Source organism: Eutrema salsugineum, unplaced genomic scaffold, assembly GCF_000478725.1.
Source record: "Eutrema salsugineum unplaced genomic scaffold, Eutsalg1_0 scaffold_7, whole genome shotgun sequence".
NCBI lineage: Eukaryota > Viridiplantae > Streptophyta > Magnoliopsida > Brassicales > Brassicaceae > Eutrema > Eutrema salsugineum.
Window position 1 is genome coordinate 6,292,375 of NW_006256486.1, and position 132,966 is coordinate 6,425,340.

At 35.3% G+C, this 132,966-nt stretch overlaps 18 protein-coding genes, 2 long non-coding RNA genes and 2 pseudogenes across 31 annotated transcripts; 8 read left to right on the forward strand and 14 right to left on the reverse strand.

The window, feature by feature from the left end:
• Positions 1-15,992: 15,992 nt before the first annotated feature.
• On the reverse strand, positions 15,993-17,813 carry LOC112082848. 4 transcript variants are annotated; one of them, XR_002897377.1, is made up of 6 exons: positions 17,515-17,813; positions 17,259-17,433; positions 16,618-17,129; positions 16,450-16,504; positions 16,287-16,313; positions 15,993-16,208 (listed from the first exon to the last, which is right to left on the reverse strand). It is a non-coding gene; the product is annotated as an uncharacterized LOC112082848 (long non-coding RNA). The 4 variants fall into 4 exon arrangements; XR_002897379.1 differs by having other exon boundaries at positions 16,618-16,655; positions 17,063-17,129; positions 17,259-17,813; XR_002897378.1 differs by having other exon boundaries at positions 16,618-16,658; positions 17,063-17,129; positions 17,259-17,813.
• Positions 17,814-24,698: 6,885 nt separating this feature from the next.
• On the reverse strand, positions 24,699-26,169 carry LOC112082907. Its single transcript, XM_024150593.1, has 4 exons — positions 25,797-26,169; positions 25,496-25,711; positions 25,259-25,401; positions 24,699-24,966 (listed from the first exon to the last, which is right to left on the reverse strand). Exons 1-4 carry the CDS (start codon positions 25,912-25,914, stop codon positions 24,823-24,825), a joined length of 621 nt encoding a protein of 206 aa, XP_024006361.1. The 5' UTR covers positions 25,915-26,169; the 3' UTR covers positions 24,699-24,822.
• A 7,881-nt stretch (positions 26,170-34,050) lies between these two features.
• On the forward strand, positions 34,051-37,932 carry LOC18010431 (CBL-interacting serine/threonine-protein kinase 17). The gene is made up of 11 exons (XM_006393401.2): positions 34,051-34,503; positions 34,778-34,840; positions 35,806-35,877; positions 35,976-36,083; positions 36,171-36,251; positions 36,340-36,519; positions 36,710-36,907; positions 37,003-37,107; positions 37,192-37,308; positions 37,418-37,555; positions 37,654-37,932. Exons 1-11 carry the CDS (start codon positions 34,339-34,341, stop codon positions 37,705-37,707), a joined length of 1,281 nt encoding a protein of 426 aa, XP_006393463.1. The 5' UTR covers positions 34,051-34,338; the 3' UTR covers positions 37,708-37,932.
• Positions 37,933-43,970: 6,038 nt separating this feature from the next.
• LOC18010432 (novel plant SNARE 12) lies at positions 43,971-46,550 on the forward strand. The gene is made up of 10 exons (XM_006393402.2): positions 43,971-44,281; positions 44,451-44,543; positions 44,641-44,734; positions 44,988-45,025; positions 45,166-45,266; positions 45,643-45,722; positions 45,805-45,861; positions 45,938-46,030; positions 46,106-46,180; positions 46,275-46,550. Exons 1-10 carry the CDS (start codon positions 44,205-44,207, stop codon positions 46,374-46,376), a joined length of 810 nt encoding a protein of 269 aa, XP_006393464.1. The 5' UTR covers positions 43,971-44,204; the 3' UTR covers positions 46,377-46,550.
• Positions 46,551-46,767: 217 nt separating this feature from the next.
• Positions 46,768-49,803, reverse strand: LOC18010428 (probable sugar phosphate/phosphate translocator At1g48230). The gene is made up of 10 exons (XM_006393403.2): positions 49,473-49,803; positions 49,073-49,314; positions 48,710-48,817; positions 48,537-48,568; positions 48,400-48,450; positions 48,186-48,247; positions 47,818-48,079; positions 47,320-47,585; positions 47,136-47,230; positions 46,768-47,036 (listed from the first exon to the last, which is right to left on the reverse strand). The coding sequence occupies exons 2-10, from the start codon at positions 49,163-49,165 to the stop codon at positions 46,899-46,901; spliced, it is 1,107 nt and encodes a 368-aa protein (XP_006393465.1). The 5' UTR covers positions 49,166-49,314; positions 49,473-49,803; the 3' UTR covers positions 46,768-46,898.
• Positions 49,804-50,183: 380 nt separating this feature from the next.
• Positions 50,184-53,507, reverse strand: LOC18010427 (pto-interacting protein 1). Its single transcript, XM_006393404.2, has 8 exons — positions 53,378-53,507; positions 52,407-52,518; positions 52,071-52,321; positions 51,863-51,989; positions 51,470-51,743; positions 51,134-51,266; positions 50,745-50,831; positions 50,184-50,571 (listed from the first exon to the last, which is right to left on the reverse strand). The coding sequence occupies exons 2-8, from the start codon at positions 52,486-52,488 to the stop codon at positions 50,434-50,436; spliced, it is 1,092 nt and encodes a 363-aa protein (XP_006393466.1). The 5' UTR covers positions 52,489-52,518; positions 53,378-53,507; the 3' UTR covers positions 50,184-50,433.
• Positions 53,508-57,877: 4,370 nt separating this feature from the next.
• LOC18010422 lies at positions 57,878-58,795 on the reverse strand (annotated as a pseudogene).
• A 7,247-nt stretch (positions 58,796-66,042) lies between these two features.
• LOC112083000 lies at positions 66,043-66,616 on the reverse strand. Its single transcript, XM_024150722.1, has 2 exons — positions 66,145-66,616; positions 66,043-66,071 (listed from the first exon to the last, which is right to left on the reverse strand). The coding sequence occupies exons 1-2, from the start codon at positions 66,614-66,616 to the stop codon at positions 66,043-66,045; spliced, it is 501 nt and encodes a 166-aa protein (XP_024006490.1).
• A 14,790-nt stretch (positions 66,617-81,406) lies between these two features.
• On the forward strand, positions 81,407-82,763 carry LOC18010423. 2 transcript variants are annotated; one of them, XM_024150416.1, is made up of 3 exons: positions 81,407-81,512; positions 81,756-82,069; positions 82,513-82,763. In XM_024150416.1, exons 2-3 carry the CDS (start codon positions 81,769-81,771, stop codon positions 82,563-82,565), a joined length of 354 nt encoding a protein of 117 aa, XP_024006184.1. In that variant the 5' UTR covers positions 81,407-81,512; positions 81,756-81,768; the 3' UTR covers positions 82,566-82,763. The 2 variants fall into 2 exon arrangements, with proteins under 2 accessions (XP_024006184.1, XP_024006185.1); XM_024150417.1 differs by having other exon boundaries at positions 81,760-82,069.
• Positions 82,764-82,866: 103 nt separating this feature from the next.
• On the reverse strand, positions 82,867-84,809 carry LOC18010410 (tRNA-specific adenosine deaminase 2). Its single transcript, XM_024150418.1, has 6 exons — positions 84,633-84,809; positions 83,990-84,215; positions 83,800-83,866; positions 83,386-83,651; positions 83,199-83,302; positions 82,867-83,105 (listed from the first exon to the last, which is right to left on the reverse strand). Exons 2-6 carry the CDS (start codon positions 84,172-84,174, stop codon positions 83,062-83,064), a joined length of 666 nt encoding a protein of 221 aa, XP_024006186.1. The 5' UTR covers positions 84,175-84,215; positions 84,633-84,809; the 3' UTR covers positions 82,867-83,061.
• Positions 84,810-85,333: 524 nt separating this feature from the next.
• LOC18010571 lies at positions 85,334-86,476 on the reverse strand. Its single transcript, XM_006393408.2, has 5 exons — positions 86,199-86,476; positions 86,035-86,103; positions 85,841-85,916; positions 85,684-85,748; positions 85,334-85,553 (listed from the first exon to the last, which is right to left on the reverse strand). Exons 1-5 carry the CDS (start codon positions 86,370-86,372, stop codon positions 85,476-85,478), a joined length of 462 nt encoding a protein of 153 aa, XP_006393470.1. The 5' UTR covers positions 86,373-86,476; the 3' UTR covers positions 85,334-85,475.
• A 346-nt stretch (positions 86,477-86,822) lies between these two features.
• On the reverse strand, positions 86,823-91,882 carry LOC112083001. The gene is made up of 5 exons (XM_024150723.1): positions 90,765-91,882; positions 90,489-90,606; positions 90,291-90,407; positions 86,924-90,109; positions 86,823-86,873 (listed from the first exon to the last, which is right to left on the reverse strand). The coding sequence occupies exons 1-5, from the start codon at positions 91,880-91,882 to the stop codon at positions 86,823-86,825; spliced, it is 4,590 nt and encodes a 1,529-aa protein (XP_024006491.1).
• A 902-nt stretch (positions 91,883-92,784) lies between these two features.
• Positions 92,785-93,408, reverse strand: LOC112083002. The gene has a single exon (XM_024150724.1). It carries the CDS (start codon positions 93,406-93,408, stop codon positions 92,785-92,787), a length of 624 nt encoding a protein of 207 aa, XP_024006492.1.
• A 3,780-nt stretch (positions 93,409-97,188) lies between these two features.
• On the forward strand, positions 97,189-99,348 carry LOC18010404 (signal recognition particle 19 kDa protein). Of its 3 annotated transcripts, none has more exons than XM_006393410.2 (5): positions 97,196-97,321; positions 97,459-97,497; positions 97,618-97,794; positions 97,889-97,988; positions 98,993-99,348. In XM_006393410.2, exons 2-5 carry the CDS (start codon positions 97,474-97,476, stop codon positions 99,151-99,153), a joined length of 462 nt encoding a protein of 153 aa, XP_006393472.1. In that variant the 5' UTR covers positions 97,196-97,321; positions 97,459-97,473; the 3' UTR covers positions 99,154-99,348. The 3 variants fall into 3 exon arrangements, with proteins under 3 accessions (XP_006393471.1, XP_006393472.1, XP_024006140.1); XM_024150372.1 differs by having other exon boundaries at positions 97,459-97,487; XM_006393409.2 differs by lacking the exon at positions 97,459-97,497 and having other exon boundaries at positions 97,189-97,321; positions 98,993-99,345.
• Positions 99,349-99,480: 132 nt separating this feature from the next.
• Positions 99,481-100,666, reverse strand: LOC18010405 (dolichol-phosphate mannose synthase subunit 3). Its single transcript, XM_006393412.2, has 4 exons — positions 100,549-100,666; positions 99,979-100,085; positions 99,779-99,886; positions 99,481-99,625 (listed from the first exon to the last, which is right to left on the reverse strand). The coding sequence occupies exons 2-4, from the start codon at positions 100,078-100,080 to the stop codon at positions 99,566-99,568; spliced, it is 270 nt and encodes an 89-aa protein (XP_006393474.1). The 5' UTR covers positions 100,081-100,085; positions 100,549-100,666; the 3' UTR covers positions 99,481-99,565.
• Positions 100,667-100,923: 257 nt separating this feature from the next.
• LOC18010401 (1-Cys peroxiredoxin PER1) lies at positions 100,924-102,226 on the reverse strand. Its single transcript, XM_006393413.2, has 4 exons — positions 102,010-102,226; positions 101,693-101,841; positions 101,421-101,549; positions 100,924-101,341 (listed from the first exon to the last, which is right to left on the reverse strand). The coding sequence occupies exons 1-4, from the start codon at positions 102,125-102,127 to the stop codon at positions 101,087-101,089; spliced, it is 651 nt and encodes a 216-aa protein (XP_006393475.1). The 5' UTR covers positions 102,128-102,226; the 3' UTR covers positions 100,924-101,086.
• Positions 102,227-102,620: 394 nt separating this feature from the next.
• LOC18010420 (serine/threonine-protein phosphatase 7 long form homolog) lies at positions 102,621-109,127 on the forward strand. 2 transcript variants are annotated; one of them, XM_006393414.2, is made up of 12 exons: positions 102,621-102,813; positions 103,314-103,421; positions 103,507-104,264; positions 104,352-104,439; positions 104,577-105,011; positions 105,097-105,247; positions 105,498-106,060; positions 106,180-106,707; positions 106,923-107,057; positions 107,146-107,253; positions 107,332-108,688; positions 108,832-109,127. In XM_006393414.2, the coding sequence occupies exons 2-11, from the start codon at positions 103,314-103,316 to the stop codon at positions 108,652-108,654; spliced, it is 4,197 nt and encodes a 1,398-aa protein (XP_006393476.1). In that variant the 5' UTR covers positions 102,621-102,813; the 3' UTR covers positions 108,655-108,688; positions 108,832-109,127. The 2 variants fall into 2 exon arrangements, with proteins under 2 accessions (XP_006393476.1, XP_024006040.1); XM_024150272.1 differs by having other exon boundaries at positions 102,657-103,421.
• Positions 109,128-109,363: 236 nt separating this feature from the next.
• On the forward strand, positions 109,364-111,105 carry LOC18010421. Of its 4 annotated transcripts, none has more exons than XM_024150456.1 (7): positions 109,364-109,556; positions 109,645-109,712; positions 109,854-109,926; positions 110,156-110,235; positions 110,316-110,399; positions 110,567-110,666; positions 110,806-111,105. In XM_024150456.1, the coding sequence occupies exons 1-7, from the start codon at positions 109,473-109,475 to the stop codon at positions 110,950-110,952; spliced, it is 636 nt and encodes a 211-aa protein (XP_024006224.1). In that variant the 5' UTR covers positions 109,364-109,472; the 3' UTR covers positions 110,953-111,105. The 4 variants fall into 4 exon arrangements, with proteins under 4 accessions (XP_024006224.1, XP_024006223.1, XP_006393477.1 ...); XM_006393415.2 differs by having other exon boundaries at positions 109,370-109,556; positions 110,120-110,235; XM_024150455.1 differs by having other exon boundaries at positions 110,567-110,992.
• Positions 111,106-111,377: 272 nt separating this feature from the next.
• LOC18010493 (YTH domain-containing family protein 1) lies at positions 111,378-114,959 on the forward strand. The gene is made up of 7 exons (XM_006393416.2): positions 111,378-111,624; positions 111,995-112,136; positions 112,229-112,302; positions 112,414-112,866; positions 113,056-113,568; positions 113,660-113,872; positions 113,951-114,959. Exons 2-7 carry the CDS (start codon positions 112,049-112,051, stop codon positions 114,539-114,541), a joined length of 1,932 nt encoding a protein of 643 aa, XP_006393478.1. The 5' UTR covers positions 111,378-111,624; positions 111,995-112,048; the 3' UTR covers positions 114,542-114,959.
• Positions 114,960-115,046: 87 nt separating this feature from the next.
• Positions 115,047-117,927, reverse strand: LOC18010494 (polygalacturonase At1g48100). The gene is made up of 6 exons (XM_006393417.2): positions 117,475-117,927; positions 117,075-117,242; positions 116,813-116,857; positions 116,511-116,718; positions 116,292-116,373; positions 115,047-115,719 (listed from the first exon to the last, which is right to left on the reverse strand). The coding sequence occupies exons 1-6, from the start codon at positions 117,892-117,894 to the stop codon at positions 115,215-115,217; spliced, it is 1,428 nt and encodes a 475-aa protein (XP_006393479.1). The 5' UTR covers positions 117,895-117,927; the 3' UTR covers positions 115,047-115,214.
• Positions 117,928-129,036: 11,109 nt separating this feature from the next.
• Positions 129,037-130,490, reverse strand: LOC112082816. Of its 2 annotated transcripts, none has more exons than XR_002897361.1 (4): positions 129,887-130,490; positions 129,722-129,781; positions 129,224-129,318; positions 129,037-129,133 (listed from the first exon to the last, which is right to left on the reverse strand). It is a non-coding gene; the product is annotated as an uncharacterized LOC112082816 (long non-coding RNA). The 2 variants fall into 2 exon arrangements; XR_002897360.1 differs by having other exon boundaries at positions 129,040-129,140.
• Positions 130,491-130,724: 234 nt separating this feature from the next.
• The window catches only part of LOC18010495, a 5,479-nt pseudogene continuing 3,237 nt past the window's right edge, over positions 130,725-132,966 (forward strand).

The window sequence follows — 132,966 nt, forward strand, 5'->3', positions numbered from 1 at the left end:
TACCCGTGGGAAAACAAGTGTTGGCCGCGGTTCCGGCACATGGCTCTCTTCCGGAACTGCATTTTCTGTTATTCTTGCATCAGGAGTATCTGAAGATCTAACCGTTGGATTGTCTCCAAACCAAGTGCATTAAAAAGCTGGTTGGAGCCTCTATGTTTTCCCAAATTTTGGGGGTGATCAGACGGTGAGAAAATCTTATTCGCTTATCATACTTCTGACGGTCTACATTTATCCAAAATTGCTCATTTGTTCCAAATTGCATATCTTTTGTCCAAATTTCCTGTAAAGTCTTTTGAAACTCGAAAACATTGAAAACACTTTAAAAACCATTGAAAACAGAGTTAAAACACCTGCATAAGACATAATAATGATCCATAAAAGTGGTCAAAAATACGGTGTTATCAGCCAGCGCTGTCTTCTGCAGGTGGCAGCTCATGGCAAGGGTAGAGCTGTGGGATGTATGTTTCGAACCAGGCAACAGAAGTGTAGCAGTTGTAAACTAAAGCTTCAGGCGAGATGTCTAATGTATCAGAAGCGACCAAGGCATGGACACAAGGTATCCATAGTTTGTTAAAAACTTTGCAAGAACAGGTTCTCCTTAACGGGTTGACAAAATGGCTTTGACCAAGATGATTTCCGACCTCGCAAGATCCAGATCTGGTATGGAGGACCTGGAATTGTAATTTTTTAATAGAGAGTTTATCCATGAAACCTTGTACAGCTGGCGAAATAACGCCGGTGTGAACCATTGCGGCATAGAGTCTGGTACGGAACCACCGCATCACAGTTGTGTGGTAGAAGTTGAGGAGGTTGATTATTGGTCTGATACTCTGTGGTTGCAATAAATGGATAAAGCCATGAGAGATACCAGCAGTCATGATGTTGAATCGGTCACCAGCTTGGTAGTAGCTGGTCCAACGATGGAAGCCAATAGATTGAAGGTAGGTATCGCAGTCTGGGTTCGTATCTTTAATACGGTTGAATGCCCATCGGAAACCTCCAATGGTGTGAGCACAAGCTGCTTCCATCACCAAATTTTTTATACCATGGTCTCATGCGGTTCAATGATAACTGAAGTCGTCGTAGGCAGTCGACGTGGTTGGCCTCAGGATAGCATTCTGTAAGCGCCCGTTGAATCATTCCCCCGCCATCAGACAAGATAGTCAGCTTGTTGTTGTCCGGAAAACATTGTTCCAGCTGGTGAAGAAATCACCTCTATGCTTGCTCGGTCTGTCGGTCAACTACCCCGAATGCTAGAGGGTAGGTTTGCAAGTTGGGATCTTGAATGACTACGACAATAAGGAATCCCGAGTCCGAATGTCTAAGATTTGCACCAGCAACAACCACAAGTTTGCGTAGGAAATGGAAACCTTCCTGGGATGCACCATGGGAAATAAATAGACGGTTTAAGTAATGTGATCCATTTTCGTCGGCATGGGTTTCTAGCTCCGTGATAGTGGTTGGATTAGCAGCTTTCAAGTGGGAGAAGAAAACAGGTATCTGCAAGTAAGATGCATCGGTGATGTTAGGAGTAGGCATATTCGAGTTTGTTTTTTTTTGGGAAGGAAATTAGTAAATAGATCAGGGGGAAGTAAGGATAATTTTGGGTACAACAGGTCTTTTATATATATATATTAAACGGTTGGGAGTTGTTCCATTCGAACTTACTGTAAGTGGGCGTCATCTTAGAGAAAATTTATGCGGGCACATCGTGGATAGGAACTAGAGTTCACAAATATAGACACAACAAATGTAGACAAGCATATTAAATAGATAGTGGTTACATCCACATATGAGGTTGTTTTTGCGATTGGGTAGTTTTTGTTTGTGGCGAACATAGTCAGATTTAGTAATACTGATAAAGTTAATAAGGGTAGATATCTGGACTTCGGCAGAATAATTTAAAGGGGAGTGTCGATATCCATGAACTAATGATTTGGAAATAAACCTAGGGGGATGGATATATACACACATGTAAGTAACAACCGATTTCAATGTTAGGTATAAACATTTATTTATTATCAGAGATGACGAATGGTGGGTAAATGAGTGGATATACATTAAAGCAATGTGGTGGTGTGTCATTATTTTACATTCTAAGCGTACATTGTTATATCCATAGTTAACGATGTCAGACATTTAAAGTTAGAGTTAATATGGCCATATTACGCATAACATTATTTCCAAAAATCAGTTACCTTGAAATAACGAAAAGTGAAAAAAGATTGGGCTTAGATACAGCATAACATGATTTTAAAATTTAATTACCATGAAGTAATAATTAGTTAAAGTATAAACCTATAATTTGAAGAAATGATTATTATGACGTTAGTACTCTTAACTGGGACTCGGAATTTTGCAATTCAGTGGACAGACCGAAGGGTACACACTATATTTTGCAATTTAGTGGACAGATCGAATGAGAACAAGAGATATGTATGGAACAATTAAGAAAGGCAAGTAAAGTAGTCGGTGGAAGGATATATAAAAGTTACATGGTTAAGAAAACATGGTAACTCTAGCAAGTATAAGAAATATTATTCCGAGTAGAAGAGTAAACAAGAAGACTCGTTGGCCTTAACAGCTGCTGGCCTGCTCGAATTTGAGCAGTTCTTGCAATGCAGCCTGAAACGGCATTTACAGACATCGACACCATTAAAGCCCAGCTTCAAACGACCAATCATGAAATCCAAATATTACTAATTAATTCTTAGGAGGTCTTACCGCTTAATCAGAATGGCTTACGGATTGCACATGGAAAACATGTTTTCACTGAAAGTGAAACTGTTGTCCATTCAACTGAGCACCATCAAGAGAAAGACATGTTGGACACTTCCAATGCTAATCCAAACGAAGTAGGTTTCCAAACATTAGGTGGCTATGTCCACATCATAGATAGTTTCTAACTTTCTGTTAAATACAGGGCGGCCTCCAATCAACAATCACTGATGATCCACCGGCCGCAGCTACAGATGAAAACCTTGTTTCGGCCTTACCTCATGATGTTCCACAGGTTAACATATAATTGAAGAAATTTTGTTACCGCTCACGCTGTAATTTCCGTATATTGAACCGATATTGTGGTCACAGGAAGTAACATCGCTCACATCGGATCTGGTACAACAGTCAACGAATGCCGACGCCTCCGTTCAGCTACATAGCTCACACTCCAAGGTATTTTTGTGAAATGTTTACCTATTCTTTGCGTTTCCCCGTTATGAGGTTTAGTTCACGTCAGGTTAGTCAGACCCCAATTCGGTAGTTCTACTGTAGATTTCGTAGTTCTCTTTCCCTTTAGACTTACGCGGCATACTCTATATCTCGGCAATGCTTATAGACCGACTTCAACACCGCCGCAGGCCAACACATTACTTCTGATCTGCATCCATTTTTAGCGGTAACAGTTAAGATTAGTTCAGGTTTTATCACTGTTTCCCGATGTGTAAAAACGGTAAACAATTTCTGTTTCTTCACATTAGGGACTGTGTTTCATTGATAGTGATGAAGCCGTCTCAAATGTTATTGCTTCTCTTAACAAATGGCTGCCTAAAGATTTTGCTGGCTTGATTGATTATAAACATATAGAGGGAACCAATCCATTCTTAGCGGTCGTTCGTAACCATCACCCTGCATTACTCAACTCTCATATATGTTACATTTGAGTATGAACATATTGGGCGTTGTATGCCCTTTATTTTTTCTCGACCGCCTTAACTTTTCTTCGCAAACCACGTAGGACCCTCATTCTCACGCACCAACTGTTTTGGTTCCCTCCGAGAAAAATGATGAGCAACAGCCAAATGCTACGGTAAACTACTCTTTTTCCACATATCCATATCCATATATCTTCATTAACTTGTTTGTATTAACCATGTCAGCTGGAACAGCTGGATCCGGTGTACCATCATGGTCATCTGGACACAACCCAGACTACCTCATCACTGGATCCCAAGGTATTCAACTATTAACACAGTTGGCAAAAGCCATTATAGTAGTGGCCTCTCTACTAATAACCACACTATCTATTGCGTTTATAGTCCCCATTGCAACTATCTCTCGTTACTGGAAACAGCCACGACTCCATACATGATTCCATCACTGAAGAGGTAAAACAACCAATCGGTTCATTAGATATCTCCTCAAAATCACATCCATATTACATTAAGTATGTCCACAGAATCGTTTCCATGACTGGCATAAATTTCAAGTAGTCGGGTCTTCTTTGTGTACACCATCTCTTTCTAACTCCGTTCTTCTTAACCTGTTACAGCGGCTCCAACTAAATCTGGACTCCCTGCCCCATCATGGTCAGATAGAAACTGTCACAACCCTGACTTCCTCATCGTCAGATCCCAAGGTATTCAATGAACTAACACCAGTTGTTAAAATCACTATGTTGTCTCCACCCTTCTAATAACAACACTGTTTTTTGGGTTTTTAGTTTCCATTGCAGCTAGCGATCGCACCTACATGTCATTCGATCATTGAACAGGTAAATCATTACATCGTTGCATTAGATATGTACATGATGTCTCGTCCACATTAAATTAAAAATATTCACATATTAATATCTATAGACTTTCACAAAAACACGTTTAGGTCCCTCTACAACTTTCTCTGAGTTCTGAAGAGCAAGGAAACCAGAATACCGTTTCTGGTCAGGAAAAGGTTAGCTATCATCCATATATCAATGCATATCTTTAAAAAAATGGTCAAACTGCTATCCCGTATATCTGGTCATAACCATCCACATCATATTATCCACAGCTGCCCCACCAACAGAGCATCCCGTCTACTCCATCAGATTTTCATGCAGAGCTTTCGCTTTCAACCAATCCTCAATTACAAGCTCAATTTACCACATCCGAGGTACACAATTCAGGTATGCTCCTCCCCGAAACCCTTAACGATCTCTCAGATATTCTCGCCACTGTATCGAACGAGCAATACAATCCCTTCCATGAAATGCTGGTAGCTTCACCGTTCAGGTATTTCTCCCTAATACAACTCTCCCACATTTGGACCACGTGCTTTCCTTAATGTGTCTCACACCTTTATTCTGAATTCAATCCCATTGTTCAAGACATATAATCTTCCAGATGGACACAAAATCAACAACGATTTCTTTGCGATATTGGCGGACAAGGACATATGGACCACTCTTTTGGTAAAAATGGATTGGTTGTTTTCAAAGAGACTGCAAGATACTTGCATTTTCTTTTTCAATTAACCATGTACTTTCTATCTTTACAGCACATGGAATTGTTGATGGCCTACCTCACTACTCGACATTCTACAACACTTCAGTCTAAGCGCAGCACGTTTACCACTCCATCCTTAGTTTCGACTTTGCAAGCAAAATATCGCTCCTTCAGTAAGTCGATCAACAAGGATATGTTTGGCGTGGATGATAAGATAAAAAAAATAGCAGCCGCAGAAGGCCGGACATGGTTTACCGACGTCGATTTTGTCTACACCCCAATGCTGTGGGGAGACAACCACTGGGTTGGCCTGATTATCAGTATGAAGCTATGGTACGTTTATGTCCTTGATCCAAAACCCCGTCTCACAAAAAAAGAGGAATCCAATCTTTTCATGGATCCCGTCGTCAACCAGCTACCATACATAGTTCAGAAGTGCTGTTGGGATGAACAGTCTCAATCTCATGGAGTTACTCCTTTCAAATGGGGACGTATGAAAGAAAACTTCAAAGTCACAGCTCCAGGTTTTAGTGGACTGGTTGCAGTCAAGCTAATCGAAAACCATTTACCTGGTGACATGATAAAAGATAGCTTGGTGATCACAGACGATATTATGCTTTCCTGGAAGCCGTCTTACGCGATGGAGCTTTACCGCGCACTGGTTACAAAACTCTAATTTCCTCTGGTTACGGATTTTTCGGACATTAACATGTGTTTGTCGTATTAATTTCTTCTGGTTACAGATATCTCGGACATGGACATAATTCTTTTGGGTGGATCCTTTTACTTTGTCGTATTAATTTTATACTTTAATCGACTCATTTTAGGTCTATAATTTCTAGAGAAAATGACATAATCTACCAACATCCCACAACTTCTCAATCCAAGCTTACTTTTTGACATGGTTTTACGTACAACACTAACACTGTCCACATATTCATCCCTACAGAGGTTGTTTAAACGAGTCACTCATAACTTCGGACAACAGCTGTAACCTCTTAAAATAACACGAACCAAACGTTTTTTGCTTCATCGTCCCTTATGCCTAATAAACGCATGGTTATATCCATATCCATCGAGTCTCCAGTTCCATCTTATCTTTTTCCTTATTATATTTACGCCCGTTCCTCCTTTCCCATTTACTCAAATCTCTATCAACATCACTTATTATTCACCTAACCATTCCTATTGCTATTTGCATTAATTCACTTAGTCTTCTTCCAATGTCTTCGCTCCCCACTTCTAGTTCCGACAGCTCTGGTGAAGCCGAAATTACCCCGTTCGAATGGGGGCCTGTGCCAAATATTGGAATCCCTACCAGATGGTTATGCGGCGGTCCTTTGTCCCTTCAGACCGCGGTCATGGATATTAACTACGGCCGCTGGTTTTACAACTGTAACACTCCGCATGTAAGCTTACATCACTGTTTTTTCTATTCTGTGTATGAAACCTTTATTACGTTTACAGGACCGCCTGTGATTGCAGGGTCGTGGCTGCGGGTTTTGCAAATGGTGGGATAGTGCAATTACGGAAGAATTAAGACAACTGAAAGAGACGCATGACGAACATGACGAAAGAATCCATTTCATGGCCTTTGATGCATCCCATTTCCCTATCGATTTTCCGGCGATGTGGCGCAACAAAAGTAATTAGGAACGTAAATTCAATTTGGGTATAATTGAAGAAGATATGTTGTCTGATTTGTTACCTCGTCTGGATTTTCCGGAGTATTGTCCTTTGGCGAATCAGTTAGGATGTTGTCTACTGGTTGGTCGATAGAATGTTGTTCTTGTCTTCTGGTCAATATCTGTCCTGCTCCAGACTGGTTAAGCGGGAGGTTCTACCAAAAAATAGAAGCAAGTAAAAAAACCGGTCAAACTTAGGTTCGGTCAATAGAAAAAGTTTAAAATGGGAAAATCCTAACAAGAGAATCCACATCTGCCTCATCCAATAACGAAGTTGAACCCTGTTGACATGAATGAAAGAGGTTATGAATGATAAGAAGGAATATGTTAATTAGTGTGGACGGGACCTGGTGGACATGTGTATGATGATCAGTAGCGTATGGAATTTTTGGTGAGACAAGAACATGGTCCTCGTTCAACCATATCGAGGCCTCTTCAGACGAAGCCGTAGGTGAAGATTGAGGCTTGGTGGTCTGACGGTGTTTAGCCGACTCGCCTTTAGGAGGCATGTTTTTCTGAACAGATCGTGGTCTTTTACTGGTCCCTTCCGTATCTGGCTGGACGGTATTAAGCTTGAAAGCAAGTTGAGCGACTTGGTTAGCAAGCCACGGTAGTTTCTCATCAGGAGAATTAGGCATGGTGGACATAAAATATTTGACAAATGCAGAGGATCCTTTGGGTTTAGAAGTAGACACGGGTAGGGTAGAAATACCACATACAACTGGTTTGGTGGTAGATTTTCCTTTCCTCCGATTTATTATATGTTTCTTGTGGCTGCCTTTACTGTTAAAAGGCTCATGGACAAGAAGAGGGCAGGAATCGTCTCCACCCGGCCATTGTTCCTTTAAGAAGATGTGGTCTTGCTTAATCAGTTTTAGCATGAATTCAACTTTACGGTCACGTACCTCGTCATCCCACTCACTGGAACCGTCGTCGTAAATTGGAGGTAGATCGATAAGTGGGTTTACAACAAGCTACAAGTAACGAATTTGTTTTTGAACAATCAAAATCGAGATTAGACAAAAAGGGAAGCAAAATGAAAGAGTTTAATATAGCTTACATTGCAATCGATTTCGGCATCTCGAACGTCGTTAAGCATGACAGCAGCATTGTTGTGGAAGCCTTCAGAAGAAAAATCAATAATTCGAGGAACGTCAGATGGATCTGGTAACTTAGCGAGTAGGGCTGGGATGGCTCTGAAGGGAGTAAGCTGGAGGACGAGGGGGAACCCGTTCAATTTTATAGATTTTTGTTGCAGCTGTTTACAAAACAGGGCAACAGGATCATCTTTCGACTTAATGAGAGAAGCTCGAGGAGGCCTTAGCAACCACAGTGTCTTGATGAAAGATTCTCTACCCCACGGAAATTTGAGGAAATTATCGAGATCATCGACCATCCTTACATAACGAGGAGTAGGAGTGTGTGTCTGATGGTTGGCAATGAGGACACAGTCGACTATCAGCAGTAGCGCTAGACGGAGCCGGCGACCCGTGGGCATGTCCTTATTACCCCGCAGCCAAGTTGCAATGTCAGCGCAGGTAGTCTTGACATCGTCGCCTATCCAACGCTTCCAGTATAGGTCTGGTTCTTTGAGCGTTGCCTCTGTGGATGGCGTTTCGTAACCCTCTTCGAACAAAGAACAATTTACCCCTGTAATACTCTGGAACTCGTTTAATGAGAAACATAAAGGCTGACCACCGAATACCGTCCACATCTCGTATTTATGCTTGGTGACTAACTGCCTGGCTATGAGAGCTTGGATGAGTTTGCAAGAGATTGGAGCTCTGTTGGCGGGTAAACTGAAAAGTCCACCAAAACTTGAGTCTAAAATCTGGTCAAGTTCAGGAACGTCACGGAGGAGGTTTCTGACAACAGTGAGGGTGTCAGGTTTGGAGTAGACATTGAGCCGACAGATCGGATATCTGTTCGTCACAAACAACCGTGGAGGGAGCCGGTCATCTGGAGTAGCACAGTCGGCTGGAAAAAACGGAAAGGCGTAACGGGGTTGGTAAAAAAAAAAGGATGAAACGGATGTTTGAAACCAAAAAAGGAATGAGATTAATCTAGAAAGGCGAAGATGAAACTGATGGCCTGTTAGGGTTTTTTTACCTTTTGCAGAAAGGTGAATCGAACTGTTTAGAAGTAGGAAACAAAGAGGCAACGAATAAAACACGGACTAAGTGGATAAGACCTCGAAACCGATGTAGCCCATTGGTTAAGAGTTAATTGGTTAAGTAAAAAGGAAGATGTGACGATGGATGAGATCTGGAAACATATATCCCGCCTGGATGTGTACATGTGGTCACAAATTTATGAGGGATATTTAACCATGGATGAGAACATGGATGAGACCTCGAGACAAATGTATCACATGGATGTGTACAGGTGGTCACAAATTTCAAGAGGGATATGTATCCATGGATGAGACCTCGAAACAGATGTATCACATGGATGTGTACACCCAGAGAAAATGGTCAGGCGGGATATGTAACCATGAATTCTGTGAGAAGTACAAGAACCCTCCATCTTCCTGTGAACGGGACAACAATCAATCTTTGTCCATCCGTATTTGAATATTTGCATGGGAAATCCCTTCTCAATGAGCTTGAATCACATGGGTCAGAGTACTTTGGCCTGGAAAAATCATCACAACTCTGCGAACCCACAACCTGTTCCATCATTGAACAGTTCAAATAACACTTCTTACGCCTGGGAAATTAGGTATCAAATTTCTCTAAGTGTGGTTATTAGGTAATCACATCCATCTTACTTTTGTGACGCAAGAAATGTTTTAAAAAACCCGAATAATCATTCACATTGTTTTGTCCACAGACGACCATATAATGAGTTTCCAAAAAATAACTTTATATGGACAACAAATATAAAGGAACATAAGATTAATGGTCCGAACAAGAGAAACCGAACAGATGGTAACAAAACACAACACTAATGTTTCAACATTAAAATAGGGAACATAAGACAAGAAACGAACATAAGGGTTTAAAGATCAAACAGAGGAGTCTCTAAAAAGAGAACTAATTCGTCGACATTTTAAGGAGCATAGCTGTGACAATTATAAATCCTCCCCATGATAAAACAACGAACTGGCGGAGCAGTTTCTCTCTTTCTCTGGACGCCATAGCTTCGTGCTCAAGTTTCTTCATCGCTTCTTTGTGTTTCTTCGATAATACCTAGTTAACATTATGTGAATCACCTACGGTTGTACTGTCCATTTGTTTCACTTCTTTAAGCCCTTTGATTTCCTCTTTAAGACGAGAAATCTGATCTCGGGCTTCCAATTAGCTTACCTTCTGCCACCCATATGGCTTTTCTTTATCTGCCCAAGCGAAGAAACCATGTACATCGCATTTGTAAAATTTGCGCCCTGGGTTTTCGTCCATCCATCATGTAGACATTGAGGTCGATCTGCTACAGTGACATAAAGGATCATTAATCTTGTGAATGAAGGTCTGCGTGAATGAGTTTGCTTCTGACTCAGTATTTGGGCTCCCCATCTTCAATGTCGCGAGAGAGATGAAGAAATAGATATAGGATTCTAAAATTTGATTTGGGGAGAAAACTTGGTTGGATAGTTGGGGATAGAGACATGGGTAGCCGTGGTCTTTTTAGCGCGATAAACCCACAGATTAATTGGATCCATAAGCCACGTTTGTGGACTTGAATTTATTTATCATGGATCCGTGGTCAATCACTATGTTGAATTTCACCAATTATCCATAAACTAAGCAAAGCAATTGGATATGGAAGAATTCTTGAATATAGAATTTTGGCTACATCCATATTATAGAGTGTGGACATCTAATGTATAATCTATTAGTATATGTATGTTTCGAGCAACTAGGACAACGTGGATGGTAAGATTGTTAATACATGGACATAACCATTACGACTGGCAGGACCATGTATAAACAACGGTAAATTGACTGGGTCCCGTGTTCAAACAGTTAGAATATGAATGTTTCGAGCGACTAAGACAACGAGGTTAGTAAGATTGATAATTCATGGACATAACAATATGCGATTGACTGAAACATGGATAAATCGACGATAAATTAACTGGATTATGGACATAACCATGATGTTCGTTATGAAGCATAGTGTACGGACAGAGATAATATGAAATTTCGTGTGTGTGGGATATACATGCCTATAAATATATGGATGCATTACTCCTGATCATATACGATGGTGTGTGGATCAGTGATTTGAAGTTGTTTACCGTTCTCCATGCGATGGCAGTGAAATGGACATGCGATGGGCAACAAACATTGGCCGAAATGTGATGGCAATGTTAGGGAGATGCGATGGCCGATATATGAACATGACCTTTGCGATTCGTTGTGGATTGAGTACGATTAAAGGCAATGTGGTATGGGCCTTTAAATGGACAAGATATTAGTAATGTATACATCCAATAACAATGGTTGTGGGTGAACCTCTAATATACAATGGATATGTCTACGGGAGTGGATCTATATCCTTCTAATTTGATGTTGTTAATCATTGTACATGCGATGGCAAATCTATGGAAATGCGGAGGACTCACTGCAGGTAACCATTGATTTTTCACAGGCAATGAGATATTGGCCCTGTTATGGACAAGCTATTATATGAATGTTTCGTGCGTGTAAGACTACATGGAAACACGATGGTGGGTGGATCAGTGTTCTTAGGTTGTCGAGTCCATTGTACATACGATGGCAGATTTTAGGATGATGTGTGGATTAGTGTTTTGAAGTTGTTGATCTCCATCCATACGATTGCCATTTACACTCCTGAGCGAACAAACGACGCGGTGGATGGAGATCAATCGAGGCAAGGCTCTCATCCGGCTGTGGTGATCGTTCCGCACGATTCATGCTAAGCCGTACCCAGGAATTGGATTGTTTTAATTCGATGCCAAATTATTAACCGATTCCTGCGTATCGGAACGAGACACAACTCACCCAGATCGCAGTGAGTTTCGGTCATCACCTATTTATGAGTCTCAATTACACCTTCGATTGAACTACGTAGAGCTTTAACAGAGCAAGCGGAATAAGGCATGGAGGCAGCTCCAGTTTCTGTTCAGAGCTAACATCGACCGATTTCGAAACAAGAACAAAACACAAGCTGTCAGTTTGCATTGGTTAAAGCAAAATTGTTAGTCGGTTTAATAATAAGAAAGTTAATAAGGGCTCATATCGACTTTTCACTCGGCAGTTTGTGTAAAAAGTGCTACTACAATTGAAAGTGCAAAAAGTGTAAATACAAACTAAAAAAGAGAGTGTAAATTTTTCCATTATTAAATCCATAAAATTCGTTGCAAATTTTATAAGTCTAACAAAACTCTTGAAAATTTGAAAAATTTTCTAATTTTAAATCAATCAAAATATTTATAAATCCAACTCCCAATAACCCTTTTTAGATTGACTTAACAAACTTTTCAGAAGTTTATCTTCATTTCGTCAGACCTCAAACCATATCATATGCGCATTTTTTGCTGTTGTATTGTCGGTTTCTGCATATACCATGGTGTTACAATTACTAAACAACATATTTATCTTTTAATATACTAAGTAAGTATTTCGTTATTCTGTATAGAAGATAACAATAGTTTATTTTATATGTTAAAAATTGTTGTTTCTATTCTATATAATGTATATATTGTTTAAGACTCGCGTATTCATTTAGAAAAATTTTGCACTTAATCTTTTTAATTTTCAACCATGACATATGCAAGGAAATAGCATATGTGTGAACTTTTAAAATTGATAAAAAAGGTTTTCTTAGAAAAATGGATACGCAAACTTCACTAAGATTGTATCATTCTATATAGAATACAATATCATTTTATTCTATATTTTTTATTGATAATGAAATTTAATTTATTAGTTTATCCACTTTCTTAGAAATTTTATATTTATAAATTATGGTATATGCGTTTTTTTTAAATAAATACAAAAAATTGTTAAACAATTTATACAAATAAAATAGAAACAAAAATGAGTAGAAAAAATATTCCCCATAAAAGGGTTGAGGTCTTAGGAAAAAAAAAAGGAATTGCAACCCCTGACATCATTAAGGGGGGGGAGGTTATTTGGAGTTGGATTTATGAAGATTTTAGTTGATTTTAAAAATCATGAGATTTGTCAAATTTTTAAGAGTTTTGTTGGATTTGCAAAACTTAGAGAGAGTTTTATGGATTTAAACAATCTATTAAATTTTTTTTTATGTGACAGATTTTAAGAATCCAAGCAATATAGGTAATATTTTGAGAATCATGATTTATGAATTAAAGTGTAAAGAATCATTATGCCAATAACAGTAGATTATAACAGAAATATATAAACATTAAAATGCAATTTTTTTGAATAACAATGGATTTTGATTAGATTATAAAAATCATCATATCAATAACAACTGATTTTTATAATCTCTAAATAAATAACAGTGGAATCTATTACGAATATAAAAATTCACAAACCAATAACTATAAAATCTTAAACTCTAAAAATCCACAACTTAAATAAATCTACTCTCCATTAACACTCCCCTAAATCTGATTTTTCAAAACAAAATATTTTGTTGGATGACTAGGAGGTTGGGCATATGGACGATACCCAAACAGTATAATTTAATTTAAAAAAAAGATCACTCTAAACACAAATCGAATGTGTAACTAGTACGATTCTTAAGTTTTTAGTAAATATTTGATTTAATAAAACTTACTTTTTTTTTGCTTATGGTCAAATTTCTCAGTCTATTTAATTAGCATATTTCAAAGTAAGTTTAGTAGACGAATTTCAATCAATTTCTTACTTAATTTATTAGGAAATACCATTTTTTTATTTTATACGAAAATATTAAAACTTAAAAGAGATATTTAAATCATATTATCATTTTCATATTTTTTTCTCCGCTGCCCCCTATTTTTCTCTCTCCATTGCCCCTCTTTTTTTCTCTCTACCGTCTTTTTTTATCGATCAGATTCGTCTTATTTCCTGTCATTTTCAAGTAAATTTTTTTCTTTTCTTTGTTTGTTTTTGCCGATTCCATATGATCTCATGTTAAATAAAATTACACTAGCTAATGGACCCGTATCGTGTGCAGGCTACAAACACTTAATAAACAGAATCTTAAAATAAATAAAAATTATATAATATGTTATTTCTATTTTTTCATTAATTAGACTAAATCAAAAATTTGATTGAATTTATCGTCAAAACAAAAAAATCTAAAATCAATATTCGTTCATATATAATATGTGTATCAATACAATCTCATCATAATCAGATTTAAATTAAAGTTGATTATTGTTGTTTAAAACATCCACTTTTCAATTTCTAAATTCTTGATTGAAAATTTTTAATGAAAACCAGACCATAGTTCCATCTTAAAGAAAACCTCTATAAATTAATAATGTCGGGATCATAATATTTTATTAATTTATATATAAATTGATGATTATTAATTTATAGAGGAAACTAGTTTTTTGCCTATATTTTTTTAAACATTTTTATGAATAATGTTATATTTAAAATTTTAAATAAATCTCTTAATACAAATTATGATTAACAATCATAACTATCACAATATAATAGTTTTTAATAGTTTAAGATTGGATTGTCCGTATAAAAATAGAAATATTCATAAGTTTAAAATTTTAAAAAAAAAACTATGGCTAATATCCTTATTATTTATTGTAAAATTGAAGATAACACTACAATACATTTAGAAACATTTACAGGTAAGAAAATTAATTATCACATCAAAAAAATCATCATAAATTTTGAATGCATATCGTAAAACAATAATAAGAACTACGGACATAATAATAAGAGAGATGAGATCCAATTAGAATTCAACTTTAAGTAAATTCAAACACATTAGTCATATTTTAGATTATTATATTTATATATATTTACATAAATTTATATAATTATTAATTTATATTTTTGTTGAAACCATATATTTACATAGGAGTTTCAAAAAAAAATATTTTATTATCTTATCAAATTTGATGGAAATTTACATCAGCAACATTTATTATTTTATAATAATTATTAATTTATCGAATATTAATTTATAGATGTTTTACTGTACTTCTTATACAATCCGCTTCATGTGTCTTTTGTATCATGTGTATCAAGCAATGAAGAAATATTTTTACAACTATAAAATTTGTATAGTTAAGCAAGCGTGAACTCAATATCAAACACAAATTATTTTTGCACTAAGAAACAAAAACAAATAGTTAAAATTTTCTTATGTATGGTTTAGGCATGTTCATTTCGAGATTTAAGACGGGATATCACAGAAAAGCGATCAGTAAATAAAATTCGGGTATTAAAAAACATTACTCAATTTTAAAGTAACTTTAAAAACCCAAACGTAAAGTTATTCATGAGAAAAGACTGGTATTGGTCCTACAACCCCGCATTCTCTAGAACATGATTAGCAACCTAAGTTAGTATGAATCGCGTGTCGTTGCATTATCCACCCTTCAGATCAATAATCCCACTAAGAAAATAACTATATTAGGACAAAAAAATTTCGTCACAATAAGCATAATTTCGTAGCAATAAAATTATTGTGATGGAATTGTAACATTTTTTGGACATCACAATACAGTCGTCACAATTTTTTTTTCGTAACAAAAACGTCACATCTGTTGTGACGAATATATCTAGTAACTACTTCGTCATCAATAGTGACGAAAAATTAAAGTAACAAAACTGTATCAATTGGAGACTAAAGAAAACGTCTCAGACCGTCATATTTTATGACTGTTATAATGTCTCAAATCTGTCATTCATTTTGACAAAATTTTAGTTCTAAATCGTCGCAAATAATGACTAGGGAATCGTTACCTATTCGTTATACTTACCTACTATTAATTACGTAACTTATTTCGACGAAAATTTAGTTGCAGATCGTCACAAGTAATGACATAAATAACATTGGCTATCGATCTTAATTTGCAACTATTTTTCGTCCTAATTAACTACTAATTAACTAATGATAAACTGACCATATTAAAAAGCTATATTTTCATAAATGAAACAATGATACAAAAGATCAGTATTACAAAGTAAAAGTACATAATTAAAAAATAAGTTTATAAACTTGTGAATAAAGGATAGGTTGCTCAGTATCGTCCTCGGATCTCAAGCTTGACCTTTATCGCCTTGAAAGAAATCTCAAACTTGCTGTTGTATTTGCCCGAAGAAGCTTTCATCTGGTTTACAACTTGCAAACCTGGCTCAATACCCATCTTGACCATATGTGAGTTGGAACAGAAACCACCAACAAATGAAATCTGTAAATTTTTCCATATGAGATTGCTGTTGAAAGAAACTTTATGCTGAAGTACCTTAGTAGATGATTTCATAATTACCTCAGATGTTATTCCTTCTAGTGCAGGCTTCAGATAATCAGGTGAGCAAATCACATATTGTTTTAGTTAAAAAAAAAAAAACAGAAAGGCAGGTCATTTTCCAAAGTCTTTTAGTTTTCAAATTGAGGAAGAAACAGAATGCGTTTTTGGATTTTGGGAGTACCTGATGCCAGAATACATCCTCGACCCATGAATTATGCAAAGTAGATCATCCAGACCTAATAACAATGCAAATACTAAGGTTAAACTATGTAAATACATTATGGCTAACAAAGCAGATTTAAAACAAAAAGGACTGAAACTCAAAAGCTGGTAATGATACACAAAATACCTGCTAAGACTAGATACGGAGAAACCTTGTCTCAGTGCCTCCTTGCAGATATGAGAACCAACATAAACATTTCCTCCGAAAACCAATATATTCATTGACAAAACAATCTTAAAACCAATTTGATAGGTTCAGAGAGCAGAGAGAGGGAATATGTGAACAATTTTCTTTTTTAATTCACTCCTGATATATTGCGACCAACAAAAAACAACACAATTAACCAAATGATATTTGTCAGTTACAACAAACACAAAATGAGAGTATATCAACGAGCAGTCTCAGCTCTCCATAAGCCCAGAGGCTTCCACAACACCTAGACGCATGATAACAGCACCTAACTCTTTTCTAAACTGATTACATTCTTAACTAAATTGTTGGTTTAACAATTGGATTTGATGAACTCTTACCACAATGTCTCATCAAAATCAAACAGAAATGAAAAAGGTACCTTATCTCCTGGATGTGAACCTGCAGTTTTAGAAAAAAGCCTTTCATTTCCACTCCGGGTGATTGAACTATCAGAAAAAGAGAAGATCATAATAAACTCAGAAAAGCAAGCACTTTCATCGAACACATTGTGTGCGCAAAATAAAGCATATAAAAATCCGCAATGAAAGGTGAAGGAGCATCGCAGAGTTAATTACCACTGGGACGATAGGAGTTGGGATCGTCGGCTACCATGAGGAAATCAGGGTCATAGAGAACTCCTTCTCCACTTGATCCAATCCCCCCTCCTCCTTTACCTCTTTTGGCACACAGGTTCTATATATTGCATCCTCTTGTGAGCACAGCCACGAGGCTTGAATTGCTCTCTCCAAACTGCCACCAACAAACCCTAATACAGATCCGTTTCTCCATCTAAAGCACAAAAACGTCAGAAAAGAGCCAACCAGTTCAAACCCTTGGCGTGAAGTCCCTTGTCTCCGACCAAGCTCATACCCATACCACCACCAGTCGCCGATGTCAAGCTCAGGAAAGGAAGCTTTGGATCTCGACGGCGCTCTTTGTTTAGGATGAAGTCACACCAAATACGAGAGAGAGAATCATTTTGAGAAGAGGAGGAGATGAGAAGATGAAGAAAAACTTAAGAGAGGAAATCGTGTTTCGTGAGGAGGAAGGGAAAAATAAAAATTAAAGAGAGAGAAAAAAATAGAGAGAATCGTGTTGTGTGAGGAAGAAGAGAGGAGGAAAAAAAATTATTTCTGTCAAAACCCTAAAAAAATTAGGGGAAAACATTTCACTAAAACTAAAATTTTCCTAAGTATTTAGCGCCCTGACAGAAATTAGGCTCCAAAATCATTTATTGCTTCTTTTTTGGTGAAATTATGGTTTAGCATCAAGTGCTATAATAGAATATTTGAAGTTTATGAGCTTTTTTTTTGTCAACAGCCTAGATACGTAGAACAGTTTAGTAATCCAAATTCGAGGTATCGAGTTTACATAATTTATATCGTGAGAGTAGATCCAAACACTTCATGCTAAGTTGTCCGTTTTCATATTCTTCGTTCGTGGGATATGTTTTTATGAGTTATTTATTTTTAAATAAATATTTGTTATATTTTTCAGTTTATGAGTTATTTATTTTTCAAGTAAATTTAACTTTTACATTTTAAATGTTTTTAAGTGATTTGAAATGATTAAATATTTTTTAATTATGTGATTGCCGAAAACCTAAATCTTAAACCCTATAACCCAAAATCTATGTCTTACACCCTTATACATTAAACCATCAAAATATATACATACCCTATACTCTATACTTTATACCATTAAATCTACACCACAAATCATATGCCATAAACTATAAATAAAAGATTCACCAACTTTTTCTTCTTATGTATATTGTAATAGTTTTTTTCTATTTCATTTTATGCTCTTATTATGAAACAATAATTTATTGTATAATTTTTTTTATAACCTGAAAAATAACAAAGATATATTACAAGCGTGAATCCCTAAACTCTAAATCAAACACTCTTTAATCCAAAAAGTTATTAAGTTTCTATAGTAATAAAAATATAAAAATATATTTCAAATCCTATATCTTTTTATCCTAAACCTCAAATTTTACACTTATTAACTTTTTATTTTATTTTGTATTTTGTAATAGTTTTTTCTATTCTATTATGTATTCTCAGAATAAAACAATATTTTTTAATGTTTTCTTATTTCAATTGAAATAAAAATAAAAGTAAAATTTATACCCTAAATTGCACATATTAGTCAATAAAAATTATTATATATCTATTATTAAAATACTAAAAAATATTTGACTCACTCGTTGGTGATTTGACATTTGTTACTTTTCTGTTCATAAACTCTTACCCAAAACTTTATTAGTATATTTAATTAGTAATGCTAATGATCCAAGATGTTCAACAAACAACAGCATCTTCGAATTCTCAAAATCAGCATTCAGCAATACACATTGTTTAATTTCTTCAACAACACTATGTCAGATACAAGTTTTTAGATAAAATAAAAATAAAATAGAATAAGAAATTCATTTAATTGGGTTTTTGGATGTTTATCTGAATTAAAACTATTTTTTATTTATTTTTAAATAAACTTGTGATTTAATCTTGTCACAAAGTGGTAACAGTTATGTCATAAAGTGGTAACAATTATGTCATAATCTATGACCAAACTTAAAAGTGACTAAAATAGTAACTAATTGTGATGATGTATTTACAAAACATTTGTAACTTTGAGTGACTTAAGTTTAGTCACAAAAATCGTATAATTTAGTTACTAAATTTGGTTGCAAATCTGTAACAATATTTGTTACTATATATTATGTAACAATTACGTCACAATTAGTGACAAAAGTTTGCTACTTTTAATTTTGTCACAATATTATGATGAAATGGTAACGCTTTTATGACTAAATAATTTTGTCACGGTTTCGTATGAAAATCGTAACAAAATTGTTAAAAAAAAAAATTAGTCATAACTTTTTGTAACAATATTCACTTTTTTTTTTGTAGGTTCCTAAGAAGCATAATTTGAGCACCAATTTTTAAAACCAAATTATGGTTAAGCAAACCAAAAATCTTGACCCTATTCAAGAATCATTGGGTGTACACCATGTCATCTGCACAACTTGTATCATAAGTCTTGATACTATCCTCTAGATATGTCCATTTCGGGATAGGAAACTTGTCCCGACTGGGACATGTCTCTAATTTCTCCTCCTATTTCCAATCTTATTCAAATGATTCACATGGGTACAGAAAGGATAACGGAAGGAGCGAGAATGAGATAGAGTACCTGAATTTCCCGTTTAAGTTTTAAATAAGATAACATAGAAACACATTAAAATAAGATAATATAGAAACACTTGATAGCAACACACACATCTCTGAAGAAAAAAATAATTGATATTAGAATCGAAATGAGTTTTTGGACTCAATACAAATCTATTTTTAAAGAACTTATAGTTAGTTTTTGTGCCTAAGGGTTCCCCGTAAATTTCATCGTTCTCAACAATTACTTGGGAATATCAATTTCAGTCTCACCAGTATTAGGATCAAAATGAGTTTAGTCTCACCAGTATTAGCAATTAGCTCTTGTTAATTACTTCTAGCTTTGTATTAATAATTTGGTGTGTATCCCATCGATTATATTGCTAGCCCATAGAATTTTACCTTTATCGGTAATTGTATATTGAAGAAACATTGAAGTACAGGCCAAACATCTGTAATATCCAAGAATAAAATCAGTAAGAATAGTAAATTAGTTTCAAAAATGTTTGACGAATCGATTCTGTAGTGAATCTTCTGAATGACGCAGGTAGTGGATAGATTTAGTTTGCCTCAGACTGCAAATGTAGAAGATAAGCTTATTTTACATATATGCATAGGTTGAAGAGGAAGTTTATATTCTCCGGAAAGTATCTGTATTTCGTTTGTATGTACGTATAATCATGTTACTTTTTTTGAAATTACAAAGAAAGACGTTTGAACAAAAAAGAAAAGAAAAAGAATATAGCTACTTTTTACTATACAATTAGAAAGAATATAGCTTATGGGTATACATACGATAAAGCATCCACAGATTCTAAACAATATTGTGGTTTCTGTGGAATTGCAGCAAGTCGTGTTGTCCATATTGTGTGAGAATGTAGGAGATTTTGCAACAGTTGGGAGATGAATTCGACAGCCATTGTGTCAACAATGAAAGCAATTTGTAGTTTCAATTCATTTACTTGTTTTTGATGTTTTGTTCATTTATCTGCCATAGATATGTTCTCTGTTTTCTCTGGAGTTTTGAGTTTAGGTTTTTTGATTCAAGCATAGTTTTTTTCATCAACCTACCATAGAAATGTTCTCTGCTTTCTTTGGGATATTCGGATTTTGGTTTTTGATCTAAATAAATGTCTTATTCATGAACTGACGATCACCATCAAAATTTTAATTATTTTCTCTTGATTTCGAGTTTTGTTTGTTTGATCCAAGCGTAGCTTTTTTTTTTATAAACCCACCATGGAAATTTCTCTGCTTTCTCTTGAGATTCGTGTTTAGGTTTTTGATCCAAGTATATGTTTTGTTCAAGAGCTTACACGACACTAATCGAGGAATTAAAAAAAGTTCTGCGCAAGAGGAAAAATCCTATAGACATATGCATCATTCACGTTAATAGGTTAAAGCTCTATAACGATGCCAAAATCCTATAGCTAATAGGGAAGATGAAAAGCTTATAATATGTGAGACAATGCTTTTCCCTATAGAGCATTCACGTTAATAGGTTTAAGCCAATATTAGTTGGATTATCAAACCCACTTAAACAAAAGCGATGATAACTTAAAACATCAGAGAAGGAAGAAGCACTGTCTCACGTTTGATAATAGGTTTTGCAGCGATTGTTTTTGGTTTCTTTGGAAAATATTTTTTTTTCATTGTTACTAATGAATGGAAAACACAATAACAATTAAGTCCTACTTTGGAGAAATCTTTCAGCGTCCTTGCATAAACAATACTGTAAAAAATCAAAAAGCTAAATTTCAACATTCATGGAAAGCATAATAGATTTGACACATTAGAGAAGGAAAAAGCGTGGCTTTGCTCACGTTTGATAATAAGTTTTGCAGGAACTGTTTTTAGTTTCTTAGGTAAATCCTCTTGTTTTTTCATTGTTATTGATGAATGAAAAATACAATAACAATTAGGTCGTACTATGGTGAAATCTTCAATAGATGGGATATGCAGATATCAAACTTCATCACATTCTCTTTTGATTAGGATTTTTTAACGATTTTGGTAAATCACATAACTTTGAAAATTAGGTAATGTTCGAATTTTAATGTTTTTTGGTTTCCTTAGAATTAGATACAATAATGTTAAATGCTAAACCACCTAAAATTAATTTGGTTATTTTTAAAAAAAAAAATTTGGTTATAATTTGAAGTTGGTTCATTTTAAGTTGAATTTTTGACACGTAATTGAAATTTAAGCTGCGTTCTTTTAAATAATGATACGTCAACAAAACGCTCTGAAACGCGATGATAAGTCAACACCTAAACAAATCACTATACAAATAAGTATATAGATATCATATTTAATACTCTCTTTTATGTTATTCTGATGTTAGATTATATTATACTTTTTTAAGAGTTGTTTTTCTATCAAATTGATGTATATTTATGGACTTTTTATTACTCATGGACATTTAGGTATTCAGTTCGGTTCTGGATAGAAAAAGTCAGTTCTGAGTATTTCAGATAGGAAGATTTAGGATCCATATAGATACCAAAATGTTTTTGGTTGGTTCTAGTACGGTACTAGTCGGTTTTAGAACGTTTTTGTTTGGAAATTTAGAAACTGATAAATATCCAATAATTTTTGGATTTTAATTTGTTTGAGTACTTATTATATCCAAAATATTCAAAATGCCTAAAATATATCTGAAATATAGCTGATATATCAAAAGTATACCTAAAATCCAAAAACATATCTAACAACCTAAAAAAACTAAAGAAAATATATCAAAAATATACTCAAAACCCTATAAAATAATTAAAATATAGTATGATACTTAAAATCCCATAGTATATTTAATATTTTTGGGTATATCATTTTCAAATAATTTAGGTACTCGTTTAGGTATCAGTTATGTTTTGGATATTCCTTGGTCCCAACAGATATCATTGAGAAGGAACAGTCAAGTATTTAGGCATAACCGTAAACCACACTGAACCAGTTATTTTGGGTTTGTTTCAGTATTTGGTTCTGGTTGTTATGTCTTTATACGTTACTATTTTTTTACACTAACTACATTGGGTGTAAATTAGTCCTAGGATTATTATCAGGTATCCGCTTTATTCTAATCTGTAAAAACAAAATCCGTGTAGTTCAGATACGGATACGGATTCGAATAATAAAATAATGTATTCGGAAAATTTAGATGCGGATCTGGATAATAGAAAATTTTGAAAACTGATATCCGATATCTAATATCCGTTTGTTAAGTATTTATTCATTTTTTATAATATTTATACATTACAGAAGTGAACACATTGAATATGCAGCCATGATCATATTGAGTGTGAAGTTTGGATAAGGTAAGAATCAGTTTAGAAATCATTGGACATGCATTTATTTTTCGTTTCAATCATATTTGAAAGTTGTTTTTGGTTTAACTCATTTACATATGATTGAAACTCATATTGTATGATAATTTTATATTTCAGATTTTGAGAGAAGAACATAAAAATGGATAGCACATGGACATGAAGATAAAATTTGCTATTTAAATGCTACTTGAATACTTTTCTCTTTTGCTATGTAAATTTTTTTAAAAATTTGCTATTTAAATGCTACTTGAATACTTTTTAAATCTTTGCTATTTGTAACTTTTGCTATGATAATACATTTTAATTATCAATGTTATTTCATTATAATTTATAAAAAATGGAGATTATTTTTAAATCAACAAAACCAGATATCCGATCGGATATCCGTATATTTGGTTTGTGAACGGATATCCAGAGTTTTCAGATCTGAATTCGGATTGTAAAATTGATTGTCCGGCAGTTACAGATGCAGATCTGGATATCTTGAGTCCGGATATCCGGCTTCGTTTCAGGCCTAGTGTAAATGGTTAAATAAATTACGGAAACAAAGATGAACCAAATAGAAATCAGAGGAACAAGAATAATAGGGAAATTTTGTTAACTTTTTGGTGTTTCACAGAGGATTTTTTTAATTGTCTAATCAGCATTATCCACTCGTTGCTAACTTTAGTGGAACTTTCTGTACTTGTTTTGATTCAAATCTAAATTAATGGAATAATGGATGTTATAGATAATAAAAGTTGTGTAGATTTATAACCTCTATAGATTTCATTCCGCAAATTCTTGTTGATTGCAAAAACGCAATCCAACCATTCCATATATTACAACAGCTAGCATCAGCCGGCATTAACACCAAACATTCAAACTATGCGACTTTGTATCAAAAGACTAATGGGAACAAACAAACGATATCCCAAATATGAACGAATTTTTTTATTAAAAAAACGAGAGTTTGGAAATAAGAACAGAGTATTATTTCGGTAATAAGAACAAACCATTCACCCCCATAATAAAGGAGAAGAAGAAAAACATTACGAGCATGCAATCTTCTTCTTAGGGCATCTCCAATCCACCTCTATTTGAGAAATGAAAATAGAGTTTAAAAACAAATGTGCTCCAAGCCACTTCTATCTTCGCCTTTAAAATAGAGATTGCTATTTTTTCCTCCATATTGGAGGGACTCTATTTTTTTCTCTATAATAGAGATATGATTTTTTATTTGTAAAGTAGTCCTTTAAGTTTTAAATCTATTTATTTCTATAATAATTATGAAAAATTAATTGAATATAAGTGTCTTAATTTTTAATTACTTTGAAAAAAATTTAGAAACATATACTATTATTAAATTTGAAACTTCTCCAGAATTGTAAATTGAATTACAAAAAAAAGATACAAATATTTATGTTTATAATTATAATATATGGAAACTTTTGTAAAATGTAAAATAAGTGCAGTTAAATTATGAATTTTATAAATCAAAATTGTTATGAATAAATAATAAAGGAATATATTTAGAATATTTATTTTTAAAGGAAAAAATAGAGATAAGCATTAGAAACAAATGCACCTCTACTTTAGAGTTTCTCTATTTTAAAGAGAAAAATAGAGATATGCAATGGAGATGGTCTTAGTCTAGTTCAGTTCACCTTTATTCCTCCACTTACCGTGACCGCCGCCCCCACGCCACAGACTGCCAAAGAAATATCCTTAGCATGCGCTGCTTGCGCTTTTTCCTGGATACACTGCATTTCTTCCTCGTCTGTCCCAATCTGCCTCAAGGCCTAACGCACATGAGTTGGTATCAATAATTTTGATAGGGAGAGGTTTTCTTACCATGACTTAAAAAAATGTAATGATAACAAGTTAAGACTTGCTTGAAATTTATGTTTTTCACTTTGTAAGTGGATGTTCTTATTATTGTTGTTGTAATAGGGATAATCGCAAAGCTTGGAAATATTGACAGGTTTATCGTTATCGTCTCTAGGAATCACAGAGCCCATCAACTGCTTGACAGCCAACATGCATGGGGTCAAAGTTCAAATGTAATGATTAGGAGGCAAGAAGGATGCTTACCTTCTGTTTGTGTTCTCTACTCTTGAGATGACTGAAGAAATGTTCAACGCTTATGGTAGCTTTGTAGCATAGTCTGCACAAAAACTTAGGAGCATACCAAAGTAACATGCTCTCTATCTCCACAGGAGCCCCCCTCCCTTTCTCTGTGGAAAGGGAAACAAAAAAAAGTACTAACTAGTACAGAAACAGTTTATAGCATATTTGATGGTTAACGTGTGAGAGGTGTGAAAAACACACCTTTAAGCAAGTAGTCCCAGACCCACTCTTTAGAAGTAGAGGTACCAGGTGTACGTAGTGGTGGCTGAGGATCTGGAAATGCACGAAGAATTCTGGCTCCTTCTGTGCAGTCGCGCATAAATTCATTATACCAAGTTTCCTCACCAGATATGAGCAATATTGTAGTCGGTTTATGATAGCTCCAGTCGCTCACAAGCTTAGCGACTTGCTCCCCACCTTGAAAATACGACGAATGAGTTAAAAAAACAAAAAAACAAAAAAACAAAAAAAAATCAATTCATGGTAGAAAGAGTGGTTTAACCAAGTACTGAAAGGGGCATGAGTAAGAATATTCCAGAGGAAGAGATGTCTCTCAAGACTTGAAGAGGGATGTATTCTAGGTTGCCAAAGCAAAAGATGATGACTGGATGAGGACCCATGTAATTTCTCAACGCCGATTCTATACTCTGACGGACACGACCAGGCTCATAACCCTATGGTACTGTAGCCGATACGATTGCGAATCTACTATCTTAGGATCGAGCAATCCGATTTCTCTCAGCTCACTATCTCTCTTTATCTCGTGTGAATTCGCAGAAAACTTAGAACATAAAAGAAAGAGCACACAGGTTTATAGAGTTCCCCATAACTCTGGGTACATCTCTCTTCAGGATCTTTTATCCCGGAATTCACTATCTTCTCCAGTATAAGAGTATGTTACAGAGGAATCAACAATGGCGATAGCCTTAAAGATTGAAGACGAAGACACAGCCTTTGTTACGCCTCTCTCTCTCCTCTTATAACAACCAGCTTCTTCCCGTCGTAACCTGGGCCTCAAAACAAGCAAGCCCACTAGCTCTTTTACCCAACGACAAAGCCCAAACCCAACAGCATACTCCAACGGATTTAGCTCATCCTGCGATACTGAATTTGAACCATCTTTCACAGGTACTGGACAGGTATTGTCGTATTGATGTCCCACCACACCGCCGTCGTTAGGAGCACGTCATAACCTACAAAAATCAATCGCAGTAAGTTCATTAATCTACAACGGACCTCATGCCATATCGGATAAATCGAAACCAAACTACCAACCGTCTCCTGTCATATCGAATCAGCCAATGGAGAGAGAGAGAGAGAGAGAGAGAGAGAGAGAGAGAGAGGGAGAGAGAGAGAGAGAGGGAGAGAGAGAGAGAGAGAGAGAGAGAGAGAGGGGGAGAGAGAGAGAGAGGGAGAGAGAGAGAGAGAGAGGGGGAGAGAGAGAGAGGGAGAGAGAGAGAGAGAGAGAGAGAGAGAGAGAGAATGTTTCTAGTTTTTAGCAAAGCTTATGGTTATGGGAAGTTCTCAATCTTATCCTACAACGCAAGGTATCGATCCGTTTAGGGTTTCCTTTAACTTTTATAGTATACTACGAGAACATCCCGTTTTACGTTTATATATCTTAATATATTTTGTTTAGATTAAGAAAATTAAACTAAATTATCAATGGATACCAACAAATTTGAAAAAAGTAAAAATTGTTTAAAAAGGAGAAAATTTCATATTTCATATTAAAATAAAAAAAAAATTAAACAACAGATAACCATCCTCACTTTATAGTAAGAAAGTTATTTTTTTATTATAGAAACTAATGTTTCAAAGTTGCTAACTCACATAACATATATGTAAGTCAAAGTTGGAAAATTGTAAAATCGATCAATAAAAAAAAAACTTAAAATTTAATAGCTGATTATAACCTTGAAATGTAAAGTTACTAAAAATATTATCACGATAAAAAATTAGACATCCATTATTTTTGTGTGAATTATAATGTAAATTGTACTGGCTTTTTTACTTAATTCTCACTGTAAAAAATGAGAATGATGTATGATGAAACTGAATATAATCATTAAAAAAATAGATACAATTATTGAAAAACAGTTTTTAAAAACTTAATATGATATAATCATTAAATAAAACAGGTATAACGAGAATGAAACTAAATAGGATGAAAAAATAATTCGCTCTAACTTTAAAAAAGTGAGGTATAATCTTTGAAAATTAGTTTCCATTAAAGTTACATATATGCTATTAGAAAAAAGTTTGGTCATTACCTCTTCAAGATAAAAACTGATAAAAATATATTTAATTCACATTAGTTTTTTATTTTTAAATTCATTTCCTATTTATCTATTATCTTGGTTTCAAATTGAAAGGTGATATGAATCTAAAAGCAATAATTTTTCTGTATATGTCAACAGTAGTTTTCTTTCAAAAAATTTATGTATTATATATTTTTACGAGTGATCTAATTTTATATTCTGAATATTCCATTTTTAGTTTTTATTTTCATGGTTTATAAAATATTAAATTACAAACGCGCATATATGCTGGTAATTATCTAGTCTTATTATATAAAAAGAATGTTTCTAATGTCTATCAGCCCATTTTATTGTAAAACCTGCATGCGGTTTAATCGTCTTTCCGTGGAAAGAAAGTTCGGGTTTTGATAAGTAAGAGTTTCCAAGGCTCTTAGTGGGTTATCAATCCCTCTATCATGTAGGAAGAAGGTATCAATCCATATCAGGTGAGTTTAAACACTAGTTCATGAAGCTTTTACTTAATTCAAGCAAAGTAGACAGATTTTGGTGTTCAAACAAGTAACAAAGCTAAACAAGTAAACTAAAACAAGACTAAACAATGCAAACTAAACAAAGCAAGAGCAATTAAATGATGATGAATATGATATGATGAAGTATAGAGCTCTAGATATGATAGTTGGCTAGGGTGCTTTCAGGATCAAACTAAGTAGCTAATGAAAATGATGATTAATGATCTAAGCAGCTCATGATTCAACACAAGTTTCAATCTTTCCCAAGCATCAAAACATAATCTCAAACATTCTTTCATACCCAATCATCATTAGAGAAACAAATAAAAATATGCATTAGAAACCAATCATGATATACTATCTAAGCTCAATAAAACACTCCCATGTAAATTAAACATTAGACTCTTGAACTAGCTTTGTTCAGACATTTCATCAAACAATTTTGGTGCAATGAAATGTCTAGAATCTGGGTTTAAGTGATTCTCAGAAACCCAGCATTAAGGTTAGGTAGAAAAGAACAAAGATGCATAAATCTGGTCCTAAGCTAACTTAATTAAAATTCTAATTTTATTTTGTCATTGTTTTAAAACCCATTATGCTATACTTTCTTTATCAAACAAGAAAATTTTCAAATAATCTTTATAAAAAAAATTAAAACAACAGAAATCTACTTAGATATCCATTCACAAAATATGATGTGGATGATGCATGATGGACATATAACATGGACACGATTGCGTGGATAGGTTTTCATTCATATATTCGACGTGGATATACATTTTCAATCTAACAAAAAAAATTGTTTTATATGTTTCACAATACAGAAAAATACAATACAAAACAGAAGGGGAAAAATAATTACTGTTTTTAAAATCTGGGTTTAATTCGGTATCCACGAGTTGCATCCACCGTTCTCGTGAACACGAGGGACAATTTCGGATTATTTTGGTGTGAATAGTATTTGTAGTACAGAAAAAGTCCCCTAATAGTTGAAAGTGCCATTTTTGTAAGACGAAGTTGTAAAAGTGTCTTTTAGTGTAAATAATTCTTTTTTAATTGGCTTTTGAAATTAGTTTTGACTTTACCTGTTGCCACTGTTATTGTTGAAAAGTGTTTTTCTACTATAAAAATTATGAAGACTAGCTTAAGTAACCGAATGGATGATCAATTTGGATGATCAATTTCTAAACGATTGTATGGTTTGCTTTGTTGTAAATGAGCATTTTGATAAAGTGATAAATGAAGCAATGATAAAAAAAGATTTCAAGATATGGAAGATCGCAGGCTAACTTTGTAAGTGTTTCTTCATATAATTTTTGACATTTTTTCATGTTTTTTTTAGTTATGGATTTTTAATACTTTATTTTTGATAAATTATTTTATTAATTAAATAAATAAATAAAAATAATCTATTATATTAAAACATAACTATTTTTATTACTTGCTTCCAAACATTTCTAAAGTTTTTTTTAAGTGTTTGGAAAATTTTTTAAAATTATCATAATTTATTATAATATTATTTAAAAATTCATAATTTATTATAATATTATTTAAAAACATATTTTCAGTTATATATAAATTTAATTCCAAAAATTAGATATTAATTTAGATAACGAAAGATTCTTTGTTATATTTAATTTAAAATTCAAACTACTTTTATAATTGAATTTAATTCTGAAAAATATATTAATTTAAATTACTTTAGACTTCCTTAAATATAGGTTAGATTTAATTTAAATTTTAAATTTTAAATAATATTTTTAAAATAACATATATGATTAACTATTACCTCACTATAAAAAAAATGTAGATAGCATCAAATAAATTGTATCAGAAAAGTAATTGATACTAATTACAGCCATTTATTAACAAGTGATACAAATTATATATTATTAATATCAGCTGATATAATTGATGTTATTATTAGTTTATATGACATCGATTGCACAAAACTGATGCTAATTTATTTTAAATCACATCACTTTAAAAATATTGATACAAAGCAGACTTTATAACAAATTTAAAAATAAAAACTTTTATACAAAACTAGCATTTTTAGCATCAATGTATTTACCATTGATAAAAAAATAATAACACCATTTGTAATAACTGATGTAAAATTTAATATCATTTAAAATAATTGACACAGATTAGAACAACTGATGCAAATATTTAAAATATTTATATCAGTTCATTATGAACTGATGTATAATATTTGCATCACCACTTTTCAGAATCATTTTCTCAAATGATTTAAAATTCTTTGCATCAATTATAAATAATACAAATAAATAAAATAAATGATGCATTATGATTTTTTTGTAGTGTCATATTATATTTTTTTTAATTATATTCAATCAGATTAAAATTTTACATATTGAAAATTGATAAATATTAATAATATATGGTGATTTGATGAGAGGATTAGATTTTTTTTTTTTACAATTGTAATCTTATGTGGATTAGGTTATGTTGCAATATATTAAAAATAAAAATTATTTCAAAATTATTAAATATTTATATTATATAGTTATATGAACGGGCGAGTTAGAATTATGGTTTTATAACCATAGTCTTTTTCTCATTAATAGAATAAGTGAATTAAAAATATATTTATAATAACGATTATTTTTTTATTATTAAAATGATCGGATTAGACTTATGGTTTAATGATCATAGTCATAATAATACTAGAAATAAAAAATTTTAAAACAAAATTATAACTAAACACAAAATAAATTTTTGTCACTTATTAGAAAAATTATATCTATAAAAAGGATATGAATTACATTACAAATTTTGATTAAAAAAAGACTGATTAAAATCTAGTGTTTCAGTTACAAAATCAACTAGATGACGTCATTTACCATATAAAACAACAGCGTCAGTTACGAAATGAATATTTTGCTTCATTTAAAAAAGTGCACGTTAAAATTACATATCACAGCAAAAAAAAAAGAAGCGTCAAATACTAGTGATTCTTATTTTTTGGGTCAACAATCTACAAAAGCATTGTTTTTAGGCCCATAACTAATAAAGATTAAGAATTCGAACAAAAGACGTTATTGTAATTTATATACTTATAAAAAAAATTCGCAAAAATGGCTATTTGGTTATTTCAAGTCTTTTTTTTGTCAATATTTCAAGTCTAAATATATGATTATATGGTCTGTACTTTATTCAATAGCTAAGACATTTGTTCTTGAAATTAAAACTTATAATTGTTTTTTCTTTAGTATGTTAGATTAAACATAGAAATTTTTCGTTAACTTATATACTTGATTAATTTTTAATAATTATAAATTCCTTCTTTTAAAATGATATATATATATATATATAATTATGTTAATATAAAATGTTTCATTACTTTTTCTTAACTCCATATTTTCAATGATACATTTTACAAACCACATTGATTCTCTAGAATCTCTACATACATGGAAAAAAAATCATTGATGACAAAAAGTCAATATATAAAAAAGAAGAAGAAATTAAGCAATTTATTTTGAAATATATATATATATATATATAATGTTTACATTTCTAGTTGAAGTTTTACAGTATTTACATGACAGCCACTGACCCAACAATAACGGAGAGGTGGTTTAGAAAGATACGGGTTTAATACCAGTTGGCAGCTGGCGACATATATTATTCCGGCAACACAGAAGCTGGTGTTGAAAGTTTCAACATATTCCAGCATCTTGTTGTCAGATGACGGCGCCATCGCCCCTTCAGAAGAAGAGCGACTGGAAATCTTCCATGAGCGTCGTAAGAATCAGTGTGATAATCAGATTTGCAATCATCGTGTAAGACGTGACTGGTCGAACGTGGACGTGGACTCCATCGGTGACCTGATCTCTATTGTTACCAGGATCCATGTGATTGTTTGAGAAGAAAGTGATAAGGTGAGAGATTATGAACTTTATTATTAATAATGATTACGGTTATATTGTTTTTTATACACCAAGGAGAACTTTCTAAACCTAACCTAAATACAAGAATCAGATGACACTTGCCAACAATCTAAAAATTATTATTTTATAAAAAAATTGAAACTAGTATATATTTTTTCCTATCATATAATTTTCTCACGTGTTAATTTTATATTCACAGTTAACTATGAGAATTAGATTTTTTTTTTGTTGTTGAAAACCACCGTCAAGATTAAACTGAAAAGAACTAAACCAAGCTTGGTAAATGTTCAATATAACTTGACCATATTTAAAAACAACAATTAATCGCATTGTGTTTGAACACCTTGAAAATATAGTTTACTATAGTGAAATCGGTAACAACACCAAACTAGATTTTCTAAGTAATTTTTAAGTAGTTTTTGATATTGGCAGTGTAGATCGATAGATACCCAATAAAGTTTGCTTAAATATCCAATTATACCTGAAAAAGTATAACTCCCACAAAAAATATTATTAAATTATATATGGTTTCAGGTGTGATAATCTGGAATTTGACCCAAAAAACAACTACAAGTGCAATTTTAGTACAACTATTGAAATCTGAATACAATATTGTCACAACTAATCATGAAATGTTGCTTCAAGTTTATGACTATATGTTTCATTCGCTTATGAGAAATATTTATATCACGCTATATAAGTGCATGGTATGAGACTAAGAGTTGCTTTGACTTATATAAGTGATTAAGTGGTTTAGGAACTCATATTCAGGTTAGTAAAATATTGTTTTGCTAGATAGATTGTTTACAGGCGAATTGATGTCTCTACATATCAGTTTTATATGGTTTAGAAGTTTCAGAATGTTTGTTAGAATAGTTTACAAAATGTTCTTGGTTACAAATTTTAGCAAGCTTAATATCAAAAGAATTAAAAGCCATTGAACTTTTGATCCTCACTTGCAACAAAGTCGCATTAAGAAAACAAATGATTTGAATACAACTAGCAGCTACACCGATGTTTTTAGGTTTCATATTTTTTTTTTATTTATACCCTTCGGTATGACTTTGTCGCCTTTTATTTTTTCAATAGAAAATTTTGTATTTGCTTTTCTTTTCGAAATGTTCCAGAAATTTATGATTATGAAAACACTGCCCTTGTTGTGACCGATCACATGCAAGTACACAAATAGACTATGTGGGCCAAGCTTCATAACAAGAGGAGAGAATTTCCAACTTTATTTTAAGATAGAGAATTATATAGTGTTCAATTACTCTTTCCAAATTTAATATTTTCTAAAAGCAATTAATCTCACCACTAAGTTTTCTTAATATGAAATCTTGAGAGTGGTAGTCGCCTAGCCGGCTTAATTAAGATTCATAGGATAATGGTTTCGGGAGCATATCCTTGTTCGCAACCTGTAGTTGGATAAAATGATCTGATGTGGAGAATAAATACGATATTATTCTGATATCCAGAGGTTTTTTTAATCGTCTATTACAGACTATGAAAACTACATATTATGAGAATTCCAAATAATTCACGCAACTCGAAACCACCACGAATGACTTTCTTTGCACCATGCTAAAAATTTTTTTATAAGCTTGCCTCCATAATAACTTGCAGAAATCGCATCTTCTAAGAATCGAATTCCAAACCGCTTTCATAATTTCGAGAGGTTAGAATAATAGTATATAAAAAAATATATTAAAACTACCAAAACATTATAAACACATATTACAACTTAAATAAAGAATTTTTTCTTCAAAAAATTAGAAGTAAATAAAATATTATATTTGAATTTAATCTAAAAATCAAAAGTCAATCATGATGAGAAAAAAAGAATGTTTTCGATAACCATGATAAGACTTTTTTTGTTCATCGTCGGCTGATCAAACAAGTTTTAAATTATGTTTTCTGGAAAGAAATAGATAAGTCATGGAGTGGATTTTTTTTTTGGTCGCAGGAGTAGATAAGTAGATTTTTTTATTAAAAAAAAACACACAGTAAATAGTATTTATTCTGTTTATAAAAAAGATAATCATAGAAGTTTCCTTTTTGGTTAATTATTAAGGATATTTCATTTCCCGAGAAAACCAAAAAAAAATTCAATTGAAATTACAGAGAAGAAAGGGAGGACGAGGAAGCAAAGGGGAGTGGCGTGTTCTTCTCTCCAAATTTTAGCCGCCACTTCTTCTCTTCTTCTCCTCAATCTCAGTCTTATACATAGCCATAGACTCATAGCTTATTATTAGTCTCATTTGCTCAACTCCTAATCGGATCAGAGAAATTGGGGGGCAACAGATCGATTGGTTTTGATAGAATCGGATCGATTTAGAAAGTTTCTTCGTTTGTTTTGGATGGTGACGAAGGGAATGCGTGTTGGGAAATACGAGCTTGGGAAGACGCTTGGAGAGGGAAACTCTGCAAAAGTCAAATTCGCTAGAGATATTTTTTCCGGCCAATCTTTCGCCGTCAAAATCATCGACAAGTCGCGTATCACTCGTCTCAACGTCTCCTTTCAGGTTTTCCAATCTTCTATCTACTACTTTTTCCTCAACAAGAAGTAGAAGAGATACCTAAAACGGTTTTTAAAAATTTAATGCGATGATACCGAATTTACATATATATATATATATATATCATATATGATATCAGAAGATAGCTATAAACACTCCGCACTAGCTCTTGTTCGTAGTAGTGTTGTTTGCACATATCCAATTTCTCAGTTTGATTTGTTTTCTTCATTGAAAGAATTGATTAACGGTGAATTTTCGAACTCTTACCCATTTTTGACAGATTAAGAGAGAGATCCGAACATTGAAAGTGTTAAAGCATCCAAATATTGTCAGAATACATGAGGTAATTAACTGTTTTGTTTAATTTAATGGAAAAGCTTGGATTATTGAAAATCTATGTTAATCATGGAATTAATTATTTGATAACTTAGTTTAAGGAAATCCAATTCTATGATTTCGGTATCAGATTTGCTGTATAATTTGTCAAAACAATTAGAATATTTTGTCCGACGATAGATTATGCATTAAATCACGGTAATCATCTGAAACTTTTTTGTTTGCTTGCGGAGGAGTACCTTAAAAGTCATTATGATTAGTTGATCCTTTTTGGTTTCCTAATTTTTAAATCGTAAACACGTAATCTCCCTTTTCACGTTGCTAAATAGCCAGCCACGCGTAACGTATAAACTAATTTCTTCAACTTTTAAAATATTTTTTCCTCGTGAGTTTTTTATAATCACTTGGCTGGCGATAGATTTGATGACCCTCCCTGACCAATTCAATTATGAGGTCGGTCCCAAAAATTGACCATTAGATTTTGAATAATGATAATGATTTTGGATAATGATAATAATCATCAAAATTGCCTCATATTTAGATTAAATATCAGTCTTAAGAAAAAACAAAAAAAAAGGGTCTAGTCTTGTCATGTAGACCTCATTAGAACTAATTAATCCTTGGGAGCTACGTAAACCCAGTAAAACTCGTTTTCAAGACTATTATTACACGAACCCCACTTTATCAAATACTTTGTAAGTATAATGGGTTTTTGCAGGTACGATTATTGCCGACTTCTAACATTTTTCAAAACCAATTATCGTTCGTCTAAATTGAAGATTACTTTTCTCTTACGTAACCAAATAGTTGGTTTTTGAATGTTGAATTTACAGAGACTTAGTCCACGTTTCTTTCCTAATAATTGTGATAACTTTTGTTCATCCTAATTAGGGTTTCCAAGTTGTTTTTTAAATCCTAATTAAATAGATTACAATCTCTTTGATATGCCAATTCTTAATCATCCACTTACAGGTCTTGGCTAGCAAAACCAAGATTTACATGGTCCTGGAATGTGTCACTGGAGGAGACTTATTTGACAGAATTGTAAGATTTCTGTTTGCTCCACTAACAGTTGGTTTAGTTAGCCAACAGTTTTGTAATATTTCTAGTCTCAAAATATGCTCTCATGTGTCATGTCTCAGGTCTCCAAAGGAAAGCTTTCGGAAACAGAAGGAAGAAAATTATTTCAGCAGTTGATTGATGGAATAAGCTACTGTCATAACAAGGGCGTTTTCCACAGAGATCTCAAGGTATGTGTCTACAAGTTTTCTTGAAACACCAAAAGCTTTAAACTTTAAAAAAATATCCTTATGGGAGATGATACACACTTGCTGCAGCTAGAGAATGTTCTTCTTGATGCGAAGGGGCACATTAAGATCACTGATTTTGGACTTAGTGCTCTGCCTCAGCATTTAAGGGTAATTGCCAAAATTCCTAAATCTATATTCATCAGCAGAAAAGAAACCCATGTGTCCAACATTTTGTTTTTGGGTTTTGACATGTTAGGAAGATGGGCTGCTACATACAACCTGTGGTAGTCCTAACTATGTCGCGCCTGAGGTTCTAGCTAATAAGGGCTATGATGGTGCAGCATCAGATATATGGTCGTGTGGAGTAATCTTGTATGTTATTCTTACTGGATGTCTCCCTTTTGATGATACAAACCTCGCCGTTCTTTGCCGGAAGGTACTTCTTTTGTTTCCTCTGTTTTCAAATGTAGTTTACTTATTAAATAACGGTCAGTTCTTAGCATTTTGGATCATATATTGCCATAAATGAATTGGACTGTTTACTAGAGAAGTCCCTGTTTTCATATTTTCTTAGGAATATTAGATGCTTGAAGAAATAAACTCAAAAGATTATCATATTCTTTCAGATAGTCAAAGGGGACCCTCCAATACCTAGATGGATATCACCAGGTGCTAAAACCATGATCAAGAGAATGCTCGATCCAAATCCGGTCACGAGGATGACAATCGCTGGTATAAAGGCCAATGACTGGTTCAAACACGGCTACATTCCGTCACATTGCGATGATGATGATGATGATGATGCATCCTTAATTCAAGAATATGTAAGAATATATGTTGTCTCTCATCATGTTGGTTCTTATGTGCATTGCCTTGCTCAAAGTAATGTATTTTTTTTTTTGTGGTTTTTATAATGAAGGGATCTGAGGATGAGAAGAGCCCTGATTCTCCCACCATCATCAACGCGTTTCAGTTGATAGGAATGTCATCGTTTCTCGACCTCTCTGGTTTATTTGAGATAGAGGTAAAGGTACATTCTTGTCCTCGTTTAAACTCAGATCAAGATTGGTCTTTGCTCACAATCAAATGTTTTTGTGCACTGGTTCAGAAAGTGTCAGAGAGGCAGATAAGATTCACGTCAAATAGGTTAGCTATAGAGGTGCTGGAGAAAATCAAAACAATCCTAATAGAAATGGGTTTCTGCGTACACAAGAAATACACAATGGTTAGATATCTTTTGTGCTCACTTCTTCTTAATTACTCTTGTCTGCTACTTGAGATGTTGGCAAGTAGTTTTTAGTGGTTTGTAAATCTGAGAACTGATGTTGCTTCAGTTAAAAGCAATCAAAGAAGAAAGCATTCGAACAGGGAGAGGCGGTTTATCGGTAACAGCTGAGGTTTTCGAGGTAATTCCGTCGCTGAATGTGGTTGAACTAAGAAAATCACATGGCGATTCGTTTCTATATAAAGAGGTAATGTATTTTTTAGTAACTGGTCTCTGTGTGTGACTGTGTATCTTTCTTCAGTCTTAATCCAAAGTAGTGGCTTATTGTTTTTTGGGTTGGTGCAGTTGTATGAAAGATTATTAAACGAATTGGGCACATCATCGCAGCTATTAACGTAGCCAGCCAGCAGAACAAAATGTCTATTATAATCGAAACTCGAACCCGGATGCGTCAAGGGTTTATGTAAATAATTTTTTAAAAAAGATTTCTTTGTATAAATTTGGTACATTAGCCACCCCCCCCCCCCCCAAAAAAAAAAAATCATATTCTTTTGTAAAAGCAGTAGATTGTCTCTAAATCTGTACATAAGCAAGTAATAGATAAATTAAGCATATATTATGTTAGAAACGTGTTTCTCCGACTTTGAGGAATTTGTAAATAATAATACAAAAGAAGTTTGTGGCAATCCTAAATTCTTAAGCTAATTTTTGGATGTGAGTAAAACTTATACTTACTAATATGTTATCAGAACTACGTTTTAATTTCAATCTCACAAACTTGACACTTTATATGTCCTATTATGAGTGTGAATGTGTGATGATTCTCTTTGGCTCTTGCTATATATACCTGAATTAGATCAAAGCCATTCATTACTTCAAAAGGGTGTTTGGTTTTGTTCATTTACGAGTAAATATTGGTTTTGATTACTATGTGACGTTAGTTCCTTCAAAAGAGTGTTTGCAAATTAGGGACTTTTACTTGTCTATAAGTGATCGAACTTAACTGTAATAAAAATCAATAATGAGTGGAATGATTCGCAATTGAATTTAATTGGTATTAGCAAAGCGATTCCAGAGAGAAGAAGTTTGTTAAGGAACCGATTCTCATTGATTTACCAAAATGGTTGTTACAATGCTTATATACAAGCTACAAAACTTAACCAAAGCTAACCGATAATTTACATCATAAACCGAACATTCCAGAGCCCTTAAACCGAAACTAATATGTACAAGTATATTAACTATATACACACTAATAGCCTCCCTCAAGATGGAGGTGCAAAAATGTTGCTAACTCCCATCTTGGCTGTAAGTTCTCGGAAAGGACCAGGATGCAAGGCTTTAGTTAAAGCATTGGCGAGTTGATTACCTGTTTTCACATACATAGTTTTGAGAAAACCAGCATCAATCGCTTCTCTTATCTTGTAACAATCCAATTCCACATGCTTGGTTCGCTCGTGATAAACTGAGTTATTGGCAATATGAAGAGCGGAAGTATTATCACAGTAGAGATAAGCAGGTGGTTGAAATGGAACTTTCAAATCTGTGAGGATCCGAGATAACCATATCATCTCTTTCGTAGCAAGTGCCATTGCTCTGAACTCGGCTTCTGCTGTGCTACAAGAAATGGTATTTTGCTTCTTCGATTTCCATGAAACCAAAGAATCACCAATGAACATACAATACCCTGAGACAGATCTTCGAGTATCTACACAAGCAGCCCAGTCATAATCTGCAAAGCCTCTGAGATCAAAGTTGTTGTCTGCAGGATAGAATAAACCTTGACCGACGGTGCCCTTCAAGTATCTTAATACTTTATGCACTGCAGTAAGATGAATATCTCTTGGATCATGAGAGAATTGACATAGAGTATTCACCGCATAAGAAATGTCTGGCCTTGTGATTTGCAAATACTTGAGCTTTCCCAACAGCTTTCTGTATTGCAATGGATCTTCAACAGGAATGCCTTTGTCCTTAGACAATTTGACACTTGGATCCAAAGGAATACTTGATGGTTTGCATCCAAGAAATCCAGTAGTATTCAATAGCTCCAATGTATATTTTCGTTGACAGAGAAAGATACCTCGAGAAGAGCTTGCAATCTCAATTCCCAGAAAGTACTTTGCTGTCCCCAAATCACGAAGCTTGAAATGAGCAGCAAGTTCATCTTTGAATACCCGAACTAACTCATCATTGTTGCTGACAATCAAAATGTCATCAACGTATACCAACACAGCTAAAAACACATTGTTCTTACACCTGATGAATAATGTGTGATCTCCAACTGACTTTTCAAAACCCATCCCACAAAGCGCAGAAGACAGCTTCAAGAACCATTGGCGAGAAGCTTGTTTCAGACCATAAATCGATTTATGAAGTCTGCAAACTGCATTTGAAGGCATTGGATCATCTTGTAAATCTGCATATCCTGGTGGTACCTTCATATAAATTTCTTCATCAAGGTCACCATTTAAGAATGCATTTGATATGTCAAGCTGATTCACAGACCAATTCATCTTAGCTGCAAGAAGGAACAACATTCGAACAGTTGCTAACTTGGCAACAGGGGAGAAAGTTTCTTCATAATCCAACCCTTCTTGCTGTGTATATCCCTTGGCAACAAGTCTTGCCTTATATCTCTCTATACTCCCATCTGCGTGATGCTTAACCGTAAAAACCCATTTGCAACCAATGGGAATCTTTCCAGGTGGTAAAGCACATACAGTCCAGGCAGGGCCGGCCCTGGGTAAGGCTAGTAAAACCCTTGCTTTAGGCGCAAAAAAATATATCTAAAATTAAGGGCAGCAAACTTCTGAAAGTTGAGTGTAGTGCAGTGGCTAGCAGGTGAGAATATGAGGTATAGGAACATGGTTCAAATCTAAGCGCTGTTACTTTGTAAATTTTTATTAATAAAGGGCTTAAAAAAAATCTTTGGGCTTTAGGCGCCAAAACCTATTGGGCCGGCCCTGAGTCCAGGTGTGAGTTCGTTTCATTGCACCAATCTCCTCCTTCATTGCGTCACAGTATACCTGATATTTCTTGGCTTCTGAATATCTTTGTGGTACAATTTGGTTGGTGATGGTGTTTATGAAAGCACGAAAAGGTTCAGAGATATATGAATAAGAAATATAGTTTGATATATGATATTTAAGAGTACTAGTAATAGTATAACAATGAAAGTCCTGCAAGTGTTTGAGAGGTTTCTTTTGTCTGCGAGAGTTAGACTCAGAATGAGTAATAACCTCAGAAGATGACACATCAAGGGACTGATGTGCATCGGAAGATGAATGCACTAGAGGCAAATGATCATCTGTGGGAGCAGGAGAATGAAAATGAGGAAAGAAATCTTTTGTACCATCAGTGATTTTAGAAGATACAAAAGGGAAAATATCCTCATGAAAAAGGACATGTCTCGAGACAGAAACAGCATGTGTCTCTATATCTAAAAGCTTGTACCCTTTATAACCCGCCGGATATCCTAGAAAAACACAAGCCTTAGCTCTAGGTTAAAACTTATGTCTATTCTTAGGAGATGTAGAGCTGTAACACAAGCAACCAAAACTCTTTAAATCCTGATAATCCAGAGATTTACCAACTAGTTTCTCATATGGAGACTTGTTCCCTAAAACTGGAGTGGGTAACCTATTTATTAAAAACACTGCGGTCAACACACAATCACCCCAAAATTCAAGAGGAACATTTGTTTGGAATAACAGGGCTCTAGCTACATTAAATATGTGCTGATGTTTCCTTTCTACAACTGAGTTTTGCTCAGGTGTTTCAGGACAAGAGTGATATGCAACTATGCCTTTTTCAGAAAACAAGTTCACAAATTTCAATTCATGAGCATTATCAGAACGAACAGATTGAAATTTAGTTTTAGATTGAGTTTCAACCATTGATATGAAACCAGGGAAGACTTGTAAAACATCAGACTTGTTTCGCATCAAATAAATCCATGTTGCTCTACTAAAATCATCTACTACGGTTAAAAAATATCGATAACCATCAACAGTGGGAACCGAAAATGGACCCCAAGTATCAATATGTACTAGAGCAAACGGTTCAGTACGCATGTTTTGACGAGATGCAAATGGTAAAGCTTTTGTTTGGACAAGTGAAAAATGTGGCAAACGTGAGAATGATCTTTATTAATATTCCTTAAACTCAATACATCAGACAATACAGCCAGTTTAGATTGAGAAGGATAGCCTAATCTCTTATGCCATGTATCACTATTAACTTTGAAACTAGAACAAACAGGCGCAACAGAACAAGTGTGAGTAGTACCTTTTAAAGAAACATAATAACTTGATTCATCAACATCCAAAACATATAAATTCCCAACTTGACTACCTTGATCAATCATCAACTCCCGAATAAGTTCCTGAATTAAACATGCATCAGATGTGAAGCTAACTTTAGACTTTAAACGTGTAGTTAACACACTGACACTGATCAGATTAAACTTGAATTCAGGAATGTATAAGGCATCATGCAATATAATAGCATCAGACAATTGAATGAGTCATATGCCCTCTATCCTAACAGTATAACTATTTGGTAAAGTGACAAAGGTGTTTTCCAGAGGTCTATAGGCTATATAGTGATTCTTATGGTGAGTGACATGGTGAGTAGCCCCTGAATCTATAACCCAAGCACTAAGAGACACTGCTGGTTCTGTAGATATGGAAGAAACAAGCATGTCATAATAAGCATTGGAGTATAGACTGAGAAATGTACCTGAAATCTGTGAGATAACAGGTGCAGAGTTTGAAGTCGAAGAACAAGCCTTATCCGATATACCTTCTGCAGATGAAGTATGAAGCTTGGAACTGAGAAACGAAATCATCGTCTGAATTTGATCTGTTGACATGTCTCCATATGTGGAAGTCCCCTTTTCAGCACTCAGTTCAGAATTAGATTGAATCGAAGGTGCAGTGGTGAGGTTGGTTGCAGCAACCGTTTGAGGTTTCTTCCATTTTGGAGTAGATCCTGGAGGATAACCATGGAGATTGTAGCATTTATCCTGAACATGACCAGTCTTGTGACAGTTGAACATTTAGGTTTCTGGTAACTGTTCTGAACCAAGAGCGCATGAGTCTGATCATCAGCCGAAGATGCTTGAACTTGAAAGGCAGTAGGATTAGAGAATGGAGGTGGAGAAATGCCTCCTACAGTTCTCTGACTTTCATCTTGATCAAGCATATTATAGATAGCTGTTAATCCTGGTCTCGGTTTCATGTTTAGTATCTGACCTCTTATGTTGGCAAACTTGTCGTTCATTCCCATAAGGAATTGTATGATTCGACTGGTCTCTGCCTCTTCCAATAGCTCTTGAACATGATCGCAATTACATCTCTTGACAGTGGATAGTCTTGTGTTTGCCAATTGTTCCCAAAGAGTCTTCTTCTTGGTGTAATAAGCAGAGAGTTCTAGGTTGCCTTGCTTAAGCGTCATGATGGATTGTTCGAGTTGATATTTCCACGAAAGATTACTAACACGAAACCTTGAGAATAGATCATTTCACATTTCGGTTGCATCTTCATAGTACAGAATACTATCATAGATTTCTTTGTTAACCACATTCAATAGCCAAGCCTTAACCATACTGTTGCATCTACTCCAGATCTTAAAAGATTCATCATCCTCATTAGGTCTAGGTAAGCTTCCATTTACAAAGCTCAACTTATTCTTCGCATCTAAGCTCATCTTCACCGCAATCGACCAAAGTGTTGTAGTTTGTTCCATCAAGAATGTGAGAAACGATGGATAAACCTGGATGATCGGCCGAGTGAAGAAAGAACGGACTATGAACATTGTCGAATGAGTCCATTGCAGATCTCGTCGGTCCAGATCTAGCCCATGTAACTGGGATTGGGAGATGAGAGATAGTTGCATCTTTGGAATTTTCCTGAGGAAGTAAATCAGCTCGAAAACTAGCTCGAGTCTTCACTGGAGAGATTGCAGATGTCGGAGAAGTTTGACCAAGAGATTTCTTCCCTTATTTCGCCATTATCGCGGATCAAAAAAGAAAATGTGTTGATGAACACCAATTTGAAAGTCGCGAAGAGAATCGGAGCTTCTAGAGTTCAATTCAAGCACGGATTCGAGTTTAGATCTCAAAATAATCGGTGAAAACGAAGAGAAAATGGAGAATCGAAGATGAAATCAGAGAAGATCGAGCAGAAAGAGCTCTGATACCATATTAGCAAAGCGATTCCAGAGAGAAGAAGTTTGTTAAGGAACCGATTCTCATTGATTTACCAAAATGGTTGCTATAATACTTATATACAAGCTACAAAACTTAACCAAAGCTAACCGATAATTTATATTATAAACCGGACATTTCAGAGCCCTTAAACCGAAACTAATATGTACAGGTATATTGACTATATACACACTAATAATTGGTTAAGAGATTGTGTAGGTGAGAGTAGGTCCTTTTAGGGACAGGGTGGTATGAATGTAACACAATGTGGACGACACTTTCAAATTTTTTTCATCAAACGGCTATATCGAAAACGTGGTGGAGCTTCGCTGTCAAATCTTGTTTTAAATTTAATTTTTTATTAACAAAATTAAATTATTTATGTTTTTTTTTCAAATAATCACAATGACAATATAGCCCTCACTGACTCAATTCTCTTTTTCTTTTCCGTTCGAAGAGCTCTGCCGCGTTTTCGTTCTCCGATCTTTTTCCTTTTTTCGTGTTCTTTAAATTAGGGTTTCTCTATTCTCCTTTTTCTTCTTAGATGAATTTGATGCTGTGAAGCATTTTTTTTTCGAGCGGGAAGGATTCCTGGGTTTGCTCTTAGGGTTCTCGCCGAATTGTTAGGGGAAAATTCCGGCGCTTTTTTTCTGTCTTCGCCGGAATCTGAATTTCTCCGGCAGATATGGCGTCCGAAATTCCGATGAGCCCTCATTTGGAGCAGATCCATGGAGAAATCCGTGACCTTTTCCGAGTCCTCGCGTATGCTTTCTCCAAATTTTTCTCATTAGACTGTGCATTTTCCAATGTGGTCACAAAAACTGTAGAATTTGCTTAGGAATCTAGAATTCGATTTCGCTGCTCCTCCAAGTAGAATATAGAGGCGGATTAAGATTCGATATGAGCGAGAAATTCAACATCTGTTTTGCAGGAATGGGTTCCAGAGGTTGGATAAGATCAAGGATTCAAATAGACAAAGCAAGCAATTGGAAGAACTTGCAGAGAAGATGAGGGAATGTAAAAGGTGTTTTTTAAATAGAGAGTTTTGAATAATGGCTTTTAATCTCCACAGTTGAAGAATCTGTGACCTTGTAATGCAATAATGTGGTTTACTACGTTAGGTTGGTTAAGGAGTTCGATCGTGAACTCAAAGATGGTGAAGCTCGAAATTCTCCTGAAGTAAATAAGCAATTGAATGATGAGAAACAATCTATGGTGAGTTTACTTTCTTATCGTATTGAATCTGTGTGTTTAATGAAATTTATGGAGGTTCTAATACTTTTGAGATTCTAGTTAGTGTAAAACTTCTGAAGTAGTCATTGGAATAGTTTAGTGTAATAGATTCTGTGAGCAATTACTGTGAACCTCTCGATCTCTCTCTCTCTCTCCTTTAGTTTCTTGCCTGTATTTGGTTTCTATGCCTTTTTCAAAATCTCCTCGTTGATATTTCAAACGATTTATGTGGCAGATTAAGGAACTCAACTCTTATGTTGCTCTAAGAAAAACGTAAGTACCTATCATGTCACTTCCAAGAAAATGCAATTGGCTGTTCCTATACGTGATTTTATCACACCTATCCTTTTAGTAAATGTATGTAAGATAGACTGGAATGTGTCAATACATGTTTATTCGTTGGGTGACTTCAGGTACTTGAATACACTCGGCAACAAGAAAGTTGAACTTTTTGACGCGGGAGCTGGAGTCAGCGGTGAACCCACAGCTGAAGAAAACGTCCAAATGGCTTCGTGTGAGTCCGTCTATATGGGTTGTGTATTCTCTTGAATTTCTTCTGCAACCAGAATATGAATTTGCTAAAGAAAATTGACATTTGGGATGCTTAAACTGTTTGGTGCTGCATATACTTAAATATGTAGGATAGTTTAATTGTGCACTATGGGCTAATCATCAGTTCATGCGTCTCAGTAAATTTCTAGTGGAAGGTAATATAGGACTGTAACGGTTACCTTTCTCACATTATAATCGGGTTTTATGTTGGCTGTGTCAGTAAGTTTTATCGTCCAGATTGAAGTGTGTTCCAATACTGAAGTTATCCTTAGAGAACTACCCTATAGGAAAAATGTGGAACTTTTGGTTATGACTCTAATTTTATCGTATATATTTAGCAATGTCAAACCAAGAGCTTGTTGATGCTGGAATGAAAAGGATGGATGAGACGGACCAGGCTATTGAACGCTCTAAACAGGTAAATTACAGTAAGAAGTGTATTCCACTTAAGTCTTTGATGTAATGTCTCTAGTAAAACTTGAGCGTTTTCTCTTTTTCAGGTTGTGCATCAAACAGTGGAAATTGGTACTCAAACCGCAGCTAATTTAAAGGGGCAGGTAAAACACCATTCTCATCATGATATTTTCATGAGGCTCTACAATCCATAATACGCTGACTTGGGAATTTTTACAGACGGATCAAATGGGCCGCGTTGTGAACGATCTAGACACGATTCAGTTCTCTATCAAGAAAGCCTCACAGTTGGTGAAAGAGATAGGGAGACAGGTTTTGTATCATCTCTATTCTCACACACTGCTAAAGCTAGAAATGTGTCTGATTCTTGTTTTTTGTGTGTCTCAGGTAGCTACCGATAAATGCATAATGATGTTCCTGTTTCTGATTGTCTGTGGTGTTATAGCCATTATCGTTGTGAAGGTAAATCACCATTTGCACTCTCCTATTTATTTATTCGTATGTTTGGGTTCCTTAAGCAAAGTCTAACTCTACTTAGCACAAAAAAAAACTGAAGATTGTGAACCCAAACAACAAAGACATTAGAGACATCCCTGGATTAGCTCCTCCAGCGCAATCGAGAAGGCTATTGTACTTGAGGAGTCCAGAGAGTACATAAGAGAATAGCTTTTTGGCTGAATCCAGAGGATTTGTTGCACATCACAGTGTTGTTCATTGTCATTTGAATCATCCGAGTTTTGATTTAGTAATTTTGTAAAATATCATCATTCTTTTTACACTATAACTGCTTTGTATAAGTTTTATACCAATGTCAATTAGTCCAGAGTGAGACCATTCTCTTGAATACTGATGATATCAAAGGCAAAATCAATCAAATCAAAGCAAATCCAGGGCTACTGCCACACAAGTCAGAACTGTTTCTGTATCATAAAAACCAAGCGGGGTCTGGAGCTTAATGCGTTTGGTGAAAACATTTATATCTTTCAGAGACCCTACAAATAATTTTGCCAATTGCGTTTTTTTTTTTCTTTCTTTTCTTAAGAACTAAAACATTGTTAAGTAATCCGGAGGTAAATTCTATTTTTAAGAGTTTGGGGCTCCAAAAGAGAAAAAAAAAAGACATTTTCACCTGAGAACTGAAACAACATACGGGTCTCATATTCTCTAATCTGTACGTTGCTCAGACAACGGCTGTGTGCGTTCCGAGCTGAGTCCGTCCAATATGTGACAAACGCGACGTTATTAAAGGAGCTTCCTCATCGTTAAGCTCTACTCCTCTGGGACTCTCCCCATCAGACGACCTCTTCTCCTTCCACTCCTGTTCAATTATTTATATCAAATCATAAGAAAATATACACACAATCAAGGATAAGGAGAGAGTAAATGATTTATTTTAACAAAGATTGATTGATTGTACCTTTGTGATTCGATCTGGGAGGCTGTCAGTAATTGGTTGAGTCGCTTTCACGTCCTTGATTTTTATGTAATTGTACATTACAACCCCACATAGTGCTGCATTTAAAAGATGTTGTGATTAAACAATGCACATGGGTATTTTTTTAAGAGCTTATCTAAAGCAGTAATGAAATCAAGAACCGAACCTATTGCGTATCCAATAATATTGAGACCAGTGATTGTGGACTCTGGAAATATGACAGTGGAGAGTGCTATTAGAATCCAGTCTTTGAGAACGCCAGCAACCCGGATGGTTACTGCTCCTGTTCTTCCGATTACTAAGAATATGGAGAAGTTTAAGGCAAGTGCGCAGAGAGCGTTTGAGAAAAAGATCCAGAAGTTGAATTGGATCTGCGAGACTTCTATATTCGGTTTCTCCAGTACATACCACGGTAATGACAGGAAAACAAAGCTGCACCAAAAAAACCAACGAAAAAGACTGCATGTTTAATGTGATGTAGAGGAGATTCTTTGCATCTTAGCAAGAAATAATTTCACAAATAATACATGATGTTGACAAACATGCAACCTAATACACTATAGGACAAACAACGACCGAAATGTCAAATCAAGTCAAACAAAGTATTTAGAACTGGATACGAGTTTCTATCTTAGCTGAATAAGAAAACTTTGAACTGTGTTACCTGCACGGAGCTATATAGTATAAGCTGGTGACAGGGTTTAATGTCAAGCCCTTTTTCTGAAGAAGAACTTGAGTTAGCACCAGTCTAAGTGCTTCAGCAAAGATGCCCATGACCTGGTAGACCGTGCCAATTATATTGAAATTAATTTCACCATAGGAGGATACCACAACGCCAACACTGACCAGCAGCATGTTCATGAACATGTCACACCTTGCTTTGTCAGTGCCACAAACAACGGCCATGATAAATGTTGCTACCGGCACTGTCATTCCATATTCACGTGTTAGAAAGCTTCGCAAAACACGGTCAAAGATTCATATACTAATATAGGTTTTGAGTCAAAAGGAAGTTGTGTGTTTTTCACATACTTAGTGCTTTGAGCATCTGTATGAAGGCAACTGAAATGTGCAAATATGCAGTATTGCCAAACCTGTAAAAGGGAGTAATCAGAATACTCAAGAGACAGTTCAGACAGCAGGTATGGAAAAGCAATGGCAAATTCAACATTTGAAATGTACTGTAATAAGACAAAGAGTATCTATAAACCTAATACGTCAAACTGTAAATGGAACAAAGACTTACCAGAGGCTGGATGCAAAGAATGCGCTTATAGGTACCACACAGGTCACATATCTGGAATCCAGGAAGATATGTTAAAAAGAAAGAGATGATAGAAATTACATCAGAAATGGAAGATAAAATATAGTAAGCTGGCTTACATTTCGAATGTCATTTTAACAGGAGAAACAACCTACATTATAGAAGCAGATACTTGTTACTTGACCATTATAAGGAGTCGAAGAATCCAAAAAGAAGGTCAAATATGCCGAATTCCACATAGATGAGCATGATGCATAATCTAAACAAATGCTATACTATGAGTTCAGAATACCTTGAATACTCGAATAAGAAGGAAGGCCACAAATCCAGAAAATCCCATATGGATCATTGTCAATGTTATAGGAAGTGGAAAATTGAAGTATTTCGGAGATAGAACCCACTGCAAATGAAATCCAAAAACAATAGAAGCTAATTAAAGCCAGCCTCTAAAACAAAAACAGGAAAAAAAAATGGCTATAATCAACAACAAAGACTACGAAAAGGTCATCGGCTATAGATTCATTTCATATGCACAACATTTCAAGTCACATCTCAAATTAAAGTTCGGAGATAAGCCTATAACAGATACACAAACTAAAAAGATCTACATAAACACCATATACGTTTCACAAAGTAAAGTAGCTTCTGAAATCACCTTGTTGTACAGTATAACTCCAGAAGAAAGCAGAATGTAGATCAGTAAGTAGATATAGGTTAGCACAAGCGTCTTGTTTATCATCTTCGCCATTTTTTTCTTCTTCTCTCCACTTCTCAGAAGCAAAGCAAAGATATCACCGTAAGTAGATGCAGCAGTTGTTCGATAGTCACAATACCAACATCAATACAAGGGAAGTATCCCGCACGCAACAGATGCAGAGAGATTCCATGACACGAAAACTGAAAAATCCAAAAGCCAAAATAGTATAAATTGCATCGCACATTTGATAATTAACTACACAAAAAGGGAGTTACCTACACAAAACCCCAAAATCATAAATCACTAAGAAATCGAGAGATCACAATCAGATCCGAGGAGCAGGAAGTGTAATCAATACCTCGATACGAGAAGCCGAAAAATGCGAATCTCGACTTTGAAGAAATCGCGCGAATCTAGTTTAACATTAGCGAAAGGATCAGAGAGAGAGACGAAGGAAGACCTTGGGGATGAGATTTTTTGCCGGAGTCTACAAGAATTTAAATGAAAGTGAGAGGAAAAGGATGATGGAATGCGTAACAGCTTCGATGGCGAATCGACGAAGAAAGTGAAGAAGATTCTTTATTTAATGGAAGCGGACGTAGAAATTTGTCAGAACTGGGAAGCTACTGTGTGCTGTGTGCGCATATAATGCTTGCTGCATTTGGGAAGAAGAGAGAGATTTACAACTTTAAAAAAAAGAATAGATTTTATCGAGGTAAAACGTAAGAAAATTTACGAAACGAATTAACGGTAGAGATGAATGTCCGTCATCGTAAATCCTAAATCTAACGGCTACGATTTCATCTCCTGGATGGGAGATTGATTTACCTAAGCTTAATTAATTAGTTTAGGATTATTTGGGCTGAATAGGCCCATTATGTTCCTAGGCTATCTTAATTAGATACTTGACTTCTTTTCTGAGGACAATTAGATACTTATTCTAATTAAGGAAAAATGAACTAAATGGAGAGTGATAACAACAAATGTAGATTAGCACCACAACTATAATATTAATATTTATTTATACATGTAGCAAAACATCATGTTAAGAAAATGTAGTAGCATCAGAATTTGTTTTTTTTTTTAGTATCAGAATTTGCTAATGAGTTTCAACGATAAGGAAAACAAAATTTGGTTTCTTGTCTTCCCATTCACAAATTACAAGACATAATACAGAAAAAATGTAGAAACATACACAGCTAGAACAAAGAGTTAATGAGAGTACATAGAAATTTACACACATACAAACAGAAAAAAAAAACGAATACACAATTGAATCATCATCATGAAGAAGATGAGAATTTGATTTAGATATTTGGTCAATAAGGGTTCCTATGTGGAGTCTGTGGAGCAGAGCGAGGAGGGTTTAGAAGAGGTTGAAGTGCCTTCACCACAATGCTCATGTTTGGTCTAAAATTTGCCTCATATTGTACACAGAGTGCAGCCACCGCGGCTAGCTGATCAATTTATATGGCACATAAAATCAGACTCATGAAATGTTTCAATTTGCTATTTTTGGTTCTAATGTCAGCAGATAACTAGTCCTTTAAGTTATATTCTAAGTTACATCTTTTATGCTGCAATGAAAGTTGAAACAATGAGAATAAAGCAATGTTTATGGTGTTAATACCTTGGCAACAGCTTTGGGAGGGTATTCTCCGAGTAGTCTTGCGTCAATGCATTGCTTCACTTTGTCTTCACTTAGTTTAGGGGTCGCCTGAGACAACACACAACGTCTTTATCATTTCTAGTAAACATTTAGAGTCTCTAATGAATCTATTCGCACAGATTTTCACTTTTTCAAGCTTCTTTCGTTGTTTTGACACACTAAGTTCCAATTCTATAGGCCTAAGGAGGTTTTTTTTCTTTTATTCCAAGTTTCATTGACGTTTTGAACCTTTAACTCATTGTTAACAGACTGACTGAGTCGAGTAATTTATTTTTAAAAATGGTGTTCTTAAAAGCTTCTCTAATTAATGCACCAGAATCAGAACCAGAGAAGGCTGTACTACACATTACCCATGTCACCAGACTTTGTTGTCCACGTGGTAAGGTAGGATCGACTGGTTTACGACCCGTCAGGAGCTCCAGCAGAACAACACCAAAACTGTACACATCGCTCTTTGTGCTCAATGTTCCTGTCATTGCATATCTGAAATATATAAACCCAAAACGTTTAAGCTCTCGATTCGTCAGTGAGAAGAGATACATATGGTGGGAAAAAAATGTAAAGGTAAGAAAAAAAAATGATAAGAAAATCCAAGTGAGTGAATTAGTGTCTCATAACATTAGAGCATGAGAACCAAACTTTTTGAATGAAGTCAAGATAATGTAAATATCTAAAAGGGTCATTACTCTGGAGCGTGATAGCCAAAGGTTCCTAGCACACGAGTTGAGTGAAGGCGCGCAGCCATGTCAGGGGCTTGATCAGAAAGATCGAAATCAGCAATCTTGGCAACATCATCATCAAACAGAAGTACGTTGCTGGATTTGATGTCTCGGTGGATAACCTGAGGGTTCACCTTCTCATGCAAGTACTCAAGTCCTCTGGCTGCACCAACAGCGATTTTGACTCTCTGTTGCCACGTCATAACAGGACCTCGCAATGCTCCTTTGACACCTTTTCGACCTGAACCAAAGAGACACCACGTTTCATTAGTTTCTTCCTTATGTATCTTTAATTTCCAGATGTTCAAGTATTGAGTGACTGCTCCATATGCAATAAATGGTTTTACGTTAATCACTCACCATGAAGAATATCATGAAGAGATCCGTTAGGAGCATATTCATAAGCAAGAACACGGAGAGGACCATCAACACAGTACCCAATAAGTGCAATAACATTGTCGTGTCGCAATCTCGAAACCATTGAGACCTGTTACAGTTTATACATCAGTTTCAAAACAAAAATAGACAGAACATTCCCAAATGAATGGTGTACTTTATAGCATTCTACCTGGGAAAGAAATTCTTGATCAGGCTGCTTACTAGAGTCAAGTTTCTTGATGGCAGCTACACTACCGCTTTTAAGAACACCGTAAAACACTCTTCCATATGAACCCTCACCGATCAAGGCCTTTGAACCATAGTTATCGGTTATATCTCTCAGTTCATCCGCTGGAATGGCTGGTACAGAAACAGGCTGCATCTGAATTACTGGCTGGTTCATGAGGGGAGCAGCTCTTTGATAGTGGCCTCCATTGTAACCTTTACAACATTTTAAATCCCATTAAGCATGGACACTAAAAAGAAACACTGGCAAGTAATGAAGTTGATATAGGAACTGAAAAACCTGCTGGGTTGTGCGCTGGCATTGGCCCGGAGTCAGCAGCTTTACGAAAATCATCACTCCCACACCAACCAAAACAGCTCATTACAGTCTTCTCTCACAAGAGATAACTAAACTGCAATAGTGTGCGCAGAAGACAAAAGTGTCAGCAAAGAGTTTAAAAAAAACAAGGTTTGAGTAGATTATTAAACTTATTTATGACAAAGAGATTGAACAAAACAGAACACTCCAAACTATAGTTTCCACCAAACTGTATGCAGTTTTGAACAGTGACATGGAAAAATGATATGTGTCAATGAAGAGTTTTGCAGAGTAAGGTGCTAGTCATGCTGTGTGCATGAATAGATAACATGTTAAGACACAAATGTTCAGTAAATGGTGTTGCAGAACAGGATTTAAGATGATAGATGAAAATTGCAAAATGCAAAATGGCAATAAGGCATATTTTTTTAGATACGAAACATAATAGTTGCTAATGCTTTTCTCATACTAATTACAGTACAGCAGAGAATTCAAACAAAAAAAAAAGAAACTTTCAGAGAACTTCAAAAGAATAGTTTCAGGATAAGGTTTTGAGCATTTAGAAAGACAGAATAATCGAAAATCAACGATATTTTTTTTGATTTTTTTGCAAAAGTAAAGTCAATATCAGAAGAAGAAGATTGTTCATCTCCTCCATGTTCACGCGTCATCAGAACAGCATAAACCGATCAAAATTTCAAAGCACCAGGCAACAACTTAACACAGAATGATCCGTAGACCTAAAATTTCCACAAGTCAACAATCTCAACCCAGGAAACGAAATTCGAACTGCAAAAACTAATCAATATTTGAGATTCCGTTATTTATCATCAAAATCGACATGAAATTGGGAACCCTCGAAAGGAAGTTCCTTAATTAGGTTGTGTTTTTGACATTTAAGGAAGTATCAAAAGGGAAAACTCGTACAGAGGAAGAAGAAGAAAGCATTTTACCTCTGGCAACGAGAAAAAACTTCGAGATTAGAGAGATAGGGAGAGAATTTGAAATTCTCTGCTTAGCGTCGACGCTTTTTTGATGGTTTTTGCTTTTCACTCTTTTTTAAGAGTTTAAAGACGATCGTCAAACACTTTTAAACATCTTTGATGACCATTGTTTGGTACTTACTTGGCAGAGTCTAACTACGATCATATACCCCAAATTACCCTTTAAACATATTAGAATTACAGTCGAATCCCCAAAATAACCCTAATGAACTGAAACTGAAACAGAAGAAAGGTCTTTGTGTTTTGAGTTTCTGTATTCTCAAGTAAGTCACTTACTTAATTCTTTAACTAAAGATTCAATAAAATAGGGAAACAAATTTAACGATTGAAAACAAAAAAAAGTTGATTTATTTAAAATATAGTTACATGTAAAAGATATTTCTCTCGTATAACAATGAAATAAGTTAGTTATAATATCATCTAAATAGATCTCGCCAGCAAAGCTTACAGAAATTCGTGTATCTATGTCTGATGGGATTGTGAGAATGTGGTGGTTCCTAGAGATGTAGACCCTTGCAAGGTTTTCTCGTCTGTTGTTCGAGGATTGCAAGAAGAAGGTTACCATGGCCAAGTTGTTTTTGAAGCTGTTGTTGTTGATAGTCGGTTCGATGAGGTATTCATCAGCCGAATTGAAAGTGTCTAATATACCGTTCATTCTTGCTGGTGCATCTAAGAAACAAGTTAGCGACCGAAACGATGAAATAAGTTAGTGTGAATACACGTTGAAGTAATATAAAAAGTATTGAAAACTCTGGAATATATTTCTTATGGGAATGTAATTTGAAATAGTTCCAAATGTTAAAAGGATCTAATATATAATACAAAATTCAAGTTGGTAAGTTGTTAACCCTAGAGAAGGATTCAATTCGAGATTGATGGACCTAAAGTGTCATCATCTTGAGAGGAAAAATTGAAGAATCCTCCAATCTATAGTAAATGAAACATTTATAAAATTATGTTCACACTTATAAGATTATGTTCACACTCATAGGATTATGTTCACACTCAAAATACATTTAATAAATTATGTGTAAAAAAAATCCATAAGATTTTAAAATAATCGAGTTGAGACAATGAGTGAATGAAATGTTGAATATCCTCACATCATAAATATTATCCAATGTAATTAAAGTATTTTAGAGAAATTACTGCACTTTCTAGTGGATTGTATTACACTAATATATAATATATAAATATGTATAGTAAACAAAAAAAAATTAAAGTAAAATATAACTGTTTAAGTCATTCCAGTGTAATAATAGTGCAAAAAATATCTAAAAATTTCTAATTTCTTGGAAAAATTCTTTAAAGGTAAGCTGTATTAAACTTTCAGTTTTGTGGTTTATTGATTTATCGAGGTATTCTAAGTGTGGAGATTTTTTTTTTTTTTTTAGTTTGTTCGTATATAGAGTGTTCACTCTGACAGAACAAGTGAAGAAAATTGAGATCATTAACTAATATAGATAATGATGGTTAATGTTTTGCTTGAAATCAATGACCAACATAGATAAGATCAAGACAGTATTTATTTGCTATCTTGTGATTGGATTTCTCTTTTGTTTTTTTGAATTCATATATGAGTTTGAATTTGATTTTGCTTTTATGTTTTCTTACTTTAGAAATTAAATGCAGTTTTTTCATACTTATTTTAGAATTATATATATAAATATTTAAAAAATCTTATCTAATATATAAAAGGAGAAGGAGGCTCTCCAGCATCGACACATCAGCCCCTTTTGATTGGTCCACTTTAGTTTTTTTTTTTCGCCTCAGCCAACCACAACAACATTTAACTCAATCTTTAAACTAACCACAACAACATTTAACTCAATCTTTAAACTATCTAAAAAAAAACTAAATATCTAAGAATCCGCTACCTTCTCTCATGTTGTCAAGAGTCAAGACGAAGAACCCACTTTCTCTGAAAGCAGACGATTTATTGCTTAAGTTGTCGCTGGAAGCCAATTGGATAAAATCATCGAATCTCTGGAATAAGTTGTCGCTGAAGCCAATCGGATAAGTTGTCGCTGGAATCATCTTCCTCCACTCACTCTGTCAGATTCCGAATTGACTCCCAAATTTGACTCAGATTGCAAAGAAGCTAAAAACATAGGTACAGATTCGATCTCCTTAGATGTCTTCAAGCCTTTAATCCAAAAAAAAACACTAAATTTACTCAAGAAATTACGATTTTGGCACTGGAACGCCGCCTCTGAGCAATTACAATTCCGGTTTCAAAGTTAGACCAGCCATTGTGAACAAATTGTCTAGACATTGTCAGATGGAGGCGATAAAACGAGCATATCTGAGACGAAACGACAGCATCTAATTTGATGCTGACAACATCTAAGACGACAACATCTTATGGATATTCTCCATTCTAATATTTTCATCTGTTTTTGGTATCACCCTAAGCTCAAATCTCTCACATTATAGTCGAATTTGGAGTCTTACTTCGAAAATTAAGTTGGATTATTAGAGAGAGAGAAAAGGAGAATCGAAAGGGTAAGAACCTTATGATAGAGTTATGTTGTGATTTTGGTCAGTTCATGTGTTATAAGATTGGAGTTCATTTCTGATATTTAGTACAGACTTCAGAGCAGAATAAGCAATGTCAATGACTCTCACTCGATTATTTAGTTAGTCGAGATCATTTGCAAATAAATTTTGAGTATAATGGTCTATAACTTTGTCGTTGTTACAAATATAAAGAAAAACTTCACTACATATTATGCATGTATTCGTCTTTTTGTATAATTTTCCTTACAGTTTTAGAACGAAAAACCTTTTACATAGCCGAAAAAACAATTCAAACTGTATATTGCATTCATGAACAAGGAAGAAAGTATATCATGGAAATTGAGTATAAAAGTTCTTCTTTATCTTGACCAAAAAAGAAACTTATTCTTTTTAAAAAAAAGAAAATAAACTTATTCTTTATTGAGACAAATTGCAAAGATGAACCCAAATGTATAAGAATATGCAAAAACATGGACAATTTACAAACTCGAGAGTGGCACACATCCTAAAAGATACTTAAACAAATAAATATCTATTATCAAACTACAGTAACATATACAAAAATGCAAAATACTAAACAATAAAACTAATATACACGAAAAAACATTGAGGAATGACATTTAAAACATAAATCTGCGCGTAACGCGGTTATTTATCTAGTAGGAAATAAAAAGTGAAAAACAGCTTTTTAATAGAAATAAAGAACGAAGTAACTAGAAAAATTGTTCGAGTTCTCCGTTTCTATCTTTTAGAAGGATCATCTAAAAAGCAAAATTTACTTTAAATATAATTTAACATTTGATTAAATAAAAATAAAACTCAAATCAGGTAATCTGAATAAATCTAAATGGCCGGCTTGGTAAAGACTAGCTTACTAGTTATCTAATATATAAATAGATGAAGGGAACTTTTCAATTATTGACATATCATCATTTAATAACAAATAAAATATTCATATATATATATATATATATGTATACAACTAATAATACATATAAAAATTGTTATTTTTGAATTTAACTATGTTAAAATCATTGAATCATAAGGATACAATAAATGAAATTTAAATTTGATTTATAAACGTCATATTAACAAGGATAGTTTTATATCAATGAAATTGAGAAAAAAATTATGAAGCCAAAAATAAAAACAATTGGTTGATAAAGTTTTAAACTACCAAAGAAAAAACATAAGAATTATAAAAATAAAAATCCCAAAGACATTGAATAAATAACTGAAGAGATAACAATTTATCAAAAATACAGGAAAAAAAACGGAGAAAAAAAAAGAGAAATGGAATCTGAAAGATTTGTAAAAACAAAAACTAAAAATATTAATCTGTTGAAATTGAAAACGATTGCAAAATCAAAATTGTTGCAAAATTTAAAAAACAATAGATTGAAGAGATACTAGAGTCATCAAGGAAAAAAAAACAAAACAAAAATGATAGTTAAATTAAAAATATATATTTAATTACGATACAAAATAAAACAAAATCTATGTATATCATGATTTTTTTCCTAATATTATATAATTCCTAAATTTAAAGCAGAAATAATGTTATAATATGTAACAAATATGTTAAATCTCAACAATCATATTTCATAACTAAGATTTAAACAAAACTTTAAATACAACTAGAGCAGAACTTTTCCAGTATATTATTAAAAGCATGTTTATTAAAAAGATATTGTATATCTGTGGGGAGAGGGAGAAAGGAAAAAAACGTTAAAGTATTAAACCAACAAATGACATAAAACAAAAACAAAAATATCACCAATCCATAACATTAAAAACCATAATCATTCTGAAAATAAAATCAAAACACTAACCATAGTAAAATAAGAACAAGAAAATGACAACAATAAAAAGCACTTGAGAATAAATATTTCGTTTTGTTTCTCATAATGTGAACATTCACTTTTGAACCTAACGGAACCATATATCATTGTTAACATTTGGACTGGTAACGGGAATGATACTGTTTGAGCTAACAATGGTCGGAGCTGTGGAGGAATCGCTCAGGATTCGCTGCTGTTGATGGTGGTGGTTGTGATGGTTATCATCCATGAATGGAAAGCTCATATGCTCGCCGCATAACTTATTTGCTCAGGATGATTCATTATCTCCATAAAAAATTGTTGTTGGTTCTTATTATGATTTTGATTCAGATTCAGATTCCGTGTTTGCTCAAAGAATCCAACATGTCGAACCGGCGGATGACGACATTGTTGCTGATGATGATGCTGAAAAGGATTAAAGAAAGCAGCAGCAGCGGCAAATGAAGAGGAAGAACCCACCTCATGAATAACAGCAGTTGGAGCGGTTGTAATGGTCGCAATTGCAGCCACATTGCCCATCTCCATACCAGCATTTTTCAAAATCTCGATCCTGCGATTAATATCTTTAAGATATTGTTCAATCAGATAGTCTAAATCATTAAGATCCATAATATTGAGATGAAACATCCCTGTGTTTCCGTCCAAAGACTGGAACATGATTTTAGTCATCTCCGTCTCCCTGTTGTCCTTCTTCTGTTTCTTCAAATGCTCTGACGCTTTAACGATCCTTTGTTTGAGAAATGAGTCTTGGTCCACCATTTTTTTTTTGTTGGTCCATCTTCGGTAATGTCTGAAAATCAGAAACTACCCTTTGGACACCAGAATTTGATGGCCACACCTCAGGATTGGAGTCATATGGACTGTAGATGATGGCACATGCAGTGATACCACAGAGAGTCGAAAGCTCATTCACTTTCTTCAATAAACCTTTCTTTCTTTTCTTAAAAGTTGCTTTCCTCGACGAGTCATTTGCAATGTACGCAAGCTTCACCTTCTTTCTTGTCATAATGGATTTTTTTTCTTTCTTATCTCTCCTTTTTTCTCTTTTTTTTGTCTTTATGTTTGTTTGTGTGTTGTGAATTAACTTCGTGAATGAATCGTGTTATATAGTGATGGAGAGGTATGGAGAAGTATGAAGATATATTTCTTTATAATTAGAGATTTTATTATTTTATTTATAATTAGTCAAAAATATGAAAATATTAATTACAACCAATAAAATTAGTAAAAAATCTATCTAATTATTTCAATATCTTACTCACTTAAACCAGATCACAATAGTAAAAAATCTATGGTTATTGCATGTATTTGAGAGGATTTCAAAGATTTTCTTTTATTAGTAGGTCAAATTTTTTTCTCAATACATTTATGTAGATATTTTTCTTTATTAGAGACTTTGAATGTGGGTTTTTTGACTTGTAAAATAACCAAAAACTAGAGCATTATACAGATAATTCTCTAAAAGTCATAGTTATAAATCTCGTCCTTTTATAACTATATATTATGTCTTTACAACTATATATTATGCTTAGGTTCAAAACTTACAATATCTATTTTATATCTTTTAACAAAAAAAACTGACAATACTCATAGTGAAGTATAGATTTTTATAACTTAACATTTGGAGTCTAAAGACATAAAAATAATTGATGTTTCTTAGAGTAGAAATTATGAAAATAAATTAAAAACAAGGGGTGGAAGACTAATTTTGTGACCACCTTCTATTTGTCATTATAAGATGATCACCTTTGGTAAGAAATTCGACTATATAGAAAAATAAAAAATTAATAAAATGAAATATATTTTAAAAGAAAACAAAACCAAATGATTATATATGTGTTTAAATATGCATAGTTAAATTTGTTTTTTGCTTTATCATTAAAAAGTTTTGTTTAGTTTACAAAAATTTATAATAGGCAAATATTTACTAAAAATATTTGTGTGTATATCATATGTTTAATTGGAATCCAAGTAGATAAATTATATATAAAACATATATGTTCATTTTTAAATTTTAAGTTTATGAATTTATAAATAATGTGGAAAACATGTTACTGGATCAAAAATTGTTGTATGAACTTTTAGTATTAAAGAATTAGAAGGAAAGATGTGTTTAATGAAAAAGATAATTGTAGATCATGAATTATGAACATAATATTTCATTTTTAAAGGTTGTTCATAATTTTGTTAATTGAGTGATAGATACATGTATTTTTTATTACTAATAAAAAATACAATGTAATAAAATCTATTATGTTATGTATTTTTAGGAGACATTTTTTATTATTCAATTTTTTTATAGAAAATCTTGAACTATGAACGTTATATTGCATTTAGAAGTAGGCCTGGGCATTCGGTTCGGCGGGTCGGTTCCGGTTCAGAACCAACCGGGTTCAGTTGGTTCGGTTATTAAATTTTGGACCCATTTGAGAACCAAAAATTTTCGGTTCGGTTTTGGATCGGTTACGACCGGGTACGGATCGGTTCGGATTTAAATTATTAGAACCAAACTCTAATCAGAAAGCATGGATAACGGTTCGGTTTCGATTTTTTTTAGATCCGAACCGGAAATTAAACCAAAATTAGCTACAAAACCCGAAATATTTAGAAAAAAAAAAACCAGAAAATGCTTAAAATTCTGAAGGTTTTAACAATGTAAGTGTAAAACTGAAACTGAAATACTGAATAAAGTTTTAAAACTCAATCAAAACATAAAACCAAATCGAAATCCTAAAACATAAGAACTTAAAATCCTAAAAAGTAGAGATAACTTGGCAAGTTGGCATTTGCAAGAGTCTTTGGGTCGTATTCATATCTTGGCACTTGAAAAGTTGAGCTTCAAGACTTGAGCGTGAAGAGTGAAGACCTAAAACATGAACAAAATACAAAGATACAAATCAGTAAATAAATGGCCACAATTTTACAAAAACACAAGCATTAGCTATTCCCAAATGCAGTAATCACTGATCAATATTCAATGTTTACCACTTTACCTTTTGCTTCCCAAGTTCACAAAGACACGAACACTATCAGCAGATCAGCAGCCTCAGCCTCTTTGTATGTTGAATTCAGGATCGTTTTCTAATTAAAAAAAGAAAGAATGATGTTATAAATTGAAACTGATAAAGTGGTAATCAAAGACAAAGAGATAAGTAAAAAAGTAATAACTTACGCCTCTTGAGTTCATCTTCAAGCTCCACATCCGCAAGCAAATTTTCACAAGTTGACACTCCTCTTTCATTGATATGAATCTCAGTTTTTAACCACTGTTCAGTACACATCAACACTTCAACCATATAGTGGGTCAAACAGCTTCGGTATAGGCTTAACACTCTTCCACTTGTGCTAAATGCGGATTCAGATGCAACTGATGACACTTGCATTGCAAGTATGTCTTTCGCAATCAGTGAAAGAATAGGGAACTTGTAATAACCCGGAAGAGAGCAGAGAGCGTCCGAAGATAGTCTAGAAAATTTAAGTCCTTAAATTGATGGAGGGATAATATATTTCGTTAGTTTAGACCAAAATAAACACTTTGGTAAATTAATTTTGTCCGATTATATTTAGAGATAGCCGAGATATTCTGTTCCAATCGAGGCCATAGCAGAGCCCCATGCTTAAATTCGCCCAGTAAGTAGGTAGTACCTACCACCCTTTTAAGAAGCAGGTTAGGTAGTACCTACCACCGTTTTAGAAAGTGGTTAGGTGCTACTTACCACCTTCTACACAGTTGGTTAGGTGTTACCTACCACCACCCATAGATTTCCTATATATACCCACACCATTTTATCTTTCTTGTCACTTAGAAACCTAGAGAGAATTATAAAGAGAGAAAGTAGAGAGAGAAAATAGCTGTGTCCGTTTATAGCGATAGAGATTTCCGGTGAGAAGCGGTCAAGACTGTTCAAGAAGTAGTATTCACCTGTTAGAGTAAAGCTGAGTCTAGAGAAACCTTTAGCCGAAAGCACTGTGAGTTTTGGTGATGCTTGTTGCGTGATTGCGTGTTTAATTTAAATGAATGTTGTGTGATACTGTGTGCTTAAATCTTGTTTAAGTATTAATCATAATGTGTGTGAGGTTGTTTAATACTTAGCTTGATAATAAAATGAAAATTCGAAAGAGATTGAGTAGTGGCGGTTTGGTCCTTCCTTCAAGTACCCATTCATCCAGTGGACTGGTTAATGAGAAGCCTCCGAGAGACAGGATTGCAGCCTAGAGCCGAGTACTATCTGATGGGATAGTTGGGATTGTGACCGTGGAATTGGGTCCCTAAGTGATTTTCTATGCTCGTGTGCCTTGGTGGCTGCGAGATAGGTGTTCACGAGGAAGGAAGGGACCGAATGCGCGAGGTCTGTGTGGCGTTAGGATTTTCCAAAGCGTTTTATTAGTTGTGAATTGTTTGTTGTGTGTTATTTTGGGGTTTGGGTGGGAATTATTATACTTGTTAGAGGGAACCATAACTCGTTGGGTGATTAGCACTCACCCCCTCACTCCACCATGCAGGTAACCAGTAAACATGAACCCTAGTCGAGAAGGAACGTTAGGCTGCCGGAGTTCAGTTTTCATTGTCTTTGCAAAATATATGTTTTGGTGGTGTTTATGTAAACATTTTGGGCGTTAGGCTCGAGTGAAAACTCTTTAAATATGTTGTTGTTTTGAAAAACCTTGATATAAGATAAATAAAAACATATTTTCTATATCAACTGGTTTCGTCTGATATTAGCTTAGTCCGAGATAACACAACTCTCGGCTGGGGAATGGGTTGGCAAGCCTTAGGCCTTAGTCGCAAGGAATGATAGTAGCAATGGTCTGACTTAAGTAGTATGGGATGCTTAAGTTGGGTCGTCTCCGCTGCAGATGGTTTGGCCAGAGTAGTATGGGATGCTTTGACCGGATCGTTTGCGCTATCATTGTTGTAGCACATCCGGTGCGGTTATGGAGCCGCATCGGGGGTGTTATAAATGGTGGTATCAGAGCATGGTTCATGATCATGTTTCAACGAGACTCAGTTTTCAAATGGTTTTATCGAGTCAAAATGAGTAGCAAAGGCAACTAGGAAAACTGGTACGTTCCTTTGTAGGTAGTTGAGCTAGGACTTACCCTTGATAATTATTGCAGATGCCAATGAGAAGAGTTTTCATAGGAGGACAGTTGTGTGGGTCGCGGTCAGTGAGAAGGGCGACACGTCAAACGGATTCTCCTAGCAATTCTATTTCAGAAACAGTATCTGAATGGGGATCATCAGATGATACTGAGACCGAGTTGGAGAGTGAGAGTGGTTCATTGTCTGAAGATGATAATGAACAAGGGGAGTCAAGCTGGGATGATTCAGAACAGTTAGAGTCAAATTGCAGATATGTTGAGCCAAGAGGACGAAAAAATGAGTATGGTGAGTCACAGAACGTGTATCTGAGGCCTTCTGAGCTCAGATATGATTACCAGAGACCAACCTACAGTCCAAGACAGTCAAGAAAATGCGTAAATCGAAGGATGGGTCAGGTAATGGCAATGATGCATGACCAGCCCGCCAGTGCGCAGCACTATCATCAAGCAGATTTTCCAACAAGAAGTTTGGGACCACCGGAATTTCTACATATGGTAACCATGGTGAAGAATTTGGGGATATCTCATTTTGAGGGTGGAACAAAACCATTTGATGCTGATGCATGGTTACAAAAGCTAGGAAAGAGTTTCACAGCCACGCGATGCCCATAGGAATTCAAGAAAGATGCAGCAATCTATTATCTAGACAAGGATGTGGAGGATTGGTGGATAAGTATCAAGAGATATTACCACCACATGGAATTAACCTGGCGAGATTTTTGATGGGAATTTACAAAGAAATATTTTCCCCCAGAGGCAAGAGACCGAATGGAGAATCAATTTAACAGAATAGAACAAGGAGAAAGATCTGTGAGGGAGTATGAAGCCGAATACACGAGACTACGGAAGTATGTCCACTATGGTTACGACGATGAAGACACTATCATCAGAAGGTTTATGCAAGGGTTAAGGCCAGAATTTCGAAGCCGCTTACAAGTCGTTAAATTCAGATCTTTCTTGGAATTAGTTAAACGAGCCGTAAACATAGCAGAAAGTATTAAAGATGAAGAAGAAGTTGGGAAGCGAAACTATAAGAGAAAATATGATGGATATGCTCAAGGTGAATCATCCACACAGCCTCCAGAAAAAGGGCAAACAAACAGTCAAGGGAAGAGAAAAGGAACCAAAGATAGTAGCACGGAAAGCCCGGCAGACAGAGTATGTTACTATTGCCAGCAAACTGGACACATAGCACGGACATGTCCAAACAAAGAACGGAATGGACCACCTGTTCAAGTGCAAATCACTTGCTATGTTTGTGGTGAAAAAGGGCATTATGCAAGGTCATGTCCTAGAGTTCTTCCCCAAGGTGCTCAACTTAAAGCGTTATCACTAACTGAAGAACCAAGCCATTCGTCTGCGCCACCTAACCTGTTCTGTTATATATGTAGGGGAAGGGATCATTCTACTCTTTCGTGTCCACCTGACCCAAATACTCGACTCAATAAAATAATGGAGCTTGTGTATCCAACTCGCCCAGCAATAGAAGCACCGCCCACAAATCAACGACCTACGAAGCCGCCACTGTTCCAGCGACCTGGTGCAAGTCGTGTATATGTTAGTATGGTTAGTAGTGAACCTGGACCTTCTCAAGGTTATCGTGCAGTTAATTAAGGGTGCAAACTCTCTTGATGATTGATTGTGTGCTTGTTTGATTGTGTAAGTATTGTTTTGTGTTAAGTAAAGAACCCTAGGAGTCCCAGTCAATAGATTTTAGGAGAACTCGTTACGCCTATCCTTAAAAATTCGGGACGAATTTTTTTAAGGGGGGAAATAATGTAATAACCCGGAAGAGAGCAGAGAGCGTTTGAGGATAGTCTAGAAAATTTAAGTCCTTAAATTGATGGAGGGATAATATATTTCGTTAGTTTAGACCAAAATAAACACTTTGGTCATGCCGGAATTAATTTTTCCGAGTATATTTAGAGATAGCCGAGATATTCTATTCCAATCGAGGCCGTAGCCGAGCCCCATGCTTAAATTCGCCCAGTAAGTAGGTAGTACCTACCACCCTTTTAAGAAGCAGGTTAGGTAGTACCTACCACCATTTTAGAAAGTGGTTAGGTGCTACCTACCACCATCTACACAGCTGGTTAGAGCAGGTCCATTGGTGAACCCCTCATTGGGGTTTATCAGATTAAAAAAGTAATATTTTTTTTGTTTAAAGTTTGGAAAGAACTCGGGTGTGATTTGTGGTTCCAGTAGTGAACCCGGGATTAGGGTTCTTTCCGAATTAAAAATTAATATTTGTTTTTTAGATTTTTTTTTAAGAAAATAAAATAAAACACTTAAGTATTAAAAAAAAAGAAATACAGTTCATTACACATAATTTTGAAAACACGAAATATAGAAAAAAAATTTTATTACAAGAAAATTACAAAACATACAATATTTGAAATATAGAAATACTTAAAACATTTAAGAAGTACCAAATTTATTCCAAAGATTTTCTATTAAATCCGCTTTCAAGCGTTCATGTATCTGGTTGTCACGGACTTCGTTTTGTTTCGCCATCATCAAATTATAGATATTTGTAGGCATGTTTGTAGAATACGTCCTATCGACATGCGAATTTCTGCTTCCTTCTGGTTGATCGAATTTTTGTATATTGTATAGACTATAGCCATGTCGTTCGTTTTCTACTATCGTATTGTGTAATATGATACAGGCCCGCATAATCTTGCCAAATTTTTCTTTATCCCAAAAAAGAGCTGGATTTTTTATTATTGCAAATCTAGCTTGCAGAACGCCAAAAGCCCGCTCGACATCTTTTCGGACGGATTCTTGAGCTGTTGCAAATAACTTATTTTTCTCTCCTTGAGGAAGATGAATTGATTGTATAAATGTTGCCCATTTGGGATAAATACCGTCCGTGAGATAATATGGCAAACGGTACTCGTTACCGTTTACCCAATATCTCACTTTTGGAGCTCGACCATGCAAGATGTCATCAAAAACTGGCGAACGATCAAGAACGTTAATATCATTTAATGTACCTGGAGGTCCAAAAAATGTGTGTCATATCCAAAGATCGTGTAATGCAACTGCCTCTAAAACGATTGTCGGTTTTCCGGACCCCCCGTGTATATTGTCCTCTCCATGCGGTCGGACAATTCTTCCATTCCAAATGCATACAATCGATGCTTCCTATCATCCCGGGAAAGCCCCGATCCTCTCCACTGTTCAGTAAGTGTTGAAGATCATCAGATGTGGGTCTTCTCAGATACTCATCTCCGAACAAGGATATTATACCCTCGGTGAAATTTTCCAAACATAACAATGTCGTACTAGCACCGAACCGTAGATACTCGTCAACTGCATCAGCTGTGGTACCATATGCCATCATACGGATTGCCGCAGTACATTTTTGGAGAGGAGATAGACCTAATCTTCCGATGGCATTTCTTCTTTGCTTGAAGTACAGAACTTCATTGGAGAGGCGGTCAACTATACGCATGAACAAATCTTTGTTCATTCTAAAACGCCGTTTGAATGTATCTGGCGGGTAAGTAGCATCATCACTAAAATAATCGTTCCATAACCGAAAGTGGCCTTGTTCCCGCTCTCTTTCGATATATGCTTTCTTTTTTTTTCTTTTTTCTGCATGCTGATTAATAGACTCGAATTTCGCATCAAACTTTCGATCAAATGCATCATCAAAAGCATCATCTAATGCATCATCATATGCATCATCCAATCGATCATTGCTTGATGATGCTGCCATAATATTTGTATTTAGATGTTTGTGATTAGAGATAAGGAGAGAAAGGGTTTGTGATCAGAAAAGAATTTAACCAAGTATGAGATCTGATAAGTTTTTTGTGTTTGGTAAAGAGCTTTTGTTTGGTTGGGATGAGAGTTTTGTGTTCACCAAAATGTTGAAGAAGTTTTTTTTAGAGGAAAGATGAGGAAGTTTGAGAACAATATGAGAACAAAATGAAAGTTACATACGTTTGAACACATATAAATACACGGCGCCTTGTTCAAACATGTGGCTAAAATCCTAGTTTGAAACATATGGTCAATATTACATAAGAGAAGATGTGGTTACAAGGGAAAACAACAAAAGCAATTTGGCCCCTCCACCATTACAACATATGGTCACAGACGTTTCAGGGTACTTGTACTGGCCAAGTGGCTGTCACACATCCTGCAAAAAAAAAACAAAGGTCATAAAGTATAATTGGAACAACAAAGAAAAACATATCAAAAGATACCATAACGAAAGCAAAAAACATATCACAGAGTAAATGGAACAAGGAAGCAAATATCATTAGTCAACAAAAGATACTTGAGAGATACCAATAGAAGGTCATACTTACTAAAACAACATCAAACCAAAAAAGGATAAAAACGAGTAGTCCACATCATACCAACAAGTAAATTATGAACTAAAGACCATACATAGCACTGAATAACTTGTTTTTTAGTGCAATCTCAATCTCAGTTAAAGGTTCAGTCTTAGCTAAAAGACTCTCAAGAATCCTCTTGTCCCTAATCTTGTCTTTCATTTCTAGATCCCTTTGTTTCATGTCCCACATTGATGAAAACTCCTTCATATCCTTGGTCTCAGCTTTTACACCGCCTGCTTTCTTCGCATTAGCCTTCGAAGCCTTGACACCAGGTGGACGAGCCTCAACCTGGTCTTCGTTGACACTCCCAGGCATCGACGTGGAGGACTGGTCCGAGTCGTCCACTTTTCTTCTTTTTGCTGATGCACCATCTTTTACTGAGCTGGTCGTGCACCATTTCTGATCGAACCGCAGCTCTCTCCAGGTGTGTTCAAGTGCAAACTTGATGCCGTAGTCGTTGAAGAAAATCTCGTGCGCAAGCTTCATCACATCGTTTTCATTCTGACCACTAGTTTTTTCCTTCTGTGCACCTGAGTAGGAACCCACAAACTTACAAGTCTGCTCATTTATCCTACCCCCATCGTTGCTTACACTGCGACCATTCTCTTCTAGGCAGTCCAACCAGATCCGGGCATGCGTTGTAATAAAGCTGGATCCGCTTCCAGAACGCACCAGCCTTTTGTTCGTTGCCCACTACTGGATCCTTGCTGGTGTTGAGCCACGCACTAATCAAGACCAAGTCTTCCTTCGGACTCCATAATTTTCTCTTCATTGCAATGTCAGACGGATCATCAGATCCTTGTGTGCTGAACAAGGGAACGTCTGATGATCCTAAATCTATGCACGGCTAGTAAATATCAGAGCTTAACTGACAACTTAAAAAGATTAACAAACCCTTCCCCATGCGTGAATGAGTTCTGCGAGTCCATGTCAATGAAAGAAAGTATGAAGGACTTAACAAGCGGAAGAAAGGAATGAAAGACCGAGTAGAAGAAACACAAAGAGAGTGAAAGAACGATTGAAATGATTCAAAGAAGATTGAAAGAAAAACTGAAGAGAGCGAATGAAAAACGAGAGTTAAAGGATTAAAAGTGAAAGAGTGAAAGAGTGAATGAAAGAAGTGAAAGAGTGACCGAGTAGAAGAAAGAGTGAAAGAATGATTGAAAGGATTCAAAGAAGATTGAAAGTAAAACTGAAGAGAGTTAATGAAAAACGAGAGTTAAAGGATTCAAAGTGAAAGAGTGAAAGAGTGAATGAAAGAATTGAAAGAGTGACCGAGTAGAAGAAAGAGTTTGAGAGAGTGAGAGGTACTTTTTAAGAGAGAGTTAAATAGATTTATGGTTGCGTGTCTTTTATGTGTCTTTATGATAGTAGTTATGTGTCTTTTAATTGTTGGTTGAGTGTCTTTTAAATTGTGGTTGAGAGTGTTTAAGAGAGTTTAAAGTTTTCGAAGAAGTTTTCAATTTTCGTACAAGTTGTATATTATTACGTAAACCTAACATGTCCAATCAAGCATTAAACACAACTAAACCCTAAACAGATAACCTAATCTAGTTCAACTATACTTCTCACAACCCATATAGTTTCAAGACAACTAACCTTTACTCCGTGATCCATATGCCATCGGTGAACCGAATGCCATGAAGTCCAACCCTTGTACCCGTAGAGTCCAAATAAGCCTCACCAAAAAGGATTAAAAAAGAACATTAGTACAACTACAATACTTTAGCCGAAGTTAAAACTTTATCTTACACTACTAATAAATGCGAGCCATATCTACACCTTAAAGATGTATGCGATGGCTGCAATAACACAAATAAAAAACAGCATAGAGAAACTGTCACCTTGAGTGAAATGCTCCTTCAAAACCCTGACTTCTCCCTGAAGCCTTGCTAGCTCCTCACCGACTTCTCCCTGAACCCTTGCCATCTCCGCGCAGAGTTCTCCTATGGCTGGATCGACAGAGTTGACTCTACCCCGATCAAGACTGAGGATGAGGTCCTGCTGCTTTTCTATCTTTCTCTCGAGGATTTCGAATTCTTCTGTTACCGCATGATCCCACCATTGGTGGATGTGCTCATAAGTAAACTACATGAATTACAAACTGTTAGTAAGAATATCGTAAAGATTGAACCCAAATAAATACACAGCTGACGTAGACAGAAAACATACCTGGTTAACATATTCCGGGCAAGAATAATACTTGCGACCGTCCGTGTAAGTATTGAGCTTCACATCCCGGCCACAGAAGCACTTCTTGGGTATGCCGTAAGTACCATCCGTGTAAGCCCAGTACGGGACCTGTGGACCTTCCTCAGATGAGTCGCTGCTGTAGCTTGGCATTCTGTACACGAAATAATATGTCATTCCTAAACAAACATACATGTAAACAGCAAAACTTAAACAGCAAACAATACATACAGGTAAGTACTAAACCCTAACATACATGATCATACAAATGATACTATAAAAACGATACTACACCATATATATCAAACACATAAACAGTTCATCATCATCGAGCATGTATTTATCACTACAGAGCATGTAAACGCAAAAACAAAAACAGTGAATCATCGATAATGCCAATCTTAATTGCACAAATAGAATATGATCATATCAGATATTCATATATATCAAAAACCAAATGGTTTAAAGGCCAACTTAAAAACGCGATTCACATTATGAAATCACATGATCAAAAAAACACACAATCATATCCGCAAATGGCTATTACAATACACAGGCATGTTGAGCATGACTTAATTGAATCCCAGTTTTAATGCCAATAAAAAGCCCTAAATAAACCCCCAATTCAAAAACCTTAATTTCATCGGAAGAAAATTCAGCTCATGAATCTTAAAATCCATGAAAACGTTTTTGAAATAAGGGTATCACGGTTGTATATCAATGAATTAAACCTCAATTGCAACCCCAAAACAAAGCCTCAAATTTTTCCCCCAATTCAAAAAAACCCTAATTTCATCGATTCAAATTACAGTTCAAATCTACTAAATACGTTACGCATAAGCGCTTTGGGGTATCAAACACGACAGACGAACCTCTAATCAACCCTAATTTCACCAAAAAACTCCGCAAATTTCACTCGATTTTTTAACCAAAAAAATCGCCAACCCTAAATACCCAAAATCGAAAACAAGAAGCACACTAACACAGCACAGATGCTAACCTGGATGACGGAGACGGAAGGGCGATGATCGGAATACAGAAATACTGGCCAAAAACGATGGACTCGACGGTTTACGTGGATTCAGAGAGAATCGCCGGAGAAACCGAAGAGAGAAGTAAAAAGAGTCGGGGAAAGAAAATGATTTTTTTCAACCCCAAATTTTTTTTTGCCCGCAAAATTACCTTTTTTATCTTGGCCAATCTGCTTACGCCACGTGGCTCGGATCCGGGGTCCTCGGACTCGTCGGGATGAACCGATCCTTCAGCTTTGGGCCTTTTTTCTTTATTTTAAACCCAAAAAACATCAAAACCTGTGCCCAAAACTTTGGACGAGCCCCCAATGGACCTGCTCTTAGGTGTTACCTACCACCACCCATAGATTTCCTATAAATACCCACACCATTTTATCTTTCTTGTCACTTAGAAACCTAGAGAAATTATAAAGAGAGAAAGTAGAGAGAGAAAATAGCTGTGTCCGTTTATAGCGATAGAGATTTCCGGTGAGAAACGGTCAAGACTGTTCAAGAAGTAGTATTCACCTGTTAGAGTAAAGCTGAGTCTAGAGAAACCTTTAGCCGAAAGCACTGTGAGTTTTGGTGATGCTTGTTGCGTGATTGCGTGTTTAATTTAAATGAATGTTGTGTGATACTGTGTGCTTAAATCTTGTTTAAGTATTAATCATAATGTGTGTGAGGTTGTTTAATACTTAGCTCGATAATAAAATGAAAATTCGAAAGAGATTGAGTAGTGGCGGTTTGGTCCTTCCTTCAAGTACCCCATTCATCCAGTGGACTGGTTAATGAGAAGACTCCGAGAGACAGGATTGCAGCCTAGAGCCGAGTACTATCTGATGGGATAGTTGGGATTGTGGCTGTGGAATCGGATCCCTAAGTGATGTTCTATGCTCGTGTGCCTTGGTGGCTGTGAGATAGGTGTTCACGAGGAAGGAAGAGACAGAATGTGCGAGGCCTGTGTGGTGTTAGGATTTTGCAAAGTGTTTTATTAGTTGTGAATTGTTTGGTGTGTGTTATTTTGGGGTTTGGGTGGGAATTATTATACTTGTTAGAGGGAACCATAACTCGTTGGGTGATTAGCACTCACCCCCTCACTCCACCATGCAGGTAACCAGTAAACGGAAACCCTAGTCGAGAAGGAACACTAGGCCGCCGGAGTTCAGTTTTCATTTTCTTTGCTAAATATATGTTTTGGTGGTGTTTATGTAAACATTTTGGGCGTTAGGCTCGAGTGAAAACTCTTTAAATATGTTGTTGTTTTGAAAAACCTTGATATAAGATAAATAAAAATATATTTTCTATATCAACTGGTTTCGTCTGATATTAGTTTAGTCCGAGCTAACACAACTCTCGGCTGGGGAACGGGTTGGCAAGCCGTATGCCTTAGTCGAGAGGAATGATAGTAGGAACGGTCTGACTGAAGTAGTATGGGATGCTTAAGTTGGGTCGTCTCCGCTGCAGATGGTTTGGCCGGAGTAGTATGGGATGCTTTGGCTAGATCATTTGCACTATCATTATTGTAGCACATCTGATGCAGTTATGGGGCCGCATCGGGGGTGTTACAGAACTTGCCACTATTTCTCATCCACCAACCTAAGATATCATATTCTGTTCCCTTCATCCCTTTTGGTTTGTCAATAGCCTCTTTTAGATAGATCTCTAGCTCATTTGTTGAGTCGCCAACTCCTGTTTCTTCTACAAGCTCGTCGTAAATGCTATCTATGCGTTTATACCCAACACCATGACTCAGAACACCTCTTTCAAAAACGTCACCTCCATTTTGCTCTTGAGACTGAGAAAATGTCCCTTGAGACTGAGAAAATGTCCCTTGGGACTGAGAAGAGGATGCTCCCTGTGACCCACTAGAACTATTCCTGTCTACTAAGCTACTGTATTCAGCAAACAAATTATTCAAAATGTCCTCTATAAAATCATAAATCTGGCTAGCTGTGTGACTATCCTTACCGTAAAGAGACTCAAAACAGAGCTGAGCAAACTTCATCTTCTTTCGTGGAAGAAAAACACTAGCCACTATCACAAGCCTATTCATTTCATTCTTCTCCCTAAACGGATCCCAATACCTCTCTAGTTTACCGATCATAGCTAAGGCTTTACTCTTCAAAAACTGATCGGATGCTGGAGAAGTACTAATAGCACTAATGTATTACGTGATAGTGACAATTTCATTATAAACTTTGTGTGCAGCCACAGATGAAGAAGCTGATAGAATCAAAGTAGATTTGTAGAAAATAACAAGGAACTGAACCAACCTGTCAACTGCATCCCAATCACTTGTTGTTGGTGGTCTAATCCGCTTTTTCCCTTCTACTTGTTCCAGAAATGGGTCACCGTATGGTTTGTCTTCAGCCTCCATCCTCTCAAAAGCCAACCTGAACTTTAAAGCCTGTTCCAGCATGAGACAAGTAGAATTCCATCTGGTCTTCACGTCTAAAGGTAAGCTTCCTCTAGTCATCTTTCCTGTTTCTACTTGAAACTCAAAAGACTTAACCTTGTTTGTAGAAGATCGGACATAATGAATTGCATTCCTAATAGCAACAATGCTATCATCTTCTTCTGCCAAACCATCCTTCACAATAAGGTTTAAAATGTGTGTTGCACACCTTAGATGCAGGTACTTACCATTAAGAACCAATGCATCATCGCCTTGTTGCATAAATGCCTCCTTGAATCTCCTCATTGCCGAGCTGTTAGCTGTGGCATTGTCCACGGTAATTCTAAACACTCTTTTAATCTCCCACTCAGAAAAAACCTCCAGCAGAACATTGCAAATCGTTGATCCTGTATGATCAGAAATGTTCATGAACCCTATGATCATCTTCCTTAATCTCCAAGATGCATCAACAAAATGGGCTGTAACCACCATGTAACTCGCACTAGTATATGGAGCAGTCCATATATCTGTTGTCAGCGACAGTCTCTGCTTATTCTCCCCAAGAATCATCTTCGTTTTTTCCTTCCGAGCAACATACATCGCCACAATGTCCCTTGTTGCTGTTCTCCCGGACTGAGGAGTGTGCAGTGTACATTTCGAAGTGAAATGCCTCTAAGCTACACTCTCTATGAACGTTAATGGCAACTCGCCTAAAACCAGCATCTCATATGAAGCCTCCCTAAAGACAAGTTCAGAGACTTTACCTAAACCCAGCTTCCCAGCTTCATCGGTAGGAGATAACACTGTCTGATTCATGTCTTTGTTTGCAGCCTTCCATGCTCGGTATGACTTGCAACCAAAATCTATGTGCTTCTTCCGACTAGAAGTTCCTGACTTGGTTGGACAGGACATTTCATGACCGCAGTGGTTACAATTACAGTTATCGTAATTGTTCTTCTATCTGGTGTAGTGCTCCCACATCTTCGACTTTGCTTCCTTTTGCCCTTAGAACCAGAACGTTCAGAAGCAGACTCTTTCCTCTTGCCTATCTTCCGAGTACAAGGAGTTTCAACATCTTCATCTGTGTCTCCAAGATCGTCAACATCATGCATTCGAACATCAGTGCTTGGTGGGTTTTCAGAAGACGCCATCTGCCAAAAGAGTAGAACACAAAATCAATAAACGTTTCAATTGAAACTTCAAAGTTTCAAAGTTAAACCGATCAATCACTAAAGCTTCAGCTAAGTAACTAAATCACTAATGTATCACACAACCCAATCATTTGTCAAATACAGTTAAACAGATATCTAATCATCTCACAGAAGTAACTCGGGTAAAATGCAAACACACTTATCTGAAACACCATAAATAAACCAAGCAGATAAGCATAGAGAAAATCTAGATTGGTTTCAAAGTTCAACCGATCAGGTGCTTAATTTCATCTTAAGTTCTTAACCAATTATATGGATATTTTTCTAAGGATTTTAAGTTCAAAACTTCAAATCAAAGTATCAAAGACATAAAAATTTAGCAAATCATCAAACAAAAAAAAAACAAACTTCCGGAAAAAGCTTTAGAGATCAATCCCAGAAGAAGTGAAGAACAAATAGAGGACACTAGACAGAGACGAATTGACTTACCTCAGAGTTATTTCTCGACATGCAGTTGAAGGAGATGGAGATTGCGAAGATGAGGCAGCTAGGGATTCCAGTTTTATAGTTGGGGATTAGGGTTTGCTTTTATAAATTGATCGATCGAGAGTCTCAAAATCTCAAATGGGAAGTAGTTTGTGTTGCGAGATCGTCGGTGAGGTGGGAAGATTCGCAGCAATATTCTCGGATCGATTAAGAATGGAAAACAAAAGGGGATTTGGAGAAAATAGAAATGGGATTTGGGGGGAAATCAAAACAAAAGGAAAAAGTCGGGTACTCTATCGGGTATGTCTCTAAACCCGAATCCGAACCAGTACCCACGGGTCGACGAGTTAAGATCCATCGGGTAATTAGACACAAACCGAATTAGTTCCGAACCGGGTATATTGGGTCGGTTTCGGGGCGGGTTTTCGGGTCTGTTTAATATGCCCAGGCCTATTTAGAAGGCAGATTCTAGATTTGGTCAGTATTTGAATAGAGAGATACATGTATATTATGTATTTCTAGTACCAACTTAAGAAATAAAAAATTTAATAAAATTGTCTAGCATTTATTTTTACTATTCAATAATGTTTTTTGAAAAAATAAAGTTTCATAAGTTGTAATTATATTTCGATAATGAATATTTTTCAAAATAAAATAAAGACGTTTCAAACACAGAATTTATAGTCATTTCCTAAATTTTTCTGTGATAACGTATATATACCAAATTAAAATTAATTATAGATAAATTATGATTAATAAATGAAATTATTTTGTTTTGAAGTAGATATTTCAAAGTTAACCATATAATATAAAATGAGTTAAATTATATCTTTAATTTGTCTGATTCGCCACTTTGTCTTGTAATTATATCCTTGAATAATATAATATTTTTTCCGGTTCCAATTATATTAAATAATATGTAACATTTTTCGATTTTCAATTAGAGTTTTTGATTTTTGCATCATAATTCTTATTAGAATTCAATGTTCGAACCGACCACTAAAAAGTCAAATTTTATAATTATTTTTATAGGGGGTATCCAAATTCAATACTTAACCGAACTTAACTTAAATAAACCAAAAGAGGTAGTGGTTCAAATTTTTGCTTAAATCTTATATAGAATATGCCCGATCTTAAATTTAAGTGGAAACTATTGCTTTGACTCTCATAATTTTAAGAAAGTTTGTAAACTCTTGTCTAGTATCTATATATTTATTTGTGTAATAATTTGCTTCTGTGTCGCATTCACAGCGAATTTTACAATCTTTCGTTTACGTGTCAGTTCCAGAATGAATTTCGCCTACAAAAAAGACCGATTAGTCTCAATTTGCAATTACATATCATTTTTTATTAGTTCTTATGCAATGATGTGTAAAAAAAAATAAAACAAACCAGTCTAAATTATTATGGTTTAATGCTTAATTCTATAGTCAATCAAACCAATTTTAAAATTATATAAAACCAAAATTTAAAAAATTTAACAAAAAAATAGAATTTATATCTCTTATGCAAGGGTGTATAAAGCCCATCGACCATTTTTAAAAAAAAATTAGATCTAGGTTAGTGTTCTCGATAATTATGATATATAAGTTAGTGTTTACAATATCTTATCTTTCTGAAATTTAGAAAAAAAATTACAAAAATGTTTAAAAAAAAACAAAAAATAGAATCTATTTAAAAAGTAATGGATCGTTCTTCAAAAAAATATTTTTTTAAGTATCTAATAAAAAAGTAAAAAAAAAAAGAATTTTTATATCTAATTAATGGAATATCGTTTAAAAAAAAAATCATCTCTAACTAATGAAATGATGGTATTTGTGATGTCTAAAATACATAAAACAGTAATCAAAATCGAATAAGTTAGTACAGTACCTTAAAAACTACGTCTAAAATACATAGAACAATGATTAAAAGATCTCAAAACTATTTAAATTGAATTATTTGGATACTTCTATGTTTTATTTACTCTCTTTTATAATATTTTCACGATCATGTTTTTAAACATTAAAATGCAAGAGAAAATCTAACAAACAAATATACTCAACAATAGAGAATAAAAAAACAAATTAATCCAAACTACTATTAGATTTCCAAACAACCAAATGGAAAATTATATCAGTCTGCACAATGAGCGGAAAAGTTAACTAGTTACTAATAAAAATTGAAGCTAAATTCATCTAAGGGTATCCACATAGGATTAAAAAGAGAAATTTTATTGGTCCACATCAACAATCAATATTAAAAAAGTTTCCAAAATAATATTATTTTTAATAATATATATATATAAGAATAAAAATTATATATAAAATTTCCATTAACAACAAAAATTAAAATAATATTAAATTAAAAATATTTCTTAAATAAAATAACAATTACTTAGATATAAAATAATATACAATCAATTAAAGAATAAAAGTAAATTTTAACATTGTTTTTTGGTTTTCTTATAAAACTGATAGATAAAGAATAAGAAGATGATGAAAAATTTAAATTTTCTTTCATTAGAGAAGAAACATATACTAGATTTTTTTGGTGTCAATAGTATTTTTATTAAATTGTAATTGATTATTTTTGTAGTGATTTGCTTATGTGTCGCGGTCACAGCGAATTTTACAACATTTTGCTTACGTGTCAGCTCTAGAATGAGTTTCGGCTTAAAAAAAGACTGATTAGTCTCAATTGCAATTACGTGTCATTTTTTATTAGTTCTTAAGTGATGATGTGTAAAAAAAATTAAAACAAATCAGTCTAAATTATTATGGTTTAATGCTTAATTCTATAGTCAATCAAACCGATTTTAAAATTATATAAAACCAAATTTAGAAAAAACTAACAAAAAATAGAATTTATATCTCTTATGGAATGGTGTATAAAGCCCATCGACCATTTTTAAAAAAATTAGATATAGGTTAGTGTTCTCGATAATTATGATATATAGGTTAGTGTTTACCATTTTTTATCTTTCCGAAATTTAGAAAAAATCTACAAAAATGTTTAAAAAAACAAAAAATAGAATCTATTTAAAAATTAATGGATCGTTCTTTCAAAAAAAATTTTAAAAAAATATATAATAAAAAAGTAAAAAAAAAAGAATTTTTATATCTAATTAATAGAATATCGTTTAAAAAAAATCATCTCTAACTAATAAAATGATGGTATTTGTGATGTCTAAAATACATAAAACAGTAATCAAAATCGAATAAGTTAGTATTGTACCTTAAAAAAGCTACGTTTAAAATACATAGAACAATGATTAAAAGATCTCAAAACTATTTAAATTAAATTATTTGGATACTAATATGTTTTTATTTACTCTCTTTTATAATATTTTCACGATCATGTTTTCAAACAATAAAATGTAAGAAAATCTAACAAACAAATATTCTCAAAAATAGAGAATAAAAAAAACAAATGAATCCAAACTATTATTATATTTCCAAGCAACCAAATGGAAAATTATATCAGTAAGCGCAAAGAGCGGGAAAGTTCACTAGTTAATAATAAAAATTGAAGCTAAATGCATTTAAGGGTATCCACATAGGATTAAAAATGGCAATTTATTAAAAAGAGAAATTTTATTGGTCCACATCAACAATCAAAATTAAGACAGTTTCCAAAATAATATTATTGTTTATAAAATATATATGTATATATAAAAATAAAAATAAAACAATTATATATAAAATTTCCATTAAAATTAAAATAATATTAAATTAAAAATATTTCTTAAACAAAATAACAGTTACTTAGATATAAAATAATATACAATCAATTAAGGAAGAAAAGTAAATTTTGACATTGTTTTTTGGTTTTCTTATAAAATTGATAGAAAAAGAATAAGAAGATGATGAAAAATTTTAATTTTCTTTCATTAGAGAAGAAACATATACTAATTTTTTTAGTGTCAATATTATTTTTATTAAATAGTAATTGATTATTTTGTTATTTTTTTAGTTATCTTTTTAGTATACTAATCCACAAGCATTAATTAGAAGAATTCAACAATATTTATACGAGTTGAAATTATAAAAAAAAATTAGAATAGTATTTACTACAACATAAAAACAATATTTTGTAGTTTAAACATAATTTAAAGGTAATAATAAATTTGTAAAATCTATTTAATATATACCAAAACTTAATTTAATAGTTTATTAAAGAATAATTAAATACTATCAAATATAATTTGTACTCATTAAAACAGTAAGATTTGGAGAAATTTTTTTGTCTTTCTTGATTGTCAATAAAAATTCATTTAGAAGTTATCACACACAATATGTTATTCGACAAAAGCTTAATATTTACCAATTTTAGATAAGATTGACAAAAATTTATATTGAATATATCAATCTTTATGATTTAAAATTAGTTTCAAATTTTATTTTATATTTATTTACTGTTTAAAATATATAAAAGCAAAATTGTATTTATTAGCTTTTTTATTAGAATAAATCAGAAATTTGTATCTTCTAAACTAGCTAAGGAAAGAGAATAATTTTTAACATTATCATTTTCTTCATAAAAAACATCCATAACAAGGATTCAACTGATGAAAAAAAAAACTTATTTTCTTGACTAATAAGTGATGTATAGTACTTTGAATCGTCGTTCGTTTTCCAGAAATCCTCGTTCTGTTTTTTTTTTAAGTTCGCGTTTCTCACCGTCGTGGGTTGTGACGGCGACGACAACCACCCAAGAAAAGTAAAGAGAAGATGTCTAACCCTACTTTTCTTTTTGTGTTGAAGCAATCAGTCGTTCTTCGGTGGTTTCGTCGAAGGATTTCAGAACTGACGTGCATCGAAGAGTTTTCTGGTGATAGATTTATTTGTGGTAGACTAACATATGTTTTGTAATAGATTTATTTGTCGTGTATGGTAGAGTTATTACTTATATCTGGTAGATTTGTGTATGGTAGAGTTATTACTTATATCTGGTAGATTTGTTATTATAGATATGTTTGATGAATTAGTAGAAATAACTAAATGGTAGACTTGTTTTTAATGTTCAAGAATTAAGTTGTTTCTTCACCGTCGTGGGTTGTGTCGGTGATGACAACCACAAGAGTAAAGAGAAGATGTCTAACCCTACTTTTATTTTTGTGTTGCAGCAATCAATCGTTTTTCGGTGGTTTCGTCGAAGGATTTATAAACCGTCGTTCATAGGACCATTTTTTTTTTGTTGTTGTGCTGTTGCTGGTTTTTAGTTCTTTGTTTCCGTAGATTGGTCGCATGGAAGAACCCTTCTTGTAATTATTGATGCATGTTAAAATTGGTGATAGACTTATTTAACAAACGGTAGAGTTGTTTTATAGTAAAAAGTGTGACATATGAATGGTAGATTTTTTTCACTTAAAATTGTATGTTCGGTAGACTTTAAACCATGAATAACATAAGTCTATTAAATAACAACACAAGTCTACCAAACGTGAATTAAACATGGAAGTTTAATAAGTAAGACAATCAACCACGCCATTTCATAGCAAATCATAACTGAATTGAAGGTCATACGACACTGATCCAATCCCAAATTTTCATAAATGAGTTGTCGAAAATCAACAACTACTACTCGACATCCTTTTCTCTTATCAACCAAGAACAGATACCAAGTTTTCGCGAATTCCTATTTTCCACAAACTAAAAAAAATATCCACCATGAATGAAGAAGACATGGTAGAAGAATGAGAGATAACATCATAAAGGAAGTAAACAAAGGAAATCATCAACCAAAAGTAAAAGGACGACTGCCCTAGATGTAGTTGATGCGGTGGTTGGAACAAGAAAATTCGGTAATAACGGCTGGACAAAAAAGTCATTTTATATCAATAAGTCTACCTTCACGTGAAAGGAAATAAGTCTACCAAAATTTTATATGTCTACCAATTTTCAAAAAGTTTACCAATTTTCAAAAAGTTTACCAATTTTCAAACAACTCTGTCAACTTCGATGTTCCAAAATGAAAAATAAATCTATTGTATAACCAAATAAATCTATTTTTTAAAAAATAAGTCTACCACCATCAAATATCTCTATTACATTGTCTAATAGATCTATCATACATCACATGTTCGAAAATGAAATTTTAAGTCTACCACTAAGAAATCAAATCTACTCAGCCATAATAAATCTACTCTAGGTTTTTAAATCTACCATGAGCACAAATAAATCTATCACTAAGAAAATAAATCTCCTGTAGTATATTTAAATTCTGCATAAATAAGTCTATTTTTAGTAAAACAAATCTACTTCAACAAGTCAACAATTCTACCAATTTCGTCAACCAATTCCTTTTAAAGTCAACTCTCCATCATTATATCTACCAAATCGAAATAAATTTACCTTATGTGACAAAAGAATCTATCAACAAAATATTATATCTACCAACAAAATCAAGTATACATTTACGTTGAAAATAAGTCTACCAACAAAAAGTCTACCAACATTTTACAAATCTATCAACATTTACACAAATCTATCAATAGATAATATATCTACCCACAAACATTTAAGTCTACCAACAAAAATATCTCTACCATTAACGATGATAAACTTATTTATTAGCACGTTATTTTTACTGCTGGCATGAAAATTTAATAATAATAACATTCTCGTAAACGCGTTTTTTGTTACCAAAACTTCCTGAAAATAATATTAAGATATTTAAAAAAGCAAGGTTGTTCTGCTAATTTCGAGATTGTAAGATTATTCTACTAATTACTGATTTTTTTAAGATTTTTTTAGTAATCCTCTCTAAAATAAAAGTTCAAAACTAATCATTGATTAATCATCGATTTTCGGTGCTAGTGGAGACCAGACGAAGACCAGACCGTCGGTTTAGTAGCGCCCAATTTAAAACATGGAGCCTAACTATACGGTCAGATGCCCCAAAAAAACCCTTACTATATATGAGAATTACAGTCAAATACCCAAAACTAATCCTAAAGTTCTGAAAAAGTTTCTCTGTTTGGGTTGTTCTGTTTCTCGCCGCCGCAACACATCGTCGCCGCCGTCGCATCGCCGTCATCGTACCTTCATTTCAGGTGATTTTTCCTTCGTTTTACCTTCCGATTTTCTTCCCAGCTTCATTTTTCTTGCTTTTATGTGTTTAAATTTTCTTTTTTTTTCCCTCTGGATTTATTGATTTGATGAATCTCAGTTTCGTCTCTCAAATGTATATCATCATCACCAATTGTGTAAATCACCATCATCACTTACACTCTGAAGCTTGAAACTTTTCATCAGTTGAGCCTGTTTTGGTTGCTAATTGATGAATTTGGAGCTAGACAGGAACGAACAATGGCGAACAAGATTGCGATGCTTTTATCGGAAGCGATGAACAGCAACGCTGTGATAAACACTTGTCTTGGAGTATCGTTTGTTGTTTTGGGATTGAGATCTGATAAGCAGCAAAAGTATGTCGAGGCCTTACAGGAGCAGAAGGAGTCGCTTCTCAAGTCGAATAAAGAAATGAAAGTCACAATGTGGGAGTGGAAACAGCAGCTCTTTGCTGAAGCAGCCACCTCCTCTGCTTCTGCGGTTGTTCCTCTGTCCACGCTTAAGGGCATTTATGGCGAAGTCACCACTACCACTCAATCTGGTAAACTACTCTCAGCCTCTCTCTCTCGCGTGTGTTTTCATACATATCTATACAAACACGAGTCATGTTGTGTCTATCTTTCACGAGTAGAACAGCAAAAGACAAGTTCCAGTGAAACCCTTTTCATTTCACCTGCTTTAAGAACATGCCGAAGAGCTAGATATAACAAGAGAGCATTGCTGGTTTTGAGATTAGTCATCCTATCCTTGGTTTATGTGTGATTATGGATATCTGATTGATAAATGATACATTTGTGATTGTACTGGGTACGGGTCGATTAAGAAACCCGTCCCACTTACAAAAGATAAATGGTATTAGAGAATACATATGTTTTAGAACCTAATAGGAACTGAAATTTATTGGATCATGAATGAAAAGTCTGACTTTGAAGATTAGTTTTGTACATTCACTAAATGGTTTTTTTTTATGTTCTTTTCATTCAGGTGACACAGTCAAGGAAGACCCTAAAGTGTCTACACCTACGATCATGGTTTGAGAGGTTGTTAAATTTTATCGGTAGGTCGTTTCAGTTAAACCCAGGGAAGTGAAGATTAGCATTTAGTCTCATCATTTTGCATAAATTGCATTTTGTAAACTAGTTTGGCATCAATCCTGTGTTGTTGTGATCTTTTTTTGTTCCTGGTAGTAAGTATACAGTGAAGCACTCCTAAAATAAAGACAAGATCCTCTTTTTGGATTGGTTGTTAAGAGGCTTTCATTATGGACACATTGGTTAAAGAATTGGATTGAATCGAAAAGAAAATAAATATCCAATCTTGTTACATTCTCAACTCTCTAAACATAAACGGTACTATTTGTATAGAAAACACAATCTCAAAGTTGAAATCTCCGAATTAGTAGGGAAATGCATATGTATTGGAATTTGAAAGACATAGCTCATAATGTTTCATGAGCCAAAAGTAGCCAAAACATACGTAGAGCAAGCTTCTAATCAGAGCCCTATGAACGCCAATTTTCACAACATGTTAGCCTCATGTCTTCTCTCTTTGAACTACGGGGCGGTGTGGCTTTGGGGCTAAAACCAAAGAAACAATAATAAAAAATAAAAAAAACTCTTAAGATGCTTCATCAAAGAACAAGATTGCAGGTAAAAGATGAGAGTGGTTACCGTTGGGATTGCCTTGCTCATAGAAACATTTGAAAAGCGAGACAGCTTCCTCTGCCATTATTCCTCCTCTGCACTTGTACCCTTTTCCTCTTTGAGCTTCTTCACTATAAGAAACAGAGATCACAACATCATTCAAATAATAAAGCTTTTTTTTTTGTTATAAGACTGTAGAGATCGTAGTACCTACAGGATATCTGACGGCTGAGAACTGCCGCCTCTTAAGTGAAGGGACAAGATGGAACCACATCCCCCAAACTTATCATTTGCACATCCATAATACACTTCCTTTATACCGAGAAACGATAAGGCCGATGCACACATTATGCATGGTTCACATGTTACATAAAGAACGCATTTCGAGAATCTCTCAGCGACTTGTAAGGGTGTGAGAGTATCTTTCCGCCATTGTCCGACGAGCTCATCAAGTGCTTCCATCTCTGCATGTCTTGTGGCCTTTTCAAACATATTTTGCAATAAACGCCTTAATATATAGATAAATAAGCAAGGTAACAATCATAATTTACTTGACGAGACACTCTATTATATCATCATATTGTTTTCTGTAAGGTTGAGAAAAATAGTGAAACTTTTGAAAGATTACATTGCGTGTCTCATTTGTTCGGTTTCGCCCTGAAGCAATGACCTTGCCGTCCTCAAGAATGACACATCTGATGCACACAAACCAGAAGCAAAAAAAAATTGAAAAGAAGCATATCATCTCTTATATGACATAAATAGATAATGGTAAGAAAAACAAAATTGGGATGAAGCAAAGGGTAAAAATTAGAGACCCCACGGGAACTTCAAGAGCCTCCAGAGCAAGTTTAGCCTGCAATCTAGGGAAATCAACCACTGTAACTCTAAAAGCAACAAACTTTTGCAGTATTGTGAAACCAATAATAGTGTTTGCCTGGTGCAGAGCTAAACCCATATAACTATGAGACTCCTCAAGATGGTCCTCTTTCACTGGTTCCATAACTTTATTCTTGGCTTCACCAGAAAAGTAAACAGTAAAACCTGATATTAAAAGATTCAAAAAGCCCAAATTATCGTTAAGTAGAGGATGTCTCTTTTGCAAGTCCGTTCTAAAGAGAATTTCTCAAAGCAAACTCATTTTTTTCTCCTAAAGTTCTCAATTTATTTTTGCATAGCAACATTGAAACTAAACAGTAAAACAAACGTAACAAAGGACTGTTAGGACTCAACCTAATCACATTATGCCCTCAGGGATTAATCTGATCGGATTTTTGAATTAGAACAGAAAGCCTATTGAGCTATGGACAATGAGCATAGAGATCAAAAAGAAAAGTATGGTTTTGACAAAGCAGACAGTAAGTGATAGAACTGAAACTATGATTAGATATGGAAGAAGACAGACTCCAAGGAATGAAGGAAGGAAGAGACAATGTAATGATTAAAGGATTTGATAGGTACCTAATTACCAAGCAAATGTAGCGTGTAAAACTGTAAAGGATATGTATGAATCTGTCACAACAAATCAGTTCCACTCTTGAGAAGCTCGACTACTTCCTATATTTCAACAACAAGCTCAAAATTGATTACTTTGAAACTGAGACAAATAGACAAACAAAACCTCTCCGTCTCAGCCACTTTATCGCCGGCGTGAAGGAGAGTCCCAAAAAGGCATCATACTTTTGGGCTTTGCTTCTCTTTGTGTTTTAATATTTGGGTCTAAACTAATGAAATCTTGGCCCAATACACAACCGAAGCCCAACTTCACTGAATGTTAAAATCTTGGAACAGTGGGTTCGGGTCGTTTTGGTTCCTTTGGGAAACTTGGCTATGGAAAAAAAGTGGCCGAACGAGAACCGAAATTGTTTAGGTAAAGGGTAGGTATATGAGTTTGGCCCGGTTCAAATATTGGAAAGGAAGACCGATATTAATTATATGAATTCGAGTAATACCGATTCCGGTAAGCCAATTTACACACATCTATAAAGATCTGCAAGTGACTAGTGGATGATGTACATATAAGTTAAAAAAAAGGAGATCATATGCGGAAACAAGATCATAGTTTCATATTTTGGCTTGTATGGACTTATTAGAGCTTCAAAATGGGAGTAGGAATCACGCGAAATTGACGAGTAGAGGAAGAAAACAAATACATCTGAAACTCATGAAAAAGGAACCAAAATTTTCAAATCGGAAGAAAAAGTGATCATTCATGCCAGTCGATCATAATGTTAAAATCATCGACAAATTCCTCTGAAGAGAGAAACAAGCTAAAGAAACAACTAACATGGTTCCTCCTTTGGGTTATGTTGCTCTCAAAGGTGTTGACATTGTGTAACCTAGATCAATAAGCTTTCTAATCAACACTTTCTCAGCTTTTGCCTACACAACAACAACACAAACGAGATATCAAAAAAAGAGTATAATAAAAAAAAACAAAGCTTGTTACTTTTCCATTTCTACAATACAATGCAGCTTTTAGAAAAAAGGGGAAAAGAAAGAAAGCAAGAACCTCGAGCAAGGGATTGTTTTTAGGGATGTTGCAAGCAAGGATTATATTGAGACCAGTCTTCATCACTACGAAAACACACAAAACAAGACAGATTATCACTGTATACATCAAGAAATAGCGTTGCAATTTGCAAGATAGTTAACGAACAGATTCTAACCTAATCTACGAGCAATGCCAGATCCGGTGTTATCAGATGTTCCACCAAGTACTGAAGTAACACTCACTGTATTGCTCTGCCATAAAAACAAAATATAACAAAATCAGTACTCACAAACATTAAATTAGACCTTGAAAAAACCCAAAATTTCCATGAAATCAGAATCCAGAACACTAGGTTTTCGCTCAACTCACTGGTCGCGTTGAAGCGGCTGCATACAGATTCCCGAATTTGGCGGAATTACAACCGACCCATACATAAATCTGCAGAAACGAGTAAGGCTAATTTCAGTTCTGATGAGGATCGAAGACTTGAGATTTCGAGAAGAAAACAAGTTAGCTAAGGTCTTGGCGGGAACCTGTTTCGGGAGACGGATGAATTGGAATTGGAGAGTAACGTCATCGAAAACCTCCGTGAAACACGAGACTACTACATCGTCCACGTCTCTGCTTCCTTCGCCGGAATCACCGACTTGGTCGGCGATTTTAACCTTAGAAACGGAGCGAAGAACTTGGTCGTATTCAGTCTCCATTGTCGCTCGAGTCGGAGAAAAGTCAGGTCTCTGGCTTTTTCTATTCTAAAGGCATGTTCATTAGTAACCCTCTCAATTGGATCATTAGAATTAAAAATTAATTTTTAGTTTGGTTAAAGTTTGGGAAGAACTCATGTGGGAAAAGTGCTTCCAGTAATGAACTTGTAGTTCGGGGTCATCCCAAATAAATATTTTTTAAAAATTTTTTTTTATTTTTTTTTTTTCGACTGAAATACATTTATATTAAATTAGGAAGGTATCGAGGATACATAGTCCTTATGTAGATAAGGAGTAAGCCATAATGGAGGATTACAACAATTTGAAAAAAAGTTAAGTGTAGGACTCCTAATTTTAGCTAACTGATGAGCCGCTTCATTACAGTGTCTATAAACAAACTTGAAGTCGACACTTCTAAATTTCATAGCCCAAGTCCAGATGTCCTTGCACAGATTATGGATCCCAAAATCTTTGTCTTCCCCTTTCAAGTTTTGAATAAGAGACCTGCAATCCCCTTCAAAAATAATGTGCTGATATCCCATCATAAACGATACCTGCAGAGCTGCTAAGAGGGATTTTCCTTCAGCTTCCAGTGCAGAGTTTGTATCCCCTAACGCCATAGATCCCCAGTATTTTGCTATGCCTTTATCATCTCTTATGATCCATCCACTTGAGGCTTGTCTAGATGTAGTATTATAAACCGCATCAAAATTACATTTAAAAAAACCTGGAATGGGACGAGACCATGACTTATCTCGAGAAGAAGGAGGAATAGAGCTGTTAGTGTTAAGAGAACACTCTTTAGTTGCTTGTACCCATTGTTTGACTTCTGAAATTGCAAATAAAACCTCTTGAGATGGACGGGGAATCTGCTTGTTAAAAATAAGATTATTCCTGGATTTCCAAATGCGCCACAAGAGCCAAAGAGGAATAAGGCTTTGTTCTACTGTAAGAGTACGATCACCCTGCAAATCAATCAAGCTTCGGATGTTTTCTTCACAGGAAGGAGAAGGGCAGAGGATACTTGGAATAGGCAAGTTTGCTAGTCTCCACATCATATTAGACACCGGGCATTCAAATAAAAGATGATTAATAGTTTCATCTTGTAAACCACATCTTTGACATTTTGGATCAATATAGATGCCTCTGGATTGCAATCTAGTAGCTGTTCCCAAAGCTTTGGACACGATTCTCCAGAGAAAATGTTTCAGCTTTGGTACAATGTTAAGCTTCCAGATTTTATCCTTCAAAATGGGATCACCATGAGGAGGAGGAACATTGTTCATATTTGGATCTGCTAAGCGGCGAGCCAAATAATATCCTGAACGAACTGAGTAGTCCCCATCCTTAGAATAATGCCATATCAGTTTGTCATCTTCCTCTTCTTGTGCTAAAAAAATGTTTTTGATCACCTCCTTATCATTTTCTACCACAAGCGTATCCAGCAAGTCTTCATTCCATTTCCGATAAACTGAGGTTGACGTGATAAGGTCTCTTACTTTCAAATTCTCCACAATCTCTCCTGAAGCAGGTCTTGGGAAATCACAAGGAAGCCAGTTGTCTGAAAAAACGTTGATATCTTTTCCTGAGCCAATATTATATCTGACTCCCTGTTTTAATAGTTCAAGACCCACTAATATTGAAGACCACCCAAAAGATTGCTGATTCTGAGGACGTGCTTCAAGAACCGTACTTTCCCGATAGTACTTGGCCTTGAAAAGTCTTGCAAATAGAGAGTCTGGATATTGGAATAGCCTCCATGCCTGCTTAGCGAGAAGCGCATCATTACACATGGCTAAATCTCTGAAACCAAGTCCGCCTTCCTTCTTAGTGAGTTGTAACTTGTTCCAAGCCACCCAAGAGATGCCTCTTTGTTCTTCATTCTTCTCCCACCAGAATCGGGATAGAATACTAGTTATTTCATTCACGACTGTTAGTGGAATCTTGAAACATGACATAGAATACACAGGCATGGAGATGGCTACCGATTTGAGTAAAACCTCTTTACCAGCTGGAGACAAAAATTTTGATTTCCAAGAAGATGTTCTTTTCTTTACTGCATCTGTAATGTACTTAAACATTTCAGTCTTCTTTCGACCAAATTGCTCGGGCAGACCCAGATATTTGCCTCCTCCACCTTGATTCTGTATACCCAGAATGTTTTTTAGCCTGGCTTGTTGATTTCCTGGAATCCGAGACCCAAAGGTAATCATGGATTTACTCTGATTGATCATCTGTCCAGAATTCTCCTCATAGAGCTTAAAAATGTGATTCAGAGCTTTGCAATTCCTGTTATTGGCCTGGCAGAAAAAAAGAGAGTCATCTGCGAACAACAGATGAGAAATAGGAGGAACTCCATTGCCAATCTTTATACCTTTGATCTTGCCTTTCATTGTCATAGATTTAACAAGGTGGCTTAGTACATCAGCGCATAGGATGAATAAATATGGTGATAAAGGGTCACCCTGACGAAGTCCTCTCTCCGGAACAATCAAACCTTGCGGACTCCCATTGATCAAAATTGAATATGATACAGTTGTAACTGTAGCCATAGTCCATCTGATCCACGTTTCAGCAAATCCAAAAGCTCGAAGTGTAGCTTCCAAAAAACCCCATTCAACTCTATCATAAGCTTTGCTAACATCAGTCTTGATTGCCATATAAGTCTGGGAAACTCTTTTCCTAACTTTTAATGAATGCATAAGCTCGTTTGCCACCAAAACGTTATCTGAAGCCATTCTTCCTGGGATGAAAGCAGACTGCTCTTCAGAAACAATATCATTCAGACAGCTTTTTAACCTTAAGACCATCAGTTTGGAGATAATTTTGTAGATAACATTACACAAACCGATCGGTCTATAGTCAGAAAGGGTTACCGGTTTACTAATCTTCGGAATCATACATATGTTTGTATGATTTAAACCAGGTTTCATTTCACTAGTAGAGAAGAATCTGTGAACTTCTTTGGAGACATCTTTTCCCACTATGTCCCAGCATTCCTGATAAAATCTAGCTGTAAAACCATCAGGACCAGGTCCCTTGTCTGCACCGATAGAGCATACTGCATCAAAGATTTCCTTATCCGAGAAGTCCTTGGTTAGGCTAGAGTTAACTGTATCCGAGACTGAACTTGTGAAACCTTCAAATATTTGAGCATTGACCGGATGGTTACTGCTAGAATATATCTTTTTGAAAAAAGCTTCTGCATGTTTGCCAACCTCCTTATCTCCTTTGTATTGACGACCTACATCATCATGAATGGTATGAATCCTGTTTCGAGAGAATCTTGCCTTTTTGCAGACTTGATAGAATCGGGTATTACGGTCACCTTCTTTCAACCAAGCGTTTCGGGTCTTCTGTTTCCAGTACAGTTCTTCATCTCTATACGCATTAACTAACTCCTTTTGAATGTATGGAATCCTTTGACGAGTTGAACCTGTTGACTGGAGCGCATGATCTAACTCTAACTGAAGAGATTCAATCTTCTTAGCCGAGCTAAGTTTAGAATTCCTTCTGCAAAGAGCCAAAGATTTCCTGCATTCTCTTATCTGATCTGTGATAAACTTATTCTCTGATAAACTAGAAGAGTTCCACCCTCTGGTAACATAATCCTTGAAGTCTTTTTGTTGAATAAGTCTCTTATCAAAATGGAAACGTCTTGGACCAGGATTAGAAACAAAAGCCACATGAGTGATAACAGGTCTATGATCCGATCCATATAAGGCCCTGAAATTCAGCTTCTGAAGCAGGGAAAGTAGCCAACCATTCAGAGTTTACTGCAACTCTGTCCAAACATTCTTTGATAGTGTGATTATACCTCTTTCCCACCCATGAAAACTTATCACCTCGATACCTCAAATCATGAAGATCACAAGCGCTGTATAAATTTCGAAAGTCTTGAAAACTCCATTCGCCTCTTACTTGACCACCGATCTTCTCTTCATTAGATAAGATCTCGTTAAAATCTCCGACTAGCATCCAAGGACCATTTCTAGTTGTACTGATCCTTTCCAGTCTTTCCCAGAGCTCATGTCTATACTGTTAAGCAGGATGTCCGTAAACACAAGATAAAAAGAACTCCATTCCATTGAACTGAATGAACAGGTCGATCAACCTTACATCTTCATAAAGACTAGACACCTTAACATCATCATTCCAGAACACAGCTAATCCTCCACTACGACCCAGAGGAGGCACACAAATGACATTGAAATATCCTAAAGACACAGCTACATCCCTAACAACATCGGATACATTTAAAGTTTCAACTAAAAACACAACATCAGGACTAAACTTGCGACATAAATTCTTCAGACATGGTTCCGACAACGATCCCTTCACCCCTCTACAGTTCCAGGAGCATATCTTCATGGGGGAAACAATGAGGGAACCGACCCCCCCGCGGCTCTGTCTATTTCTTGGTTGATCCAGCATGAGTCTTGAGATTCATCATCACAAGCTCTTTTCTTGACCAGGCACACGTCCGCCTGACCATTTTGATATGGAAATTGCAACATTTCCTCAATTTCTTGGCGTTTCCTTTTATTGAAACCTTCCCGAGCAGATGCTTCAAACCTCTCGACAGCAGCATCTACATGTCCTTTCCCCTTTGCCTTTCTGATCGCTTGAAGTCGGCGCTCCTCCTCTGAAAGTACTTCTTCCGACGGTTGAACAGCAACAATACCAGCATTGACACCACTAGCTTCATGAGAAGCTGACCCACCCAGCGGATCAGAAATCGTCTTTGAAGGAGGATTTTTGTGGGCCTCACCAGCACCGAGATTAGGATCATTACCTCCATCTTCGTCATTATCATCTCCATCAGATTCTGAGAAAGGGTCTTCACCTGGCATCTGAAGAGGACACTCCTTTTTCTCATGGGTGAGCATTCCACATCTTTTGCAGAAGTTTCGAAGTCGCTCATACTTGAAACAGATCACCGTGTTCACACCGGCTTCAAACTGGAAATTCCTTTGGAAACGCAGAGGATTATCTACATTCCAGAGCACACGAACACGAACAAAATCTACTCGGGTGGAAGATTCATCGAAATCCACTGCAACAACCTGCCCAAAAAGATCTCCGATAAATGCAATGGTGGGCCTGGAAAGGAATTGAAGTGGTATTCCCCTGATCTGGATCCAGAAGGGAATCACTTTACTAGCGTCGTCAGGGAGATTTGGAGACCAACGGTGAACCGTCACCATCCAATCAGCGAAAGACCAGGGGGTACGACATAGTACGAGATTCATGGTTTCCTCGGACTGAAACATGAATTGGATCTGGTTTTGGCCAATCATACGCCCAGTAGTTGCTGAATCTAGCCCCCAGACTCGCGCCATCTGCGAAATCATAGCCCTCAAATTTTGTTTCCTCCGGTTAAGAGGAACCACCACCAGAGAAAACTGGTTATTTGCCACCGCATGATTGATGATTTCCGATGGAAGAGCAACCGGTTCATCAGTAATACCGAGATTGATGTTTTGCATTCTTTGGCGAAGGCTTTCACTCATTTTCTGGGAAATTTGGAAGATTTGTGGGAAGGAAGTAGTGTGGGATTGAGAGACATACCCGGATTGAAATTTATAGAGTGGCCACGGCGGTTTCCAATCGTGTGCAATGATGCACGATGAGAGATGAAAACCGCGAGAGAACGTGTTCCATTCATCCGAATCAGAGAACGTGGACCGCGGAAAGAAACCGGCACGATGTCGCCGAAAAGAAAGCAGAGACGTGGCCGGACAATCACTTCCGATGAGCGAAAAGTAACCGTTACGAATCGCCCTCAGAAACATTTTTCTCTCGTTTTCTTTTTTCTTTTTTTTTGTTTATATTTAAAAAAGTAAAAGTAAACACATTTTTATTAAAAAAAAGAAATACAATTTAGAAAAGAGAAATACATCTAGTACAGAAATAAACAAATTATTGAAAGAAAATTACAAAACATACAACACTTTTAAATATAGAAATACTTAAAAACATTTAAGAAGTACCAAGTTTATTCCAGAGATTTTCGATTAAATCCGCTTTTAGGCGTTTATGTATCTGGTTGTCACGGATCTCGTTTCGTTTTGCCATCATCAAATTTGCAATATTTGTAGGTCTATTTGTAGAATATGTCCAATCAACATACGAAGTTCGGCTTCCTTCTGGTTGTTGGAATTCTTGTAAATTGAAGAGACTACAGCTATGTCGTTCGTTCTTTACTATCATATTGTGTAATATGATAGCAGCCCGCAAAATCTTGCCAATTTTTTCTTTATCCCAAAAAAGAGCTGGATTTTTTATTATTGCAAATCTAGCTTGCAGAACGCCAAAAGCTCGCTCCACATAATTTCGGACGGATTCTTGAGTTGTTGCAAATAACTTATTTTTCTCTCCTTGTGGAAGATAAAATTGATTGTATAAATGTCGCCTATTTGGGATAAATACCGTCGGTTAGATAATATGGCAAACGATACTCGTTACCGTTTACCCAATATCTTACTTTTGGAGCTCGACCTTGCAAGATGTCATCAAAAACTGGAGAACGATCAAGAACGTTTATATCATTTAATGTACCTGGAGGTCCAAAAAATGCGTGCCATATCCAAAGATCGTGTGATGCAACTGCTTCTAAAACGATTGTCGGTTTTCCTGACCCCCGTGTATATTGCCCTCTCCATGCAGTCGGACAATTCTTCCACTCCCAATGCATACAATCGATGCTTCCTATCATCCCGGGAAAGCCTCTATCCTCTCCATCGTTCAGTAAGCGTTCAAGATCATCAGCTGTGGGTCTTCTCAGATACTCATCACCGAACAAGGATATTATACCCTCGGTGAAATTTTCCAAACATAACAACGCTGTACTAGCACCAACCCGGAGATACTCGTCAACTGCATCAGCTGCGGTACCATATGCCATCATACGAATTGCCGCAGTACATTTTTGGAGAGGAGATAGACCTAATCTTCCGATGGCATTTCTTCGGTGCCGGAAGTACGGTACTTCATTGGAAAGGCGATCAACTATACGCATGAACAAATCTTTGTTCATCCTAAAACGGCGATGGAATATATGTGACGGTAAGTAGCATCATCGCTGAAATAATCGTTCCATAACCGAACGTGGCCTTGTTCACGCTCTCTTTCAATGTATGCTCTTTTTTTCTTTTTTCTTTTTTCTGCGTTGACGATAGAATTGAACATATCCTCAAACTTCTGATCAAAAGCATCATCAAAGGCATCATCAAATTCATCATCTAATCGATCATCATATGCATCATCCAATCGATCATGGCTTGATGATGCTGCCATTATAAATTTTTTAGATATTGGTGATTAGAGATAAGGAGAGGAAAAATTTGAGGATAGAATTTGGCCAAGTTTTTGTGTTTGACAAAGTGTTTTTAGTTTGAATGAGAAGAGAATATGGAATTTGGGAAAGGTTGATGAATTTTTTTTTTAGCCGAGAAGATGGAAAAAAGAAACAACAATATGACTAAAATTTGCAAAGAGGTTTGAATGAAAACATAACTGTCTGAACACATATAAATACACGGCCGATAGATAGAAGCTGTGGCTACAAAGCTAGTTGGCCAACTTATGGTCCATATTACAAGATTCTAAATATGCGGTTACAAGGGAAAACAACAAAAGCATCTGGCCCCTACAAAGTAGAGCATATGGTCACAGACGCATCTTGGAAAGCAACTTGCTGTGACACACCCTGCACAAAACACGTTAACGTCAGAAGCAACAAAAGATCACAATGTAAGCTAAGCTACGCATAGTACACAAAAGAATATATTCTCTCAAGTATACAAAGCAGAAGTTCATACTTAATGAAAACTAACAATATCAGAACAAAGGTAGATCCTAAAAATAGCACAAGGTAAACGAAAATGCCAAAAACACAAAAGTCCAAGCCAAAGGAAATATTAAGTTCTAACCTAGAGATCATACATAGCACGGATTAACTTGTTTTTCAAAGCAATTTCAACATCTGTTAGGGGTTCATTCTTTGCTAAAAGGCTCTCAAGAATCCTCTTGTCCCTGATCTTCTCTTTCAATTCGAGGTCTTTTAGTTTCATGTCCCACATGGAAGAAAAGTCCTTCATATCTTTGGTTTCAGCTTTCGAGCCTCCTGATTTCTTCGCATTGGCTTTCGACGCCTTGACACCGGGAGGCCGAGGCTCCACTTCAATATCGTTCACGCTTCCAGGCATTGATGATGACGACTGCGCCGAGTCTTCTACTCTTCTTTTTTTTACGGATGCACCTTCCTGTGTTAAGCTGGTCGTGCACCATTTCTGATCGAACCTCAACTCTCTCCAGGCGTATTCAAGGGTAAACTTAATGCCATAGTCATTGACAAAAATTTCATGTGCAAGCTTCATTACATCATTGTCATTCTGACCGCTACTTTTTTGCTTCTCTGCAGCTGCGTAGGAACCCACAAATTTACAGACATGGTCGTTGAGTCTTCTCCATCGTTGCTTACACTGCGACCATTCTCTTCTTGGCAGACCTTCAAGCTCCGGGCAAGCGTTGTAATAGAGCTGGATCCTCTACCAGAAAGCACCGAGCTTCTGTTCGTTTCCCACAACGGGATCCTTGCTGGTGTTGAGCCACGCAGAGATAAGGAGGACGTCTTCCTTCGGACTCCAGACTTTTCTCTTCAACGCATGATCAGACGGATCATCAGAACCTTGTGTGCTAAACAAGGGAACTTCTGATGATCCTAAGTTTTTAAGACAGTTTTCAACTTTGCAAAGAAGTTTTTGAGTTCTCGGACAAGGTATTAATTACATAAATCTGCCATGTCATGTCAAGCATTAAAAAGACCTAAACTACATATCAAACACACACAATTCTTGTTCCAACTAAACGTAAACAACCGATACGGTTTAAAGAGAACTAACCTTCACTTTGCACCATATGCCATGAAGGACCGTATGCCATGAAGTCTAACCCTTGTCCACGTAGAGTCCAAAATGATCCTCAGCAAAAAAGATTAAAAGAGACCATGTTAAATAGTTTAGTACTCAATGCTAACCGAAACCTAAACCCTACAGATATATGCGAGCAGTGCAATAACACAAAAAAGATCAGCATTGATATGGTTTCACCTTGAGCACCAATGCGGTCCTTCAAAAACCGTACTTCTCCCTCCAGCCTGGTTAACTCTTCAAGAACTTCTTCATTACGCCTTGCTTGCTCCTCACGGGCCTCTCCTATGGCTGGATCTACAGATTGAATCCTTCCCCGATCAATGCTCGCGATCATTGCATGCTGGTTCTCTATCCTTGTCGCGAGGATTTCACACTGCTCTGTGACCGCACGATCCCACCATTGGTGAATGTGGTCAAAAGAGCCCTACATGTAAAACAAACTATTAGGAAACGAATAATACAACCTATTAGGAAACGATTGATACAACCAAAACAAACTACAAGTTAACTCACACAACTTACCTCATCAATCCACTTAGGGCAGGAATAATACTTCCGTCCGGCTTCATTTTGGTTGAGTTTCCCAACCAGGCCACAAAAGCACTTCTCCGGGATGCCATACGTGGCATCCGCGTAAGCCCAATAAGGCACCTCTTCCTCTTACGAACCGCTACTGTAACTTGGCATACTCTGTCCACAAAACAAGATTTTGATCAGTACTATACAACTAAATCCTAAACTAATTCCATATACTTAGCACAACAGACAATGTAAATCAGAAAAAACATTTCAGTTCACACGGGTATCATAAATAAGAGCCACCAAATGATTCAAATCTCAATCGATAATCACATTCAATAATCTATAAGCATTCGATAATCTGATAGACTTATTAGCACTCTAAACCCTAAACATTCGATAATCTCATTCATAAATATCATAAATATGAATCTAAACATTACGAATCTATTCAAAAAGCCCCAAACATTTCGAATCTAAACATTTCGGTAATAGATCAAGTGAAACCCAGTTCGAATCTAAACAAAGGCCCCAAATACTCCCCCATTATTGAAAACTCGAATTACATCGAAACCAAAACTCAGATTCTAAGCTTAAAACCATTAAATCATTTCACAAATAGTTTAATCAGTGTCTAAATTCATTGAATTACACACCAATTGCAACCCCAAAACAAACCCCCAAATTTTTTCTCCAATCGTAAAAACCCTAATTTCACTTTGTAGATTTTTCCCAAATTCGACATGCAATTTCGAATACGGCCATGAAAGCGTACCTATGTACAAGTAATGAACCCTAATTACTCAAAAAAAACCCAGATTTCATTTGATTTTTTTCCCCAAAAATCTCAATCTCTAAAAACTCGAAATCCAAACGACCAAAAAGAAAAATCGAAGAGTAGAAGCTTACCAGGATTATATCGATGGAAGGATGATGCTCGGATGGCAGCTTCACCGGGATTTATCAACGGAAAACACAGGCGGTGACGGAATCGCCAAAATCACCGCAGAGACTCACGAGAAAACCCTAAACTCGGGGAAAGAGAAAAATGATTTTCGTCCTCGAATGTTTTTTTTTCACGTAAAATTCTCATTTTTCACGCCCAATCATCAAACGTCATATGGCTCAGACACGGAGTCGTTGGGCTCGTCCGCACGACCCGAATCTTCCGTGTTGGGCTCATTTTCATTTTTTTTTAATGCAAAACGCATATGATCCCGGGCCAAAAACCGGGAACACCCCCCCAATGACCTGGCCTAAGCGAATCAAAATCAATTTTACAATTTGGAATTTCCGGTTAAATCCGGTTCTGTATGGTTCAATTTTAGATGACGGTATTATAATCAAACAAGTCAAAAATCAATGCGAGGTCAAACGTAAAATCTCTCACTGGGAAATTTCTCCTCTTCTCCTTCGTTGCCCTCCCCTAATCGATTTTCTTCTGATCCGTAGCAATCGAAAAGCTTGGTTTCTAGATTTCGAAGAATCTAATCCCTGGTTCGTCTCTCTTCTCTTTTTTAAGATTATGTATAAATTTATCTTTCGTGGAAACAAAAAGTTTAGTTATCTTCCTTCTTGCGCATGTATACGATTTGGGGTCTCGATGCTTGTGAATTACCTGGAAATCGAAACAGATCTGTGTAATTTACATGGGTTTAATCGGGTATTGGGCCGTATGTTTCTAGATGATGAACACATTCGTCCTTGTTTAATGGCTTTAAGATATAAAATTTGGTATCTTGGTTTTTTGGGTTTAAAAGTTGGATTAATCTATTTGGTTATTGATTCTGTAGATGGATAGTGGAGCACTCAACATCAAGAAATGGGTAGTGATGTATCCAGTCTATATTAACTCAAAGAAAACTGTAGCTGAGGGAAGGAGAATCAGTTTGAGTAAAGCATGTGAGAACCCTAATTGCATTGAGATTAGTGACTGTTGCAAGCATTTGAAACTCCCTAGTGCTGTCGAGGTAATCAATTCATCCTATTGGATTTACTGGGAAAAAATCTCTGTCTTTGCGAGGTCTTTTGATTTTGATTTGAGATCTTATGGTGTTTTTCCAGATTGACAAAGCGTACCCGCGAGATTTCATGCAAGTAGGGAGAGTGAGAGTGCAGTTGAAAAGGGAAGATGGCACTTTACTCAATCCAGCCATTACTTCAAGTAAGACCTTATATTGTTACCCTAGTGATGAATTGAATTGAGCTTGTGTTTTTGTATACCTGACCTGAAATCAGAAGCCAGTCTTCATTGACTTAGAAAATACTAACATGTAATTAGCTTTCCTTTGCCTTTAGTAACTCTTGTTGTTTGGTTGGTATCTCTCCTTGTGAATCATGTGTGGATGTGTTCAACTTTCCTGTGAATGTTTTCTGATTCCAGCTTGATTGCTATCTAAGCTGTAGTTGGGTATTCAACTCTGGTCTCTAATATGAACTTTTGAACAATGGTTATCTCATCATATCTCTTGAATCTTGATTGGAACTTCTTCATTGATCTTCAAATTATGTCAGCAGCAATTTCAACCTTTGATCCGGACGCTCTATCCAGTGATCCCTAAATTTTTCAGTTATAGTCAGCATTACTATTATAAAAACCTTATGTGCGAAAACAAGTTGTTATATATTTTGTACATATCGATCGTACGCTTAAGGAACTTCAGGTTATTGTGCAAGTTCTAGCATTTACCTCATTTTATATCGATCTTCACTAACTCTTTATCCAGATCCTTGTGTTAAGTTTTGAATTTTTCGGCTTTGATAGGTGCTTGTGTTTTCTATGATATCATTGCATAACACTATGGCAGGCTCAGATGCTAAATGAGCTATATATAAAACTTGTTTATTTCAAGTAAATCTTTGGCAATTTGCAAGACTCCTGATGTGTTTGTATTTGTGTTTGCATTGATACGGTTGCATCTGTATAGCTAGCTAGACCATAACACGCAGAAATGAGGGCATAAAATCATTGTCCAAGTTGCTTGTTCGTTAGATGTTTTTGCTTGCTTTGATCTTATCCTCATGCCCATAAAAAATAGTGGATATATGATATCCATTTGGCTTTGCAGCTTTACATGCTTTGCAAGTAAAGACTCCACCTGCGTAGCACTGCGAGGTGTTCTTTCAGACATATGATGTGCTCATTGTGTTGGTGATATATGTTTGCAGGGAAGCAACTGATGCAGAAAATTGCAGAGCTGGTGCCGAGACATCCGGAGAGAGTGAAGAAGCAAGAATCTCAGAAAGCGAAGAAGCAGGAACCTCAGGCCACAACTTCAACCTCTGGAACTTCTTCAAAGTCAGGCAAAGGTGGCAAGAAGAAGAGATAAACAAGCCCTCTCTCTCTTTCTCTCTACTCCCTCTGTCAATCATTTTTCTCCTCGCATCAGATTCTATGGCTTTTAATTTTTAGAACTTACAGAGAAAACACAACAGTGTTTCAAAGAGAACATAGTTTTTTTTCAACCCCTAAGCTATCGTTGGTTTCATCACTGTGCTTACATTTTTTGACAGCATCCATAGATACTGTTGGACAAGGAAGAATGATAAAAAAGCGAAACAGAGATAAATATCTATTGTTGCTTTTGCGATTTAGATGCATAAGCTGTGTTGCGTAATGGGGCGCTTGGCCTCAGAAACACTGTTCAACTGAAAACTATCCAAACAGCACCTTTAACTCTTTAAGATCTTTGTCAATAACAAAAACTATTTCTAATGCTTGGCCGTTAAAAAGCTATTGTGTCAATCCGATCCAACATCGACCCCTTTATGCTTAAAGAAGTCTTTGGCCTCTGCAATATCCTGCAACCAACACAATTAGACAAAAGACACTGAATTAGCAAATTTTGAAGAAAATTCAACAAAGAATAACACTGGATTACATTACTCAAAACAATGAACAGAGTGTAAAATAAGAGCAAGATTAGAAGATTTAGCAAACAAAGAGCTTATCACCTGCTGCAAGAGAAGAGCTTCTTGGGGACAGGTAGGAAACTGCATTAGCCCGATTCCAACCATTAATAGACCATAGCATCCGAGAGATACTACAAAGTAGATCGGTAGCTGCGGCGACATTACCAAATCAGAAACACAATCCTATGTTTCAAAAGAGCAAGAAACCAAACACAAGAACAATAACTTGATGGGTTACTCACCAACCATGTATGGCTTCGAGGAACAATCGCAGCCTGCAAAAGACCAATCCAGAAGGCAGATATTGCCACCAACAGGCTCAATATCTTTACTATATGCTTCATTTGTCCTTTGAAAACAAAAACAAAATTCATATAAAAGTATTAAGCATTGCTGTACAAAAGAAATGCAGATATTGATTGATGCACATTGTCTTAGAAGTTGTAGAAAACAAATCAATCACCGAGCATACTTGAAACAACTCATAATCAAATTTAACTTTTCACAATTTACAACCGAACCTCCAGGGCAACAAACATGATCATCAAATAATCCTCAAGATAAACGATACTAAACATCTCCAAAACTGGTCAAAACCTCTCATCACCACAAGAAGAAATCAATTATAGCAATCAGTTGTCAATAGATGGGATCTTGGCACTGAATTAGCTACAAACTACACCACGAAAATCACGCTAATTCCATGGCAAAGCAATAGACAAAACGAACCGAAAGGAGATATTTCTCTAACCCGATTAAGCGTTAATTGAGAACTAGCCACACAAAATCGAGGAGGAACGAAATATACTCACAGTTAATAGATGAGATCCGAAACGATGAAATCAGATCGGGGAAGGAAAAGAGAAGATCCAAGTACTAGCCGTCAACAACGATGAACAAGCGACTATGCGAATCAAAATTAAGAGAAACACCATACGGTGTCGTATGCTCTACACTTTATTTACCCGGTCTAAATCACTTTAATCCAGATTTCGGTTCACTCTGTATCGGTTTGATACGGTTTCAGATCGAATTCAAACTTTTTCACCCTTTCTTTTCTTTTTTGGATAGATTAAAGATTTTGCACCCAAAAAAGGGTAAAAAAGTGAGATTTAACCATTTCGTTTGCCCTTAATTTAATTTTCAAAAATAATTTTTTACACTCACTCAACGAAAAAAAACATACGGTAATTTTATTAATTTAGCCATAACCCTCGTGAGTACAACACAAGAACACACGATACGTTTACAAGACGTAGTTATTCTATGTTTAGTCAACACGTTATAAACGTTATTATTATACACTACAACATAATTAGTATTTGTTTATTTCTCTTTTTTTTTGGTATTTCAAGAAACATCGGTGAGACGCATATAGCCTTTCTTTGACGGGAGATCGGCAGTCTTGAAACCCTGAGGAAACAACTTCTTAGCCTCTGTGTCTGACACTGAAGGCGAAATCACAACTGGTTCGTCCGGTTTCCAGTTAACCGGAGTTGCAATCTTGTTATTGTGTTTGGACGCCATCAACAACGAGTCTAAAGCCCTCAACACTTCGTCCATGTTACGTCCCGTGGTCGATGGATACAAGAAACTCAACTTTATCTATTATAAAAATTTCAATAAGCAACAAATATATCATATCTATTTGCAGTTAGGTAAACTAATTATAATCAATTAATACCTTACAATCAGGACCGACGATATGAAGAGCACGAGACGGACCATTCTCAATTGGATCAATCATGTTAAGCTGAGGAATGATCTCTTTGTTCGGGTCAGCGATTATCGGGTACTTTACCTTGCTTCCAGGCTATATTAATTGTACATATCACACACACACAAATAAAACACAGTGTTATTTTACAATAATCATAACGAAAATATGATCTCTAGCTAGATCAAATATTGGTAACTTGTTGTGTATTTGTTTGCGTGCATGAGATTTAACTATACCGTAAAGGCTTCGATGTCTTTGATCCAGTCTTTGTGTGACTGTACGTCGTCACAAGACAAACCAAGGAGCTTCACACCTCTATGCTCGAACTCATGAGCGTATTTGCCCATCGCACCGAGCTCCGTCGTGCATACCGGTGTGAAATCCCCTGAGTAACCGTCAAAGTCAATACGGTATGTATCACAGAAATCAAAAAGTAGAATTGTAACAAAAGTAATTAATAAATCTATAGTATAAAATATTTGATACAGGATGCTGATTTCGGTTTCATTTATGAAAAAAACCGAGACTTAACCGGATGAATCAAGATATATACCGGGATGAGAGAAGAGGACGGTCCAAGAATCGGCGAAGTAGTCATGAAGCTTGAAATTTTTAAGCGTTGTCTCCACTTCAAGGTTCGGCACCGTGTCTCCTAGTGTGATCCCTGGCATTTTTTTTCTTGATATATGAATCTTTATATTATATTGATGTGTAGTTTTTGTTTGCTAACTTTTGATGTGTAGTAGTTGTAAGGGGGAATTGAGATAATGATCGGTTAAATAGAGAGATCACACACTTGTATGTAGATTCAGAGATCAAAGTCAGAGAAAGAGAGAATCTTGATGTTCAAACGAGGTTGCATGCAAAGTGGATTTCGTGGCGTTCTTACGATATGGGTTCACGCCACGTGTCTTGTATAGTTGTATTATCCGTCAAATAAAACAACTCTTTTGTCTCGAGAAAACTTCAAGCTAATGCAACGACGAAGATTTCTAGAGACTCGAATGTATCCCTTTAAAACTCGTATAATCGATAAAAAATCGAGTTTACAGTCACAAACGTTGTCGGACTGAGTTTTTTCACATTTGGGCCAAGATGGGCCCACGAATAAAAACGGCGTCGTAGCTCGAAAAGGTTAGATCCTCGGAGAGACCTAGAAGGATTACAAGTGCTTAAGCGTTTCGTCGAAGAAGCCGAAAACTTCTGTGGGATCTGGAAGCTCTCTCTCTGTCTCTCATTTCCTTTCTCTCCCGCTTAACGCTTCTCTGCTTATTTCTTCTTCCTCTGGTTTTTTCAAACGTCTTTTTTTTTTTTTCTCTTTTTCCTGCCTTTTGTTGATCACGGACGCTTTTCTTTGGTTTGTCTTCTAATTCTAATCACACACTCTCTTTTGTTAATCGTTGTTCCTTTCGTTAATATTCGAAGAATCTGTTTTTTTCTTTCTTTTTGTTATTTATCTCTTTGTTGTTGCTGATTCTTGTTTTCAGTTCTTCATATCTGTGTATACGAGTGATGATTTGATTGTCTTTCAAGTTGGTTCGTCCCAGTTTAGGGTTTGTTTGTGTCGAATTCTTTAATCAATATTCGTTTATATTTTTTCCTTCGGACGGTTTAGTTAATCATAAATTCGAAATCAGGCTTTAAGCTTGATAAGATTCTTGCTAAGTCTCGAGAATTTTGATGAATTAGTAGGAAGCTCATGGGAGTTTTTAGAATTTAGCTGCTAAATTTGATCAAGACTGTACGTTTCACTGTTTGGTGACAGAAAGATTAGCTTTTTTCTATCATTGTTTAGTTTGTCTTTATTTTGTATATTGATTGATCATTGGTATTTATGTCCTGTGATATATCATGTAGATGGAGGTGCAAAGCCTGTTAAATTTTGATTTGGATCCTGGTCCTGTTGATCAATCTATATTGGTGTGGCAACATGAGCATAGATCAGCTGCGATATGGGAAGATGAGGTGTGTTTTAGTTTAGTCATTTACATGTTCTTGTGTTAGCTTCCGGTGTTAAAAATGTTTCCTTTTCCGTTACTTCACTTTTCAGGTTCCTCCCCGTGAACTGACATGCCGGCACAAATTATTGGGCATGCGAGATTGGCCTCTGGAACCTCTTGTGTGTCAAAAGCTGATCGAGTTTGGTCTGTATGGAGTGTACAAGGTTGCGTTTATACAGCTTGATTATGCTCTAATAACAGCTCTGGTGGAGAGATGGAGACCTGAAACGCATACTTTCCATCTTCCTGCTGGAGAAATCACAGTGACATTACAAGATGTGAACATATTGTTGGGTCTCCGTGTGGATGGACCTGCGGTAACTGGTAGCACAAAAAACAATTGGGCTGATTTATGTGAGGACCTGCTAGGTCTTAGACCAGGTGCCAAGGATCTACATGGCTCTCATGTGTCACTAGCATGGCTACGTGATAACTTTCGGAATCTACCTGCTGACCCTGATGAAGAAACGTTGAAGTGTCACACTAGAGCTTTTGTGTTAGCTCTGATGAGTGGGTTTCTTTACGGGGATAAGTCTAAACATGATGTGGCTTTGACGTTTCTCCCTCTGCTAAGGGATTTTGATGAAGTGGCTCAACTTAGCTGGGGTAGTGCTACTCTAGCACTTCTTTACAGAGAGTTGTGTCGAGCAAGTAAAAGAACTGTTTCTACGATATGTGGCCCTCTTGTTCTGCTTCAGTTATGGGCATGGGAACGACTACATGTTGGCCGTCCAGGAAGACTTAAAGATGTTGGTGCTTCGTATATGGAAGGCATAGACGGTGCTTTACCAGATCCATTAGGCTGTAGGTAATTGACATTTATCATACTGTGTTCAGTTTATTCGTACAAGTTTAATTCCAATTTGTTTCGCTTATGAGTCTTCTTGAAAGCTAGGTGGAGGGCTTCTCTGAGTCATAAAGAGAATCCTCGCGGAGGACTGGATTTTTACAGGGACCAGTTTGACCAGCAAAAAGATGAGCAGGTATATAACTCACTTCAAACTTAAGCCATAAGTTAGGTAGATATAAGACAAACTTCTTTATTCCCAAAATGTTTATTAGAAGATCTTTGAAGTGGTGATTGATGTAAACGACTTGGGATCTTCTTTTATATGTGTAGGTAATATGGCAGCCATACACTCATGATCTTCTAGCAAAGCTTCCTCTTATATGTCTTAGTGGTCAGAACATATGGCGAACAGTCGCACCCTTAATTTGTTTCGATGTTGTTGAGTGGCATCGTCCTGATCGGGTACTGAGGCAGTTTGGTCTTCACCAAACAATTCCAGCACCTTGTGATAATGAAAAAGCTCTTCATTCTATTGACAAAAGAGGGAAGTCAGAGTATGACTGGTCAGCACGTCATAGTCGACATATTGAAATGTGGGAGGCACGCCAGTCATCTGTTGTTTTCGGCGAGCCAGAATGTGGCCCAATGGACTATAATGATCCTTATATGGAGTGGTACCGTAGAATTACTAGAAGGATTATTAGTCCTATGAACGAGAGACGTCCTGGGCAGTTTCTACCCACTGGTTTTGCTTTCCAAGTGCTTGTAAGGGATACTGACCAACATCCTAAATTCTACAGTTTTTTGTTTCTGCTTGCTTTAATCTTAATAACCAATATAAATATTGCAGGTTCAGAGAGTTGCAGCCATTCATGCTCTTTCTAAGGCTGCGCTTGAAGAGGAACTTACTGTTGACACCGCGAGGCAAACATTACAAAATATCGTTGATATGTGTGCAGGCGCCCTTCAACTCAATGCGCCTTTAGGCTCATTGTCTAATGGTACGATTTCCATAAGAACTGTTAGAGTAATTGTTAGGCTCTCTAAGTTCTTTTCTTAGTAATTTCTAGTTAAAACACTTTTTGTAACTTGGTGATGTACTAGATTGGAACCAAGAGAAAGAAAAATGATATATTCCTTATATCAGATCATGCCTTCATGATACAAATATAATCACATCTGCAGATCATGTTACATGCTTGTGTCCTAAACAAATATTGTGGAGACTTATTGCTGATTCCTTTGTTATAGGCTCTGTTGCTCAAGCTCCAACTCCAGGACCATTTCTGATGTTACCTCAACCTACGCCTACAATAATATCGCAAAAGCCATTACCTTTGAATGAAATGGGAATAGATGATGGTCTCTCGGCAGAACCTCTTGAAGTGACGCAACCTGTTCAGGATATAGGATGTGAGCAGTCTTTACCATCAGTTTCCCAGAAACCTCTTTTCTGGCCTTCGGGAGGGAAGCTTACTTTCAGCTGGATTTGCGATGTTATGTTGGGGTTTGATTGGTCTTCGAGAAATCTCCCACCTTGTGAATTTTCAAGTGTTCTGCCTTTTAACGTCTTGGATGAGCTGGTCCTCTCTGCTTCCAAAATCCTGAAAAAAGAGCCAAACTGCGTTAGGATAGAGAGTGACAAAGCAAAGGTCGTTGTGGTCGGTGATCTACATGGGCAGCTACATGATTTGATGTTCCTTATGCAGGATGCAGGGTTCCCAAATGGTGATCAGTTCTATGTGTTCAATGGGAACTATGTAGACAACGGAGCTTGGGGTTTGGAAACTTTCTTACTTCTTTTATCATGGAAGGTAAGGTTATCATCCTTGAAGTTTTGTTAAATTGATATTTGTGCCTGTGGAGCAAGAATTGTCATTTTGCAACATATTTTAATAATAGGCACTTCATTTTTTTTTTTTTTTTTTGCTAGGTGTTTCTACCAGATAGAGTGTATCTTCTACGAGGCAGTCACGAGAGTGAAAGTTGTACATCACTGTATGGATTTAAAAATGAAGTATTAACCAAGTATGGAGATAAAGGAGCAGTTGTTTACAAAAAGTGCTTGGAATGCTTCCAGTTACTCCCTTTGGCTTCTGTGATTGGTGGGAAGGTGTTTACAGCTCATGGAGGTCTTTTTCGTGATGTGTCAAGGTTTCTTTCAGACAAACAAGAACGAAGCAGAAAACGCAAGCGAAATCAGAAAAAGCAAGCGGATGCTAGTGTTCTTGAGTCTGAAAATAGTTCTGAGTCTTTGCCACTTGGCTCGTTGAAGGATTTATCTAAAGTGAAAAGGCGTGTTATTGATCCTCCTGCTGAAGGTTCAAACTTGATTCCTGGTGACATTCTGTGGTCAGATCCATCTAAGGACACGGGGCTCTTTCTTAACAAAGAGAATGGCATTGGTTTGTTATGGGGTCCTGATTGTACCGCCAAGTTCCTGCAAGAAAATGATCTAAAGGTAAGATTGATTAGTTTCCGTGACACTAAAGTGTTAAAAAGATTTCACCTAGAAGTATTGGAAAATTGATTGAAGCATTGAGTGGCGTTTTCATCAACCAAATGCTTATGTTTGGAATATAAACAGAACACTTTCAATCTTATTTGTATATTGAAACCAAGTTAGGTGTGTTTGTTACTCTTTCAGCACCTTGATGTCATTTCTTTCTATGGCAGTTGATCATCAGAGGGAAGGAAGCTCCTGACAAAAGGGCAAAACGAGATGGTCTTCCATCAATGAATGAAGGGTATGCAAAAGATCATGAAGGGCTTATAACTTTGTTCAGTGCTCCTGATCATCCTCAGTTTCAGGTATGCTCTTGCGATTCAACAAATGCTTTTCTTATAAATGTTTCGCTTTCTTGTATACAAAGCTGAGTACCTTTTGTCTTGTATGCAGGAAACAGAGGAGAGACACAACAACAAAGGAGCCTACTTAATTCTGCAAATCCCAGAATATGAGGAGCCTGAAATTCATGTGTTTGAAGCAGTATCTCCGAGGCCAAAGGTAGTTCTACTGTTAATGACGAGACTCACTAATTTTGATCTCTTTTACTCTATTCTTGATATGTTCTGATATTCACAGGCTGAGGCGTATTATGACTACAGAGGCCTGATTCATTCAACCGGAAATGTAGTGCCTAATAATACAAATTCTGTTTATTCACCATCATTAGCGCCTAATGACGAAGATAGTTTAATATCTTCTGAGAATTTCGAACATAAGTCCATGGATCTCTCTGAACAGATGGAAGTTGATGGAAAAGATGATGTTGATTCCAAGTGCTCAGACTCTAGAACTGATGACGATGCAGCTTTATCAACTCTAGCGTCAGGTGATAAAGATATGGTTGATTCTTCGGAGAAGACTGAAAATGGTTCCAAAGAAGCTGACCATTCTGAAACTGCAGAGATTAGTAAAGATTTATCGGATACGGTTGGAAAACCAGAATCTTGCAGCAGAACAGAAAGTATGTTTGAAGCTACGGAAACTGCTGAAAATCTTGAATCTAGAGCTCCTAAAGCTATTGATCTGGAACCGCCACTAACTACTGATCTAGAACCGCCACTAACTATTGATCTGCAAGTGCTTGATTCTGGAAAGTCCATAGAATCTAGGACAGAGAAACCCACAGACAGTGAATCAATGGCAGCTGATGAAATTGCTGGTGAATCTGAACCTAGAATTGGAGGAGAAAATGATGTAGAAGTCTCCAACTCTACTAAGATGTCGGAAGAGAAAGCAGAAAATGGAAGAAAGAGCGACTCTCTTGAGGCCTCAGATAATGTAAATGAAGAAGAGGCTCGTGATGCCAAACCAAGAGTAGATGACTGCAGCACCACTGGTGATGCAGGAGTGGAATTAGAGATCACATATGATGAGAAACCGGAAAGTGCAGTAACTGAAATCACAGGGCACGATATAGCTGAATGTACGACTGACACAAACAGAGATATAGCCACCGATGGTGCTGAGAAGTCGGAACTTGCAACCACCAAACTCAGTTATTCAGAGCCCATTGAAGATATGGTTGATTTTGATATGGAAAACATAGCCACCGATGATGTTGATGCTGATCCGGGGACTGTAAATGGTGGGCTCAACGCAGACTGTACCATTTTATCCAAATGTACAACCAGCGAGCCAGGTGGGTCTGAGCTATTCGTGGCTCATGACAAGCTTACAGATACTAGGAAACCTTCTTGTGATAAGGATCATGGAGAGTCTGCAGATAAGCCACAGAGAGTAATCAAACTGGTTACCTATTCTAAGCGTAAGCCATCTGACAAGAAACACATGGTTGATTCTAGTGAAGAACCACAAAAGAAGATCAATGAGGCTGTTGATTCTAACACCAATGGGGCTCTTGACAAGTCACACTCAGTTCCAAATGATATGGACTCCTGAAAGTCTTGTTCCGCTGGTCTTCTTTCCAACCGAGGTAAACCTAATAGCTTAGTACTTATGGTGGTTTTTTTTGGATAGATTTAGTGGATTTGTTGAACATTTCATTTCAAACTCATGAGCATATGATTGATATACAATAACTATTTTTATCTCACACGTCTTGAGTTTCTCTTGCAGGTGCTGAACACCTAGAAAAATCTCTTTGGATGTGTTCTCAAAGCCAGTGTACAGTGGCCACATAATAGCCTAGCTGGTCATCCATCTGAACCGGATCCGGTTTTGCTAATTGAAGTTTAGAATGTTAGAGAGTTTGATTAGTCGGTAGGGTAATGGTGTAAAACCTGGTTATCTTTTTTTCTTGAACTTAGTTTTCTCAGTTTTCTCAATTACAGTTTCTCTGTACTTACAGATCATAATTAGGAGATAGATTTTTGTATTTTTTCTCAATTTAAGAAATAAATCATCTTTCATCATCGTTGCTGACTTCTGAGCCGAAACCGGATTATTATTCATAAAATAAATGTGTAAATTCGATCTTAACATACAACTGTAGTAATCAAAACATATTTTTATTCATCTCTATGGCGCATTCGTTGTTTGAGTCAGTGACAAGGGTATTGTCGACTTTTAAAGTGAGAAGTCAAGTACTACTAGATTTGAAAACGCAGCGTATTGCATCAAAGCTAAAGAGTCTGACTTTTTTTTTCCTGTTTGAATCAGCCGTTTCTTCTTCTTAATTCGAAGAGCTTCATAGAAATGGGTTTTTGATTTTGATTCTGTGTTCTGAATGTTCAATCCTTCGTCAGAAATCTCTGACGATGGGAATCAGCAAAACAGAGATCAATTTACGGAGATTAGTTTCCGCTGCACCTCATCAGCAAAATCAATCAAAGCTTGTTCATGTACGTGTCTTCATGAATTTATAAACTATGATTTGTTTTATGTGCTTATAACTTCTCCAAGGTCCCTAATCTTATGAAATATCTGCAGTATGTTGCTACTCTGAGGGAACAATTAGAACAACTCTCGGAAGAGAAAACCCCTCAAGGCCTTCCCAGGTTTGATCTCAACCCAGATTTTGTGCTTTGGAATTTGGAATCAAGGGTTAAATATTCGAATCAAATTTTGAAATTGATTTTGGCCAAAGACTAAAAAAGGTTATTAATTTGAACCGAATGTGCTTATCTTCTCTTTTCCAGAGTTACAAAGGCTAAGGTGAATGAGTACTATGAGAAGATTGAAGCTTTTGCTTCAAAAATAGCTGCTCAAGTGGTAAGTTGCCTAAGAAATTAGGCATTTTGGTCTGAGGAATTGTTTGAAGTTGCTTTCTTACTTCCTTGTGGGTTTAGTTTCAGGAATTCACATTTTGGTTTGTTTCTGTATAGAAACTATTTCTTAGTTGCAAGAGTTTGAAGCTTTACTTATGTAACTGATCCCAAGTAGTTGATTTATGCCAATTTCAAAGCCTGACACAGAGGTATCTGTTGAACCTTTTGCAAAGGATTCTACCAGCGAAAGCTCTCCAAAGATAGAAGAAGATACACATAGCCCAACTTCTCCACAGCTTAGAAGAAGAATCGTGTAAGTGGAAACTCGCATTCTTCTCAATTTTGGACTTTTTGATTTTTATACTTTCTTACGAGCTACCTTGTTTGAGGTAGGTCTACAAGTTCCGAGGAGCAAAGCGGTGATGCTGATCCAATAAAACTAGACACTGCAGCTCAAGCACACATTGAAAATCAAAGGTAGATTCATAGCTCACCGAGGAAAAACTAGGAACTCATTTGATCTTTCTATGCAGCTTTTTCTTGATAAAAACAGAAACTCATCGCAATGAGTGAAGCTGTATTCTTTTGAATTTGAGTTAAATTTTGCGGTTTTCATGTCACATTGGTGAATTATTTGATGACAGAAAGTTTCAAGAGAATCTCACCGATGAAATGGTGGTACTTGCGAGACAACTCAAGGAGAGTAGTTTAATGATAAGCCATTCTGTGCAAAATACAGAAAAGGTTAGATGTTTCCTCACAAAACATTCCATTGTTATAACTATTATCATTAACAACGGGATAATAGAAGAATGTTCATGCATTGTTTTTCACTGGCTTCACTGGTATAAACATATTTTTGGGTGGTGTTCATTAACAAAAGATTCTAGACTCTACTGAGGAGGCCATTGAGCAAAGCTTAGCGAGCACGGGACATGCAGATGTAAGAGCCACAAAGATATATTCAGAAACCTCAAAGACGAGTTGCTTCCAGTGGCTCCTGATCTTTGCCATGATTGTGTGTTCATAATGGTGGTCTTGTTGATCAGAGTCACTTAGAAAATGGGTCGGATTGTAAATCAAATTATAGGTAAGTTTAAAGAAGATTTGGGTCTCATTTGTTACACAGTTGTTAAAGTTATGGTGACTTTGTAAATTCTTAAATCAAGAAATAGATAAATCCGAAATTTTTTGTCATCAACTCATCATTCAAAAATAAAATTAGTAAATTGTAAGCAAAACATAGTAAATGTTCAAAGATACGAATCTGGCAAGTGGCAACAATAAAAAGTCTTATGCAATTGGAGAAATGGCAGATTCGTGGTTTAGGTTAGCGACAAGGGTATTATCGACCTTAAGTCGATTACTAGATTCACCCCTGAAAACGCAGCGTATTGGCATCAAAGCTTAAAGAATCTGCCTTTGCGCGTCTTCTGGTTTTCTCTTGTTTTCTTTTAGTTTATCGAAATTCGTCGAATCTCCTTCTCCCTCTCTCTCTCTCTCTCTTTACCCCCCTCTCATTCTAGGGTTAGGGTTTCGATTCTGCAGGAGATTTTTTTTTGTCAACTCATACTGCTAAGCCCTCTCTTCATAAAGCCTTGTTCGCTCTCTCTCTCTTTAGCTATTTGAATCATTCCGTTTCTTCTTCTTAATTCGAAGAACTTCATTGGCTGAAGCATGTCGTGATTCTTCCAAATTTCTGGTAAACCTGATCAATATAATTTCTGCTTACTGTTTCTCTACGGTTTTGTTTCGTTTCTATTAATCCGCAACTTGATTCATCTTAAGTTTCATGTTTCCTCTCTTTTAGGATTTGATATAACCTAAGCTTCATGTTTTCTAGGGTTAGGTTTCCGTCCATCTGATTTTCATGGTCTTATGCCGCTTCCTTCCTTTGGATTTAGGGCTATTTCTCGTTTCCCGCCCATCTAATTTTCGATTCAGTAAACAGTTTTAGTTTTGCATTGCAAAAGAATCTCTAAATTTGTGCTATTTTGTTGTCGTGCATTTAAGTGATGAATCCATTTGCTTTAGTTTATGGTAACAAAGCTTTTGTTTTTTGTTATCTTCAGGTGTTAATCCAAAACTCTATTTGAGACAAACGTCTTCTTTGATAAGTTAAAGCAATGTATACATCCGAGGGAGCCCCTGATTTTGTTGTTGACCAGGGCATGTATTACCCCGTTGATGCCAGTTATGGCTATTATTGTACAGGTAATAAGCTGGTTTTGTTTAATGGTGTGGTATCAGTTATCCTCTTCGGCCACAAGGCGTTCTAATTAACTAATATTCTGAATTTTCTTCAGGTTATGAGTCCCCCGGTGAATGGGAGAACCATCAGATGTTTTTTGGTGTAGATGGTTCCGAAGTTCAATACACGGTACCAATCTCTGATATATCGACTTCTCATTACTTGTTGAGTTTGTTCTGATACATTTTTCATATATGTTGAGTCTCTATGTTTTTTTGCTGATGTTGTTGTGTTATGCAGGGTGGGCAAAATGAAAATTCTCCTTATATATGCTATACGCCTAGTTATGGATATGCACAGTCTCCTTACAATCCATTCAATCCTTACATACCTGGCGCTTCAATGGGCGTTGATTCTACTTTTGCTGGTTCCCAACAGTTCTACTCTATTCCTCCTTACCAGAATGTCGCGTCGTCACCTGCGTTTGTTCCGTATGCAATTCACCCTGATGTCGTCTCGAACAGCTCAACAAACTCTTTGGTAGAGACTGGTTCAGCTAATAGGGGTCGATCTGACGGGAGAGGATCAGGGCATAGAAATGCTTCAGCAAATGGTGGACTCCAAAGGAATGCTCCAAAACTCTCTGTAGCAAATTCTGTGAGCAGGTCTTCAGAGAAGCGAAGGCCTAACCCTGGACAAAACAGACAACTAGGATCGGAAAAGAGTGCTTCTACGGGATTTCCTACTCTCCAGGTAATTTTTTTCATATGAATAATTCTTTGTTATACAGTATTTTCGAGATTGACAAGAGGAAGTCAATGAATTAGAAAGAATATAGCGAAATAGCAGATATTGATATGATTGCTTGTGTAGTTCTTGGAGTGGTTTGTTGATGACTTTATTGTGATTTTGACTCTGGACTTGTGTAATCATCTTTTGCAGGGAACAGCTGCTTCTGTTAGCGCTCAACCAGTTGATGTTGTTTCCAGTAGCAGAGTATCGTCTTCTGGACATTCAGACATTGCTCCACCTGAACGTTATGGTTTTTTGTCCATTGCAACAAACAATAACAATCTTCGGCCCAATATGTATGTTGCCCATGGAAATATAAATCCAGATAGAGCCAGTGAGCAGAATCGACGTCCAAGATCGAAAGTATCGAGAAACCAACTAATTGTTAAAGCTTATACAACAAAAGCTGGAAACGCTGATGCTGAAGGAAATATTGTGATCGATCCTAGTCAGTATAATAAAGAAGATCTCCGAATCGATCACAGCAACGCCAAGTTTTTTGTGATTAAATCGTATAGTGAAGATGATGTTCACAAGAGCATCAAGTACAATGTCTGGTCATCAACTTTGCACGGGAACAAGAAATTGCAGAGTGCATACGAAGATGCTCAGAGAATAGCCACTGAGAAGTCTTGTGAATGCCCGATATTCTTATTCTTTTCCGTGAGTATTTCCTTCTCTTGTCTTACTTGTGCTAAGCTTGTTTTTGTTAACACTGTGGGCTTATTCTGATGTGTATTACTTCTCTGTTTAGGTCAATGCCAGTGGTTTGTTCTGTGGCATGGCTGAGATGACCGGTCCAGTTTCTTTTGACAAAGACATGGATTTTTGGCAGCAAGACAAATGGAGTGGAAGCTTTCCAGTCAAATGGCACATCATTAAAGATGTTCCCAACAGCTATTTCAGGCACATCATATTACAGAACAATGAGAATAAGCCAGTCACCAACAGTCGAGACACACAAGAGGTGAATATTCCTATTAGCTCTCGCTTTTGAAGGTTCACAAACTCGCAGAATTTGCTAATCTATCATTTCCTTGTGCAGGTAATGCTGAAACAAGGACTGGAAGTGCTAAAAATATTCAAAGATCATGCGGAAAGGACTTCGTTGCTAGATGATTTTGTGTACTACGAAAACCGGCAGAGAGTCATGCAGGATGAGAGAAACAGACTGCCGTACAGAACCTTCCTAAGCCCTTTACCATTACCGAGACCAGATTTCTCTGCTAGAAACAAGAAAACATCCATGGAAGCCTATAAGATACCTTCAGTAACTTCTACAGAAACCGAGGAGGTTTCTTCAAAGTCGGATGGGAATGAGGAGACCATCGTAAAGGAAGTTTCTGAAGAAGATACTAGTCTCACTCAGGAGAAGATCAGGTCTCTTACCATTAACCCGACTGGTACAGACTCTGACCCACCCTCTGGTTCTCACCTTAACCAGAGGCCAACCAAGTCTAAACCGGCCCCCTCTGTCTCTGACCAGAAGACAGAGCCTTCTGAAGCGGCTGATGCTTGTCTTTCCGATGACAAAGACATTGTTAAAGTAGGATCAGTGCCCATAAAAGTTACAGGGTCTCCTGCAACCTTAGCAATTGGCACCATTTCTCTGGACCCCAAGTCACTTCAGAAGTAAACCCCTGGTTTGGTTTATTATCTGCTTCCTTCTTTAATCATCCTTCAAAGTCTTTAAGTTAATCCTTGCATTATACTCCTGCTTCATCATTATAATGCCAAAATGTGGTATGAGGAGAGGTTTCGGTTTGTATAGATGAGTCTTGACTGGTGACTTGAGAATCCGCGGTTTGGTCAAACGCCAAAAAAAGGGAATCGCTGAGGTTTGCGGTTAGTGGTTGCATTTTGGTTATTTCGTATTTGACATGAAAGAGTTGTTGCGTTTTGAATATTTTGATCGGAAATTCCCTTTGTTGTCACATACTGAGTGTGTTTTTTTCTGTTGTGAAATTCCCAGTTTTACATTTCCTTGTATGTTGGCAGTTTGTTTGGTCATTTGTTTCAACTCAAAGAGTTTCAAATTGATATGTTAAAGTTCTTCTTTTCCTTTTGATTGCATTTGCATATCATAGAAAACCAGGTCTTGGGCACAGGAACGTTAGCCACTTGTTGTTGGTCTTGGGCAGTCGTTGTTACAGCACATCAAAAATAATAAGCACATTGAAACAGCATTATCTATTTTCTTTATAAATCTCATCACACATATAAGGCTTTTCACTAAAAGGCCCTACAAGGGATGGCCCATATACAACTAAAAACCTTATCCATCTATGTGGCACATTAACAACCATCCATCAGCAGCCGAGATTCGAATCATACGCTTCTTCCACCACCGGAGATCCATCGAGCAAACAATCAATCGGAGGAATCGTGAGCGTCTCTTGAGTCCCATAAGCGTTCCAGCAAAATGGATCGTCGACGAGCTCTCCTTCCTCCGGCAAAAGCTCGACCTCCGACATGGTGATGTTCGTGCAAGCGACAGTGTCGCTACATGCGAAGTGAATCGGAGGGCTCCTAACGTCGTAAGTCCCTTTGATGTTACGGTACTCGATGTCGAAAACTCGAACTGCCGACGTCTCGTTGCGGCAATCCTTGGATTGGCAGTAGTATTGGTCGACGATGATGCAGTTTAGTACGTTCTCCATCTGAATATTCTCGAAGAGAAGGTTCGAGACGGATCCGGTGCCTCCTTGCCATGTTTTGATTCGGAGGCCGTTATCGGAATCGCGAATCGCGGTGTTTCGAACGGTTATGTTGGATACGCAGGCTTGAGAATTGTGCACGCCTAAGCTCCCGATGCTGCGTTTGAAAAATAAAAGAGATTTTAGCGGTTAGAATCAAATCGCGTGTAGAAATTTAATAGTTGATGAACTTCAAATTTCAGAGTTTAACGCAATTTTAGACCAAATCGCCATTCATACTCGTGATATAATAGCCGACAACGTTATATTATTCTGACAGCAGCCAAATCAGAAAAACTGGTGTTTAATTACAATTTGTATAAATATATTTATATAAAATTCGAAAATGATTTTAGAATATGAATCGTGATCTGAGACAACATCTAGTTTTTTTCTTTTTTCTTGATCTAAAATATGAAATTCTAGCCCCAAAGTTCGATATTTTTCTTTCTTTTTTTTTTTTTAACCTTCGATATTTTTCTTTATCAACTAGTTTCAAAGTTCGATTTTTTCAGTGAAACAATCAGGTATAAATCGTGATCCATGTGAAATTAGACATTGTAAATGGAATCAATTCGAGAGATTCATGTAAATTAAAATAATTTTAACGTTTTTTGTCCAAAAAAATAATAATAAATTAACGGTAAATGGTGATTTTTTATCTAAAAAAAAGGATTAAAAGAGAGAAACCTGATCCCGTGACTGGGCCCACAAGTGACACCTTGAATGTCAATATCTGAGCAACCAGTTCCAATAGAAATGCAGTCGTCCCCTGTTTTCAGTTTACATTCCCGATTAATAATATTCGTAATCATTTTAAAATACATTATTGATCATCACTATTATAGAAATTTTTGTCGATTATATTCAGTCAAATAAATTTAAAAAAAAAAACAAAACAAATTGTACCGTTGCTAACGAGAGAATTGTAAATGCCAACAGATCTTGTGTTTCCGAGATGGATACCATCGGTGTTGGGACTTAGTTTTGGAGAGGAAATTTGGATATCGTTGATTAAAACTCCTTCACATCCGTCGAATTTCATGTGAAATTGTGGACTGTTTTGGATTCTCAATCCTTTAACCTCTATATTATTGCTCATAAAGAACCTAATCATCTACAAATTAAAACAAAAGAAAAAGTAATTAATAAAGCAGATAAGTTAAACCGATCTTAATTTAACAATTTGGTTCGGAGTTAATTAGACTTACAGTTGGACTAACACATGGTCCGAATGATGTTGATCCTTCTGGTCCCTGAAAAAAAAAAATACATACAAAATATTAATTTATTTCTTTTTTATATAAGTAAAATCATCAGTAGAGGAATAATAGTACGATTTTTTTGGTCCATTTTGTCACAATCTTAAATTATATCATTGATGAAGAAGTTATAATTAAGCAAATCTCTATATATAAATTGTGAAAATAGTTGTGATCCCGTAATTTATTACAAAAAAAAAAGAAGTTTTACCCGATGGGGCTTGCAAGGTAAGTCCCACCATTTTTGACCGTTGCCTTCGACAGTGCCTTTTCCGGCAAACGTGACACCGTCTAGACGGTAAAAAACTAACCATTGAGTTTTACTGTCTTTTTCTGGCCATTCCTCTGGTCCATCCGGTGGCATCAACACTCCGTCCAGCTTCACAAGCCAATCCAAATAAAAAAAATTATTAAAACTTTTCTTTTTCACGTTATTGTGATTTAAAAAAAAAAATTGATGGATTTTTGTGGTTATTGTTGATGAGTTTTGTTCAGAGGCGGCTCATATTATGGGGTCCAGATGTCCAATAAAAATAAAAGGGATCAAATATTTGTTTTGTTTGTTAAAAGAAAAAAAAAAGTTTTAATTTGGTTTTGTGTGTTTAGTTCACCTGAAATACGAGACCCGGTTTACATGGACCGGAGAAAATAGTGGAAGTGATTTTAAAAACGCCGCCTTCAGGTGCCAAAACGACACCGGATTCAACAGCACAAGCGGCTTTCCACGCAGCTCGAAATGCTGCCGTATCATCGCATGACCCATCACCCACTGCACCAAACGACGTCACGTCGAAGACGCATCCCGTATTGGAGTCTCCAGGAGCCGGGTCTGGATTCGGGTTTGGGCTCGGGTATGGGTCGGACGGGACTTGAGGTGGATCAGCGGTTAGAACTGGAGGAGGAGGTGGAGGAGGATTGGAGAGACCACGTCTCTTGTGGTAATGATATCTTCCTCGTGCCACGCAGATTAAATGACCGAAAAGAATACTGGAGATTATGTAAATCACAAGAATGCCACTGACAATGCGCATTGTTTTAATGGAGATGAAGAAAGAGAGAGACAATGTGTTCAGAGAGGAGAAGAGTTTTGAGTCTATTATATAGCAACAGAACACACAGAGACAATGGAGTTTGAAGTCTGTGGAGGTGACACGTGTTGATATTTGGTTGATTCTTGGAGTTTATCTCTGTTGTTTTGTTTTGGGCTGAGAGGTTTTTAAAAAATACTTGGTTTTTACTTAGCAAATATTCTATGGTTTTTACGACTTGTCTTTTTCTCAATTCGTTTAGAGGTTAAAACAAAACAAAAATCAATTTCAGTGACATAATAAAACAAATCTTTTAAAGCATTTGTAGATATTTTGTGTACCCAAATTACCTTCTTGTGTATCAAGCAAGTATCGTATATTCTTTTTAGATCAAACGGTTCGGTTAGGCATAATGTAATTTTCTGTTTTGTTTTAATATAACTTTTACATCATGATGAAAAAATGAAAAAAAATGACATACTAACTAGCACATTGGCTCTCGTAGAAAATTTATAAAACTTGAACACTATTTGATAGTTATAAGAGATCGATGCGAAAAAATAATCAAAATAAATTCGGAAGTAGAAATAGAGAAACTATTGGATCTTTGGATGTGAACGAAATAAAAACAATTCTGCATGATATACGGTGATGTTAGGTTTGATAGACGTGGACATAGCACACATTATTGCATTACACTCTTTCCAAAATATATATATATATATATGTACTTGGAGAAAGAGTTTTGCATGTGTAGATAATAAAACTCTTACTGGAGTTCTGTTTTGCAAGATCCAAGACGAAATCGAGAGAAACGTCATTGTTTAAACCAAAAAAAAAAAAAAGACATGTGCTTTAACTTGGAAATGGAACATCTCAACAACATGTGAGATGTATGATTTAATGGAAAAATTAAAGGAGAGATAGCAAAATAACCACGGTAATGTTCATTCAACTACCTTGCCAGTCTCATAGAGTATCTCCAATGAAACGTCCTTAAGGGATGCTTAGCTAAATATTGCACAAAAAATAAAGATTTAATAGTTTAAATCTTAAGCATCGATGCTTCCCTAAGCATTTTTAGAGACTCTAAGCAATCCTGTTATAGCAACTTCTGGTTGGTTGAAACATTTTCATTTTTATATTTTCCCCTCAATTGAACTCTCTCTCTCTATTTTCTTTTGACTCGTACTTTCTCAAACCCATGTTTTATATGCTTTCTCTTACTGTAATGTATGTTTGAAATTAAAATCAATAAAATAATTGTAATTTATAAGATAATAATGCTTCAAATATTTTAATTTTTTTTTAAGTAGTTCACTTTAAATACCTTCAATTGGAGGATGCAAAATATAGGAGTTCTTAAACACAAAAGTAACAAAAAAACAAAAAAAAAAAAATTGGTAAGCACTAAAAAATTAGAGGTGCTTACCATAAGAGATGGTCTTAATTATCATCTCAGAAAAACAAACTATAAACTGCATTTGTAAATTTCTTAATCTTCTAATGCAAGTTAATAAGTAAACAAAAATTACCTGGGACGGTAAGTGTAATTTGGCACTATATAATATATATAGATATCGCGCGGTCCAAGAGATTTTTTGTTCCCTGTGCTCTAAGATCCAAATGTACCTATATGCATGTTATTGATGCTATTTATATATGCTAGTCTCCAGCCTAATTTTATAGTGCCAAATTACACTTATCGTCCGTGGAAATTTTCCAGTATGTTATTGATGCTAGTTACAAAGACAAAGTCCTCCTAGTCTCCAGCCTAGATCTTCAAACTAAAATTAAAGTAACTTTAATCTCAACAGCAAGTCAGTACAAGGTTCATTAGCAACCCTTGTTATTCGACTCCAATCCCCATGCAAATATTTTGCTACGTGAACTTATAGACAATTTTTCTCAAATATTCAAATATATAATGTATATATTTGAGGAAATTTTATAAAGGAAGAGACAAAGAGAATGAATAACTAAAAAAGCGAAAGGTGATTACTAACTAATTAGCGAACAGCATTCGGATTCTAATCTCTTCATACTGATACCACCAACACGTAACTAATAATAGCTGTCTGTCTGTCTTGTTTTATGCATTCGACTTTGTATGTCTATATACTGTATATCTGAATTACCACATCCACAGGTTAGGTTGACGTAATTAGATTACAACCTTAAAGTTGAATAATTAACAACCACGAACATATACATATATAACAAAGTAATTACTTTCACTGCAAAACAACTAAATATTTTTTAACAAAAAAACAACTGATGTTTTTTTGAATATTTAATTAATGGGCTTAATATATCGACCATGTAATTTAATCCCCCCCCTCCCCCACCAAAAAAAAACTAATATGGTGAGACAATGCTTGCAATCTTATCACATGGTATCGCGATCGTCGTAATATAAATATCAATTGATTAGAAACACATAATATTAAGAGGATTGATTTGAAATCTAATTGTGTTTACATTCGTGATGCATGTGTGTGTGTGCCATTGTTCAGTAACTAAAGGTCGATTTGTTCACCTTCTTTCTTCGTACTCCTATTGTTTTGAACATGATGACGTCACAAATGATTTTTTTTTTTTTTTGCATGGCCGACTTAAAGTTTTTGTAGGCAATGTACAGTATAAAGTTGTATGTATCAATAATAAATATTTTTGTTTTGTTTTTATATTGATCATGAAACACTGAAATATAATTATTACTATTATTGAACAAGACTGAAATCTAATAATTGGGATAGTTTTTATTAATATAGGTAAATAAATGATACTATATTATACGGTAGAGATTAAGGAAAACTAAATGTAAACATAGACTTCGACATATAATCAATCATTTCATCCTAGCTCCCAAAACCCAAATTATATATAGGTTACACTGATGACTGATACAAATAACTTATAACACTATTCCTTCCGTTTTGCATCTCAAAAAATCAATTTTGCTTTAACTCAAACAATGTCGACGATAAACTTAATTCAATGTCGACGTACACGTACCAGAAAAAAAAAACACTCAAATATGTTTAGAAATTAGTATGCGCCACATTTTTTATATTTGTTTGTTAGATGATATGCGCAAACATATTAAAATACATTTGCATGAATAGATTTATATACACATTTTAATATAAATGAAATAAATAATTGAGAAGCAAAAGTATACAAATAGACAAATCTCGTGACACTTAGTTGTATTGTAGTTGAGTATTTTCTTGTGGACGTTAAAGACTGATGAAAAGTTGGGCGGGCTCATAAGTTTTATCCTTTGGTCTTAATGCTTCAACGAGCTGTCCTCCCACATTTCTCCATTTTATTTTATTTTTAAACAAAATCATTTAATGTCGGCCAAAATTCATTTAACTTCTCAACAAAAAATGTACATTCAAATGAATTTCATATTGCATGTGAAAGTAAACCAAGAAAGTGACATTATTCTTCGAATGTATAAAGTAGTTTGTCCGTTAATTAATTGTTCTATTCTGATTTTTCCTTTTTGTATGCCGTGGTATAGAAAAATCTATCAATAGTTGGGATAATGATATATGTCTATGCACTCTTGACCAAAAAAAAAGATATATGTCTGTACACATCTTCCCATTTGTTGTTTACTACACAATATATATCACATAATTAGTAAAATGGGCTGTTAAATAATTTTCATGTTACCGTGCGGGATCATTTGTGTGTGTACCGTGCGGGATCATTTGAACTGTGAGAAAAGAAAAGAAAATTATATCCGATCCGAACAGTTTATGCCGCAAACTGTGAGAGATTATATCCGATCCGAAAATACCACAAAATGGCTTTTGTGTGATACATCGAAATTATTATATGAAAATATATAAAACAAAACTAGCTAGTACATACATATATTCCTACGAAAATATAGTTGGATTCACAATTTATCCGATTACTTACATTTATAATCCAAATCAAAGTTATGGAAACGGTAGTATTTTTGGTAGTGGCAATGATAGGTTTTTTTTTTTTTTTATCAAAGATATATGATAATGACAATGATAGTTGCACTATAGTATTTAAGAAACAATAATATATTTTTATGAATGCAACTACTAATCGATTGATTGCACGCATAAAAAGTTATAAATCTCCTCTTGATTGTAGAATTGTCACCAATGTATATTATAAAGCTGAAATAGGCAAGTTTTTTTATTTTTTTGATTAAAAAATAATAAATGGTTTAGTAAAATAAAGATTTCAAAAGCTAGTTATTCTATAATTGAAATAATCATATGATTGCCTATTAAAAACAAAAACCAAACTCGAAGATCCAAGCCATTATTATTCACAAAAGTTGTTGTTTACTCCATTTGATTAGAAAGAAGATAAAAGAGAGACAACGATAATAATTTTTTAAAGCGTGAGTCTTTTATTTCGTCTCTATCTGTCACATGTATCTCTCACGGGTCGAGGTTAAAAATCTCTTCTTACCCAAAAAAAACTCTGATGCCTTGTGGCTCAATCTAGTGCCACGTGGAAACTTAAGTTCCACGCGCCGCACGCTCTCTGGCAGTGGTTCCTTTTCCATATTGTTAGTATCTCCAAGTCGCGACACGTGTTGACTCCGAATCTATATGCCGCAAACTGTGAGAGATTCGTAGTAACATCAAACTTTTTGTGTGTACATATTTATGTCTCTACGAGAGCACGTCAGTATATATTAATATATATTATTTTATTCGTATATTTGCTGGTAAATCATATTGTTTTTGTCTAAATAAATTAAATCATATACTCTGTACAAAAACAATATATAATAATTTTATCATTTTATGCATTTTATAGCACCGATAATTGTCTTCGATCGTTTGGTACGTATCTTGTGTCTTATATATGATAATGGCATTTGGATATGAAAAAATCGTGATTTTATGTTTATTGGCGATTAATGATAAAAGTTTCTTTTTGGATGGTAAACCGTAAACCACGACTGTTGACAAAAAAAAACCCGTAAACCATGACTAACATTATCCTTAAAATGACATTTCATATCATATGCTATAAAAGAATGATAATTTTAATTGGATTTGACATATAATAGGACAATGACTCGCACGAAAATAAAATTTAATTATTTTACACTATATCAATTATATTGCGGTTAAATTAGCAGGTGAAAGATTTATCTACATTTTTTAAAATAAAGGTTAACTTGCAAATATTTACATTTTTAAAAAGAAAGGGTTAATTTGCAAATACAAAGCCACTTGACAAAACTGTAAATACGTATATGTCCGTGGTTATCAACTAGTTAGAAAATAAGTTCTTCTTAAGATTTAGCATCGGGTATATATGGGTTTACTCAAAAAAGAAAAAAATCTTGGAGTGAACATCCTTTTAATAACGTAAGAAGTTTTACTACATATAGAAAATACCTGAACAGATTTTGCATATAATCTTATTATAAACTAGGACATGTAACGAGTTACATTATTGGCGCAAGACACAATATCAATAATATTTTCGTATGATTGAATATGCGTTTGAGTATAATGCGCGTCAAAGCAGGCCTAGTCTTTGAGGCAAACTGGACAGATTACATTAGCAATCCTTATTTTTATATATATTTTTTTAAAAAATGGGTCCTCAATTTTGGTTTCCTTAGTTTATTGATAAATTCAAAATGATTTTTTAAAAGAATTTTCAAATTCAAAATTTTAAAAGATACAACACAGATTTGCCCTCAAGAATTGAGGTTTACACATATTTAATGGTATTGTGATCTATTGCGAAATTCCACATTTTCTTCCAACACATATGTTTCTAACTTTATTATATGTGTTGTAACATTGGCAACAAGTAAGAAGCAATTAAGAAGGTGGCCATAAACTATCTAACGAGGTAAATCGTGATATATTTATGACGATTTGGATATTTGTATTTAAGCTACCAAATGTTGTAAATTAAAATAGAAAATTGTTGCATATAGAAGAATTGCCTTTCTTACTAGATGCATCATATCTCCAACGTCAACAACGTAAAATAGTTACGAGAAATTAAACGATAACAGAGAGATTGATATGACATTAAATAGAATTAATAAATTGGTGAATCGCCACGTGTGAGTCTCAAAAACTCACGGGTTTTGTGTATGTTGCCCACAGATGCGTCACGGGTTGGTGGATTTTTAGGTTAATGATCTATTCATATATAACGTTGAGATTTGATTTGATGCTTACTAGTGAAATCAAATAATTTTTTAATTTTGTTATTGTGATTTGGACGGCTTGACGACAACGTTCACGCTCGGCAAAGCAGTGAAAGAAACACACAGGTTCTTGTCTGCTTCGTGGCTGTTTAGTTCAAACAACTGTAATGACACTAATTTTTCGGGCTCAATCAAAATGCTCAATTTTGTTTTCTTCCTTCTATTTAACATATTATTGCTTTCTTTTTGATCTGGATTCCTGCTGAAACTAGATTCCATCTCTAAACTTTGACCTAACTTTATGTATTTAACAAGAATTCAAAAGTACTGCACAAAATGCAAGTTCTCATCTATTATTCTCTATAAACTATATTAGCAAAAAAAATTTATGAATCACACTTTTGCAAAAACATAAGTATTTAATTTTCTATATAGGAGATTTCGTGTGCAGACTTCATTTGTAGATTGCTAGAGATGTCTACTATCACAAGCTAACTAGTTTATAAATCTAAAAATTCGATTTTAGAATAAATATCGAATTAAATAAAAATCATTGAGTAGTTCAATCCCGCTAACAAGCATTGCAAAACCAAAAAATTAAAAAAAAAATTATAAATATGTTAGAAAAGCATTTTTTTAAAAAAATATAATAAGTAGACTTCTTAGTGAGACTGCATTAGTAGACTGGAGGAGAAGTCTACTTTTAGAAGAGGAAATCTGCAAAAGAATTCTATTCAAAAAATGTTATTTTTGCAGTTGACCAAAACGTTGACTATATCATATTAAATTTCACCAGTAAATTTCCAAAAGGAAAATGTTAGTTTTGCAATTGACCAGGTCGTTGAATTTTGGAATAGACTTCAATAATAGATTTTTTTATAAGAGTAGACTTCTCTAACAGTTTACTAATGAAGTCTACAAGATTCAATAGAAGTCTACTAGTAAAAATATGTTATTTTTGCAATTGATTGTTCATAGTAGACTTCACTTTAAAGTGTGCTATAAAAGAGTTATTTTTGTGTTTGACCAAAATTTGAAGTAGACTTCAGGAAGAACTTTAGGAAAACGTCTACTTCGGTTTTAGACTTCAACCAAAGTCTACTTTATTTTTCGGAAATTTATTTTTATTTTTAAGAAAATTTCAATTATAGTCAAAACAAATATAACCTAAATGATTATCAATGATTTTGGTCAGATACAAAAATAATTTAAAAATAGACTTCTAGAGCAGACTTATAAAGAAGACTTCAGAAGATAACAACTTTTAAAAAGTCAAAGTAAGTTCAACTACAAAATAACCTCTTTTTTTGTAGACTTTTTGCGACTTTAAATGAAGTCTACTAGATTTTTTTTTTAAAAGGATAATGAGTACAAAATAACCTCCTTTTTTGTAGTCTTCTTGCGACTTCTCCTGCTGTCTACTGGTTACGAATTTTATGAAGTCTACTTTCGCGATATACCCAAAATTGAAGTGTATCATTACCTATATCGGTTTTGAGTTCCTTTTTAGGTCTCTCATGCAACCAAAACTCTGAATTTCACCGAAAAGAAACAACCCAGGTCATGGTTATGCAAAAATCACCAAAATTGCATCAGTTATGACATTGTAAATCAGCCCATAAATTTTGGAGATGAAATTAGAAAAGAATAAGGAAGATTATGAGTGTATGAGCTATGATATTTAGTTTTTACAGCTTTAAAAATTGGTTGAGAAACATTTAAAGTGGTGGAAAGTGGTTGTTTATGGTGGTTGGAAGTATTGAAGAACATGACATTTTCGTAATAAAAGGGGTTTAAGAGGTCTAAGGGGTCTTTGTGTAATAATTTTAAAATCGAAATATCGTGGATTTGAATCCCTGAGTGGTTAGTTTGTTAAGTAAAGAGATGACTAAATAGGTATCCTCTATAGCCTAAAAAAGGGGCAGCTGCGGTTTGACTAAATGCTTATCGTCATTATATAATGGCATTTTCGTGAACATATTAGAGAGAAGGATAAAATAGTTACAAAATGATAAAAATAGGAAAGAGAAAAAAATGTTAGTTTTGCAATTGACTTTTTAAATAAGGTTATATCTAAAACAAACCCTTTAAAAAATAAAAAGTTTTCCAACATAGTTTATAATAAAAGTTTAAAGAGTAAAAAAAGTTTTTTTTTTTGCATTTCTCACACAAAAAATGATATAATCTATTGATTCACATCACAATCAATTCTGTAAAGTTTTGAAGTTTTTATTGGAATTAAGGTCACATTAGTCATCTGAAAAAGATTCTGCTCTGAAATATCAGAACTCCACTGATTCACATTCAACCATTTTTTTTAGTGACGTTCAACATATTTCTTAATCCTAAAAGTGGGTGATTTAGAATTAAACAGAGTTCTAGTTTTCTGATTTTCTGATTTGCAATGGACTTTTTAAATGAGGTTATATATAAAACAAACCCTTTAAAAAATAAAAAGTTTTTCAACATAGCTTAAAATAAAAGTTTAAAGAGTAAATTTTTTTTTTTTTTTGCATTTCTCACACAAAAAATGCTATAATCTATTGATTCTCATCACAATCAATTCTGTCAAGTTTTGAAGTTTTTGTTGGGATTAAGGTCACATTAGTCATCTGAAAAAGATTCTGCTTTGAAATATCAGAACTCTACTGATTCGCATTCAACCATTTTTTTAGTGACGTTCAACATATTTCTTAATTCTAAAAGTGGGTGATTTAGAATTAAACAGAGTTCTAGTTTTCTGATTTTCATATGAGAGATTGAGTATATCCTAAGGAATAAGAAAACTTGTAAATGATGCAACTCCTTCCATATTTAGGAATCTCTACTTCCTATTTCTAGTCTCACAACTCTCTCTTATAAATAAAATGCCATTTTAAATCAGAATATGACTTTTACTAAACCGAGTCCCAATTTTCTGATTTTCATAGGAGAGAATGGTTGTTTCGTTCTATGAGTATTGTCCACACTCTCGATCTAGTGTATTATCATGACTTTCTGAACATTAACTTGATCAATATAGTATCACTGCAAAACTATTTAAGATGGTTTAAAAGTTATACTTGATCTCATTAGAAAAACCGATGAATTTCAAAATACATAATTGGGTTCGAGAAGTTCGTCAATGGAAAAAAATGTTGATATATTAAAAAAAGAACTAATTAGGCTTACAATAGGTTTAAGACTGACACCAGCCTATCAGAGCTAAGCCATCTTTGTAAAATCTCGAATTGTACTTATGTCGTCAGTTCATTAAACTTTATATTTTAAAAATCGCTAGGCGTTAGTCGAGCGTTGGGAGGTCCGTCTAGCGTCTAAACCTAAAATCAAGAATTAATCAGGGGATTAGGTTTTGAATATTTAAATATGTTTTATAGAATTATCTAATATAATATATTTTTATATATTAAGATTTTTTTCTTAGAAAAGAAATAAACACCATAAAAATTTATGTAACTAATGAAATTATTTGTTACATTATAAATTTATAAGTGGTTGATTAAGCATTAATCAATGTTTTTAACCGACAAGTGACACTACAAATAAAGCGGCATTTGACGTTGGTTATTATTACCTTAATGTCAGTTTTAAACGGACTTTAATAAAATGGCGTTGTTTTAGAAATCGTCTTAACATCGTACGATGTTAAATATATTAACTTCATTTTTACAAATGAGGTTTACTTTTACATCGGAAAAATTACGTCGGTTTTATTAAGAGAAAATTACACTCAATATCACTTTATGAGTTTCAATTACACAAAATATCTCTTTCTGCTACTATGACACGTTAAATTGGCTAGATTATAATTCTATCTTTTTTTACCTTTTGTAAGGCTAAAAATAAAGTAAAAATAAAAAGTCACTCTCTCTCTTCTCTCTCATTCTCTGCGACCACAATATATTTTATTTCTTTATTTTTTCTCTCTTTCCTCTCTGTCCCCAAACTTATATTTCCCATATTTTTTTGTTTATTTTATTTTCATAAAAAAAAATAATTTTGCAATTATTTTCATACTATCAGTTATATCTATTTTATGTCTATATTTTGATACTCATTTTACAATAGTTTATATAATTATATAATTTATATATATTGTATAAAAATAATACACATGTAATTGCATCCACGTGTATCATATGTGCGTGAATACGTTTACATATCCATGTAACTTCGTCCAGATAGACCACATGTTCATGGATACGTTTAAATATGGATACATATACGTATCCACGTGTATTACATGTACGTTTAAATATGGATACATGTAACTTTACGTATTATATATAAGTAAACTATTGAAAAATAGTATTCAAAATATAGATATAGAATAGATATAACTGATAGTATAAAAATAATTATGAAATTATTTTTGTAAAAAAGAAAATAAACTAAATAAAATATAAAGAATATAAGTTTGAGGAAAAGAGAGGAATAAAAAAAAAAGAAATGTTGTCAGAAAAAGAGAGACAAGAGAGAGACTATGATTTTTTATTTTTAAATTGCTTTATCTTTAACCAAAAAATTACAAAGAATAGAAGAATGTTAAAATTGTAATCTAACCAATATAAAAGGTGAAAAGTGTTAGAGTAGCAGTGATATTTTGTGTAATTAAAAGACACAAAGTGATATATAAATTATAAACGACTCTTTTATTAAATCTAACATCAGTCTAATTTCGATTCAAGAATCAAATCCTCTCTTTTTGGGTCATTTATAAACCGGCGTATATGAAAAAATTATTTTTAATTATTTTTATGCTAATTAATATTGATAATATTAATTCAAAATTCACAAAGATAACTCGAATAATCATATGTACTATGACTTTTTAAGTTCAAATTACTATAAATTTGTTTTGCCCAAAAAAAACTCGAATAATCAATAAAAACTCTTATAAATTATAAAAAAATTAATTGATCAAATACAGAAATCTGTTTTACATAAAATACAAACGTCACTAGAACTATAACATCACATCTGCAATCTTATTATTTGTGTATTCTTCTATTCTTCTCTTCGTATTATTTAGTGCTTTTGTAAGTTGTAACCCTGCAGGCTTGGAATCATACACAAAATTTGGAATTATATAAATAAATAGAATACAACCTATAAAAAAAAATATGTAGATATGATTCTTACATGGTCATTTGACACAATAGACATTTACGAAGAATGTGAGATGCTGCTGGTTGAAATATGTTGTTAAGCTCATATTCCCCACCATTTTCATTCACCTGTAAAAGTAGTAAACTGTGTTACCTTTTCTTCTTGCCTAATACAATTCAAAACCAGCTTAGCAAAGAAAGTCGAGCAACAGCATCGATGATGAATTTAATAAAGAATGCTAGCAAATACACAAGCACAACCAAAGCCACAACATTCAGATGAGTAATATTTACCATAATTAATCAGCAACATTACTAGGTCCCTAAGCAGACACTACGAAACTAAACACTGATACCATCTCACAAACGTTCAAAATCAAATTAAATCATCATTCCATCGGGTTTGACTAAAATAACTGAAACATTCGTGAATAACTTTTTATATACATGTAGTCACATAGCCATTTAGAACCAATCCAAACAAAAACACTTTCTATTGTGTAATGAAAAGGAAACAGAACCAATGGTTTACCTTCTGTCACTTCGCCAAAGTTAGAGAAAGCTTGCTAAAAGGACTTCCCCCATGAGAAACCTGAAAGCAAATGTACATACACAAAACGTTAAAAAATACATATCAAATCAAGCAAATGTGCAAGCAAGAAAACCAGTAAAAGCAAGGGAAGATATATAAACTTACCACCAAGAAAAAGCTTGGTGACATGTAACGGAGATAGCCAAGCATAGATGTCACTTGAACATTTGAGCTTTGAGAAACCCCTTGCTTCAAAATATCATTAAGCTTGTTGCAGAAGGCCATTTCTATAAACCAAATCAACAAGCCACTACTAATAATCATTTCCAATTTTGAGATGTCTGAGCAGGATAAACATAGAAAAGGATAATCAAACCAGCTATAAGCGATAATCTGGCCAGTTCCTAATTGTACAAATAGATAGCATCTCCTTCGAAGCTTAACGAGACCAATCGTAATTTCTAACTCTTCCACACTGGCATTTCAATTTTCCGCATCAATCTTCACGATTTTCATTACCTTATTGAATGACCTAACGGTGAATCTGTCCGGTCATGTTCCAAGTTAGAATGCGATACCCGAGTTGGCGGTTTTGATGAGCCAGGATGCTCGTTCCGTCTCGATCCGTTAACAGAGATCATCGGTTTTAGTTATGCTTCTCCGCCTCTGAGCTTGATTCCAAACAGAGACTGAAATCAAGAAAATCGGAAATCTACAGCAGCTTAGATGAAGAAGATGGGAAATAGAAGAGATCGGGATTATCGCAAATAGATGAATTATCGCAAATTGCTATGAAATAAGAATCTGAGAACTCAATATATATAGGGTGTTGTGCTCTCACATTTGTACAACGAATAAGCTTCCCTTAAAAGCCTACTTGGATCTGATAATTTAATTTGAGGAGATCCAACAAGTAAAATATTGGTCTCTAAACCGAAAACTAACCGGTTTTTGTCGATAGGCTGGGCGTCAATCGGTTTAAAATCGGTCTCCGATTTGTTTGATGACTGATTCGGTTCAATTTCAGCGATTTGAAACTTCTCCTAGATCTGAAACTCTAATTGGATTTCGAGTCATGGACAATCCTGCTTCGCTCGCTTCGGATCACTCAAATCCTGCAATTTTGACTCCTGAAGATTCTAGTGGTTGCCCGTAATGGTAACGACAAGGATAAATCGACCGACAAGGATCAATTTGGAGAGGAGGAGACCACAAACCGGAGAAAACGTCGGAGCCGGTGGGATCCTCCGCCTATTCAGTCGGTTAATAACCCTATCACTGAAGGAGGTGGTGGCGATAGTGATTCCAGTACTAGAACGAAGAAGCGGAAGTCTAGATGGGCAGATGATGAGCTGAAACCGGTAATACAACTATCTGATTTCATGAAGGATTTCATCAGTACTATCGAGTTTGATCCTGAGATTCAAACTTTGAATAGTAGGTTACTTGAGATTAGTAGGACGTTACAGTCTGGTATGGCTTTGGATGATATACCTGAAGGACATAGGTCTCTTTCACTAGAGCCTGTGTATGATAACATAGGAATTAGGATAAACACTAGAGAGTATAGAGGCAGAGAGAAGTTGAATAGAGAAAGACAAGAGATCATCTCTCAGATCATTAAGAAGAACCCTGCTTTTAAACCTCCAGCGGATTATAAGCTTCCTAAGCTCCAAAAGAAGCTTTTCATTCCGATGAAAGATTTTCCTGGTTACAATTTCATCGGTCTTATTATTGGTCCTAGGGGGAATACTCAGAAGAGAATGTAGAGAGAAACAAGTGCTAAGATTGTGATTTGGGGAAAAGAGTCTGTAAAAGAAAGTAAGCTCCAACAGAAGAAGGATTTGAAATACGACCCCTCGGAAAATGAGGACTTGCATGTTTTAGTCGAGGCTAAGACTCAGGAAGCTCTTGAAGCTGCTGCTGGTATGGTTGAGAAGTTCTTGCAACCTATTGATGAGGTGCTGAACGAACACAAGAGGCAACAGCTGGTCAATTTCGGCCAAACTTTTCAAAAATTATGACGAAACAAATCTGTACATTGGGTTCTTACCTACGATGCTTGAAGATGATGGCTTGATTAATCTGTTTTCACCTTTTGGTGAAATTGTGATGGAAAAGGTAATCAAAGACCGTGTGTCTGGTTTGAGCAGAGGCTATGGTTTTGTGAAGTACGCTGATGTCCAGATGGCCAATACTGCCGTTCAGGCAATGAATGGTTACTGGTTAGAAGGTAAAACACTTGCTGTTAGGATTGCTGGTAAACAGCCAACACCACCTGGACCTCCAGCTCCTCAGCTACCAACTCAAACTTATCCTCTTCCAAACCAGCCGTCTAGTGCCTATCCTTCACAACAATATGCCACTGGTGGGCAATTGCCAAATCCTCCCTACTCAACAGCACCAGTTCCTTGGGGTCCTCCTATTCTTTCCTATTCTCCATATGCTCCTCCCCTTCCTCTTTCGGGTTCTTATCATCCTCCCCCTGGTCAACATATCTCTCCTTATGGAATGAACTACCCACCACCACTTCCTCCTCATGTGACATAAGCTCCTCCACCTGACACCGTTTCTTTTTTTTTTGGTGGGGGAGAGGAGACAAAGTCTCCTCAATTTTATTAAAACTTAAAAACTTCAAACATAAACACTTCGAACAAAATCAACACCTCGAGCATCATCCGCCAGAATCGAAGCAACACAACTCGGCGGTGACTCTAACAAACTAAACCCAAACGGAAAAGTAAATGCATAGTTTGCTAATCCGTCAGCCAGACGATTAGCCTTCCTATACACATGAGTGATACAGACTATCCAGTCCCTAGAGAAGAAGCCATGGCACAGACGTACCAGGAAAGACAAGGGATGTTCGTTGCTAATCCCTGTCTTTAGAAAGCCCACCACAATCTCTGAGTCCACCTCCAGCTCCACTCGAGTAGCTCGTCTGTGCCAGGCGATATATAGACCGTAGTATACTCCCCACAGCTCTGCCATCGGCGCTGAACAGACCCCAATATTAAAAGCAAACCCCACTTGCCAATTCCCCTCTACATCTCGCAATACGCCCTCCGCGCTAGCTCTCCCCGAGTTCCCTCGCGATGCTCCATCAGTATTCAACTTTAACCAACCCTCATCCGGAACTCTCCAAGCTATCCTACGGTCCACTCTTGTTCCACCGCCTTGGCCCGCTCGTTGTTTTGATTGAGCATCCAACACCTCCTTTGCTAACTCCTTAATAAATTCACTCG

Bases quoted from the DNA above. Each gene is read 5' to 3' on its own strand.
- LOC112082907 (XM_024150593.1), bottom strand. From the start codon at position 25,914: ATGGGTCCTCATCCAGTCATCATCTTTTGCTTTGGCAACCTAGAATAC. The intron at 25,402-25,495 runs GTGTGTTTTTCA...CCCTTTCCACAG, and splicing joins CTGGGACTACTTGCTTAAAG to AGAAAGGGAGGGGGGCTCCT. The intron at 24,967-25,258 runs GTAAGCATCCTT...CATGTGCGTTAG, and splicing joins GTAGAGAACACAAACAGAAG to GCCTTGAGGCAGATTGGGAC.
- LOC18010431 (XM_006393401.2), top strand. From the start codon at position 34,339: ATGGTGACGAAGGGAATGCGTGTTGGGAAATACGAGCTTGGGAAGACG. The intron at 34,841-35,805 runs GTAATTAACTGT...ATCCACTTACAG, and splicing joins ATATTGTCAGAATACATGAG to GTCTTGGCTAGCAAAACCAA. The intron at 35,878-35,975 runs GTAAGATTTCTG...GTCATGTCTCAG, and splicing joins GAGACTTATTTGACAGAATT to GTCTCCAAAGGAAAGCTTTC.
- LOC18010432 (XM_006393402.2), top strand. From the start codon at position 44,205: ATGGCGTCCGAAATTCCGATGAGCCCTCATTTGGAGCAGATCCATGGA. The intron at 44,544-44,640 runs GTGTTTTTTAAA...TTACTACGTTAG, and splicing joins AAGATGAGGGAATGTAAAAG to GTTGGTTAAGGAGTTCGATC. The intron at 45,862-45,937 runs GTAAAACACCAT...GAATTTTTACAG, and splicing joins CAGCTAATTTAAAGGGGCAG to ACGGATCAAATGGGCCGCGT.
- LOC18010428 (XM_006393403.2), bottom strand. From the start codon at position 49,165: ATGGCGAAGATGATAAACAAGACGCTTGTGCTAACCTATATCTACTTA. The intron at 48,451-48,536 runs GTAAGCCAGCTT...CCTGGATTCCAG, and splicing joins GTTAAAATGACATTCGAAAT to ATATGTGACCTGTGTGGTAC. The intron at 47,586-47,817 runs GTAACACAGTTC...TTTTTGGTGCAG, and splicing joins TACTATATAGCTCCGTGCAG to CTTTGTTTTCCTGTCATTAC.
- LOC18010427 (XM_006393404.2), bottom strand. From the start codon at position 52,488: ATGAGCTGTTTTGGTTGGTGTGGGAGTGATGATTTTCGTAAAGCTGCT. The intron at 51,267-51,469 runs GTAATGACCCTT...TATATATTTCAG, and splicing joins TTTGGCTATCACGCTCCAGA to ATATGCAATGACAGGAACAT. The intron at 50,832-51,133 runs GTAATGTGTAGT...GTGTTGTCTCAG, and splicing joins AACAAAGTCTGGTGACATGG to GCGACCCCTAAACTAAGTGA.
- LOC112083000 (XM_024150722.1), bottom strand. From the start codon at position 66,616: ATGGCAGCATCATCAAGCAATGATCGATTGGATGATGCATATGATGAT. The intron at 66,072-66,144 runs GTATAATATCCT...CTTACTGAACAG, and splicing joins TTTGGAAAATTTCACCGAGG to TGGAGAGGATCGGGGCTTTC.
- LOC18010423 (XM_024150416.1), top strand. From the start codon at position 81,769: ATGGCGAACAAGATTGCGATGCTTTTATCGGAAGCGATGAACAGCAAC. The intron at 82,070-82,512 runs GTAAACTACTCT...CTTTTCATTCAG, and splicing joins CACCACTACCACTCAATCTG to GTGACACAGTCAAGGAAGAC.
- LOC18010410 (XM_024150418.1), bottom strand. From the start codon at position 84,174: ATGGAACCAGTGAAAGAGGACCATCTTGAGGAGTCTCATAGTTATATG. The intron at 83,867-83,989 runs GTCTCTAATTTT...TGTGTGCATCAG, and splicing joins GCTCTTGAAGTTCCCGTGGG to ATGTGTCATTCTTGAGGACG. The intron at 83,652-83,799 runs GTAATCTTTCAA...ATGTTTGAAAAG, and splicing joins GAACAAATGAGACACGCAAT to GCCACAAGACATGCAGAGAT.
- LOC18010571 (XM_006393408.2), bottom strand. From the start codon at position 86,372: ATGGAGACTGAATACGACCAAGTTCTTCGCTCCGTTTCTAAGGTTAAA. The intron at 85,917-86,034 runs GTGAGTTGAGCG...TTTTTATGGCAG, and splicing joins CAGCCGCTTCAACGCGACCA to AGCAATACAGTGAGTGTTAC. The intron at 85,749-85,840 runs GTTAGAATCTGT...GTGTTTTCGTAG, and splicing joins TGGCATTGCTCGTAGATTAG to TGATGAAGACTGGTCTCAAT.
- LOC112083001 (XM_024150723.1), bottom strand. From the start codon at position 91,882: ATGAGTGAAAGCCTTCGCCAAAGAATGCAAAACATCAATCTCGGTATT. The intron at 90,110-90,290 runs GTAAGAGGCGAA...TCCCTGCTTCAG, and splicing joins AAGAGAAGATCGGTGGTCAA to AAGCTGAATTTCAGGGCCTT. The intron at 86,874-86,923 runs GTATCGTTTATG...AGGGGATTGCAG, and splicing joins CCCTCTTAGCAGCTCTGCAG to GTCTCTTATTCAAAACTTGA.
- LOC112083002 (XM_024150724.1), bottom strand. From the start codon at position 93,408: ATGAACAAAGATTTGTTCATGCGTATAGTTGATCGCCTTTCCAATGAA.
- LOC18010404 (XM_006393410.2), top strand. From the start codon at position 97,474: ATGGGTTTAATCGGGTATTGGGCC. The intron at 97,498-97,617 runs GTATGTTTCTAG...TTGATTCTGTAG, and splicing joins GTTTAATCGGGTATTGGGCC to ATGGATAGTGGAGCACTCAA. The intron at 97,795-97,888 runs GTAATCAATTCA...GTGTTTTTCCAG, and splicing joins AACTCCCTAGTGCTGTCGAG to ATTGACAAAGCGTACCCGCG.
- LOC18010405 (XM_006393412.2), bottom strand. From the start codon at position 100,080: ATGAAGCATATAGTAAAGATATTGAGCCTGTTGGTGGCAATATCTGCC. The intron at 99,887-99,978 runs GTGAGTAACCCA...ATGTCGCCGCAG, and splicing joins CTCGAAGCCATACATGGTTG to CTACCGATCTACTTTGTAGT. The intron at 99,626-99,778 runs GTGATAAGCTCT...TGTTGGTTGCAG, and splicing joins AAGCTCTTCTCTTGCAGCAG to GATATTGCAGAGGCCAAAGA.
- LOC18010401 (XM_006393413.2), bottom strand. From the start codon at position 102,127: ATGCCAGGGATCACACTAGGAGACACGGTGCCGAACCTTGAAGTGGAG. The intron at 101,842-102,009 runs GTATATATCTTG...ACGGTTACTCAG, and splicing joins CGTCCTCTTCTCTCATCCCG to GGGATTTCACACCGGTATGC. The intron at 101,550-101,692 runs GTATAGTTAAAT...CAATTAATATAG, and splicing joins AAGACATCGAAGCCTTTACG to CCTGGAAGCAAGGTAAAGTA.
- LOC18010420 (XM_006393414.2), top strand. From the start codon at position 103,314: ATGGAGGTGCAAAGCCTGTTAAATTTTGATTTGGATCCTGGTCCTGTT. The intron at 103,422-103,506 runs GTGTGTTTTAGT...TTCACTTTTCAG, and splicing joins CTGCGATATGGGAAGATGAG to GTTCCTCCCCGTGAACTGAC. The intron at 106,061-106,179 runs GTAAGGTTATCA...TTTTTTTGCTAG, and splicing joins TACTTCTTTTATCATGGAAG to GTGTTTCTACCAGATAGAGT.
- LOC18010421 (XM_024150454.1), top strand. From the start codon at position 109,473: ATGGGAATCAGCAAAACAGAGATCAATTTACGGAGATTAGTTTCCGCT. The intron at 109,557-109,644 runs GTACGTGTCTTC...AAATATCTGCAG, and splicing joins ATCAATCAAAGCTTGTTCAT to TATGTTGCTACTCTGAGGGA. The intron at 110,400-110,566 runs GTAGATTCATAG...ATTTGATGACAG, and splicing joins GCACACATTGAAAATCAAAG to AAAGTTTCAAGAGAATCTCA.
- LOC18010493 (XM_006393416.2), top strand. From the start codon at position 112,049: ATGTATACATCCGAGGGAGCCCCTGATTTTGTTGTTGACCAGGGCATG. The intron at 112,867-113,055 runs GTAATTTTTTTC...CATCTTTTGCAG, and splicing joins CGGGATTTCCTACTCTCCAG to GGAACAGCTGCTTCTGTTAG. The intron at 113,569-113,659 runs GTGAGTATTTCC...TTCTCTGTTTAG, and splicing joins CGATATTCTTATTCTTTTCC to GTCAATGCCAGTGGTTTGTT.
- LOC18010494 (XM_006393417.2), bottom strand. From the start codon at position 117,894: ATGCGCATTGTCAGTGGCATTCTTGTGATTTACATAATCTCCAGTATT. The intron at 117,243-117,474 runs GTGAACTAAACA...TGGCTTGTGAAG, and splicing joins AACCGGGTCTCGTATTTCAG to CTGGACGGAGTGTTGATGCC. The intron at 116,374-116,510 runs GTACAATTTGTT...AACTGAAAACAG, and splicing joins CAATTCTCTCGTTAGCAACG to GGGACGACTGCATTTCTATT.